The 144,179-nt window shown below is 37.5% G+C and overlaps 5 protein-coding genes across 10 annotated transcripts; 2 read left to right on the top strand and 3 right to left on the bottom strand.

Moving 5' to 3' along the window:
• Nucleotides 1–20,798: 20,798 nt before the first annotated feature.
• LOC127419611 (probable E3 ubiquitin-protein ligase DTX3) lies at nt 20,799–28,237 on the bottom strand. 2 transcript variants are annotated; one of them, XM_051661144.1, is made up of 6 exons: nt 28,104–28,213; nt 27,838–28,037; nt 27,596–27,642; nt 23,928–24,733; nt 23,207–23,424; nt 20,799–22,548 (listed from the first exon to the last, which is right to left on the bottom strand). In XM_051661144.1, the coding sequence occupies exons 2-6, from the start codon at nt 27,924–27,926 to the stop codon at nt 22,473–22,475; spliced, it is 1,236 nt and encodes a 411-aa protein (XP_051517104.1). In that variant the 5' UTR covers nt 27,927–28,037; nt 28,104–28,213; the 3' UTR covers nt 20,799–22,472. The 2 variants fall into 2 exon arrangements, with proteins under 2 accessions (XP_051517104.1, XP_051517103.1); XM_051661143.1 differs by having other exon boundaries at nt 27,838–28,237.
• Nucleotides 28,238–30,625: 2,388 nt separating this feature from the next.
• Nucleotides 30,626–39,387, top strand: LOC127419624 (prostaglandin E synthase 3-like). Its single transcript, XM_051661174.1, has 8 exons — nt 30,626–30,813; nt 34,332–34,445; nt 34,735–34,804; nt 34,909–35,007; nt 37,727–37,816; nt 37,907–37,963; nt 38,156–38,183; nt 38,347–39,387. Coding segments are annotated over exons 1-8 (480 nt in total). The 5' UTR covers nt 30,626–30,811; the 3' UTR covers nt 38,367–39,387.
• A 15,466-nt stretch (nt 39,388–54,853) lies between these two features.
• Nucleotides 54,854–60,680, top strand: LOC127419619 (lens fiber major intrinsic protein-like). The gene is made up of 4 exons (XM_051661162.1): nt 54,854–55,575; nt 56,232–56,396; nt 57,499–57,579; nt 57,691–60,680. Exons 1-4 carry the CDS (start codon nt 55,216–55,218, stop codon nt 57,874–57,876), a joined length of 792 nt encoding a protein of 263 aa, XP_051517122.1. The 5' UTR covers nt 54,854–55,215; the 3' UTR covers nt 57,877–60,680.
• On the bottom strand, nt 59,824–101,590 carry LOC127419602 (signal transducer and activator of transcription 5B-like). Of its 2 annotated transcripts, none has more exons than XM_051661124.1 (18): nt 101,436–101,590; nt 83,279–83,421; nt 80,239–80,383; nt 79,164–79,244; nt 78,297–78,501; nt 76,510–76,601; nt 75,894–76,042; nt 75,122–75,256; nt 74,309–74,485; nt 72,271–72,358; nt 70,310–70,432; nt 69,782–69,874; nt 69,461–69,664; nt 67,923–68,017; nt 67,657–67,790; nt 65,749–65,898; nt 65,452–65,512; nt 59,824–61,921 (listed from the first exon to the last, which is right to left on the bottom strand). In XM_051661124.1, exons 2-18 carry the CDS (start codon nt 83,407–83,409, stop codon nt 61,861–61,863), a joined length of 2,124 nt encoding a protein of 707 aa, XP_051517084.1. In that variant the 5' UTR covers nt 83,410–83,421; nt 101,436–101,590; the 3' UTR covers nt 59,824–61,860. The 2 variants fall into 2 exon arrangements, with proteins under 2 accessions (XP_051517084.1, XP_051517085.1); XM_051661125.1 differs by having other exon boundaries at nt 78,297–78,474.
• Nucleotides 101,591–106,221: 4,631 nt separating this feature from the next.
• LOC127419603 (fidgetin-like protein 2) lies at nt 106,222–127,350 on the bottom strand. 4 transcript variants are annotated; one of them, XM_051661126.1, is made up of 3 exons: nt 127,209–127,350; nt 125,331–125,473; nt 106,222–110,799 (listed from the first exon to the last, which is right to left on the bottom strand). In XM_051661126.1, the coding sequence occupies exons 2-3, from the start codon at nt 125,353–125,355 to the stop codon at nt 108,758–108,760; spliced, it is 2,067 nt and encodes a 688-aa protein (XP_051517086.1). In that variant the 5' UTR covers nt 125,356–125,473; nt 127,209–127,350; the 3' UTR covers nt 106,222–108,757. The 4 variants fall into 4 exon arrangements, with proteins under 4 accessions (XP_051517086.1, XP_051517090.1, XP_051517088.1 ...); XM_051661130.1 differs by lacking the exon at nt 127,209–127,350 and adding an exon at nt 115,954–116,041 and having other exon boundaries at nt 106,222–114,640; nt 125,331–125,463; XM_051661128.1 differs by lacking the exon at nt 127,209–127,350 and adding an exon at nt 115,954–116,041 and having other exon boundaries at nt 125,331–125,463.
• Nucleotides 127,351–144,179: the final 16,829 nt, after the last annotated feature.

The raw sequence follows: 144,179 nt of genomic DNA, 5'->3' as shown, positions 1-144,179 counted from the left end.
GGAGCTCCTAAGTAATTTTTTTTAGTCTGGACTCCTGTCAATTTAATAGCAACTGCTTACAGACTTAAGCAACACTCAAATCAAGCATCACTTGGAAATGAAAGCCCATCCTAAACATAAGCACAAGCGCCAATCTTCACCACAATGGTATCCCCCAAAACTCCAACATAACAGACTGTCTTTTTAAATACCAATTTAACAGAATATTAAAAATTATCAGTGTTTCCTATTTTCACTTTGCTCAAAAATGCTTAAAATAACACTTAATTTCAACCCTTTTTCTTCCTATCCAGACCCATGCAAAGCATGCTGGAAAATGGAAATCCCCTGCCTAGTTTCATCAATGCTACATTACAGTTACACCAAAAAACAAAAACAAAAAAACAACTATTAATTTAGTCCCAACTCAAATGGATTAAGTACACTTCCATTTTACAAATTAAATGGATAGAACGCAATGCAATTAAGTTGTGACAAAATGTTCTGGAATTGTGTTGCTTTAGTTCATTTGAATTATGTAAATTGCACAAGCAGCATGAGTGGGGTCATTGAATGATGACAATTTTTATTTTTGGGTGAATGAAGTAAAACAATTATGAAGCACAAAACAATTCATGAAACAACAAAAATAGTCACTTAATATAAAAAGATCAAACCATTGTTTTGGCCAACTGAAATTGTAGATTGAATAGGTTCTATAAAATTACAACATATAAAATTCAAGTGACTATTTGTCCCAGTTCAAATATGACAACTTGCCCGACCTAAGTCCTAAGTAAGAGAACCTTTTCAACGCGTGAGTTTAACCCTTACGTGAATAAATACCAGTGTGGTTTTATTGTGTATTACTCAAATGTGATATTGGAATTTTAGTTTGAAGAATTGAATTGACCAAAATTATTCAATTTTAGGTGTTTGGAACCAACATACAAAACTTCTGTTAGATAAAACAAGCATTTGTGTAATTGGACTTTTATTTAAAACCTCATAGTTGCTGAGATACTGTATATACAGTATACAAAATAGCAATATGGCATATTTGATCTGGCACTCTATTTGTGAATGTCCATAAATGTGTGGCTGCTCTAGGCAGACTAATGAATCAGAAAGAGCTGCAAGGGTGCTACATGTTAATGTTGCCTGCATTTACCCTAGTAACAAAAATTTGTTAAAAAAAAACAAAAAAAGCAAAAAAAAAAACAGGGCAACAATTACCCTCTGCTATGGCAGAATCACTCTTGTGCATTAGAGGATATGCTTACAAATACTGCCTGTTTATTGTTTTTGTACTAAACCTAAACCTAACAGACCTGCCCACCCCTATTTTTCAAAATCTTTATTCCGTACAGCTGGATGCAAATATCTGAGACTGCTAAGATTTATTTTTTATTTTTTATTTTTCTAATTTACTTCATTTTTCATACAAATTACATTATCAGCATAACAATTTGAGTGAAAAGTTGAATGTAAAAATTGACATGAATTTCAGAATTGCCTAATATTTGGTATGTCCCCCTTTTGCTTTTACGACAGCATGCACTCGAGCTGGCATGGACGCCACAAGTTTATGCAAAACCTGATGAACCATTATTAGAGCAAAGAAATCTGACCTTTTATACTAATGAGTTAACATGAGATAAAAAGCTCCTCATTTTTAAGTTGTCTGCTAAATTACTAAATGTAAATGTAACATAGTCAGTGTCACAAATTTGCTTATTTGATTAGTGACCTATGTGCAACACTTTTCTTTTTATGTCATAATTTTTTGACATTTGTCAAAATGCTAAGACGTTTTGTCTATTGTCTATTTCAACATAGTCTTCAACTTTAGACCCATATATGTTATGGATGCTCCTGTATGGTCTGTTTGTTCATTGTTTTATCCACATTTTACATGAAATATGATTTCACAATTATCGTAAACCACTATTACTATAAATTACTTAAAATTATTTGTAATTTGTAATTACATATAATTATAAAAATTGCAATATTATATTATATCTGATTTCACCATTACCATATATCACCATTAATTGCTCAATAATGTTTGTAGAATGATAAGTAATAAATTTTATAGGCAATTTCGTATTATAACAGCAAATTATCTTTAATCATACTGCAAGCAGCTGACACCCACATGAGCACCCATTCACTTTCTATAGGGCAAATGCAGACATGATCAGTTCTTTAATGTTCCTGAAGCTCTGCCATCAGGCTTGCTCTCTTCCGCTGTTTTGTAACAAAAGCACCAACGTCTTCTATGTGTTTCCTGGACACATCCAAACACATTAAATGGCATGTCCTGACCACAATGCAGTCAAGCAAATCAAGTGCTTCCGTTTTTCCTGCCTGGATGAGTAATCGCAAATTTAGGCATGTTCTTTTCATCTGTGTCTATATATCGGGGTGATTCATATTGCTGCTCATATAAATGTCTAATTAAATATTGGTTCCGTTTATAATATTATCCACATGCCTGCTCTGCATAAACTGAGACAGGATATTTAGCAAAAATAGTCTCCCCACCCCAAAGCACAGCCCCACACAGACATAAAAAGATGGGCACACATTGTGCTTTGCCTCATGCCATCACTAGGCAACAGTGCACACAAAGGCTGTGGCAGTGGCACACGGTCTGATGTGCAGAATGTGATGTTGAAAGCATTGAGTGGGGCAGCTGAAGCAGATAGGAGCTGTAAAGCCATTTATTCAAGCCACAAGTCAAGTTTACTGTCATTGCCATCCTTGCTTTCAAAAATAAGAAAATACAGTCAAGCACTCAAGCGATGTACAAGTAAACCTGCCTGACATCAAACAGGGAGGTAAACTGCAGTGTACCAATGAACATGGCCTGGATGAATTATTCTTGTCTCACCCAGTGCTTACAAACATGTTAAATCCACATGAGCATTGATCACGCATAACATGCCCATGGAAATGTATTTGGAATGTATAATGAAAAGTGTATATCTTAGGTCCTGTAATTGGTCATTATTTATTTTAAATTTTTACTATTTTAATCACATTTTACTACTAGTTCATTTTTATTGTTACAATCGATTTTGGGTGATAACAGACCAAATTTAACTACATTTTTTCTATACATCTTGCCATTGCAGTCTCTAGGCACGATCATGATTTCAAGCTCGAGAGCGCAAGGAAGTGTAATCGAGCTTGAAATCATGATCGCGAAGGAGACTGCAGATGTCACGATGTATAGTGAAAAAGTAGTTATATTTTGGTCTGTTCTCATCCAAAACCGATTGGATCGCTTCAGAAGACATGGATTAAACCAATGGAGTCTTATGGATTACTTTTATGCTCCATTTATGTGCTTTTTGAAGCTTCAAAGTTTTGGTCACCATTCCTTGCATTGCATGGAATTACAGAGCTAAGATATTCTTATAAAAATCATTCACAAGACACATCTGGGATGCCATGAGGGTAAGTAAATGATGAGAGAATTTTCATTTTTGGGTGAACTATTCCTTAAGGAATTCCCCTGTAAGACTGACCCCCAAGATTTTGTCTTGGAGACTAAATCAGATGTTATGTGGCTTCAAAACAGCATAATAATATTTACTATAAAGACTGCCCTTTCATTTTATTTTCATCATGTTGTAACATTGCATTTATGTTCTTTACCAGCTTTATCAGCTCTAGATCCCTAAAGTACCATTAAAAAGTAGAAAGGAGTCCAACTCTCACTGAGCATTACTGTACACACCATGGCAAAGCATTATTTGTGTCAGACCCTCTTCAGCCTGCACCACCACCTTAACCAGCTTGATGGCTTACCCCTCCAGCTCAAAGCACAAAAATAGCTGCACTTATTGCCCGACTGAAGTTAGATCTCAAAGGCTCAGCTCTTCTGTGGATCGAGGAATGGGACTGAGGAGTGAGCTGATGTTAAAACCCAATGACAGGGCCGCGATTAGCAGTCACACTCCCTAGACAAGTACTTGGAGGATGTTTTTTCATGTACTCACAAGAACTATGTGAAGTGAAGCACAAAGTGAGCTTGAAGGGGATTATGTAAGAAACAAACAGGGACTCTATGTTCAGTGCTGCTGACTGGATCCAAAAACAACTCATTTTCTTAGTATTTGGGAGTTGATGGAGCTTTCAGGATGCTTTCATGTTGTTTTTCACTTCACAGGTTTTACAGCCATGCAAACATATCAAATTACCATTGGTGGAAAAATGTTGGTTTGGTTGGTTTAATGTGGTTGGTATTAGACATGGTACAATGGCAATACCAATGTTTTAGGCATATACCATGGTAAACAAATATTTGGATATGTATCATGATAATACCATGGGATTTGCTGCCTGTTGACTGGTTACAAAAGCAACTCATGTTTAAGATGTAGTTTTCACAACTCTGATAGTGTTTACACTCAATATTTGTTCACTTTGTTAGCTGGGTAGTCATGCCAAACTACCATTTGTGGACAAATATCGTCTTGCAAAAAAAGTATAATGTTTTTCTTGGATATGGTACCATGGTAATACCATGTGTTTGGTCATGTGCCATGGTAATACTATGGTTTTTTAACATGTACAATGGTAATAAAATGTTTTTTGATCATGTACCATGGTAATTTTATGGTATTCGTACCAGGTGGCACTTTAATAAATAGCACAGGATATTAATATGTTAACCTTTCAGTACTATGGTATATATCAATGTAACAGTGTAGTTTCCGTGTATATGAAATATTCATTACCTCAACCTGCAGCATGTGTTGTTTTAGACTCTAAATTCTCTATATATTTTAATGAACACTCCATCAGCCTTTGACAATACATTGATATAGACCAAATAACAAAGAGTTGTCTAATTTTGCTCATTTGTTTTTTCCGATAAACAAATATTATACTTGTCTTCATGTATTTTCACACTGTTGTCATGGGAACATGAATGAGTAGACAGGTGTTTCCCCCTTTTCCAATATCTTTATCGAACAAGATACAGAGAGTCACCCAGATTCTGCATCCATGCGCATTTTGAATATTAACATTACATTGCTGTGACAAGTACTTTTCATACATTGAAATGCCACTGACTATCATATCCTCACTTTCACTGATTGCTGTGCCCTGACCTGCAATCAGGACCTAATCACTTTCATTCACTTCAGCTAACCGACAAATTGTATTCTGTCATCCAAAAGCAGTGCTATATATGGTCAACACCTGAAAACACTGTTATGGATAGTATAGATTTAAACATATTAAAGTGTATTTTCTATGTGATGGAACAAATGAGAGAAAATCAGACTCACCTTCCCTGTACCAGCGGCAGCTTCTGTAATATAGAGAACATGTTTTCAGTTCCATCAATAAAGCTCCATGTGCCATCTCTCCTATCTTCTCCATGACTCATTAGGCTAAAGGCCTTGCCAACAGTGGCCCAGTAATTGGAGTCGTAAATAAGGCAGCCTCCAGACGTGTATCACAGACTAAAAATGGATAGAATTCCAACACACTCTCACGGCAAAATCATCAGGATTCATACAACTTTTCTAAATTTGGCTAACTCGTATGATATTGTGCGACTGCATTTGTTTGAATTCCTACAACTTTCACTACAGTCAATGACGTCGCTGGACATTGTTTCCATCTAATATGCGCAGAGGTGGGTAGAGTGGGCCAAAAACGGTACTCAAGTAAAACTACAATTACTTAAAAAAAATGTATTACTCAAGTAGAAGTAAAAGTACTAACATAAATAATTAATTGAGTAAGAGTAATAAAGTATCCGATTAAAAGAGTACTCAAGTAGTGAGTAACTCGTTACTTTCACAAATTCCATAACAGATGTTTACTCCTCTATATTCCATTACATAATACACATTTAACATGTATAACATGTAATAATAATAACAAGAATTATTATTATTATTAATGGAAATTCTGTCATCATTCACCATCATGTTGTTCCAAACCCGTATGACTGTCTTTCTTCCATGCAACACAATAAGGAGATATTAGACAGAATGTTTGCCTGAGACACTATTTAATTTCAAATAATTTTTTTTTTCTCCATATTTTGAAAGTGAATGGTGACTGAGACTGTCAGTCCCTAACATTCTGTGTAACATCTTTTGTGTTCCACAGAATACAAAGCATCACACTGGTTAGGAACAACATGAGGGTAGGGAAATTATAACAGAATATTAAATTATGGCTGAGCTATCACTTTAAAGAGATAGTTTACCAAAAAATGAAAATTCTCTCATCATTTACTCACCCTCATGCCATCCCAGATGTGTATGACTTCCTTTCTTCTGCAGAACACAAATGAAGATTTTTAGAAGAATATTGTAGCTCTGTAGGTCCATACGATGTAGTGAATGGGTGCCAACATTTTTATACTCCAAAAAGCACATAAAGGCAGCATAAAAGTAACCCAAAAGACTCCAGTGGTTAAATCCATATCTTCAGAAGTGATATGATAGGTGTGGGTGAGAAACAGATCAATATTTGTCATTTTTTGATAGACAGCAGGGGGCGATATTCAGAGAAGAATGTGAATCACCAAAAACACAAGAAGAAGAATGTGAAAGGGATCTGTTTCTCTTTTTCTCATCCACACCTATCACATCGCTTCTGAAGATACTGATTTAACCACTGGAGTCTTATGGATTACTTTTATGTGGACTTATGTGATTTTGTTTAGTTTTAAAATGTTGCCACCCATTCACTTGCACAGAGCTGAGAAATTCTTCAAACATTTTTCATTTGAGTTCAGTAGATGATAGAAAGACACACATCTGGGGTGGTATGAGGGTGAGTAAATAATGAGAATTGTAATTTTTGGGTGAACTATCCCTTTAAGGGCTCTTGTCAGATCTGGATGAATTTATCAATAAGAGACGTTTGGAAACATTTCTAGTAATTATTATAGTGAAAACGTGAACATTTCCCACAGGGACATTATATATAATGCTGAAATATAAACCAAAGCAAGATCATGTTTTATTAATAGTCCTGTGTGGATTCTTATTTCAGTGTAATTACAGTTTTCAGTGTTGTAAGTATTTAGATCATTAGTTCTGTACAGCAGTACCACCGCTCTCTAAATGCAGAGTACGCAGCCTAGTGCGTAGGGCACCAACCCCAGTCGTGGAACACTTGCTGTGTCTGAAACTGCCCCCATCCACTATATAGTGCACTATTTTGGGTGTTTGCCATTTTGTAGGAGTGTCTGAATTCTGAGTGAGCCACTCGTTCCTTACTTTTGTTCACTCATTATTACCCACAATGCACTATAATTTCAAGTGTACATTTGATGTACACTCGACAACGGTTAATTGCCTACAATCCACCACGGGGAAGATGTATGAGCTGGGAGTTTACTGCTTCCTTCACTCCTGCAATGTTTTATTTCATGCTGAATGTAGTAAATTACTTTTTGTCAAATCATTACTTGATTAACATAATAACATATAGTAAGGCAAAACATACAGATACATTTTAAAATGTACTCTTTATTTGATAAAATGTGCTTACTCTTTATATTAACACACAGTATATATTAAAAATGACAAACAGAATGAAGATTTATTGTATTAATATATTATTTAGTAAGAATAACAAGTAAGGCCCATGTATTTTAAAAGTTCATATGCGACGTTGTTTCTGCAACAGCCCCAGAGCTCCGTCACTCGGTGTATACGTCAGCATCCGAATTCACTCATTTCGTTCACTTACTGCTGAGATATAGTGCACTAACTGCCATTCACTATATAGGAAATAGTGAATGAGTGAACGATTTCGGACACAGCCAGTCTCTCTTCGCCATATGATCGCCTCGTGCCCGCACATCTCTCGCGCGCCCCGCGCCCCTCGCTGTGCACGCTCAGAAATGCTGTCTGTTCGCTCTCCAGTTGTCAATCACGCGAATGGCAGAGCAAAAGGCATTTATTTACACTTAAATTGGATGTTTACATGTTTACATTTATACAGTTAATCCACCCAAAGTAGCTGCAATAGGTGCCAGTACCATGAGGGCGCAGGGTAAATGCATAAATAATGCTTATGATATGCAGGATGCGGGACAAAGTGTACTGATATATTGCTGCACTGATTTTAAAATGTACACTTAAAAACTGATGTCATAAGAGCCCAGTTACAGAATCACCCTGAAAATGACCATCACATTACACAGAAAAGCCCGCGTTAGGATTAGAGCCAAAACTTACCTCAGCGTGCTGCCTTAAATTGGAGCTGTGATTTTAATCTTGAAATATCAGCTTGTCTTGGTGTCAAATGAAGGCATTGCATGATGAAACTATTCATTTTTCACTGTGCGGAGCAAAGAAAGTGTTTCTTTTTGAAGAGTTTAATACTGCAGCAGTGATTGAGTGACAGTCTGTGACACTTAGCGCATGCAGCTGTATGAACTTCTGCTCTTGTAAAAGTCCCATTCGATAATCTCTCAATAAATTACACATTAATTAAAATTAATCCTAGAAATGTAACAACAGGAATGCCACCCATTGTAAAGAAGTAAAAGTTAAAAAAAACATTAGAAATTTACTTGAGTGAGAGTAAAAAGTACCCACTTTTAAACCTATTCTAAAAGTAAATTTCTTTTCAAAAAGTTACTCAAGTAAATGTAATGGAGTAAATGTAGCGCGTTACTACCCACCTCGGAATATGTGACAATTACTTGCTTCTGTCACACACAACAGCTTCCTGTCATGTTTACACACTCCACTGATTGGTTAAGTTTTGATAAGGGGTTTGGGTAAGGGCATAATATTAATAAGTATGTCCTTAACACCTCGTGCGCGGAACTCGCGCTTACTTCCACATTAGACATCCGGGAATTTGCACGTGATGAAGTCATACGAGCTTATGCGAACAACATCGTGTGAGTCCATACGTAATAGCCAACTCGTAAATTATGTACGACTACTATAGTACCTTGAGAAAGCTATCTGTTAGCATTTCCATTCATCTCAAAAGCAGTTGCTCGACTGGCACAGCACCCTCTGGATGTAAGCAATTTGATATATACCATCTTTGTTCATGGGCACTGCATTTCAGAGGTTTTTTGAGCCAATCACCTGAGCCATATATACCATGTGACTAATGACTCTAGAGGCACAGGAAAATGACTAACCCTATATAGCCCTTTATAGACTGTACTAAGAATCATTCATTATATTTCATTATACTTCACTGTCCCTGTATATTTATATAAGAATGGGTCTTAGAGGTAATTACGGATCACCATTGTACTCCCTTTTGCACACAGTGGAATGATGATCTTAACTCTCACAAGTGGTAGTATAGGCTTTTATTAATAAAGAACAGCTCGAACAGAGCCTTCAATCTCTCGTGTGGAAATTTTGCCAAAACACAGCCTTGCCAAAGTTGCTCTTGTGCCCTAATGTTGAAGTCCGTCTGTAAATCTGTCAGCTGTGTGTGGATAGAATCTTAGGGCCCTCATTGCTAAATCAGGCAGAAAAAAGCTACATTGTAAAACATTTTAGTGTGAGTTAACAGTAAATTCCTGGCTATTCCTGGCATTAATTTCACAGTATATTTTACAGTAGTATTTCTACAAATTATTACAATTAAAAGACAACTGTATACTGTGACTTCACAGTGAACAGCACCAATAAATTAATGTAATGTATCAGTGCTGTGTTGTAGAATCACAAAGATCATCTGTATTTTTTTTTATCTACAGTGTTTGTTAATTGTCACCATCATTGAGTTTTGTATGCTGAGTGTTGATATCTTGTGTGCCTGACTGACAACTCATGATAAAATGTTAATGAGCAATAAAACCAACCATATTACAGCCTAGCTTTACAAACATCCCTTCCTTTAAAATGATACTTTTTCTTTACTTTCAAATGCACCATATGGTGTAGTTTATACATCATTGGGCAATATAAAATCAACTACTATATTGTCTATTTTCTCCTTTCATTACAGTACAATAAATGGTGTTCTTAAACACAATTGCACCAACTGGGAAAATGTTCTTAAAAATCAATAAGAGAAGGTCCCATCCAAAGGGAACACTAAACACCATAATGGTGACTTCAAACGATACACCATTTTCCCATAATGCAGTGCGATATTCAAATTTATTTTGTTTCACAATAATTTGTTGTGTTGTGACAGAAAATGACCTAAACCTAGTAAAATATTGAAAACAGTATTTTATTGTAAGTAATTACTATTAATTGTTGTAAAATGCTGGCAGTTTTTTTTTACAGTGCATACACAGCTCTGAAACAAAAAACAAGACTAATCACACAGACACAAACAGACATGCAGGTGCACTCACTTATATCAGTGGTTTTAAACTGGTGGGTTGCAAGTCTGTTCTATTATAAAAGGGAAAAAAAAACAATTTTAAAGGAATAGTTCACCCAAAAATTATAATGTTCTCATCATTTACTCACCCTTATGTCATCTCAAACTCAAATGACTTTCTTTCTTTTGCGGAACACAACTGAAGATATTTTCATTGATGTATAATTTGTTTATATCCATACAATGCAGGTCAACAGGGTCAACTGAACTTTCAAGCTCCACAAAGCACATAAAGGCAGCATAAAGGTAATCCATATGACTCAAGTGGTTTAGTAGTTGATTTTAATTTAATTTAAAACCTATTTTTAATTATTAAAAAACTATAATGATCAAAAACATAATATATAGCATAATATATTACAAATGAGAAACATAAGCAATTTTTCAGTATCGCATTGCCAAGTTCCAAATTTAATGCATGATTTGCCACTATTATTACATAAAAAAGCAATGTTATCCTCCTGCAACCCCGCGTACACATGCGACTGACTGATCTCAGTTCAGAAGACTCTGGGTTGTCAGTAGAGGGTTAAACTTTCGACATACTGAGTCATGTGACAAAACAACATGGCGCCGATCACAGCGGAGTTTGTCTTTGGGAGAAATGCCAACAAAACTACATCTGGTAAAAAAACAAAGTAAGTTTTTACATTAAAACCTGTTTGAGTCAAAAGATTAGTGTCTGTAGTTTCATCCTTTTGCCATTTTTTAAATTTGAGCAGTTTACTGCGAAACGCCACGCTGCTAAACACAATGTACACTAATGTGTACTTCATCACCTTAGAAATCCAATATTTACTGTGCATTATCACATTGAGAATCAATGGGTTCATCCAAAAGCTGAAAAATTTTGCTTTCATAGGCTGTATACGGAATGAAGATGAAAATAAGGTGCATTCCAAACTTTTCTGAGACCAGTGCAGATAGACAGCACACTGGAGGTTAAGTCATTCACTAAATAGGGAGCAAGGGAGCAAGGGTGCATCTTGTAGCTTTCCTATGCAGCTAAGTGCATTGACCAAAAATTCAGTTGTAGGCTGCAGATGATGTTTGGACCACTCAACATGTTTGGCAAACATGGGACAATAATCAGTACATAGATTCAGAATTTATAATGTATAATTTTATTTTAACATGGTTGCCAGTGATTGGATGATGCTGGTCATTACTTTGAATCAGAATTAATTATGCAAATTTCTGATGTAATGTCTGTAATGCCTCAAAAATATGAATTATCAACACTCCTGAAAACAAAATAAACAATTTGATGAAAAAAAATCTGACTTTCTACAGCTTAGTATTATTTAAAATTTCACAACTTAGTCCCGCTGTCCACATATGTTGCCATCAATGTTTAGGAAAACTATTTGCTCTAGATTTTTTTTTTTTTTTTTTTTTTTTTTGCTTGTTTATTAGGTGCTACTAACTACAAATCAAAAAGGGAAATGGAAAATGCACACAGCAGTCACGCTCAGATCTCAGGAGGTTATACAGATAATACAATTGTGACACCCAAGAAGTAACATCATTTGGACACTTTCAACAGCATGGCGGAAAGACAATCAACATTTTGATGATCAGGTTATCAATTTGTGTGAAGGTTAAACACCTCCTTTCACTGACCACCATGAAACAGAAAAAAATACTTCATTTTTAAGAGTTTCAGATCCTATTGTGTACCCTGTGTGGAAAGTGCTGCCATCACTGCCATCATAAAGTGTAAAAGCAGTAGATGTTGTTACTGCTGATTCTACAGAGAGGTGTTGGAATGAAATAAAGGGAGTGAGAGAGAGATAGATAGAGAGAAAGAGACAGACTGAGAATCAGAGAGAGTGGAGCAGCATGCCAAGGCTGCCAGAGTCCGGATCCTGTCTAATTAAAGAGCACAGTGGGGAGGGGGCAAAAGGTAGCTCTGCTGAGAGCAACATTTCAGTGAAAAGCGCACTAATGTCAACACCAAAATCTCATAAAAGCACAGTGTTGCACAGAACCGTTCCATGGGATGACAGAAGCAGAGAAAAGTTTGGTAGCTGAATGTAGCAATCAGGTTCAGCCATCAGAAGATACTGACATTCTGTGCCAGATTAGTAACATATTGTTGGAAGTTATATTACCTCCAATGCTAACATGTTTGTTTATTGATATCAAACATGTTTTTGGCTTAGATCACCATTTTATTGCTATATTTTTATATACAGACAGAGGTGTGCACAATTCTTTCCCCATATTTGCATTATGGTATTATTTCAATAGTTCCCTTCCCCACTGTTTTCTAATACAGGCAGATGGATAATGACATGAGATTGCCCTGGGAAATAGACATGACAGGCAAAGACTACATCACAGAACACACAGTTCTGCTGCAGAAATCATATGCACTATTTCACACACAATTTCAAAATAATAAATATATAATATTTTCCAAATTAATGTTACATTTCTTTAAGGCAAAGATTAGAATATTAATACCAGAGTGCAATATACATACATTTTATGTTAATATATTATTATTATTGTAACATTTGTCTTGGAAATCAGGCCATGGTGTGTTTGTGCTACAGCATAAATCTAAGAATATCTGGCTAATTGTCATAGTGATTTACTTTGGAGTTTTAGAGACTGGTGACTGGAGACTCTTTATCCATACAAAGAAGCTTCCAAACAATTCTGTTTTGCAAATCCTGATAAATTCTTTTAGAACTGTGAACAAAAAAGAATTGGAGATAGACATGAATATAGAGATAGAAGAGGAGACATAATGGAGAGAGAGAAAAGCAGAGACAAAGAGTGCTCCTGGTATGAGGAACAACAAAAGGAAGGGCTGACTGGGCCAGATGGACCAGGCCGTGGGATGGAAGTGCTGCAGATGTCCAGAGAAGCTTCAGCAGGGCATTTACTGCTCCTGAGCCCACACCAATGCAGAGTCTCATAGTTCAGCCTGCACTCGGGCTTTACACACCTGAGCCAGTTCAACCCATCAGATCTATGTAATGTCATAAATGTGAATGGGTTCTTTCGGTTTCTGTTTTAGTATTACAGCTTATGAACTAAGCCTAGTCAATTAAAGATCCAGAAAAGTATGATGCCATTTTTAATGCCATTCCTGACATTAAATTAAAAGCTAAAATAGTTATGCATTAAAAAGCAAGCAAGATGGAGTTGTAATGCTCCTAGGAATGATCCTGTAGAACTAAATGACTCATCATCCATCCATCTTTGTCACTTTTGGTACTGGAAAATGATAAAGCTTTGCTGAAAAATGCTTAGCATGTCAGACTCACAAGGTAGCAAGCTGAAAAGTCAATAATCTGGCCTCTGGGGACCAGAAAAAGAAATGCACTGCCTTTATTGTTATTATATTATATTACATTATATTATATTAATAAATAAATACCACAAAGACATACACTGCCTTTATTGTTATGTATTTGTTAATTTGAAATGTATTTATAATACAGTATTTGAATAAAAATATTTAATAAAGATTAAATAATTCCTGTTTTTTGAAATAAAAACATCTGTGATTCAAGCTATTTATTAAAGGAATATTCTGGGTTCAATACAAGTTAAGGTCAATTGACAGCATTTGTGGCATAATGTTGATTACCACAAAAAAATAAATAATAATAATAATAATAATATATATATATATATATCTATCTATATATATATATATATATATATATATATATATATATATATATATATATATATATATATATACTTCCTTTTCATTAAAAAAAAGCAAAAATTTGGGTTACAGTGAGGCACTTACAATGAAAGTGAATGGGGCCAATTTTTGGAGGGTTTAAAAGGCAGAAATGTGAAGCTCATAATTTTATAAAAGCACTTACATTCATTCTTCAGTTAAACCTGTGATGTGAAGTTGCTTAAATCATTGTTTTTACAGTCATTTGAGGGTTTTAGGGTTTATGCCGTTACATTGTCTTGACACCGAAGTTGTAAAACTGAATATAACTTTACACAGAAAAGGTTAGTAAAGTGATTTTATCACTTTTAAATCATGTTAACACACATATTGTTTATGTCTTGTGGCTATACTTTTAAAACAGTGAGTATTTTAATGTTTACAGATTGGCCCCATTCACTTCTATTGTAAGTACCTTGCTGTGACCCAGATTTTGCTTTTTAAAGTCTAAATACATTTTTGTGGTAATTAACATTATGCCACAAATGCTGTCGATTTAGCTTAACTTGTATTCCTTTAAGTGTTATGGTGGGACATATAACTAGGATATTCCTGATATAATATATACAATTAATATTTATTAAAATATTGATATCTTATTATATTAGCCTAATTTTTAAGATGTTTCATTACTTAAAACAGGAATAAATATAATATAACCACGCATTGCAGAAACAAAAGAAATATTACATTTGGTGAACCATGTCAAGGTCAAGATATCATTTCCATACTCTTATCTAATACGCAGACACAGCCATCGTGCATCCTTAAGCAGATGGGAATTCCGTGCATTGTTCAAGGCCACTCTGGCATAATCGGAGGAAATGCCTTGAGTTACATTTCAACACAGGTTTTCTCATTTACAGCATAATACTTAATATGTTGCATGCATGCATGTAGCGTGGCAGTGGCTGTGGAAATGGATAACTCTTTGTGGGAATTAATACTGGAAAATTCACAACAACTTCTTAAAGGGGTAATTCACCCATAAATGAAAATTCTGTCATCATGTACTCATCCTTATGTTATTCCTAACGTGTATGACTTTATTCTGTGGAACACAAAACGAGATGTTAGGCAGAATGTCACTGCATACTTTTTTTTTTTTTTTCCACACAATGAAAGTGAATGGTGACTGAGACTAGCTTCCTGCCTAACATTTCCTTTAGTGTTCCATAAAGGAAAGAAAGTCATACGGTTTAGAACAATGATGGGTGACTAAATGAAGATGAATGAATGATGACACATTTTTTGTTTTAGTTTTGTGTGAACTGTCCCTTCTTATAGTTTATTGCTTATGGCTTGGTTAAGCTTTCAATAAATCCTGCTGAAAAGACCATGCATTTCCATGCTGGTTCAGGCTGGTTTATGCTGATTTGGTTCTGAAAATTGGAAACAAGCCTTTGTTTGAAACCTGTCTGGAGTAGCTGGCAACACTTGCCCCACTTATTGGCAGGAAGACAGAATGTTGTTTGTGTCAAATAATGTAATATTTTTAGATGATTTGGGTGCTAAGCCTGATATGAATATTAAGATATTGTAAGAATGACAATAATTGTAGGAATGTGAACAGATGATAACAACATCAATTTAAATGTTCTTCAGAAACGTGCATTTTCATCACTCAATCACGTCGATTTATACTGACGAGTTTATAGAAAGGACACAGAAGCGGTGCAGAAGCGCCCTCTGTTGAACATCTTAGCACAGAGCAACGCCCCAAACTCCTTTGGAGGAACAGTGCAACTCCTGCTCTAGATGACATCGGCATGCCAATCCTCCTGAGAAATATTTGTGTTCAGTTCCATTGTATTGAATTGTGTTTTTAATATTTGTATTATTTTTTATTAAGTTAATATGGGTGACATGTCTAGTTGTCACACCTTTTACTCCAGTGAAAAGCCTTTTTTCATAGGCACATATCTTTATGTTTTGACTACAAAAGACAATGAGTATTTTCACTTGCACAGGAAATATATACAATTCTTTGTCAACACATGTTGACCTTTTGTAACAACAAAACCAATAGTGGGACATGTTGTCAGAATGAAGCTGTCACAATGGGAACCTGCCATTAAACAACCTAAAGGTTTTTCAGCTAAATTTAAACAGTAAAACAATTATGAAAAAAAATAATTTATGAAGCAGCAACAGTATAAAAGGTAACATACAAAATTATCAAGCCATTATCTTGACCAAAATATGTATGATCAACAAATTGTAAAAAATAACAAAAAACTTATAAAACACATGTAACAACCTGCCCTGAATTGAAATTTAACTGGGTTCAACTTTTTGTTAAAATCTGCCTGCATTAAACGGGTGACTCCTGCCTGAATTTCAGCAAAGAATTCAAAAATAAATAAATAAATAAATAGTCTTTTTTAATACGTTTTCAGTTTAAGTGAAAGAAGTAAAAAAAAAAAAAAAAAAAAAAGAAAGAAAGAAAAAAGAACACTTCTAACTCAAAACCTTATAGTTACCATGATATAGTCTCTGAGAATCCTTCCCCGTGACAACAAGCCCTGTTTCCACAGCTGTATTTGTTCTCAAATGTTAAAGTTTACATGAATAATGTTTGCATTAAGGTTTGGTTTATTTAGGTAATGTTACAGGTAGTTCATGAGAAAAAGCATGACATAACAGCTTAAACTCCTGGCCATTCTGAGCAGATTTCATGCCACCATTCAGAGATAAGCAGGCTGCCTTTTCATGTCAGATGGATGAATACAATATCTATCTGACAATCTTTCCAATCGCACAGTTTCAAGATTCAGGAAAAAGCATCCAGGTTTTTTAACCCTTGGATAGTCTTAACGATCAAGTCCCTACTTTGAACCTGCAGGGTCAATTTAACCCTTTTTTACCAAAAAATTCAAAAGCTTGCAATAAAGGCTCTGTTTGCACAATCTCTCTACTTTTGTTCTTAAATCGTTCCTCTAGGTGGCAGCAAACACTAAAAAAATTTTTTTTTTAAATTCTCTATTACATTCTATCACAATATACAGATCTGAAAGGCAGGGGATGCCCCAACACAGCTTTAAAAGTCTTTCCAAAGCTTGCAATAAAGGCTCTGTTTGCTCTATCTCTACTTTTGGTCTTAAATCGTTCCGGGTTCAGCACAAGTTAAGCTAAATCGACGGCATTTGTGGCATAATGTTGATTACCACAAAAATTTGTTTTGACTCGTTCCTCCTTTTCTTTAAAAAAAAGAAGAAGCAAAAATCGAGGTTACAGTGTGGCACGTACAATGGAAGTGAATGTGGCCAATTTTTGGAGGGTTAAAACACAGAAATGTGAAGTTTATAATTTTATAAAAGCACTTGCATTAATTCTTCTGTGAAAACTTGTATTATTCGAGCTGTAAAGTTGTTTAAATTTTAAAGTCATTTTAGGGTTTTAGGACTTTTTGACATTACATCATCATGGTAACATTGTAAAATTGGCTATAACTTTACACAGAAAAGGTTTGTAAGCAATTTATCACACTAAAATCATGTTTAAATGCATATCCTTTATGTCTTGTGCTTATATGTTTGAAAAAGTGAGAATTGTAACATTAAATAATTTCCCCCCATTCAATTCCATTGTAACTGCCTCACTGGATCCTCCATTTTTGCTTTTTTTTTTTTTTTTTTTAAGAAAAGGAGGAACGAGTCTAAATACATTTTTCTGGTAATCAACATTATGCCACAAATGCTGTCGATTGAGCTTAACTTGTATTGAACCCGGAACATTCCTTTAAATCGTTCAACTAGATGGCAACAAACAGTAGAAAAAATTTTTTTTTCTCTTTTCCTTCTATCACAATATACAGATCTGAAAGGCAGGGGATGCCCCAACATAGCTTAAAAAGTCTTTTAATAAAAAAAGATTCAAAAGCTTGTAATAAAGGCTCTGTTTGCGCTATCTCCATACTTTTAATTTTAGATCATTCCACTAGGTGGCAGCAAACACTAGAAAAATTATTTTTTTTATCACGATATAGAGATCTGTAAAGCAGAGGGTGCCCCAACATGTTTTCTGACTCCACCCATAGACATCCAGTCTCTTTTGGCAAGCCCCACCCTTCCCCCATGTTTTGTAGAATATCTCGGCCTCTGAATGGACTACAAACTTGATCTTGTTGTCATTTGAATGCAACCTCAGGTTTGCAATGATGTATAACATTTCATCATCAATAGTCAGGAACATATTCAAACGATGATTTGTTTATGATACTTTTTTGCTGAACTGTATATATTTTTTTCTGGACATTTGAGACATAACAGTCAATAATTTGCCCAGACAAGTTGAGAGACAAGTAAAAATAGACTCATTTTGTAGAAAAAAAAAACTAAAAACTAAGGTAAGAACTGATATAGAGTTTGTGGGTATTTGTGGCTTACAGAAGCAGTGATCGGAGCAGACATGAGACATTTGTGTTTTTTTTTTTATTCACACTTTTCACAATTTCAATTTGAAATTCGTTTGATGATTATTCAAACTAAATAATCCAGTATCTAATAACTTTAATTTGCATTAATTCTACTTTTTTGTGGTGTTTAATTGTTTATTATATCTAATTTTAACATGCCTAACATTTAATAACATATAATGAACACTGAACTTACAGTAAAATAACTTTTGAACAATTGAATATATAAAAAAAGATTGTGTATGCATTTGTGTCTGTTTTCAATGAGTGTTTGTGGGTGTCTGTGTGTGTATTTTTGTGTATGTATGTATGTGTGTGAGTGTGTGTGTGTATGTATGTATGGATGAATGTATGTATGAATGTATGTACTGTATGTGTGAATGTGTGTGTATGGATGGATGAATGTACAGTTGTGGCCAAAAATATTGACACCCTTGGTAAATATGAGCAAAGAAGGCTGTGGGAAAAAAAATCTGCATTGTTTATCCTTTTGATTCACAAAAATCTAACCTTTAATTGGAGTAAAACAATTGAAAGAGGGGAAATATCTTATTATTAAATAAATATTTTTCTCCAAAACACGATGGCCACAGTTATTGGCACCCCTACAAATTCTTATGAGTAAAATATATCTGAAGTATATTCCCATTCATATTTTACATTTTTTAGTGCACCTTGGTGACTAGGAACATGAAATTGTTCAGACATGACTTCCTGTTTCACAGGGGTATAAATATGAGGCAACACAAAGGCCAAATTCCCTTAATAAAGAATATATTTCTGATGTGCGGCAAAAGGTTGTCGAGCTTCACAAAATGGGAAGTGGCTATAAGAAAATACCCAAAGCATTGAAAATGCCCATTTCCACCATCAGGGCAATAATTAACTAGTTCCAATCAACTGGAGAATCGGCCTGGAAAAGGACATGTGTCTATATTGTCTCCACGCACAGTGAGGAGGATGGTTCGAGTGGCCAAAGAATCTCCAAGGATCACAGTTGGAGAATTGCAGGAATTAGTTGAGTCTTGGGGTCAAAAATATCAGACATCACCTACATCACCATAAGTTATTTGGGAGGGTTTCAAGTAAAAAGCCTCTGCTCTCATCCAACAACAAACTCAAGTGTCTTCAGTTTGCCAGACACTACTGGAACTTCATATGCGAAAGGGTTCTATGGTCAGATGAAACAAAAGATCTTTTTGGCAGTAAACACCAAAGATGGGTTTGGCACACACAGAGATTAAGTAGTCCCCAGTGCCCATGGTTAAATGTGGTGCTGGATCTTAAATGTTGTGGGGCTGTTTTTCTGCCAGAGGTCCTGTACATCTTGTTCGAATACATGGCATAACTCTTGTCAAATACCAACAGATAAAAAAATCAAAACCTGGCTACCTCTGCCAGAAAGCTTAAAATGGACCCTGGTTGGAACTTCCAGCAGGACAATGATACAAAACAAACATCAAAATCAACACAAAAATGGTTCACTGACCACAAAATCAAGGTTCTGCCATGGCCATCCCAGTCCCCTGACCTGAACCCATTGAAAATTTGTGAAGTGAACTGAAGAGGAGAGTCCACCAACATGGACCTCTGAATTTGAAGGATCTGAAGAGATTCTGTATGGAGGAATGGTCTCAGATCCCTTGCCAGGTGTTCTCCAACCTCATTAGGCATTATAAGAGATGACTCAGAGCTGTTATCTTGGCAAAGGGAGGTTGCAAAAAGTATTGAATAAAAGGGTGCCAATAATTATGGCCAATGCGTTTTGGAGAAAAATATTTATTTAATAATGAGATATTTCCCCCGTTTCAATTGTTTTTCCTTCAGTTAAACGTTAGATTTTTGTGAATGAAAGATCAAAAGGATAAACAATGCAGATTTGTTTTTCACAGTCTTCTTTGCTCATATTTACCAAGGGTGCCAATAATTTTGGCCACAACTGTATGTATGAATGTGCGTGTACATATGGATGAATGTATGTATATACTGTATGTGAGCTTGTATGTATGTGTGTGATTATGTGTGTAGAGGGGTGTGTATGTGCGTGAAATTATGAGTGTATTTATAATAACATTTTGAACTTTTCTAACATTTTAGAGCTTTCACTCTAACTTATTTTTAAAGCTTCTTTTATAAACACATGAAATAAAAAACACTTTCAAAAAACATTGAAAAGTGCAGATCACCTCTGTGGAGGATGTTAAGAAGTTTCAGGCTGAAAAGTTGAAGTGAAGTTTATGTGTATCAGTTTTAAAATAAAAAAGTAAGCGCAATGGATACCTTAAGGTGACACTCATAAAGTTAAAATAACAGAACACAATGTAACAGAACAGAATCCCTTTATTCAAGTATGAAAATGTAAAGCACATTTTTTAAATTGTAGAATACAATTCAATTATGTAATACAAATCAACATAACTATAAAGGCAAATTATTTACTTTGAACAATCAGTCATCTGAGGAGGTCTGTTTTATAAATCTGATTTTGAAGTGCATAGAATTTTGCATGACAGTAAACTTTAGTCCTACAAATCCTGATTGAATTGGTCCTTCATAACAAAGGGTGGGGGTGAAGGGAATATGGAATGGAAAGAAAACTAAAATCTGATATTCCTTTTTTATTTAATGATACTTTGAAACATATGCAACTGCTAACAACACAAAACCTTAACACAAAGTAAATATAACATTTTGGTTTGTGTTAAACAATTTGAAACCAGGTAATGAGTCTCTCAAGTATGATGCATTTTGCTGAAATACTGCGATAAGATCAATGCTTCAGATCGATTAAAGGAGTTGAACAAATACTAGCGAGTAATGATTAACATTAGTAAATAACAGGCTGCAGCTGTCTGTGACCTTTGGTAGAAGGCACAATAACATTTCAATGAAAATATATTCACATAATTCTGTTTTATGAACAACAACAACCTAGAATACATTAGATATATGCTTTCTTACTGAATTGATCTTCTACTTTAGCAAACTTTGCATTGACAAATCTGCTGATTCTTCAAAATAAATCGAGTGCTAGGCTTGTCTCCAAGCCTGAGGCACAAACACAATGGTTACAGTTATGCTTTGAGCTATAATGCATTTAGTTTGGTTTACGTGGTCTATACGCCCTTTTATTGTGACATCATTTTATATATGTGACAGAAACTTGATCATCACATAAACTCAAATGTGAATAAATAAACATATAAATCAGGAAAAATTCAATCAAACATACACTATATAAGGGGGGGGGGGGGTACTATATTATGCACCTGATCTGATCTTGAAATGAAAGACCACAACATTTCCTAGGGATGAGAGAAAAGGAACAATGCTAGGATACACCTAGGACCTTATTATAATAAAGGCTCAAAATTACCTTTCTAGAGTCTGCACTCTGGAAGATCAAGCAGAATCCACTGTAAATTCTCATAATAAAAAGATTACCTCCATTGAAAAGTGCCTCTAAGTGCTGATTACTAGAAAAAAAGGTTGGATGGGATTGTCCCAGCTGTACCCAATTAGCTGTGCTATGCCATTTGTACCTCATTTGTCCACATCCAGATGCTACCATAATTAAGCATAGTTTGGATAGAAGACACATAGTAAGAAGAGGGAGGCCAGCAGGCTATTGATTGGCTCTTCCCTGAAACAGAGAAGTGGAAGGTTGTACTGCAGATGTGGAAAAGTTTACACCTTCTTGACATTCACATTTTAGCACTCCATTGGGTACCATAAACACAGCTATGTGTCTTATATTGAACAATAAAGTGCACCCCAGTTTGAACAAACACATTGCCTTCACACATGTAAACCAAAGAACAAAGCTAAACATAACTACTGAAATAAACTGTTAAACATCGTGAACGGCATCCTGATCTAACCGATGCTGCAGCAGATGGTTGTGGCTTAAATTGACACAGTGAGATTAAAAGAAGCCTGTGGTCAAGCACACGTTTGCCATCTTTTTGAAACTTCTTAAGTGCAAGGAACACATTTTCAGTCAGCTGTTATTCCTTTCTCTCGCAGTTCCTCCATCACCCGCACGAGGTATGTAGGATCTGGATAACCAAAGCTGAAAAAACAAAATGTATAAACAATACGCAGTAAACATTAATACAACACAGCTGCTGTAACTGCAGCATTGTATTTTTGGGAAGTGCCTATGGACGCCTATGTAACATAAAACATCCTATAAAGTGTCATTGCTTTGTAAATGTGAATACAATCCTGAATAGCACAACAACAAAAAATTTGTCTCATCCCTAGTTTATTTAAAAAAAATAAAATAAAAAAAAAAAAAAAAGAAGAAAAAAAAGAAAAGGTCGCACTTCAAGTAAGGCACTTACAAAGGAAGTGAATGGGGCCAGTCCATAAACTCTAAAATACACAGTGTTTCAAAAGAAAAGCCACAAAATTTAAACATTATACATGTTATCATGAGTTTAGTGTGATAAAAAGGGTTTACCAGCGTCGTGGCAATGAAGTTGAAATATTGGATATAACTTTACACAGGTATAGTAAGTATTAAGCAATTTTATTGCACTAAAATCCTGTTATTTTGAACTCAAACTTTGAGTTCAAAATTAGCATGTTGAATTGGTTATAAAACCAATATAACTGCTCTTGATTGACATTTAATGTCAGAGCCAAAAAGCTAGTTAAAAGAATGCTTGTGGTTTTACCAACCAAAACATCAAAAATAAATGTAGTTTTACTATTAAATTGCATACCATCGTGGTCCGCCCCATATGGAGGTCTTGTGATGGATATCATTCCAGGTAATGACGTTATGCATGCCAGTGGTCATAGACGTGCCTATGGTAAAGATAAGCCGTTGCTCGAAGGCCCGGCGCAGCATGCATAGAACACGGTTTCCCTCAGGGCTGTCTGGCAGGTACGCCACACGGTCTGTGCCAGGGTACCGCACCCCAGGGTTCGGATGTTCTTGCTGAAAGAATTTCAAAACATAATGCTGCACATAATGCTTTTTCTTGACAATGTACAGTAACTTGTGTGATTACAGTTTGATTACAGTTTGATTACATATCTTGATGTCCGTTTCGCATTAATGAGCATTATGAGAGAAGCTGGTTTGCTGTGGCTCACTTGTTCATGTGAGAACTTCCATTGTTCAGTGCTCAAAACAACGCATATGCAAGTCAAAGTGAACAAGCTTCTCTTATAGCTCCCATGAATGTGCGACAGGGCATTTAAAATTTGGGTTATTTCTCACCAAAACCTATAGTATGCCTTCGAAAGACTCGGAAAATGATGCACGAATATGAATGTGATATTCCTTCAAATAAAAATCTCCATTTGTATTCAGCATAAGAAAGAAACTCATATGGGTTTGGAACAACATGAGGATGAGTAAATGATGACATCAATTTTGTTTTTGGGTGGACTATTCTTTAAATTTAATGAAATACACACCGTTGTTGCAGTACTTACCGCTTGAAAACCAGGAGGGAAACTGTAAATAATGCATATACAGCCACATCCTTCATGTCCAGGCAACTCCAGGTCTGGATCTCTTTCAACCATCATGCTCCCGTTGGCCGGCTGGTTACCAATAAGTTGACCATACACAAGTCTGCACACAGGACAGACCTTCTTCACTTGGAAAGCCTGTTCTAAGCAAGTCCGGCAGAATGCATGGCCACATTTGTCCAGAATTGTCTTTTCCACCATCTCCCCCATGCATATGGAGCAAATAGTGCTCTCTTCTTCATTTACCTGTCCCGTGTTTAATTCAGGCCCAGTTCTTGCTGTGGCCTCATGTAGCATGGGTAAAACCACACAGGTCTGCACGTCTGCATTTTTCCTATATTTCTGCTGTTGCCTCTGGGAGCGCCGTGGTTGAGGAGGTGGAGGCAACAAGCTCCCCTCTCCATCAGGCTCCATTGATGTCACACAGGGTAACAGAGACCGTTTCCTCTTAAGAGCTGCCTCCTGTTTGGTCATTTCCTTTCGGGCACAGCGGCATAAGTCTATGAAGGCTTTCTGTGTGACGGGAGACACCGGACCCTCCATCAGCCCAGTTCTGGCTCTGTTGCTGCCCTCCACTGGGGAGAGCCGCACAGCACAGCAGCCACCACGCTCCCCACGTCGGATTATGTCTGCACTTAGTCCCTGCTTGTCCTCAAAGGCAACCAACCAGGGCCGTCCAGCGGCTGCAAGGTAATCCCAGACCGCCTGCGACACCAGCACCTCATCACTGCCCTGCCCCGCTCGCACACTCATCTCATCAAATGAAACTGCGAGGGAAAGAGATCAGTTTGCACATCACTTTGCTCGCATCATTCAAAATGGTGCTAACATGGAGTAATCAGACTCCAGTATCATTAAAGCAAAGTTTGCAATTATAAACTATCTTGCTTCTTTTCCTGTGTTAAATATTTTACATTTAGCATTCTATGCCTTTATAATCTTAAAGGAATTGTCCGGGTTCAATACAAGATTAGATCAATCCACAGCATTTGTGGCATAATGTTGATTACCACAAAAAATTATTTTGACTTGCCCCTCCTTTACTTAAAGAAAAGAAAAAAATCTGGGTTACAGTGAGGCACTTACAATGGAAGTAAATGAGGCGAATCCGTAAACGTTAAAATACTCACTATTTCAAAAGTATAGCCACAAGCCGTAAACAATATGCATGGTAACAGGATTTCAATGTGATAAAATCACTTACTAACCTTTTCTGTGTAAAGTTACACTGCCTGGCCAAAACAAAAGTTGCCATTTGGATTTAAATAAGCAGATATTTAAGAGATTATGATTGGATCATTATTTCAGTGATTAATATGTTTCAGCTGACAACAATTCTTTTAACTCTAATGCAGTGTGTAGCTTCTCATTTCTTAAACAACCATGTCGGAAGGCGTATACCTTGGTCGTGGAAAAGATGTTACTGTGTTTCAGAAGCGGCAAATAATTGTAAATAAAAGCAAAGAAAACAACTAAGGAGATTGCTGAAATCACTGGAATTGGGTTAAGAACAGTCCAATGCATTATTAAAGCCTGGAAGGATAATGGAGAACCGTCAGCTTCACGGAAGAAATGCGGTAGGAAAAAACTTGAATAATTGTGATCGGAGATCACTAAAACGCTTGAAGTCACATCGTAAAAAATCGACAGTAGAACTATGATTAATATTGAAAGTAAGAGAATTTCCACACAGAGAATGTGACGAGAACTTACAGGATTGGGACTAACCGTGTGGCCACAAGAAAGCCGCTTGTTAGTGAGGCTAATCAGAAAAAACGACTTCAGTTTGCTAGGGAGCATAAAGATTGGACTGTGGAACAATGGAAAAAGGTCATGTGGTCTGATGAGTCCAGATTTACCCTATTCCAAAGTGATGGGCGTGTCAGGGTAAGCGCATGAAGCGATGCACCTGTCATGCATAGTGCCCACTGTACAAGCCTCTGGAGGCAGTGTTATGATCTGGGGTTGCTTCTATTGGTCAGGTCTAGGCTCAGCAACTTTATGCAGCAATAAAATGAAGTCAGCTGACTACCTGAATGTACTGAATGACCAGGTTATCCCATCATTATTTCCCCTGATTGCACGGGCATATTCCAGGATGACAACGCCAAGATTCATCCAGTGACAGAGTGGTTCAGGGGGGACGAGGAATAATTTTCACACATAAATTGGCCACCACAGAGTCCTGACCTTAACATCACTGAAAGTCTTTGGGATGTGCTGAGAAGACTTTATGGAGTGGTTCGACATGCCCATCATCAATACAAGATCTCGGCCAAAAATTAATGCAACTCTGGATGGAAATAAATGTTGTGACGTTGCATAAGGTTGTCGAAACAGTGCTATGATGAATGCATGCCGTAATCAAAGCAAAAGGCAGTCCAACTAAATATTAGAGTTTGCGACTTTTTTTTTTGGCCAGGCAGTGTATAAGTAATTTTACAGCTTTGCTGCCATGACGATGTAATGCCATAAAACCCTAAAACAATGATTTAAACAACTTTACAGCTCAAATAATAAACGAGTTTTAACAGAAGAATTAAAGTAAGTGCTTTTATAAAATTATAAGCTTCACATTTCTGCTTTTAAACCCTTCAAAAATTGGCCCCATTCACTTTAATTGTGAGCGCCTAACTTTTTTATCGATTATCAAATAATCAACGTTATGCCACAAATGGTGTTGACTGAGCTTAACTTCTATTGAATCTGGAATATTCCTTTAAGAATGCAAGTATTTGGGTAGTTGACAAAAAACATGGATATAAACTTTATATCTTTATGTACAAGGGAACATGTATATTTTAGATGCTGTGAATGGTCACAGTTTCCTTTACAATTTTCCACCATTTTTAATCAACTTGTGATAAAATAATTTTTAAAACATCTTATATTTATATGTTTCTACATTTAATGTCTCTCGGTTAATGAAGTCATAAACACACATATAATAATAAGCCAATAATTAGAAACATTCTGTTTAAAATGAAAATATGGTGTTTTAGATGAGGTATAGCATGTCACATCGCAGGACACTGCTTGATACATCAGATCAACTACCTGATAACAGTAATGTTGAACTTTACCCTTTCAGCATTTTCTCAGGTTAAATGTTAGCCTGTGCTTGTTATCAGTTCGCCCCATTCCTTGCGAAGAGAAGCATATGATGAGTAATCTGGCTAATGAGTCAATCCTGCATAAATTCACAATACTTCACACCTGACAAGACCGAACATGCTGCAAGATAGCATGCTAATTCTCATTTACATCTCAGTCACATTTCTATCCGCATCCTAAACAAATTCCCTGTGCTTAACCTCTTCTAAAATGTATTATAGTCTGAGATCTAAACACTATAAAATGATATCTCTTTCTATATACCCTCTCCTAATCGAGTTGTGGCTGTGCAGCAGAGAAGTGGAATATTCTAGACCTGAGGTTTCTTATTTGGACAGGCTTTTCTGAGTACTGTCAGCTCGTTCACAGGGATGTGCACGATCGGATCAGCTGCTCTATACTGTAATGTGTTCACTGTATAAACAAAGGATCATTGTAGGTTTCACTACCTGGAGTCCTGGACCTCATGAATGTCACTTGATGCTAGCAATAACATTTCAGAAGAAGAAAATTACCTTTTGATCCCATAAATTCCTTTATTTGCAGTAACGGGCCTATTTCCCTGTTTAAGAAAAATAAATATAGGAGTTAGATCCAGACATTGTTTACTTTGCGCGTATTACAACAACCTCATATAACACACGAAGAAAAGGATGTCAGTAGCTTTAAGCGAAGCACCAACATAAATCAAACAATAATAATAAAAGAAAACACATAGTAATAAAGCCTATTATGTTATTGTAATAAATTGATTCACCTTCTGTGGTGACTTTCCCGGAAGAGATGAATGTAAAGGGAACCGACTGCCTTCTTCCTCTCGATGAAGTCAGCAAACGACCGCTGCATTGAAAACTATGACAGTTCTTGCGAATGTATGCTTGTGATATCCTACTCAAGTTCAGTTGATCGTTTTACAGTTGCCAGCTCAGTCTCTTTGTGATTTTCCAATTCTCCGTCCTTGGCCAAAGAAAGACAACATTAATACAAAGAACATCGTTGACTGTCACGACCGAACTGTTTTACCTTTAGCATCTTCGCGACACAAACACAGCGTCTCTATGTCATGTTTAGTTGTCACATAGTTCCCCTTTCATTAATCAAAGTGTGGAAAACTGGTCTGAATACAAGACAGTATAGACAGGAAGTTCGTCACTCTAGTCTGTTGGAACACCGGATTAGAGATTAATGGATTTGGCCGCGGTGTGGCGCTCTTTTAACCTCACATATTCAATCGTCTTGTCATGACAGACAGAGAGAGAGACAGACAGACAGACAGACAGACAGACAGAGAGAGAGAGAGAGAGAGAGAGAGAGATAGACAGAGAGAGAGAGAGAGAGAGAGAGACAGACAGACAGACAGACAGACAGAGAGAGAGATAGAGAGAGAGAGAGAGACAGACAGACAGACAGACAGACAGAGAGAGAGAGAGAGAGATAGATAGATAGACAGACAGACAGAGAGAGAGAGAGAGAGAGATAGACCGACAGACAGATAGATTGATAGACAGTCAGACAGTCAGACAGAGAGATAGATAGATAGACAGACAGACAGTTAGACAGACAGACAGACAGACAGACAGACAGACAGACAGACAGATAGATAGATAGATAGATAGATGGATAGATAGACAGACAGACAGACAGACAGATAGATAGAGAGAGAGATAGATAGACAGACAGACAGACAGACAGAGAGATAGATAGACAGACAGACCGACAGACAGATAGATAGATTGATAGACAGTCAGACAGACAGACAGAGAGATAGATAGATAGACAGACAGACAGTTAGACAGATAGATAGATAGACAGACAGATAGATAGATAGACAGTTAGACAGATAGATAGACAGACAGATAGATAGATAGACAGACAGACAGTTAGACAGATAGATAGACAGACAGTTAGACAGACAGACAGATAGATAGATAGACAGACAGACAGACAGATAGATAGATAGACAGACAGATAGATTGACAGATAGATAGATGATAGATAGATAGATAAATAGATAGATAGATAGATAGATAGATAGATAAAGGGACAGACAGACAGACAGTTAGACAGACAGATAGATAGATAGACAGACAGACAGGCAGATAGATAGACAGACAGACAGACAGACAGACAAATAGATAGACAGACAGACAGACAGACAAATAGATAGATAGACAGACAGACAGACAAATAGATAGATAGATGGACAGACAGACAGACAGACAGACAGATAGACAGACAGACAGACAAACAGACAGACCAACAGATTGATAGACAGACAGACAGATAGATAGACAGACAGACAGACAGAGAGATAGATAGATAGACAGACAGACAGACAGATAGATAGACAGACAGATAGATTGATTGATAGACAGACAGACAGATAGATAGACGGACAGACAGACAGTTAGACAGACAGATAGATGATAGATAGATAGATAGACAGATAGATAGACAGACAGATAGATAGATTGATAGACAGACAGACAGATAGATAGACGGACAGACAGACAGTTAGACAGACAGATAGATGATAGATAGATAGATAGATAGACAGATAGATAGACAGACAGATAGATAGATTGATAGACAGACAGACAGATAGATAGAGGGACGGACAGGTGGACAGACAGACAGATAGATAAATAGACAGACAGACAGATAGATAGATAGATAGATAGACAGACAGACAGATACTGAAAATATTCATTAAATGTATTTTGTATGCAGTATAAGCTATGCATATTATTTTGTATCTAATTTATTCCCTTTGTAGCCTATATATTGTTTCTATTTTTCTTTTTTTCTATTTCTTATTTTCCATTTACATATTAATCTTTCTAAATTGTTTATTTTAGAAGCTAAAAGTAATTCACAATATTTTGTTTACACATTTTTGTATCTAATTAACTCCTTTGTATCCTGTATTATTTCTATTTTTCTTTTTTCTTCTATTTCTTCTTTTCCTTTCACTTATTTCACACTCAATTTCTTAATTCACCTTATTTATCTTTCTAAAATGTTTATTTTATACAGTATACAGTATATATATATATATTTCCATAATTTCCTTTTCACTTATTTCCCCCTCCATTTCTTTTTTTTTTTTTTTACTTCACCTTATTTATCTTTCAAAATTATTATTGAAGAAGCTAAAAGTAATTCGCAATATGTTATAAATAGTATTCACATATTTTTGTATCTGATTAATTCCTTTGAATCTTATATTACTTCTATTTTATTTGTATATTTCTATAATTTACCTTTCACTTATTCCCCTCCATTTCTTAATTTACTTCACCTTTTTGTTTTTATCTTTCTATGATGTCTGTATGTTTTAGTCAAATAACAAATAAAGCCTTAAGGCTTTGGCAATATTGTAAATGTTAAAAAAATTATGCTAATTTAGCTTTGAGTCTTGACTAGCAAATAAAAGGTCCCGCACTGTACCGTATAGGTTTGCGTTACTATGGAGACGCATTTGCTCAGGACGCGCGCATGTCGCGGAGCGCGCAGCAGAAGTCGCTAGAAACGTTAGGATGATGCGTCACCGCGCGCCAGTTAGTACGCAGACACGCGCGGTCCTTGAGAGGGTTGACTGAGCGGCGCATAAACAGCTATCTTTCTGCATTTGATTTGAATCGACAGCATACATTCAGTGCACTACCCGAAGCGAGACGACTCAAAGGGGAAATAAAATTAAAAGGTGAAAACTGAAAGAAGATCTTGACATGTAAGTTTGAATGCCATTGATAACGGTGCACTAACTTATTAGCTAGTTAGCAAATGTGTATAGCTTCTGTCAGGCAAGCTTTATCAGGACTTACTTATTACATAGACTTAATTAATAATCAGATATGAACATTTTAGAAAATAATGTGCTGTACTGAACAGCATAGAAAACATCCAGTCGTCATCGGCACACATTGTTCCCATAGCAGAGCTTGACTAGCTGGTTAGCAGCAGATATAGACTAGGCCTGTAGTAATTACACTGCTAACAGCTTCAATTCAGTTGACTCATGCAAGACTGTTCTTTATTTAATCATTCGTCTACTTTATTATGTATTGCGTATTGGCGATTCGCACGATTTAGATTTATCCTTATACAAATTGCTGAGCGAGGCTAACAGTGTGTGTTATTGTGTTGAAAGCTAAACATATTTTCTTTCTTGTCCTGGATTTTGGTTAAATTTTGTTGGCTGATGCCTCAGTCATGTCCAGAATTTCAACTGGCTCAGTAGTACTTTCTAGAAAGAGCTAAACGTGTGTTTTGCAACAGTCTGGCATGCTAGTTACTTTGTGTGATCAAATTACTAGGAATACAATGAATGACATAAGTATTTCTTTGACGTTAGCGCGCAATATGAAACATATTAACAGCTGCTGGGATGGATTCAGGACATTTTAATGATACATTTTATTTATTTGTGTGTCATTTATGTCATGTATCTACATGTTTTTTCACAGAGTTCAGCATGTGTTACGGTAGTTGTAGAGGGTGGCTATTGCTAATGTTAGCCTATCCTCAGTGGCGTGGTCTTATTTGGCGGTCATGCACTATTTTATAATACAGTAACAGATTAAATATGTGTTTTAGACATTTTGCGAGCATTCCTTAATTATTAATGTTTAATATAGTGGTAAATTCCAAGACCGATTTAGATCGTGCGCGCGCTATGTGAAGATTATTCTCCCGCTAGATGGTTTTGTGTGTGTGTGTGTTTGTGTAGGGTTGTGCATGAACCTGCCAATCGATACAAACTTTTCCACAGTAATGTCGTTGTGCTCCACCCCCGCGAGGCCCGTCTGCTCACATGTCTTGATTTAGAGCTGGGCTTGAAGTGTGATTTGCAGAATTCGTTCAAGAAAAGTTGGCTTTTAAATTGGCATCAGCAGCCCCATCCCTTCTCATACCATCATTTCGTTTACCATTATTATGTTTTTGTTTTATAAGTACTTTCTATTAGTTCTCCTCCTGTCTCTTCACATTGCAGAGCCTTTTTTCTTAAAGGATTAGTTCTCCCAATAATGAAAATTCAGTCATTGTTTACTTACCCCATTTTTGTTATAACCCCATATGACTTTGTTTTTATTAACACAAAGGGAGAAACTGTGAAAAAATATTGTGCTCAGTGATGTCTTACAATGGCAGTTTATGGTGACCACCTCTTCAAGCTTAAAAAAAAAAAAAACCGCACTGAACTGTTGCTCTCCTGCCCTAGCATGAATGCACACAGGAGATCAATGAGCTGTGAACATTTTAATTAAGTAATACATTAGATTTCGGTTTGCTTCTCACCAAACCTTATCATATGCTTTCATAACAGTCATGAGTCTCATGGAATAATTTAATAATTTAATAGATTCCTGAATTATACTTTTGCTTTTTTTTTTTTTTTTTTTTAAGCTTGAAGAGGCGGTCACCATAAACTGCCATTGTAAAACATCACTGAGCACAATATTTTTTCACAGTTTCTCCCTTTGTGTTAAGAAAAAGAAAGTCATATGGGGTTATAACAATACGGGTGAGTAAACAATGACTGAACTTTCATTTTTGGGTGAACTATCCCTTTACATTTGAATATTTATGTATGATCTCTGCATGTAGTTGTACAATACACACTGTTGTTACAATTATATTTGCCACATTTACTGTATATTACTCTTTTGTAATATAGAGAAGCTCTTAACCCTCCTATTACGTTCAGAATCTGCATACACCTTTTGCATTCACGGGTCAATTTTGACCCGGTGGAATTCAAGCTTATAAATCATTAATAACCTGATGGTTTTCATCTTAACTGTTCATACATGTAAAAAGATTGGTATTTTTAGCATGTTAACTGACAAATATAAAAGTTATTAATTTATATACCTTTTTATATATATATATATATATATATATATATATAATATAATGTAGAAATTCTTTGACATTTTAAAATATATATTAACTACTATTTTATCAACATTTCTGTGAAATTTTATCTAAATATAACATAATATACAATTTATATTAACATCTAAATTGAGAATTACTAGTAATTTGAATAAATTGCCTATTACTCATAACTGCTCAATACAACTTGGCCAAAAGTTATGAAACCAACATATTCTTTTTCAACTAAACTTCTACAAAACAACTTTACAGCTCAAGTATGCAACATTAATACTTTAATATGTTTTTAAGCAAAATTGATTCTATTTACTTGCATGAACTGCCGAATGTTGATGCGTAAAAATGCCGCAAACTGGTAAAATGTGGAAAGTTTCCACTTTCAAGCTCTATTTAGACTAATGTGTGCATGAACTGTTTGCTCTCCCCACACCCCCTTTAGTACCTTTGATTTAGTTTATGCATAAGATGCAAAAAAAAATTTTTTTTAACAATCTCTTAAACAATTGTGTAAAAAAAAAAATCAAAAAAAAAAAGTCTTGACAAAGTCACATAGTTTGGTTCCCATAAAAACTATTTGGTATTTAAAATGATCTACCTCTCCCGGGCCGGACCCAGGGTTTCCCAGCAGATCATTGCCCAGAGCATCACACTCCCTCCACCGGCTTTTCGTCTTCCCACAGTGCATCCTGGTGCCATCACTTCCCCAGATAAATGGCGTACACGTCCGTCCACGTGATGTAAAAGAAAACAGGGCTCATCAGACCAGTCAACCTTCCACTGCTCCAAGGACTAGTTCCGATGCTCGCATGCCCATTGTAGGCACTTTGGACAGTGGACAGAAGTCATCATGGGCACTCTGACCGGTCTGCGGCTATGCAGCCCCATACGCAGCAGGGTACGATGCACTGTGTGTTGCGACACATTCCTCCCGTAACCATCTTTAAAATTTTCTGTGACTTGTGCCCCAGTAGACCTTCTGTCTATTCGGACCAGACGGGAGAGCCTTCGTGCTGATTTGTGGTTTGTCCCTCCTCGGATCACTGTCGGTAGGTACTCACCACTGCTGAGCGGGAGCACCCCACAAGCCTTGCTGTTTCAAAAATGCTCTGACCCAGTCATCTGGCCATAACAATCTGACCCTTGTCAAAGTTATCAGGTCTTTACTCCTGCCCATTTCTCCTGGATTCAACACATTGACTCTGAGAACTGATTGTTCGCTTACCATCTAATCTACACAGACCTTGACATGTAGCCTTGTTAGGAGATGATCAATGTTATTCGCTTCACCTGTGAGTGGTCATAATGTTTTGGTTTATCTGTGTATCAGTTTTGATTTATTTTGTTTTACAGGCAGCCAGCAAGTGCCAAGTGGTATGACAGACGGGATGCCGTCTTCATTGAATTTTGTATAGAAGACAGCAAAGATGTCCAAGTTAAATTCGACAAAACAAAGCTTGATTTCAGGTATATTTCTATTCCAATTGTATAATCTGCAAAATATTTAATTCATTGTCACACTAGCGTTGCACAATAGATTTAAATGAATATTGATATGTTTACTGTATTATTTTCTATAAAATATTACCATTTCAAATTATGTGATTAAACTATTCCTTAATATTTAGTCGTCTTTGTTTAGATCGCATGCAAATGTTAATTGGTTGCCTGCCTCTGTAGTGTTATAACATTCAGTACAGTGCTGTTGTAGTTTATTCTTAATTTGAATATGCTATATTTTGTTGTTTTGTTTTAGCTGTGTTGGTGGAACAGATAACACGAAACACCATAATGAAGTAGAACTTCTTGAGTCCATTGAACCAAATGTAAGTACTTCATGCTAACACCTCATGGTTTATGCTCCGAATTCAGGTTGTAAGTGCTCTGTCTGCATGGCTCAGCAATTTTTTTTTCTTTAATTCTTTTGCAGGGGTCTAAACACAAACGCACAGACAGGTCTGTTTTTTGCTGTCTAAAGAAAGCAGAACCTGGCAAATCTTGGCCAAGGTTAACAAAAGAAAAGGCAAAGGTCAGAGTTTACTTCTTTTTTTTAACCCTTAAATGCATGGGTGTTTTGCCAAATATTAATCAAACAGTATAACAACAAACACAATATACTTACCATACAGACAATAACGGAGCCTGAGTCAGCAGTATAGTCCAGAGTGATGGGATCAGCAGGACTGTGATCCAACAGAATGAGTGCAAGTGAAAAGATAAAATGTCCAAACAAGAGGGAGTCATGAAACAAACTGCTACATCCTGCAGCTCTCATGGTGCCAGATCACGGATAAATGGTGCAATATGCCAAGCGCGAGCACACGGCGATCAACAGCCGGCAGAGAGCTCACGATTGAGTCGAGGCTGCAGGGTCATAGTCCAGCGCACAACAAAGCGTAAAAAGTTGTTTGGATTAAATCCAAGAATGTCCAAAATCAGAATGTGTGTAGTATGAGATGGAGAAAAACAGACTAAAAGTAACAAAACAGAAGATAAACAAACATCTTCGGTGTAAAGCGGCACTGTTTAATAAACAAACTTCTAGGATACAGGACAATGGGTGTCAGTATAGAGTCCAAAACCACAAGTACTACTGGGACCGATGGGATGAGTAAGAGCCAGCTAAAATCTTTCTGAGTACACTGTTAAAATGAGTAAATAATAGAATATAATCTGACATATTTTGATGTTTTATTTTTCATATATCAAAGAGATAATGCAACAAATATAGAACAGGATTCATTTTTTCCACACTGAAATTTCATGAGACACAACTGGCTTTCAAACACATAACATATAATCTACACATACAGTAAGGTACACATTAGCTACACACATTTTTTTTCTCAGGCACTTTTTGAGTCTAAATAGATGCACAACTTAAATAATTTCAGCAGTGCACTCAAATAACAATAGTCATATCATACTGTTCATGTTACACTTGCTATAGTTTACTTCCACATTGGTTTTTCATCAAATAGCAATGTATAATGTAAATCAAGTCAATCATCGGCACATCAGCGCCACCTTGAGTACGAAGTAGCATGTACAATATCTGTGTACACACATATGGAATAATGATAATTTACCATTGTCACACAGAAAATCAACGTGATATAGTAGTCATTTGTAGGAATATAGTACTCATTTGTCTTGTAACAAACAAAGAAATTATATATCTTGTAGTAGTACACTTGTATAGATACACTATATTGCCAAAAGTATTCGCTCATCTGCCTTTAGACGCATATGAACATAAGTGACATCCCATTCTTAATCCATAGTGTTTAATATGACGTCGGCCCACCCTTTGCAGCTATAACAGCTTCAACTATTCTGGGAAGGCTTTCCACAAGGTTTAGGAGTGTTTATGGGAATTTTTGACCATTCTTCCAGAAGCACATTTGTGAGGTCAGACACTGATGTTGGACGAGAAGGCCTGGCTCGCAGTCTTCGCTCTAATTCATCCCAAAGGTGCTCTGTCGGGTTGAGGTCAGGACTCTGCAGGCCAGTCAAGTTCTTCCACACCAAACTCGCTCATCCATGTCTTTATGGACCTTGCTTTGTGCACTGGTGCGCAGTCATGTTGGAACAGGAAGGGGCCATCCCCAAACTGTTCCCACAAAGTTGGGAGCATGGAATTGTCCAAAATCTCTTGGTATGCTGAAGCATTCAGAGTTCCTTTCACTGGAACTAAGGGGCCAAGCCCAGCTCCTGAAAAACAACCCCACACCATAATCCCCCCTCCACCAAACTTCACAGTTGGCACAATGCAGTCAGACAAGTACCGTTCTCCTGGCAACCGCCAAACCCAGACTCGTCCATCAGATTGCCAGATGGAGAAGCGTGATTCGTCACTCTAGAGAATGCGTCTCCACTGCTCTAGAGTCCAGTGGCGGCGTGCTTTACACCACTGCATCCGACGCTTTGCATTGCACTTGGTGATGTATGGCTTGGATGCAGCTGCTCGGCCATGGAAACCCATTCCATGAAGCTCTCTACGCACTGTTCTTGAGCTAATCTGAAGGCCACATGAACTTTGGAGGTCTGTAGCGATTGACTCTGCAGAAAGTTGGCGACCTCTGCGCACTATGCACCTCAGCATCCGCTGACCCGCTCTGTCACTTTACGTGGCCTACCACTTCGTGGCCGAGTTGCTGTCATTCCCAATCGCTTCCACTTTGTTATAATACCACTGACAGTTAACTGTGGAATATTTAGTAGCGAGGAAATTTCACGACTGGACTTGTTGCACAGGTGGCATCCTATCACAGTACCATGCTGGAATTCACTGAGCTCCTGAGAACGGCCCATTCTTTCACAAATGTTTGTAGAAGCAGTCTGCATGCCTAGGTGCTTCATTTTATACACCTGTGGCCATGGAAGTGATTGGAACACCTGAATTCAATTATTTGGATGGGTGAGCGAATACTTTTGGCAATATAGTGTATCATGAAACAATATGATTTATGGAAGTGCAAAAAAGAAAAAAGACACTGTTACATATCTAGGGTCTTTAATGACCCTATACACTGTTGGTAATTATACAGTTATAAAAAATTGTTTTTGTTGTTGTTACACAATTCAAAAGAAAAAGGTTGAGGAATACTAAAGAGGCGTGGGCATAACTCCAAAAAAAAATTGATGAGGTACAGGGGGTGGAATGAGGTATGCATTAAAGGGTTAAACCATTACAATATGAATGTTAAGTAAATGTTATTTTATGCTTCTCATTGTTCTTTGTGCAGCTTAATTGGCTCAGTGTTGACTTTAATAACTGGAAAGACTGGGAAGATGACTCGGATGAAGAACTGTCCAGTTTTGACCGCTTTTCAGAGGTGCCTGTCTAAATATTTCTTTGTGATTTCTTTGAAAAGTTATTTGAAATGTAGAAAAGAAAAATAAGTCTGTGTGTGTGTTTCTTAAAGATGATGAACAACATGGGTGGGGAAGATGAACTTCCAGAAGTGGATGGTGCAGATGATGTAAGAGAAATTTTAAATCCATAATATTGCTGAATTTACTTGATTAAAATGCTAAAATAATGTGATTGTAGATAGAATTTGAAGTAGGTATATTTATGGCAATATATTTGTGTAAATATCTTCAAATGTATGTATTTATGTATATTTATGCAAAACCTTCTGTGGTTCACCTGTTTGTAACTCCAATTTCAGGAAGAGTCTGCGGATAGTGATGATGAAAGTAAGTTTTCTTAAATGGGGTTTTCTGTTCTGTATGCCTTTTATGAGAAAAAAATAATAATTGTAAGAAACACAGTATATGTTAGCTGTTATATCTCCAAATATCATTAGTAGACAACCTTACTGTTTATTGATTTTTAAGTTTGTCATTCAATTTTTTACAGAAATGCCAGACCTTGAGTAGGAAACCACCATGCAGAAGAAAGCAAGGATTTCCACTTAACATTTAAATAAAGAGAGAGACTAGGTTTGCGTTGGTAGCCATTTAAAAAACTGCATAATTTTCGACTGTTTTTCAAGGTATTTCTGCAGAAAGTAATAAGGGGGTGAATTTTTACTGTTGTGTTGATGGCAATCTCAGCCCCTCGACAATGCACTCTTTACTTTTCTGTTCTGCATGGACAATTACAAGCTCTCCATGATGTATTGTGGAAACCATTTATGGTTACTTTACTCAACAATGGCTTTTACAGTCTTGGGCTTTTTCCTCAATGTCAGTGGAGTTATTGCTTCATATAATGTATATATCGTAATTTGTAGTAATGGAAATCAAGGACGTGAATGACATTTTCAACACATTTGGCCTACACCCTTTTCTCTCATTCAAACTGTACATTTTATTTAATTAAATTTTTTTGTTATTTTGTGTTGTGGCTCACATTTCCGTGTGTGTGTGTGTGAGAGAGAGAGAGAGAGAGAGAGAGCGCAAAACAAGCATTGTCTTAAGGCAGATGGTTCTTCATTTAGCTGCAAATGCCATTGGCAAACCCCTGTTTTATGTGTTTTAGCTGTGGTTTTGACCTTCAGATCAGTTTTTGTGTCAATCCAATATGTTCAAAGTTTATATTCATGTCTGTACACGCTGCTTCATGAAAAATTTCAGGTTGGCAGTTAGTATTCTTTGGTTATGTTTTGTTTATATCATACGTAGACGTGTAGCAGACAATTGTACACTGGTTTCTTCCATATATGTAAAAAGAAGTGTTAAAAAAAAAAAAAAGCATATGCCTCGTCGCTGTACAGAACAAAGGGGTAACTTATCAGTAGATGACCAGTTTGTGTTTGCACTTAATATCAATGCAGGTGTGACTAAAAGATGAAAACAATAATGTTGTGACCTGTCATTTCAGGTTTATAAATTTCAGTTTGTTAAACGCAGTGAGGTTTTTGTCTACATATTTCTAATAAACTGTCTCTAAATAATACTTTGCATTTTTGTCCTGTTTATGAACCTTTGTATAGATGATTGTGGTTTTAAGGATAATTAGGGATGCTTAATATATTGCTGACCATATCAGTATCGGGCGATATTAGTGTTTTGGCTGATATTGGAAGCAGTTAAGTCACCTTTTCTATTGTACATTTATATGCACGATCTCACTTAAAGTATGTACAATTGTAGATATGAGCTTTATTGTGAACACTTAAAACAACAGACTAAGCAATATAGATTTATAATATTGGCCATCATAACTTTTTTTTTTCTCCCTGTGTTTTTGCTTCCCTAATTTGGCTGTGGTGGTCTTGGTACATTTTGTTCTTGGTGGTTGAATACAAGTGACTATCACCACCACAAGGTGGAGCAATAGTTCCATCACTGTCTAGATTAATAAGACGTGAAGGAGGGGAATGATTTTGCACTTTATTTTGAGTTTGTGATCATCAGTAATCATTATGTGGTGCCACCTTCTTTAAAGAACTCTGTTTAATGGCAACAAGCTTTTCAGTTGTTTTTCTAAAGACTGACATTTGAGCATGAACATGACCTCGCTTGATAAGAGTGTAAATTCTAAAGTGATTCAAATATACTAATGTGTATTCAAGGTACAATATTATGTATTTCAAGAGCTTAAAAAAAAAAAACAAACGTATCCTTATTGTGGGTTATTGGAAAAACCATTAACAGTCTTTGAAGGTTTTGTAAAAACTTATTTGCATCTGTTTTTCCATACAATGAAACTGAATGGTGACAGAGACTCACATTTTGTGTTATACAGAATGGAAAAAAAGTTATACAGATTTGAAACAACATGAGGGTGAGTAAATGAGTATCAGTATCTGGCTTCAACTGAAAGATTCTTAAAGCTAATCGGGAGTTGCACCAAAATTTTTTTGCTTTCCGCCAAAGAGCTCAAGTTTTAGTCTTATAGCACTACAATTTCTTTAAAAGTTTCCTGTTTTTTTTTTTTTTTTTTTTTTTTCATATTGCATCTTGTAAGCACACCTTTCTTCATGTCATCTTGACATTCTGTGGACAGTTCCTTGGTCAGATTAGATAAGATTACATTCAACTTTATTAGCAGTGTGGAAATAAATGGCAAATGAGGTATAACTGGCAGTGCATAGTGTATCATAGTGCAAAAGACATGGTAGTCCTAAATAGTGTGGTATGTGGATCAGAATAGTAAAATGTGCTAAGCAATACATGATAATTAATTGTATGTGTCCCACTTTACCTGTTGTATCACTTTACCTGTATTCACCCAAATATATATGCATGCAAAATAAAAATAAGCAATATATAAGTATATCTATGTAGCAAATATCTGATCTGCCATTTTAAGTTATGCATAAAGTCAGTGATATTTTTTTGCAATCAAGCAATGCAAATGGATTCTAAATTAAAACAGGAGAACCTTTTTACCGTATTTCATGTGATCAGGGAATTGAATACTGCAACTAGTTTGATTGTAATTATAATAATTTAATTATACTCCTGAAGACATCTAAATATATTAGCCCTTTAACCCACCGGCGGGACGCAGAGAAAAATATAATTATCAAAATATTAATAACTATACAGTCTTGACCAACGCAAAACATGTATCATTTTAAATATAGCCTAGGCATTAAGCATGTAGGCATTATGACCAAGACTGAACAAGTGATTTGAAATTTGCAGACAAATCAGAAGTGTTTCATTTTGATAATTTATTTATAATTTTGCACTATATTATTGTAATTGGTAAAAATATTAAACTGATCAAATAGCTATGTGTCATGTTGTTGAAAAGCTCTCAAAGTGTAGAATACAACCAGCCTAGGCTATTTGTTTTACTCACAGCGAGTAATGATGGCTTTAACATGTTAGGCTACTTGTAAAAACAGGTGTTTTTTATACGCCGCGTTTTCGCATATAACTTCACTTTACAACATTATTTAGAGGCGATTATCTTAAAAACGAGCCCAATCAAATCAACACGAAGCACAATGTGCACACAGCACATAATGTGCTATCTGGTTAAAAACATGTCTGTACATGACATAAACTAAGGGAGAGCGGGCACAAACTAACACTTTTTGGTTTTCTTATGTTTGTGTAAATGTACTTTGGATTCGATGTATTTTTCTTTTTTCACATTAATTTCACATGTGTCTATTACACATATGTGTTGTTGTTTCATGAATACAGCGTATCCTCGCAATCAACCTCGAAAAAAAGAAAGTGAAATGTTACAACGTGCCCCATAGGCGCGGCACGTTGTAATAAGTGAGGGGCACATTGTGACATGACCATATAACAGCTTAAAATCCCCCTCTAACAACTGTACCTGATCTAATTAAAAAGCCTAGAAGATAAACTAAATGTTCATGTCAATAAAAGCCATTTTTTAAATTGTCATATAATATAGCAATGATTTTGACACTTGAAAATAAATACACAACAAAGCCACTGCATTGACCGTAATAATGCAAGGATTGATGACAACACACGCGCGCGCTCAAATTAAGGGGAATTACAGGTGCATCTCAATAAATTAGAATGTCATGGAAAAGTTCATTTATTTCAGTAATTCAACTCAAATTGTGAAACTCGTGTATTAAATAAATTCAATGCACACAGACTGAAGTAGTTTAAGTCTTTGGTTCTTTTAATTGTGGTAATTTTGGCTCACATTTAACAAAAACCCACCAATGCATGCTGCAAACATGACACTTTCAGGAGTGCCAACACAAATATATTGAATCATGACATGCTCACTGACAAGTACACGGAGAACAAATGAATGGCCAGCGTTTGTGATTAATTTAATCGCTGTAGCCATCCGTTTATTTATTAAAGTTGCTTTTCCACACCATTCAAAATAATAGATGGCAGTCATGGAATTAGCCCACAATACAAAAAAAAAAAACAATTTCTGTTCACAAAGATGTTTTAAATTAAAAATAAATACACAATACTAGAAGAAAAGCTTCAGTGTGCTTTTTTGGAACACGAACAGCCCAATTCTATTAAATTACTGTTTAGTTTACTTTTGAAAAAATGCCGGCAAAATTCTCTGTATTATATCAAATAAATTTCCTACCAAATAAATAAAGCATTAAATAAAATAATTAATTAGCCTACCAAATGAAAAAAATATATAATAATAATAATAATTATTATTATTATATATATATATTTTAGACCTACATAACTGCCTTTACTTTACATAAACTTAAATTAGCCGTACCCTGTTCTGTAGCCGAAAAAAGTCGTTTGATTGACATTCTCAGAATGTTCTACACTTTTTCAAGGCTATAAACTATCAGAACTATTTGTCCAATGGTGAGTTCACTTTCAGAAAACAAGCTTTTGAACATTTTAAAACTTTTAAATATTTTAAATCTAACCCTGTTTACCTCAGATCGCATTTGCTGAGCTTCTTCAGAAAATGTAAATTGCATTATGACGCTAAAATAAATTTTAGAAGACAGTCAAGTTCAGTTGGTCGTTAAAAGTTGCTGGACAGTGTCCTAAGTCTGTTTCCTAAGTTTTCCTAAGACTTCAACACAAACATTAAGGGGAAACATAGGGGGAACAGACTTCGACAGCACCATTAAAACATAGGAGGAACAGACTTCGACACTAACCTTAAGGGGAAACAGAGAGGGAACAGACGTCAATACTAACCTTAAGGGGAAACATGGGGGAACAGACTTCGACACTAACCTAAGGGGAAACAAAGGGGGAACAGACTTCGGCACTAACCTTAAGGGCAAACATAGGGGGAACAGAATTCAACACAAACCTTAAGGGGAAACATAGGGGGAACAGACTTCAACACAAACCTTAAGGGCAAACATAGGGGGAACAGACTTCAACACAAACCTTAAAGAGAAACATAGGGGGAACAGACTTCAACACAAACCTTAAGGGGAAACATAGGGGGAACAGACTTCAACACAAACCTTAAAGAGAAACATAGGGGGAACAGACTTCAACACAAACCTTAAGGGCAAACATAGGGGGAACAGACTTCAACACAAACCTTAAGGGGAAGCATAAGGGGAACAGACATCGACACTAGCCTTAAGGGCAAAAATAGGGGGAACAGACTTCAATACTAACCTTAAGTGGAAACATAGGGGGAACAGACTTCAATACTAACCTTAAGGGGAAACGTAGGGGGAACAGAATTCAACACAAACCTTAAGGAGAAACATAGGGGGAAAAGACTTCAACACAAACCTTAAGGGGAAACATAGGGGGAACAGATTTCGACACTAACCTTAAGGGCAAAAGTAGGGGGAACAGACTTCGACACTAACATTAAAGGGAAAAATAGGGGGAACAGACTTCGACAGCACCATTAAACATAGGAGGAACAGACTTCAACACTAACCATAAGGGGAAACATAGGGGGAACAGACTTCGACAGCACCATTAAACATAGGGGGAACAGACTTCAACACAAACCTTAAGGGGAAACATAGGGGGAACAGACTTCGACACTAACCTTAAGGGCAAACATAGGGGGAACAGACTTCAACACAAACCTTAAGGGGAAATATGGGGGAACAGACTTCGACACTAACCTAAGGGGAAACAAAGAGGGAACAGACTTCGACACTAACCTTAAGGGCAAACATAGGGGGAACAGACTTCAATACTAACCTTAAGGGCAAACATAGGGGGAACAGACTTCAACACAAACCTTAAAGAGAAACATAGGGGGAACAGAATTCAACACAAACCTTAAGGGGAAACATAGGGGGAACAGACTTCAACACTAACCTTAAGGGGAAGCATAGTGGGAACAGACTTCAACAAAAACCTTAAGGGGAAACATAGGGGGAACAGACTTCGACACTAACCTTAAGGGGAAACATAGGAGGAACAGACTTTGCCACTAACATTAAGGGGAAACATAGGGGAAACAGACTTCGACAGCACCATTAAACATAGGAGGAACAGACTTCAACACTAACCTAAAGGGGAAACATAGGGGGAACAGACTTCAACACTAACCTAAGGGGAAACATAGGAGGAACAGACTTCAACACTAACCTAAAGGGGAAACATAGGAGGAACAGACTTCAACACTAACCTAAAGGGGAAACATAGGGGGAACAGACTTCAACACTAACCTTAAGGGGAAACATAGAGGGAACAGACTTCGACACTAACATTAAGGGGAAACATAGGGGGAACAGACTTCGACACTAACATTAAACATAGGAGGAACAGACTTCAACACTAACCTTAAAAGGGAAACATAGGGGGAACAGACTTTGACACTAACCTTAAGGGGAAACATAGGGGGAACAGACTTCGACACTAAAATTAAGGGGAAACATAGGGGGAACATACTTCGACACTAACCTTAATGGGAAACATAGTGGGAACAGACTTTGACATTAACCTAAGGGGAAACATAGGGGGAACAGACTTCGAAACTAACCTTAAGGGGAAACATAGGGGGAACAGACTTCGACAGCACCATTAAACATAGGAGGAACAGACTTCAACACTAACCTTAAGGGGAAACATAGGGGGAAAAGACTTTGACACTAACATAAGGCAAAACATAGGGGGAACAGACTTCGACACTAACCTTAAGGGGAAACATAGGGGGAACATACTTCAACACTAATCTTAAGGGGAAACATAGTGGGAAAAGACTTTGACATTAACCTAAGGGGAAACATAGGGGGAACAGACTTCGAAACTAACCTTAAGAGGAAACATAGGGGGAAGAGACTTCGACACTAACATTAAGGGGAAACATAGGGGGAATGGACTTCGACAGCATCATTAAACATAGGAGGAACAGACTTCAACACTAACCTTAAACATAGGGGGAACAGACTTCGACATTAACCTTATTGGGAAACATAGGGGGAACAGACTTTGACACTAACCTTAAGGGGAAACACAGGGGGAACAGACTTCGACACTAACCTAAGGGGAAACATAGGGGGAACAGACTTCAACACTAACCTTAAGGGGAAACATAGGGGGAACATACTTCAACACTAACTTTAAGGGGAAACATAGGGGGAACAGACTTCGACACTAACCTAAGGGGAAACATAGGGGGAACAGACATTAACACTAATCTTAAGGGGAAACATAGGTGTAACAGAGTTCGACACTAACATAAGGCAAAACATGGGGGAAAAGACTTCAATAAAGGGGAAACACAGGGGGAATAGACTTCGACAGAACACCAGCAAAGCTACATTTTGGGTTGCCGAAGCAAATCTAATTATATTCATTTTGCATTCTGCGCTTTGTACATGGTAAATATGCTTCTCATCTGAAATGCGTGAATGAAGACTGGTATAACGTGAGTGTCGCGGGTGATTGGAAAACAGGAGAGAGAGTGAGCGAGTGGGGATTTGAGGAGATAGATGAGATATTCCAAGTGTATTCCAATGGAATAATTCATGGAATATTGCTCATTGTTCAGGTGACAAGATTGCAAATGGCAGTCTGTTGTGTTCTTCACTTTGCGATGGGAGAATAAACAATAAAAGGCAAGAACACACAAGACAGTGCTTTAACAATGAATGACTCTAGCTTAACCTCATCACATAATTAATTACTTACATCGTTGTGTCCAGATAACGAAAATGCATTTGCATTTACACCTTCTTTGAATGTGGTCAGAATACGTTCTTGACCACCTCTGAATGTGGTTTCAGTGATCCAATCACTGTGACTCTTGGGTGCATTTACACCTTTTGTTTAATGTGGTGAAGTTTAAATGGGGCCAATGAGATCTCATTACTCATACCTGCATGCTTTGGAGAGAGAGCATACCTTTAGTCATTGTTGTATTTGTATGTGTAATTAGTTATTATGTACAGTTATTATGTTTTATTTGTTTGGAGAGGCTTTTGGACACTTGGAGAAGTTTTTGGACACTAGGATAAATTATTTTTGTAATGCCATAACTTTTGATTGCTTTGATGTATCAACACAAAATTTTACTCAATTACGATTGACATGATTGGGAACAAAACAAAACACAGTTTTTCTGAGCTACCTTTTTTACACCCTGAGATATATATTGCCAAATCAGCTAAAATAAGAAAAAAGTGATTTTTCAGCAGCTTCTTAGGCTGAGAGTCTCAGAATTTATCATAATCTATATCATTATAAGGTTTCTTTAAAATGATAACAAATGCTTGACCCTCCTTGTTTTATTATTATTATTATTATTATTATTATTATTTAGAAGCCTTTAATTTTGGGTATGCCACTGAAACAGTAAATCTTTAAAAACACCTTCAGAGCTGAAATGGCTGAGTTTGATTTTAACATTACAGATACTTGCTTTTGACTTTGCAACAAAGCAGAAATAATCAATAGTGACAAAAAAGTTTTTGAGTGGACTGGATGTTTACATCAACAGTTGATCTATAAGGCCTGTTATATTTTAGGGGGTAGAGATCCCTGAGCTAGCATTTTGTTTAAGACAGTGGCAGTTTTGGAGGTTGGGCTGTGATGGTTAGCTGATTTGTGTTGGTGTCAGCAGTCTGCACTAGAGGTAATAGAAAAGTCCCCACGCAAGCAGGTTTAAGCTGTCTCTCCTGTGTGACAAAAGGTGGCTTACCGACACAGGAGCAGGCAGTGACGTGGAGTAATCCTGCACACAAAATTGGTTACTCTCAGCTGAGACTTGCAGTGCTACTGCGACTTAACCCAGCTAGAATTGCCTGCTTCCACAGCAAACACATTTGGCCTGATCAGTTCTCTTGCTGAAAATGAAATCTGAGAGAGAGAGAAGGGAAAGACATATGATACCTTCATTCTTTAGTTAATCACCACCTTTAGTGAAGGTGGTGCTGCCTTAAATAATGACCTCCTTGCATTACCTTCAGTATGATGAATGCAAAGATTATGTACTGTGCACAAGGACTTGCAAGCTAAATAGATTATCTTAAATAACTTTTATGGCTGCTATTAAGATAGAAACAGTCTACATATTGTCTGCTTGGTTTTGTTCCTACTCTACACCTGCTAAAAAAAGATCAACTTAGACCAGCATGAATTTCAATGCTGGTCCAGGCTGGTTTGGTGCTGGTCTAGCGGGTGGAACAGTATGGATACAGTGATTACCAGCAAAACTTTGCTGGTCAACCTGCATGGCTTTCCTGATGAAACTGGTTGACTTAATTAAAAGTCTGGTGAGGAAACCAGCACATCCCGGTATCCTAGGTCCAGCATTCAAGAAATATGCAAGTCTCCAGTTATGTTGGGCTTTTTAGCAGGGACATCTTTTTTTTTTATTTTTATTTTTTTTATCTTCTGTCTCATATGATTGGAGAGCATTCCACTGAATACATCTGTAAAAGAAAAGTGAAAGTGACTTCACCATGGTTTATATTTCAGAACAGCTGGCACACTGCTTTTTGCAAAGGGAACATTCATGTTCTGGACTATTTTAACACTTATCATTAGATACACTGCCCAACAGCACAAAAACTAATAAAAAAAGCAAGCAAAACTGTTGTGGCCAACATTTTGTTTCATCCCAAATGAAAATGAAAAAGCACAAGCGAAGCAGTATTCATTCACCAGACTACGGCTCGCTGTGATTGCCCAGAGAAGAGGTTCAATGTTGCCCCCGCCTCACCAACACCTCCTGCTCTACAAACATGGATTTTCCAGAGCTTTATTAAGCCTTAGTCCAGCAGCCCTGCCAGCACACACAATGTAAAACTCTGTCTAATCAGTTCTGCATAGAACAAACTGGCACTGCCCTGACCAGGGCTATTTGCTATGGCAAAGCCCACTGATTACAGGCTGTGGAAAAATCACCCTTTCACATAAGTGAGAGTGTAATTGAGCGCGTTTACATGCACACTTATGCTTAATAAGCTGATAACTTGTGTGGTCATGTCTTAAACAGCGTTCCTTTATCGGGGTAAGGTCATAAATGGTTTAAGCATAAACCGAATACATTGTCAAATTTTTTGAATAAGCTGATTTTTGGTGATTAAATATGATGCCTTGATCCCGCCAATGTAATTCTGACTTTATACTTCACAATTCAGAGTTTTATTTTCCTTAAAGCAGAAGTATTCCATGAATCACAATTCATGTTTTTTCATGCACATCTGTGTATGTTCTTAGTGGATATTGTGATGTTTAGCATATTAAAATTGTAAAAATTGTCAAAAAAAAAAAAAAGTGGCTCCATAGAGCTTATACTTTAGAAACTCACAATGACCGTTTTTTGACAGTGCCTCACTGGGTGGATGGATGATGTGAAGCTATGAAACGATTTTAGTTACGTTGAAATAATTAACAACTTTGAATTGTTATGATAACCAGCAACTGCACAAGTGGAGCCTGAACTAATGTTTACACCAACTAATGGTTTAAAATGGTTGTTGTTCTCTATCTGAAATGCTCCTATTGGTAGTTTCTTATGGAGACAGGAACCAGAAAATAGTGCAGTGACTATTGGAATCATCATGGCGGCCCCCAATGGTTAGTCAGTGAAACTGTGGGTAAAGTCGCAGTCACAAGAAATAATAATTTCCCAATTGCGAGATATAAAATCACAATTGCATGCTATGAAGTGAGTATAGAAATGAGCAATTATGACTTTATATCTCACAATAGTGACTTTATTTCTCACAATTTCTACTTTTTCTTGCAATTGTGTGATATAAACTCGAAACTGCAAAATATTGTCGCAATTGCATAAAATAAAATAGGAATTCATCAGTGTAAAGCTGCTTGCAATTGCGACTTTATATCTCACAATTGCTATGCAATTTTGACTTTATATCTTGCAATTTCGGCTAACTGTTTTAGATAAACTCAAAACTAGGAGAGATGAAGTCGCAATTACATGCTATGAAGTTACAGTTGCGAGAAATAAAGTCACAATGTGAGTGTAAATCTTGTAAGTCGCAACTGATTTTCTTTCTCGCAATTTCAACTTTATATCTCACAATTTCTAATATTTCTCGTAATTCCATAATATAAACTCGAAATTGCGAGATATAAAGTAACAATTGCGACGAACTGCATGCTATAATGTCATAATTGCGAGAAATAAAGTCACAACTGTGAGTAAATACACTCACTGGCTACTTTATTAAGTACACCTGTACATGTACTTATTCATGCAATTATCTAATCAGCCAATTGTGTGGCAGCAGTGTAATGTATAAAATCATGCAGATATGTGTCAGGAGCTGTAGTTAATGTTCAAATCATACATCAAAATGGGGATTTTTTTTTAAATCTCAGACCGTGGCATGACTGTTGGTGCCAGACGGGCTGGTTTTGAGTATTTCTGTAACTGCTGATCTCCTGGGATTTTCATACAAAACAGTCTCTAGAGTGTAAAGGGAATGGCGCGAAAAACAAAAAATATCCAGTGAGTGGCAGTTCTGTGGGCAAAAACAGCTTGTTAATGACTAGAGGTCAGAGGAGAATGGCCAGACTGGTCCAAGCTGACAGGAAGGTGAGAGTAACTCAAATAACCACACGTTACAACAGTTCTATGCAGAAAAGCATTTCTGAACATACAACACATCGAACATTGAGGCGGATGGGCTACAACAGCAGAAGACCTTCCGTGTACCACTACTGTCAGCTTAGAACAGGAAACTGAGGCTGCAGTGGGCTCAGGCTCACCAAATCTGGACAGTAAACGATTGGAAAAACATCGCCTGGTTTTACAAATCTGGATTTCTGCTGAGGTACATAAATGGTAGGCCCACTTCAGCCTCAATTTTCTGTTCTTGGCTGAAATCTTCAGCTGTTGTATCCCATCCGCCTCAAGGTTCGACATGTTGTGCATTCTGAGACGCTATTCTGCTCACTACAATTGTACAGAGGGGTTAACTGAGTTACCGTAGCCTTTCTGTCAGCTTGAACCAGTCTGGCCATTCTCTGTTGACCTCTCTCATCAACAAGTTTTCGTCCACAGAACTGCTGCTCACTGGATGTTTCTTGTTTTTCGCATCATTCTCTATGCGTTCTAGACACTGTTTTACGTGAAAATCCCAGGAGATCAGCAGTTATAGAAATACTCAAACCAGCCATTCTGGCATCAACAATCATGCCATGGTCTAAATCACTGAGATACATTTTTTTCCCCATCCTGAAGGTTGATGTGAACATTAACTAAAGCTCATGACCTATATCCGCATGATTTTATACATTACACTGGTGCCACATGATTGGCTGATTAGATTTACTAATTTATGATTAGACATAAATTAGTAAATGTACAGGTGTAACTAATAAAGTGAGTGTATAAGGTCGCCCTTGCGAGATATAAAGTAGCCCTTGTGAAATATAAAGTCACCCTTTTGAGATATAAAGTCGCCCTTGTGAGATATAAAGCTATTACGAGATGTGAAGTCGTATCTGCAAGATATAAAGTTTCTCTTGCCAGATATAAAGTCACCATTGCAGATATGAAGTTATATTTGCAAGATATAAAGTCACCCTTGCGAGATATAAAAGTCGCCTTGCCAGATATAAAGTCACCATTGTGAGGTATGAAGTTGTATTTGTGAGATATAAAGTCGCCTTGCCAGATATAAAGTCACCATTGTGAGGTATGAAGTTGTATTTGTGAGATATAAAGTCGCCATCGCAAGATATGAAGTGTATTTGCGAGATATAAAATCGCCTCGTGAGATATAACAGTTGCCTTGCCAGATATAAAGTCGCCATTGCGAGATATAAAGTTTTATTTGTGAGATATAAAGTTGCCCTTGCGAGACATAAAGTAGCCTTTGCCAAATATAAACTCGCCATTGTGAGATATGAAGTCGCATTTACGAGATATAAAGTGGCCCTTGCGAGATATAAAGTTGCACTTGCGAGATATAAAGTCAGACTTGTGAGATATAAAGTAACCCTTGAGAGATGTAAAGTCACCCTGGCAAGATATAAAGTCGCAATTGCAAGATATAAAGTTGCACTTGCGAGATATAAAAGTCACCCTTGCAAGATATAAAGTCGCCATTGCAAGATATGAAGTAATATTTGCGAGATATGAAGTCGCACTTGCGAGATATAAAGTCACCCTTGTCAGATATAATGTCTCAATTTCGAGATATGAAGTTGTATTTGTGAGAATTAAAATCTCCCTTGCGAGACATAAAGTTACATTTGTGAGATATATTCACCCTTGCCAGATATAAAGTCGCCATTGCAAGATATGAAGTCGTATTTGCGAGATATAAAGTTGCTCTTGCCAGATATAAAGTCACCATTGTAAGGTATGAAGTCGTATTTGTGAGATATAAAGTCGCCCTTGCCAGATATGAAGTCGTATTTGCGAGATATAAAGTCACTCTTGCGAGATATAAAAGTCGCCTTGCCAGATATAAAGTCGCCATTGCGAGATATGAAGTTTTATTTGTGAGATATAAAGTTGCCCTTGCGAGACATAAAGTAGCCTTTGCCAAATATAAAGTCGCCATTGCGAAATATGAAGTCGCATTTACGAGATATAAAGTGGCCCTTGCGAAATATAAAGTCGCACTTGCGAGATATAAAGTCAGACTTGTGAGAAATAAAGTAACCCTTGAGAGATGTAAAGTCATCCTAGCAAGATATAAAGTCGCACTTGCGAGATATAAAGTCGCACTAGCAAGATATAAAGTCGCACTAGCGAGATATAAAAGTCACTCTTGCCAGATATAAAGTCGCCATTGCAAGATAATGAAGTCATATTTGCGAGATATGAAGTCGCACTTGCGGGATATAAAGTCACCACTGCCCGATATAATGTCTCCATTTCGAGATATGAAGTCGTATTTGCGAGAATTAAAGTCTCACTTGTGAGATATAGTCGCCCTTGCGAGACATAAAGTCAAATTTGCAAGATATTGTCACCCTTGCCAGATATAAAGTCGCCATTGCAAAATATGAAGTCGTATTTGCAAGATAAAAAGTTGCTCTTGCCAGATATAAAGTTGCCATTGTGAGATATGAAGTCGCACTTGCGAGATATAAAGTCACCCTTGCCAGATATAAAGTCGCCATTGCGAGAGATAAAGTCTGACTTGCGAGATATAATTTGCATTTGCGAGTTATAAAGTCAGACTTGCCAGATATGAAGTCACACTTGGGAGATATTAAGTTGTATGAGAGATATGAAGTCAGAATTACCTCTTTTATTTCTTTTATTCCGGCTTCTGTAGTTATCGGCATATTGGTGTGCATGAAAACGCAATGAATTGTTCCAGAGCCATGTGATTTGTATGCAATACTAGACAACTATTGCCTCTAGACAATAAGCAAAGCAGGGCATTTGCCTGATTAGTCCCTTGCTGAAAACAATAATGGTAACACTTTATTTTACCGTGTCCTTGTTACACATATACATGTATTGAATACAGTAATAACACTCAATTATGCGTAATTACAAGCAACTAACCCTAAACCAAACCCTTACCCTAACCCTAAACCTATAGTAAGTAAATGTTGTTCATTAGTAATAATCAGTAATAACTTGTGTAATTACATTGTAACAAGGACACTGTAAAATAAAGTGTAACTGCAATAATTTGCAGAACATGCCCCCAAACAACACAAAAAGTAATAGCCATTAGCAAACTCTGCGATTTTTTTTCTTGCAGTTTAGACTTTATATCTCACTATTTCTAAAATGTCTCGTAATTGCATTATATAAACTCGAAATTGCAACATTTGTGAGATATAGTCACATCTGCATGCTATAATGTCATAATTGCGAGAAATAAAGTTGCAGTTGTGAGTATATATAAAGTCACCCTTGCGAGATATAAATTCGCCGTTGCGAGATATGAAGTTGCACTTGTGTGATATAAAGTTGCCCTTGCGAGATCTATAAGTCACCATTGCCAGATATAAAGTCGATATTGCGAGATATAAAGTCGCCCTTGCGAGATTTAAAGTGGCCCTTGCAAGATATAAAGTCACCCTTGCCAGATATGAAGTCACCATTGCGAGATATGAAGTCGTATTTGTGAGATATAAAGTCACCCTTGCCAGATATAAAGTCGACATCGTGAGATATAAAGTCGCCCTTGAGAGATTTAAAGTCGCCATTGCGAGATATAAAGTCGCCCTTGCAAGATTTAAAGTGTCCCTTGTGAGATATAAAGTCGCACTTGCAAGACAGAAAGTCGCATTTGTAAGATATAAAAGTCGACCTTGCCAGATATAAAGTCGCCATTGCGAGATATGAATTTGCACTTACGAGATATAAAGTCCCACTTGTGAGATATAAAGTTGCCTTTGCGAGATATAAAGTCGCCCTTGTGAAATACAAAGTAGCCCTTGCGAGATATAACGTCACACTTGTGAGATATAAAGTTGCACTTGCGAAATATAAAGTCGCAATAGCGAGATATTTTGTTGTATTTGCGAGAAATAAAGTTGCAGTTTTATGAGAGCTATGAAGTCAGAATTACCTCTTTTATTTCTTTTATTCTGGCTTCTATAGTTATCAGCGTATTGGTGTGCATGAAAACACAACAAATTGTTTCAGAGGCATGCGATTTGTATGCGATACTAGACAAATATTGCCTCTAGACAATAAGCAAGATTAGTCCTTTGCTGAAAACAATAATTTGCAGAACACTCGCCCAGACAACTGAAAAAGCAATAGCTATTAGCAAACTCTGCACTGACTTATTTAAAGTCAAAAAATGAAACCAAACTGCTCAAATTTTCTTAGAAACATTGTTAAAATCATTCTCAACAATATTCACACATCAGTAATGATGATATTTAGGATATTGTCTCTCAAGAACCCACTTTATCTCATATGCTCTTCTGTCATCATCATTTAGAGTTAGTTATGATAAGTTACATCCGTGTGAGGCCCACTTGCTGTGGTATGAGAGTGATTGTTTCTTTGTGTCAGCACTTAATCCACACTGTGAAGGGGACTAGACCCTTTTAGGGGCCCTGGTGTTGTATGTGAGTTCAGCTGGGGCCAGAAAAGAGGCAGTCTCCAAATACTGCTCTGTATCATGGGCTGGGATGGGGGACAGTGGTCCTCATTGGGTTCTCTTCTAAATGTCATAATTTGCTATATCTGACTCTGAGTATAAACTGTAAAAGCATTTATTTTGAATTATTTTCCATGGCAAACATCACTACAAATATTTAGCATTATATGAAGATATGAAAAGGGTTCACAAATTACAGTAAAACTACCATGAATGGTGTTTCTACCTACCTTTACTATTTCACCATCAATCAAACAAACATTTGTGGCTATTAGTTTGGGCTTTAAGGGCAATACCTGACCATGAGCTAAAATCCAGGAAGCACAGGACAGAAAGGGTTAAAAAAATTGTATTTAATTTGTTGTATTGTCTGCAGCCCCCTCCCACATTTCTGCCTGAGGATTAGAGTGTCATCGGGGGTCACAGCCATTATAAATAGCCCTGTGGCCTCTCTCTTCCCCATCAGAGAGGCTGAATGTCTGCAGGACATGCTCATATTTTGTCTACCCATGTCCTTTTATTAAAAATTATCTAGACATTTCACATAGATGCAGAGATCACCTGCCAGTTTCACACGTAAGGTTTTATGACAAAACCACAGGTCAGAAATCAACAGGACAGATGATTTCAATCTTGTGAAGCAGTGTCGGTCGCGCAAACGTATCTGTAGGTTAGGGAGGCATTAACGCTCAGTGTCTGATAGCTTAAAAGCCTTTGTTTTTTGTGTCCATCCACAAAATATCAAAGGGACAGTAGGTTATTATAGACAAATCTCTTTTGGTTACTCTAAATTCATATCCCTCCATTTTTTTTGTGATCGCCTCTAAATTATCGCAGCCATGTGGGAGTTCCGGTCCATGTCTTTTTGGCGGGCTGTGTTTGCTGAGTTCTATGGCACAATGTTCTTTGTATTCTTTGGGCTGGGAGCAGCTCTGCGCTGGACCACCGGACCACACAATGTGCTCCAAGTTGCCTTTTGCTTTGGGCTGGCAGCTGCCACACTCATCCAGTCCATTGGCCACATCAGCGGTGGTCACATCAACCCAGCGGTCACATTTGCCTACCTGATCAGCTCCCAGATGTCCCTTTTTCGTGCTTTCTTCTACATCTGTGCTCAGTGCTTGGGTGCTCTAGCTGGAGCTGCTGTGCTGTATGGGGTCACACCAAACAATATGAGAGGCAATCTGGCCCTGAACACGGTAAGGGCATGTACAGGATGATTTGATGCAGTGAGTTCATTTGTTGAATTGATGGAACCAATAGATTAAGGACACATCAAAGACATTTCCAGAGTATCTCTTAAAGGTTTAGTTCACCCAGAAATGAAAATTCTGTCTTCATTTTCTCACCCTAATTTTCAAAGCCCTTATGACTTTCTGTTTTCCATAGTACACAAGGAGAAATTTTAAAGAAGGTTGACTCTGCTCATTTATTTCCATACAATGAAAGTAAACAGGGACTGAGGCTGTCAGTCCCTAACATTCTGCACAAACTTCTCCTTGTGTGTTACACGGAAGAAAGCGAAACAGGTTTGGAATGATATGATGGTGAGCAAAATTATGGCAGAAGTGTGGTTTGTCATCGGTAGTCAAATGGACACTATTTATTTGTATAACTTTACCTAACCCTGACCCCAAACCTAACCATAACCATCAATTTAAAAACTTGGGAGGCAGAATTGTAATTTCTGACAGAATTATTTAGACTCAATTTCACTGATATGTGTAGTCCTAAAATTTTAATAACAGATATATAAACTCGTAAAAATAGTTAAAAAACATAATAAAAAAACCCATCAACAGTTCAATAACAGTTATAAAAATTCCTAATATCAGTGTTGTATTCCTGATTTCAGCTTCAGCCAGGCATCAGTCTGGGAATGGCCACAACCATAGAGATATTCCTGACTTTGCAACTTGTGATCTGTGTCTTCGCTGTGACGGATGAGAGGCGAAACGGGCGACTGGGCTCTGCTGCCCTGTCCATTGGCTTCTCAGTGCTTGTGGGCCACCTGCTGGGGGTAAGAGACATACAGTGGCCCCTAAAATTATTTGGATATGTAAGCCACACATACTGTAAAAATGTATGAATGTACTGTATTTTAAATTAAAAAAGCACAAGCACACTTTTCACGCAAAGCATTTAAAATAATACAATAGATACAATGTTCAAAATTAAGACAAAAGCATTAGGACACTTACTGATGGTCAAACATTAGTGGAACATGTCCATAGTTAATGTGAACTACACCTGTGGTTACTCTGCTATGACACCTGTGTGAACTTGAGGTGAACTGACTTCATACATCCACTAAAAAGACCTCGGAACCAGTCAGTTACAAGCAGTGTTGGGTGTAATCCAATTACAAAGTAATTAATTACTGTAATCTAATTACTTTTTAGTAAAAAAAAAAAGTGTGTAATGCATTACATTTTAAATTCTTGTAATCAAATTACAGTTACTGAACATTGATTTCATTGTTTTAAGTACATTATAGGGTTATGCTTATTTCTAATATATTATTTTTGTAGGATACATGAATTATGGCCCTGTAATGAGTCATTGTGAAGGAGAAATGTGAGGTGCTGTGTACGACTTATGTGTAACAATGAACAAGGAAGAAATATAGAAATTATTTTTAATTTGTTGAGCAGAAAAGTGTTTTAGAAAGTAACATAAAAGTAAAGTAATTAGTACTGTGATTATTTTTTTTAATGAATTAGTAAAGTAATCTGATTATATTTTAAAATAAATAATTAGTAATTTGTTGTAGATTACTATTTTTAAGTAACTTACCCAACACTGGTTAAAAGTCATAGCAAAAGTGGCTCAGAAAACTGAAGTTAGTTCTAAGAAAAAGTCTAGCATCATTTGTTTGCAGATGCTACTTGGTTTGATATTTGACGCCATGGCGGTTACTGGAGATCTACCTGTTATTGAGATATCTATAGTGCTTGCACTTCTGGATTTAGTAAATTGACCTTTGACATTCTTTAAAGCTGCTTTGAAACAATGTGTATTGTGAAAAGCGCTATAGAATAAAAATTACTTGATTAGTAAATACAGTGTTGCTTAAAATAGATATTTAAAGCATTTTGCATGAATGGTCAAATCCGTTGCAGATGTATTACACTGGAGCTGGAATGAACCCTGCTAGGTCTTTCGCCCCTGCTGTGCTCATTAGGAATTTCATTAACCATTGGGTGAGGCACACTTTTCCATCATTCAACCTTCAGACAAATTACTCTGGTACAGAACATTTAATCTGCTAATTGAATCATAAATTTTACATGTTCTCTCTCAATTTCTGGTAGGTGTACTGGGTGGGCCCTATGATTGGCGGTGCTTTGGGTGCTCTGCTGTATGATTTCTTGCTCTTTCCACGCATGCGTGGTCTATCTGAGCGATTGTCTGTGCTTAAGGGCAATCGGCCCCCCGAGGCTGAAGCCCAGCAGGAGACCAGAGGGGAACCCATTGAGCTCAAAACACAAGCCCTATAAACACTGCCAGGAAACGTTGGATCCCTTACGCAAAACATGCAATCATTTCACACACCTTATCTCAACACATTGTCAACATACCAACTGCATCAGCCTTAGGAGGAAACGCACACATTTCCAAAGGCAATTAAGACACTAGAACCCCTTCCGAAGGACTAAGAATGAGGGTAAGAAGAGGAACTGAGGACTGCACTCTGTACCGGCAGGTGTAGGGAGTGAGCTAGTGCCTGCTGATCAGGTGGCTAACACTGTTTAGGCCAGGGGCTTCTTTGTCATTTCTAGTCTACTATGAGTGAACTACACTAGAAGTGGACTTTTGCATACTTTCCAGTTTCACAGGGTTTAAAAATGATTCATTTTATTTCAGTTTTTTTTTTCGTTTTGATTATTTTCTTTGATATTTCAGCGACATGACACGTGTTTTATATTATTAGCATTTTGCAAGTTTACATTTCATTCTACTTAAAGTCTACTTTACATTACTCAATTGTGTGTGCGTGCGCATGTGCGTGGTGTGTGTGTGTGTGTTTTCCCGACAGTTTCCAGTTTGGCTCTTCCATTTCCACCATCCGCCATGTGACTGTAAAAATGTGATGTTCTGATTTCACAAAATGAAGGATTCATCCCCCCCTTAAACCTTGGTATAGGTTGATGTTGATTAACAGCTAAAATTGACATAAATCCTTTGGGAATTTGGATCCCTATTTGAGTTTGTTTCAAACTGTTGTATCGTTGACCTGTGGCCTAATGGCCCAGGATGTGTTTCTCTAAAAGAAACACAGTGTCACCATCATTCATTTAAAAAATAAAAAAACGAACAAATACACAAAACAAGTCTATTGTTCGACCCTAACTTTTACATTTATCTTTTACTTATTTTCCCCCATTGCCATTTTCAAGTACCTCCAAATATATTAGAGATTACATTATTGTGCGAGGCTGTTTGATTTGTACTGTTTCAGGCATTTTCATTGAATTTAATATTTTTTCTGCCAAATGAATCTGCATGCAAAGATTTTCTGTTTAGATTAGTGGGTTTGGCATTATTTTGTGTGTAAATAGCAAGTTAGGAAAAAGCAATCAGATTTTGTTTAGGACAAGAGAATATTTGTGTAGTTAACTGTGGAACAATGTAAAACCTCACTAATTTGAGAAGAAGTGAATCAGAAAACAACATTATACAGTGGCATTTACCATTTCCTTGTTTCACTGCAGAGGTGAATATTTCTGTTTTTCTTTCATTTTTAGGGCATTTGACTAAAAACGGGGTCAGTGTGAGGGTAAAGCAAAGTCAACTCTTCCTCAGTCTGAGGTTATGGGACTGCTGAGTGACAAAAATGTCTGGATTTCTCTAGCGTGTGTTGTATTGGGTGGTAAATGCACATTGATGTTCTTGTAGCTTTTGGATCTGATAGAATGAAAAGGCAATCCCAGGTGTTCTGTCGCCATTTGCTGCACTCTTTCCAATTATTCACTTGCCTCTTCTGATCCAAGACCTGACTGAAGGGAGGGAAGACGAGATTTGGTTGTAAGATCATCAAACTTCACTGATTCAGTCAGATCCAGTGGCACTGTAAGCATTCTGCTTAACAGCTTGAAGACATTTAATTAAATGGACTTTCTAGAAACGTCATTGTTTACATGAAAATCAGATATAATTTTGTACACAAAGTGTTATATAAAGTGTAAAGGTTTATTTTTAAACTGTTAAAGCTAGCAAAGTAAAAATGATCATTTCAAGTTACTGAATGTTTTGATGGGTGTAAGGGTTTTGGAGTGTGTAATAATTCCGTAGTGCTTGAATCTTACTAACAACTGTTGATTTTTTTTTTTTTTTTTTTGCAATCTCTAAATTATCACTCATACTTGTTTAATGGCCTTTTTACTTATGGAAAATGAGACAGTCATTCTGGTCAAACGAGAATCATGTGATACTCAGGCAAGACATTCTGTGGCATTTTTTTATTTATCAGATGAATATAAAACATGAATCTGAAATATGAACATTTCTTAAAAAAAAACAAAACAGATTCTCATATACTTGCTTTAAATTTTTTGTCACATCGACTTAAAAGGGAAAACCTCACATTTTCAACTTTTACATTTTTCATTACTAAACCTTTATGTGGTTGAGGGACATATTTAGAATCAATGATCAGGCAGGTTCACTGTGAATACATGAAAAATGTGTGTTTTAATATGAATTCGTACACAAAAATTTGTGACATTCCCCTTTAGGAATTTGTTTATCCAAAAGTACATACCCACAATTACTGTTGGCACCTTTGTAAAAACATCCCATTTGATAATGTGGTTTTCAAACCACTGAGTAAATTAAAGATTTATATTTTACAACATATAGAACAGTATTTTTTGGAAGGCAGAATCACAGTTTAAAGGAAACAAAACTATGTATATTACATTTGAATTTTAAGAAAGTTGACAATTTAAAGTATTAAGACAGAAAATATGCTGAGACAGTGTTTTGTCTACACGTATTCATCATTTGGACATACAACCTTAATGTTATTTTGTGCACAAAAAAAACCAAAAACATTTTACACGGTTGTGATAGGTTTCCAAAGAGGCATTTATCAATGTTTGTCATTGTGAAGTAACATTAATGTTAAAATGGAGTAAGAGATCAGTGTGCCACTAAATGAGCAGATGATACATAACAATGTAAAATCCACTAGTGATATGATATAAAATTGACAAATTGTGATTTATCTCATTCGCCAAACCTGACTGTAGCATCATAAGAATACTGAATATTAAATAGCAAATATGTGATCAAAAAACAATACCCAAAATAAAAAATAGCCAAATGAAAAACTGTCAGATGAACAAAGTTTATATGGAGACATGGCCTAAAACATTTTAATATTTATTATTGTATTATGTTGCATTTACTGTATTGCTACTTTTCTGTTTTGTGGTATCTATTTCTCTGCTGCTGTAACGCCTCAATTTCCCTCTGGGGATAAATAAAGTAGTATTGTATCGTATCGTAATACAGCGAATCATGGGAAGTTACTCTTTGCAGTTTTATAAAAACACATCTCTTAAAAAGAACAGGTCTAAAAGGGTGCAGTGATGCCTTTGAGCATATCAGCTCACCTTTGAAATTAATCCAAATAGGAGTGTTTGCTCCCTAGAAAATCAAAAAAGTTTTGTTCAGGACATCATAACTCAAATACTGTTAACCTGCCCTAGTGACACATACTTTCCAGGCATTTGTGATTACAAAATGATTTTTAAAATATTTTTTATACTGTCCTCGCAAAAACAATATCTAACTGATTAAATATTTTAGAGCAGAGCATAATTTAAAATATTTATATTCACTGTAGGAATTCCCAAGACTTTAAGATTTTTTTTAATTTCCATGGCTACCATGGAAACCCTGTTTTCTGCATAAAAACTTCAGGACTTACAAAATGTGATTCCTAAATGTTTTACTCCGCATTAGAAAGAGAGGACAAAATTGTCTGGTAAGTTAAATCTATTTGGTCTCTCTTGATACAATGGAAAATACTACCACGTGATTGGAAAAAAAAAGATTTCCTGTTTCACTTGTCAGTTATAATTTCTGCTGCTGCTTTCAAAACTAGTCATAAGACTGAAACTTTTCTGGAATGACTTTTCAATTTAGATACTACATGCTTATCTGAAAAAACAAACTGCACCTGCATATGGAGGACATTTCATATAATTTCTACAAGTTGATTTAAAAAAACCAAAAAAAACACTGATCCTTTTAACTGCATTACGTTTAGTGTGTTTTGCTGGTGAGACATACACAACCCATGTAATCATTCCCTAGCACACGACACCCTCTGCCCACTGTCTCATTATTTACCAGAGTTTTATGGATATGCCCTTCAACATGTTCAAAACAAGTTTATCTAATGTTTCCCTACAGATACACTTCCTTTGGGAATAAATGGGTCGTATGTCCTTTTGAGATTTTGGTAAAACGTTTTACCAAAAAAATTTCTCCAGTGTCTCCATGTCCATGTCGTCACCTGAGGGATTTGTTGGCCTGTTATAAAGTAAAAAAGACGAGAAACATGTCATATTTCTGGAAAACTGTAGGCACTTTCCATGAATTCGCAGACTGAGATGGTGTGTTTCTGCTTTATTTAGCAGTGTAAATCTAGCAAACTTTTTTAAATTTTCAATTGTTTTATTTAGCGTACATTTATAACATTAAACTTTGTGTTATACTACCCTGGCATTAATAATAATTAATACATTTTACTGCTGCAATGGGGTTCCAAATACAGCTGTATTCTCAGGAGTGCTCTCTATTTTTTACCTCTTGTGGAAGGTAATGGAAATTTAATAGTAGATTTTTAATTTTTTTGTTGGAGTAAATCGTAAAGCAGAAATAATATTTGCTATGATCTCCCGTTGATCCCTATAGAAGTTTACCCTGCAATAGTTTACTTCTGTTTTCCAAACCCGGAAAAGTGAAAAGGGTTCATAGGGGAAAAAAATAGCCTGAATAAAACCTGTATTATTATTTTTATTTTTTAACAAATGATCAGTGAAAAAAGGTGGTTAACCTTCAAAAAAGTATGATAGTCAAAACCAAAAGGTCAACAATAAACAAAAACAATAAATAACATTTGTACAATGGAAAAATTAACCAAGAATGGGTAACATGGTTGCAAATTTAGCCTATATTAAACTCACTCAGTAGGAGTTAGCTAGTCTGGGACCAAATGTTGATTTCTAGTTATTGATAAACATATTTTTCCTAAATGTGAGACACACCGCTAAAAATATTGTTTTTGGTAATTACAATTAGTTATAAATTAAATAAATAAATAAATAAACATCTCATTAATTAAATCATTAAATAATTATTACTTTAACTGAATATCAATTTAATAGATTATTTCAAACGTTTGACACTGTGTTAATAGTAAGTGATGCTTAGTCTTTAGTGATTCTTAAAGGAATATTCTGGGCTCAATGCAAGTTAAGCTCAATCGACAGCATTTGTGGCATAATGCTGATTACCACAACAAATTATTTCAACTCGTCCGTCCTTTTCTTTTAAAAAAAGGAAAAATCACAGTTACAGTGAGGCACTTACAAGGGAAGTGAATGGGGTACATTTTTGGAGGGTTTAAAGGCAGAAATTTAAAACTTATAATTTTATAATTGCACTTACATTAATTCTTCTGTTAACTGCATGAGAGAGTGCAAAGAGCCAGGCTTAGCAACCAGGCAGTTGGCGGTAAACAAAACGCACCATCATCTACTCCTATCCTTGATAGACCATTATTTATAGGGCACTCTGGAAAACATAGGAGGGAATGCGCTCCCAAAGAGACTCAGAGAAGACTTGACCTACCTGATGTGCCTCAGAACAGACAGGTAAGGACCTCAGAAGGCCAAGAACCAAGGGAGGACACACAGCTGCAGATTCTGGCAGCTTTACGTGAATTAGCTGGAAAAGTAAATCAGCTTGATCCTCACAGTGCTATGACTCATGTACAGCAGGCATCAATTCCAGCTACAGTAGGTGATATTTCATCATATCAGAAAGAGAATCATGACTCCGTGGACGCTATTTCTCTTCATGGTAATAATTTGCTGTATGGCAGTGACGTCCAGTCTGAGACTGGAGAGGACCAGGAAGATGAATCTTAGTCTGGCACTTCAGATAATGGTAGTACACATTCTGACATTTTTACCCGAATTCTTAGTGCAGCAAGAATCTTGGGTCTTGAAACTCAGGTAGAAGACACGACAGCTGCACCAACACAAGGTGTGTGTGCAGGTATCTCTCGCACGCAACCAGCTATTTCTATGCCGGTGGCGGAGGATTACTCTCAAATGCTAAGGAAAGCATGGAACAATCCTAAAGCTGCACCCCAATTCAATGCCAGCTGCAGGAGACTAGCTAAGCTACAGTATGCCCCTGAGAACAGTATGGGTGGCATGAATGTGTAATAGCGGCGCTGACCACCTTGGATCCAGATAAAATTACGGACAACCTACAGTGCCCTGGAAGGGAATGCCATAAGGCAGAACACCTGGTGCAGCAAACATACAATGCAGCCACATGTGCAGCCCGGTCTGGCAATGCACTGGCAATAGTTTTAGCCTCTTTGTGGAAAATGGTTAAATCAGAAGACCATGACATCATGGGTCTAATCAAAGCTGTGCTCTTCACTCATTCTCAACTTACCAGAGATATCAGAGCTGCTATGTCCTCAGCGGTTTTGGTCCGCAGGCAGATCTGGTTAGCCCAGACATCTTTGCCTGAGACTATCTGCAAAGAACTGACACTTATGCCAGTGGTGCCAGGGCAGATCTTTCATTCTGATCTCCAGTCTGTACTGGACACAGCTGAACAGGCATGGCGCAGGAAAAAGTCAGTGCAGCGAGCGTTTGGCCACACTAGGCCTGCTAGATATGGCTATAGAGGAGTCCAACCCCCTCAGCCTCCCTGCTTCTCCCGTTCTGAATCATGGGAATATGACAGAAGGCAGGGCATTGTTTTTCATATATCTGACAGCAATCAAAGCATCAGACAGTCGCAACAGTATCCACAAGGTGGTCAGTCCTGAACTTCAGTTAAGGGAGCGCCACCAAAGAAACATACTCCCAGGGGTTCTGGCCCCCGGGAAGGCCCTGCATAGCAGTTTAGGGGAGGTCGCCGATGCCTGGACATCTGGGAAACAAATACTTCAGATCCTTGGGTACTCAAAACCATCAAAAGAGGATACGAGATTCAGTTTCGGTGACGTCCTCCCCCTTTCATTGGTTCCCTTCTCTTCTACGTCTGGTTCAGGGTCACCCATGGCCATTACCAATAAGGGCAGACCTCCTTTCCTAAACAGAGGGTCAGATCTGGCACCCGAATCCAGCCATGCTATAACTTTGGGTTTTGCCTCTCGTCAGTCCCTCACTCAAGTCTTAGATGAGGCAGTTATGAGGACTATAGTTTGTTCCAAGGCATCCTCTACATGGGATTGTTATTCCAGCAAATGGCGAGGTCTCAGGTGGAAGGCAGTGTACGCTGGGGTCTCTCTCTGGCCCAATCCAGTCTTTGTACCAAAAGTGGTTAAACCAGGTACAGTTAATCAGTTGACTGAACTGGAGCCTTTTCAGCCCGACCCACGTTATTTGGGTACAGGACTGGATATTTCCACATTGTGCCCCGTCAGGGCATTACGTGCCTACGTGAAGTGCACTCAGTCTATGTGTTATATCTTTTATTGTTGATGTCCAAGGCTCTGTGTCCAATCAAACTCTATGGCATTTGGCCGCAAATTCATCTGTCACTTGGTAGGAACAGGCCAATAAGGAAAATGCTATCATGGACAGGTTGCATGATATGCCCTTATCTTTGAAAACCCATGTTTCATGTTGGTTGAAGGATATTTATGTTTACTTTTGTATACTAAATAATTTTGGTACTGTTGTTGGGTCACAAATGGATGTCTTGATATAAAATCTGGGTCCTGAAGTAAAACCATTTGAGAACCACTGGTTTATACAATCACTGAAATACATGTGATAAAAATTTACTCCAAAACATTTTTTACTTACGGGTTGACTACTGTTGTTAGTTTAAATGGCAAGTATCCATCAGGATGAGGGGGAGAGGGCACTGTTTCAGGAAAGGAGAGAACAGAGCATGTAAATGGCCACATATATCTTGTTCTGTTTCTCTTATATCTCACACACAATTTTTCATTTATTTTAATGCTCACTGATTTTACTTAGTGTAGTTCTTCTTTTTGTAATTTTAGTAAAACATAATATTTCACTAATTCAAAATGTCACATTGAGAGCTTCAATAAACAAACATTGTCTTTGAGATTTGAGTTATTTCGGTTTACTTGCCTGTAAAGAATTTATTAAATACATCATTCTTTGGTAGGTCTGGATACACATGAGTGATGCAGTTAATATCCCTTATGCGGTCACCGAGGCCAGCTGAGTCCAGATCCTTCTTGGTGAAAGGCTGGATATTCTGGATTTTCCTGCCTCCATCTAAGCAGAGACAGCAATGACACATAGAGCAAAAGTTTTCACTGCAATGCCTCAATTTTCCCCAGGGGATCAATACATTTTAACCTGTCTTATCTTATCTTAAAGAGAATATAAGAGCAGATCTATATACATCTATATATTATATACTATATACAATAAACATATATCAAATACAGAGATCATTATTTTCTTTATTGTCGGTTTGTGTAATGAATGAAACTTTCTTTACTCCAAAAGCTTTACTCCACAGAAATCCACATACATTAAAAATGAACTTAACAGGGGCCTGGATAGCTCAGCGAGTATTGACGCTGACTACCAGCCCTGGAGTCGCGAGTTCTAATCCAGGGTATGCTGAGTGACTCCATCCAGGCCTTCTAAGCAACCATATTGGCCCAGTTGCTAGGGAGGGTAGAGTCACATGGGGTAAACTCCTCGTGGTCACGTTTAGTGGTTCTCGCTCTCAATGGGGCGTGGTAAGTTGTGCGTGGATCGCGGAGAGTTGCATGAGTCTCCACATGCTGGGAGTCTCCGCGGTGTCATGCACAATGAGCCACGTGATAATATGCGCGGATTGACTGTCTCAGAAGTGGAGGCAACTGAGACTTGTCCTCCGCCAGCTGGATTGAGGTGAGTAACCGTGCCTCCACGAGGACCTACACAGTAGTAGGAATTGGGCATTCCAAATTAGGGAGAAAAGGGGATAAAAAATTAAAATAAAAAAATGAACAACATAGTTTGCTCTGTAATGTTTATAGGTGCACTCAGTAATTTAAGTGTATGTTGCACTGGCTAATATGGCAGTTGACTTGGACTTCAACTGACATCTATGCATCATCATGCAAAAGCAGTTGTTTTCGGTTACTGATGCCATTGCAGAATTGCACCACTCGCCATGATTTAATTATTCTGTGAGCGAAAGTGTCTGTTAATAAGGGGTTATCGAGGTGAGTACTAATCATCTGGTCATGTGATATCAACATGGAGGCCCCCATGAGTGTGACCTGCTCCAAGTAAAAAAAAACAGCTTTTATAAGGCTACTGATATCTCATGTGAATGTACATGAAATGAAACTATGGAAGTATATTAATGACAAATGTCTTTGAAAAAAAAAAAAGCATGCTGAATTGCACAAATTGAAAAATAAATGCATTGCATTAACAGTGCTTGCATTTTTGAGGGATGCAATTTTATATAGTTATATAGTTAAGCTGTGAATATTTCAATTGCAAACATTTCGTACAAAATTTCATCATTAAAAATTCAATAATACTTTTTCACCTTCAAAAATTCATTTCCAAAATAAAAAAATAAAAATACTTTATTATTCAACAGGTTAAATTAATTCCATTATATTTCGCTTTACAAATTCGCTGGTTTAAATTCAGTTGGGAATTCAACCTTCCAGCAATGACAGGATGTTCAAGGTTGAATTTCCAACCTAATTTGAACAACTGAAATTTTAGCGGCGAATTTGCAAAGCGAAATATAATGGACCAAATATTACCTGTCAAGTACTAAAGACAAAATAAAAAAAACTGTATATTTTGGAACTGAAATTCGAAAGGTGAATATTTATTATTGATTTGTTAATGATGAAAATGTGTGTGAAATGTTTTTAATTGAAATATTCACAGCTTAAATATACAGCCATATGAAACTGCATTCACAAAATGTGTTTGTACTGTTAATGCAATTCTGTTAGTGCACCTTTAAGTTTACACAATGACAATGTATTAAAAAGCCTTGAGACTTACTATCACTGGGTCCTACGTAGGCAATGGTGATTCCACCAATCTCTGAATCACTAAAGCGCAGAAGAAATGTGCCATTGGGTTTGTTCTGCAGGATGACATGGAGGTGTTGCTTCCCAATAAAGCCAAAGATCAATCTGCAGAGGCAATGTGATTCTCTTATTATCTAATCTCCCACAAATTATTTATTAAGGCTCTGCACAAGACTAAAGTGTTACTTTAAATAAGATAAACATAAATTAAGGGGGAAAAAGTTATAACTACTGTACCCTTCACTCCAATAGTCTTTTAGGCATTTCTTTGTAAGCTCCATCACCCCCTCAAACCACTGCCAGAAGGTGAAGTTTCGACCAGGCAGAACTTCCTGTGTTAGTCACAGAGATAACCTCTCACTCCAATTCACCAATAAACAAACCATACTTTTACAAATGTGAAATGTAGCATTCAAACCTGCTCTGAATGTTTGAAATATTTTTGTATGTTATAATTTTTGACATTTGTATATTAAAAGAATATTACAGCTCAAGGCTCAATCAACAGAATCTGTGGCATGTTGTCATTTACTACAGAAATTAATTTGCACTTGTATCTCAGTATGTAAAAACAAACAAAACAAAAATATGTGTGCAGAAACGCTTTTATTCATGCTAATAAGTGCATAACTGTCAACGCCACAAGTCAAAAATGTTTTCTGTGGTAACTGCCGACAAAAAAGAAGCCAAAGCAGGATCAACCATTGCATGTAACATAGCAAGACACAGACCGCTACAAACACATAGTCATATTACAAACATTAAGTGCATTTACATGCACAATCTTACACTGATTGTTTAATAACCTGACAATGGATTAAGTCATGTAAACACCTTAAGCGGTGTTCTTTTATTGGGTAAAGCTCATAAACTATTTAAGCAAAACCTGATTGGGACACCTAGATTTTTTGCCCATTATGCTGATTTCACTCTCCATATAAAATCTTTACTCGTGTTCTGTCAGCTTATTCTATGTGTTCATGTGTCAGTTTATATTCAAATTTTGAAAAACTGGAGAAAATTTGTTGATTTCTAAATTTCATGTAAACATTATTTAATGTAAAATTATTAGCTTATTTTTTATAGTTATCACAGTTTTGTTGTACATGTAAATACACCAGGGTCAGAAATTAACCAGGGCTCTGGGCAAAAATGCCACCAAAAGTGACAAAAATGTTGCAGATATTTAAAATAGACATTTTGACCATTTGAATTAACTGATTGTATTAATTGTCTTAAAAAACAAACCCTCATAAAGGCAAAAAATGAATAAAATCCAGGAAGCAAATATTGTCCCTTAATAAGAATGTTAATTTCTGACACAGAAACACACTTAATGAAACATTCCAGTGCTGTAATGCAAGATATCAGCACTCTCAGAACGCTGATATTCCAATCAGATTAGAGGACTGGAACTAGCTGTTGTATAACTGTGTGTGTGTATATATATATATATAAACTGTGTTGTAAAACTTTTTTTTTCTCCAATAACTAACATCTTATGAAGTTTTTCGTTCCTTGCCACAGCCGCCTTTTGCTTGCTCACTGAGGGCCTAAAGACAAACAATTTTAAGGCATGATTTTCAATTACGCTTTTCAATGAAACTGCTCAGTGGACATTACAGCATGATTTTCTGTAAAGCTGCTTTGAAACAATGTGCATAGAGAAAAGCATTACAACTGAAAATGACTTGACGACTGTTTTAGCTGGAATATTCCTTTAATGCACAATTTGACTGCTCTGTAACATATGAGTGAAGTCATATGAGTCGCACCTTGTTAAACTGAGCCCAGGACACAGGCATGTTGCTGAAGTCTTCAGAGATGTCTGGTTGATCAAAGATCTTCTGGGCGAGAAAGTGAAGGTTATATCTGTCCAAGCCACGCCGCGTCTGCACCTCAGACATAAACTTACTGCTGAGAGCATCACACATCTGCTTCCAGGGCACTCTCTCCGGAACAACGAATGGTATCCTGTTCTAAGAACAGCAAAGCACAAAGCATGGATTTTCTATTTGTTGACAAGATATCGTAGATGGTTGTTGACAGTAAAAAGAGCTGTTTTGTGTTAGTGTGCTGTCCTGGGTGTCACTTACAGGCTCTGAGAAAGCACAGTCCCATATAACGGTTGCCATGGCATTGATTTCCTGACTACCATGTACAATTACAACCACAGGAAGAGTGATTGTCTGTGAGCAAAATAAGACTTACAGTTACATCACTTACACACACCAACATAAAAAAAACTTCTGTTTATAACAATATATATACAGTATATATATATATATATAGTATCTAAGTTCATAGTTGATTAAAACCAAAACTAAGATCTACTGTGTTAAAGCTGAAATGTGTAATTTCTGTCACTTGTGTCACCACACGGAATTGCTAAAACAGTAATTGTTTTCAAACAGGTTTCCCAAACACTCCCATTAGTCTTCCATTGGTCAATAAACTGATGGCAAGAAATGAGAAAATCAACAACAAATGGCTTAATTATAGATGTCTCTACATATTTTAAGTTGAGACAGGAGAGAACTTTTAAGAAAAAGTAATACATTTTATTTTAAAAAATTACACACCTCAGCTTTAATTAAGAACAGTAAAAGTATAGGGATAATCACCTGAATGCCATAAGGACTCTCACAGCCTGTGATGGTTATTTCTGTGGTGAACAGCAAAGCAAACTTTTCCTCTGTCACTGATTCAGAGCCCTTCCTGTCTGCTCGTTTGATCTTCCTTATGGACTGAAAAGGAGGAAAACATGATTAGAGCAATTGATAAGAGTACAACATTGATACAACTGTACAGCAACTGATAACTTTGCAACAACACACCATTTAACCTAACTTATTACACCTCAACTTTCTGGAACACTTGATACCAATTGGTCAATTGAGGCATTCTGCAGTCAAATAATTGTATTTATTACACGGGTCTCTGGAATGATCGATTCTGATTGGTCAATGGTGCCATCTAGAGACATATCACACCAGTCATCTGGGTAGTCATCTTTCCTACTTCTTGAATCACAGTGCAATCTCTACAAGTAATCTAATAAAATTATTTTAACTCAAATCAATGTTTCATGTCCATTTATTTAATCTGAGTGACTATTTACACTAGATGTAAATAGCACCTGCCACATAGTGCGGCTATTTGCACTCCAATAGTGTGGAGGAAACACAAAAATTGAAGAAAAACTGAACACCTAGTGGTGTGGGGTGTAACAATGGTGTGAATGTGCTTTTCTCGGCGGATGACCCGGGTTCGATTCCGCATTTTGTCCCACTTTTACCCATCTTGTTTCCTGTCTTCACTCTTAATATTTCCTTTAATACTACTTATAATAATAAATAAAAATAAATATAAAGGTTGATTTCCTCACAGTGATTTGGCCACGGTGAAGGTCGGGGAGTTATGAGAAAGGTTTGATCAGGGTAAACTTAACCATGGTTATACTATAGTAATATTGTAGAAACCATGTTTTTTTTGCGAACGCCATAGTTTTAATGCATTTTACCATGGTGTTACTACAGTAATATGGTGTTGATATAGAAACAATGTTTAATTTTGTGGTTACTATGATTTCACTACAATATACTATGACATAGTGATACTATGGTTACTGTGGTAAAACCATGGTTCATTTTTGTAAGGGAAGGTAAGGGTTAAATTTAGAGGTAGGGGTTGGTGTAGGGTGTCTAAATAAACACAATAAATATGCTGCAGTGATGCCCCTATAATGTATGTTAGTATTTAATTAGGGGTGTAAATGGTATCTGCCACTATTTGCACCAGGGAGCAAATAGACTGTAAAACTATTTGCACTTAGTGCAAAGAAGATGCTTTTGGTAGCTATTTACAATTAGTGTAAACAGCATCTATCGATATTTGCACTTAGTGCAAATAGCCTCTGCCTTATTTATTTATTTGGCAAGTATTCTTGTAATAAGCTGGATAATGAGCAATCATTATTTACAAAATAAACCAACTAAACTCAAACGCAAACCGGCGGTGCAAATCAGCGGTTCAGCAATTAATTTCTTCTCATAATTACATAATTTCAATGCAAATCAATATTTTATGTACATTTATTTATTTATTTGGTTAGTAGCCATGTAATAAGCTGGATAATATACAGTCAGCCAGTTGTTATCACAAAGTAAACATTATCCCTTATGACATCTATACTGCATATTTGACCATCCATGGACTACACTGTGCTAGTTTCATGTCTCTTGTGGCACTTAACAGTCACTTCTCACATAATAATATAATTAAACTCAAATCAATATTGCTTTCCCAAGTATTTATTTATTTTATAAGTAACCGTGTAATAAGCAATATAATGTTCTGTCAGTCAATTGTTATCACAAAATAAACCCAAACAGGGTGATCAGGATCCCAATTCCTGACACGAAGCAAAGGGGTTTTGAATCAAACTGGCAGAGTTTATTTTGGACTGTACATTATCCATTACATGACAAAATCAAGATGGAAGTCTGGTCAAAGCGAAAAGCAACACTCTCAAGGAAGTTTGGGACCGGACAGGGTGAATCCAGCCTTTTACAGCGTTACCTACCATGTTTCTAAAGGTTGCACATGTGCTCTTGCTGGAAGTGTTGTGTTCTAAGATTGCTGTGCTGTTGAGAAGTTCTCCTACATTTTCACTAAGTGGCGAAACAGAGACAGAGAGAATGATCATAAAACATTTGCATATTTTATAGGTTTATTTTAAACCTGTCAAGTGATGTATTGCCTTAGTATGGTTAACAACTCAACTGAAACCCTGATTCAGTTTGGTTGTGCCTCCAATTCCTCTTTATGTCTTAGCGTAGCAACAAACACTGTTAAGTGTTTCACTTGTATGGCATGTGCCTTTTATAGGCATATTTCAACATATGGCAAAAGGGCAAAAGAGCAAAAGTGACATTACAAAACAATGACACTGAAGTTGTAGATCAAAGATATTGTTCATATGTAAAATGCTTCAGCATCAGCATTTTTGTTGTCATGTGTTTAGTTCACCTTTCTTTAGTATGTACTGTATATGGTATGTACATGATACGTGCTCATTATTTGTGTAACTTTGTTCCTGAAGGGGCGGACACACTAGGCTTTGAGCACGAAACATTTTTGGCAATGGACCAGTATATGATGTCACGTGGGAGGACTTCTGGTGTAAATAAATAATACATCACAATTAACAAATAATATTATATTAAAAATATTTAAATATATTGTCTACTCACTTTCCTGCAACAATAAAACACACAGCTTTAAAATATGTATTCTTTGTATTGAGTCAAGAGGTCAGCGTATGACATTTCGATCCTCTATTGGTCATGTCCTCTCGTTGTTCTCTCGTTGTTCTTACATTGCGTTTCCAGTCTGCTGCATTCGGATGTGTTTGAATGGGAGTGAATGGAGCGTGAAGTGTAGTGTGACCTTTAAAAAGGTCATGTCATGAGGAATCAAATTTTCCCTTGATATTTTGACATATAAGAGGTCATTCTACAATAAGAACATACTGTAAATTTCAGGACTCAAAACTTAATCCCCAATGCAATAAAAGCATTTATTTAAAAAAACCAAGTTGCAAAAATGCCTTGTTCTCTACTTTCGCAACTTCCCTACGTCATTAGGTGTCCCATTAATTCATGACCGACTCTACAGCAACAATATCAACACCTACTTTGCGTCATCACACCCTTGGCCCTGCCCACTGGTGCTCAGTTCGTAAAAAGAGAGAGAGCAGGACAGACAGGCCTAGTGTGACATTCTCACTATTCCTGGACACCAAAGTGGACCCATCTGGATTATTTGAATTATTTTTGCCATGTATCTCGTGCCACTTTTAAAAGATGTGGTGTCAAGTTACAACTCTGAAAAGGAGACCCCATTCTGTTTCATTGAGCTCTGCAAGTAAAGCCATGAGAAGATAATTTTAGTTCAGCAAGAGCTTTGGTGGATAAGTGCATAATAGGTAAAAGAAAAAAGGAATTAACAATTTTTCATTCAGACAATGAAGCTTATTTTTAAAACCTTTAAGATTTTGTTGTATTGAGACATTATTTCTATAACAATTAAACATATTTTCACTCTCAATTCTCACTATTGTGATGTGAAAAAAAAAATGATATATTACTAAAATTGAAAGTATTTATACATGATAGTAGTATTAATTGTACTCCCTTCACTTTATGCTGATTAAAATAAAATAAAAAACACTGTTTTAAAGTAATCTGTTTACAGTACAGTAAAAATTACAGTAATAAGAATCTAAGGAGAATCAGCATTGAGAACAATTGGAATTACATAAAACGCAAAAGTAAAATGTATGGATGCATTACAGTAATGAGAATTGTGCGGTAGTGAAAATGTGCTTAGTTGTCATGAAAATAACAATAATGCATAAATCTAAAAGGTTTAAAAAATAAGCTTAATTTTTTCAATGCAAAAAAATAAATAATAATAATTCTGTGTGAAATGTGAGCTTGACATGATTTCGTGAGATTCACCAATTTATCTTATGTAATTCCAATTAGAATGCTTAAGTTCTGGTTCTGCGAGGCTATTATGGTACATATATGAGCATTTAAGAATGGCAGCATTCTTACTTAGGTATGACCCCTTGTTGGCCCAAGTTCCTCGCTTGTGCTTCAGTAATAATCTGAGCCTTCAACAAGACAGGTTTTCCTGGAGCCATCTTCTCTCCCAGCAGATAGCGCACAGTGGTGGAGAACTTGGACTGGGTTTTAATCACCTGGGGTGGCTGCTTATCTACCACCAATGAACTGAGATGCCAAGACAAAGAAAGTGGATTATCAAACCATTAAAGACAAGGCACTGCAATTTTAACATGACTGCACAACTGTCTGTTGTGATTCCGTGATGACTAAGAGGTGAGGCAACACACAACGCAACATTCTTAAGAGTTTAGAGATTATTAAATACATGTATAAATAAATGTTTAAACCAGATCCATGTGTGGTTTGAAATCCCATTACAATCAGATTTTTCGAAAAGTGTTTCCAAAAATCTGTCTGAGCGGTTAGGCAGTATGTTAGTCTCAGTCACTATTCACTTTCATTGTATAGAAAAAAGATGCAATGAAAGTGAATGGTGACTGAGGCTAATATTCTGCCTAACATCTCCTTCAGTGTTCCACGGAAGAAAATCATAAAGTTTTAGAACAATATGAGGGTTTGTAAATAATGACAGGATTGTATTTTTTGGGTGAACTATCCCTTGAAGTCATTACTATGGCAACCGATACTGACTACACTGTCTAAACAAATTAATCTGATTTAATCACTTACAGTACAAAATTACAATCAGTGTTGACAGTCAGTCCTAAAGATCGGATTTGATAAACAATTGAGATTTATTTGGAGTGCGAACAAAGCCTAAATGTGATGAGGTCTACATACCTCTGAATGAGAGTCTGGAGAAGACCGTCCAGACTGTCTTGCAGCGTGTGAAACTGTTCAGCACCTCCATGGTCCCTCTTCACCAACATGAGCTCCTGCCTTAGATTACCATTCACCCCGAGCAACTGCTCACACCTACAATCCAACAGAGAGAGGGAAGAAAGAGAATGTTGAAGTGGTACTAAAGCATGTCCTAATCCAATGTTTACACCTTCATCCAGCTGGTTTTTAAAAACAGCATAGATGTATCCCTCGCTTCCTATGATAACCTACAATCCTGTGCATTTGGTTTGGCAGTTGGTGGAAGGAATAAAACTTATGTCTAAGCGAGTGGTTGAAAGAAGTATATTTCTATTTTTTTCACTGTTTTTAACTTATGATTGCATTTCTACCCCAAAATAAGCATTGTAGTCACTAAATAGTCACATATATCTTTATGAGGTTATAATAACTTTATAGTTACTTCTAAAGCTCACTTGAATTTGTTTCAGAGCGTGTTGTGCATCTGTCTGAGCAGTTTGTTGTACGTTTCACTATGTAAATATGCACGAGACAGACATCTTTGAGTTGCGCTACGTCTCGTTTTTTTAACATCTCGCACATAATTGTGTCAAGTGAAAGAACTTAAAACTTTTTAAATGCATCTTGAGACACCTGAATTTTGTTCCATTTGCTGCACTGCAACCGCCATCTTTAAATCATGAACGAGCTTGGTCTGAACGGCCACTTAGAAACAACAGACACAGGCAGAGTTTAAATGGGTTGTCCTCACCATGTCTGCAGAGGGCCAAGGTTTTCATCAAAGTGCAAGCCAATGGTGGCTCGGTGCTGCTCCCACCTCCAGGACTTAATCCTGTGAATCAGACAGGATTGGCACTGCTCCAGAGCACACAAGGCCTCCTGAAGTAACTGTACACGCTTCTGTAAACACGCACAGAAACAAACACACGACAGGATTACAGTTAAACAGCTCCATTACAGGAACATTTCACCCAAAAATGAAAATTCTTATTTACTCACCCTCATGTCGTTCCAAATCTGTATGACTTTCTGTCTTCCATTAATAAACAAAAGGTGATGTCAGGCTTAAGTCTGCACTGTCCATATAAAGAAGGTGAATGGGGACTAGGACTGTCAAGCTCCAAAAAGGACAAAAAGCAACATAAAAGTATCATAAAAGTAGTCCAGATGACTTGTACGCTGCTTTGCATCTCCTTTTGTGTTGCACAGAAGAAAGACAGTCATACAGGTTTGGAACAACATAAACGTGAGTAAATGTTGACAAAATTTTCATTTTGGGGTAAACTACTCTTTAAAAGAGTAGTTGTTCTTCAAGCGGCCTTTCTCAATGTCTTCATTTTCCTGTCATGTGAGGACAAACTGTTTACCTTTGCACAAACTGAATAGTTGTACTCAAGTTGCTGTATACGACTTTTTCTAGTGACTTGATCTGGATGTTGTGGATCCAATTCATTTGGTCCTGTAGGAAGGCAAGAAAAAAAAAAAGATAAATCCATTATTTGATATCCTAATGTGTGTGTAGTTATGTGAAACTCTATTCCTTGAACGTTTAAAGTCCTTTACAGATAACTTGCTGTCGGCTGAAGCCCTGGATATGATAACTCAGTCCAGTGGTTAAGAACAGTTCACTCTTCTTGTGGTTATTCATGATGTATAATACATTTTATGTTCACAAATTTAATGTAAATGAGTAATCTCTGGTTATCACCTACTGTAGAGGACTTATTTATGAAACTTTCACCTAACTGTACAATTTAAAACAAGTGATATTTGCTTACTATAAAGTAATCATAAAATTACCCAAGTTGTCTCTGATTAACAGCATGTATCACTTTATGTCCATTAGTATATGATTTGCTACATAATGTTTTATAAATCTGTTATAGCTGTCCATTGTTTTATGATTGTAAGCATGTCTGTGTACATTGACAAAAACAAAATATAATAGTTTATATACTGTTGATAGTTCTTATATTATTGTCATTGACTGCTGGCATATCACAAACTGTATACAATCACATAAAATCATTGGATAATTATTTTGAAACAATCAATAGACTGAAATTAAAATGCAAATTAAGTTGCAAGTTATATAATGGATTGTAAATATTTGCAAACACTGAAGGCTAACAGTGAGAATATATGTTTGTCACAGATGTCTACATTTAAAGGAATAGTTCTCCCAAAAAAGAAAATAATTTTTTGGAAAATTATTATATATGAAAAAATTATAACTGCTTTTGTGCAAAAACAAAAAACAAAACAAAACTATACTACATTATAAGTGGACCTCAGGGAAGATAATACAATTATTTTTTTTAAAGAGTATGTCATGAGTCCTGTTGTGTTCCATGGAACAAAGAAAGTCATAGTTTGGAGTAACATAAGCGTGAGTGAATGATGATATCATTTTCATTTTGGAGGAACTATCCTTTTAAGATCTGAGATTAAAACAGGTTTTACAGTGTCAACTTAGTTGGCATGATAAAGCATACAAATTAGATATTTTTTATTACTGTTAAAAAAGAAAGCTAATAAAACATATTCTTTTTAAAAACCTTGCTTATCAAGGTTTTCAAAATTTATATTTGAAAGAAATTTAAAGAACTTGTTTAACTCTTAGAAGCCCTTAAGCATTCAAACATTACACGGGGTGTTTAAAATTTCACAATAGTTATAATATATATATATATATATATATATATATATATATATATATATATATATATAAAATATAAATATTTTTTATATACATTTTTTTTTAGGTTACCTGACAAAAATCTTTTTGCTATCTATCTATCTATCTATCTGTCTATCTATCTATCTATCTATCTATCTATCTATCTATCTATCAAGCTGTGATATTATACATCTATCTATATAAAGATATATAGATAACAAAAAGGTTTTTGTCACACACACACACACACACACACACAGACACACACACACACACACACACACACACACACACACACACACACACACATATATATACAATGACTGTAGTATAAGTTATGGCACCTGTTTTAGATCAAAGTGTAATATCACAGCTTGAACAATATATACGTGTATATATATATATATATATATAATATATATATAGATAGATAGATAGAAATAGCTTATTAAATCAACAATCACTAACTCTTACCTGACACAGACTCAGTCTCCTGTTTTTCCCAGTTCAACTCCTCTTGTAGCTGATGAAGAGTTTGACGGCAGTTCTGAATTTCCAAAACTTTGAGCACTAGATTGTCCACATCAGTGTTGCCTTCCTCCCTTGAAGGGTGTGGGGTGCCATTGGCAGCTGGAGGACCTGCAAGCATGGGCTGGTAGGGTGGGAAGTTGGGCATACACTATAGACAAACACATAGATACCAAAAGCAAAGATATTCCAAACATTTACTTTACCAACAAAACTGATTTCAAAAGGTTAGATCAGGTAGAAATAGCTAAAAACATAACAATCGCACATTACCACTTTTTACAGTGATATACATTACTGTGCGAAAGTCTTAGGCAAATAAAATGTCTCACAAAATGTGAGTATGTGTCACTAAGAAATATACATTGTATATGTAAGAACAGGGAACCCTGCAACAGATGTCATGACCCCCACTGAGCCCACTACTGAACATCGAGTCAAACTGGGATTACATGAAGAAACAGAAGCAATTGAGACAGTCTAAACAGATAGAAGAACTGTGGCGAATTCTCCAAGAAGCCTGGAACATCCTATCTGCCAAAAACCAAGGAAAACTGTGTTGGTGGTCACACCAAATATTGATTTACCTTTTTTTTTTTTTTTTTTTTTTATGTTTTCTGGACTTTGTATGGTGTTAATTAATAAATGAAAACTATTTATGGAAAACTATTTATTTTTAAAATAAATTCTCACTATGTATAATTTTTCACAAGTGCCTAAAACTTTTGCACAGTATTCTATAACATATAAAAGCTATGATTTCTGTTCTATTTTCCCAATAAATCACAAATATTGCAGAAAAAGAGTGCTTACTTGTCCTAATAAGTGTCTTTCTTTCCTCAGAATATCTCGTACTGTTCTCACAAGTTGCATGGGTTGTGGCTGAAACACGCTCTGAAAAGCAATTCATGAGGTTCCATAGCAAATAGTCACATGTCATAAATTGACTATTTATGCCATGCTTGTTCACAATGTGAAAAAGTTGTAACTCAGCATGAAACATGTCACATAACAAATGCATGAAGTTATTTGACATTGTTGTTATTATTTTTTGCATTGTTTGCATTGCAGTACAATAACTTTTAATTATCTGTTTATTAATAACTCCTTCTGATGGCACAATTGACACTAAAGTCCTGGAAGTCATAGGGGGGAATTCACTAAAAATGAACTGCGCACACTAATAGCGGCATTAATTTGCATGCGCTGTCTGTGTAATTACACTAAAGAAATTATAAAAATCACACAATGGCAAATATTTTGTGGTGAGTGCAGTTAGAATAGCGTAATTCCCGATTTTGTGGGTCGGTTCTGAGTGCTGTTGGTGGAGGATGCAACAGACTAACGCAATCTTGCACATCTTCCTGCTACTGTACGGCATCAGTCAACCACTGTGAAACAGGCACCTGTATGACTGAATATATAGCCGGTTATCTCTTCTCCATCATTTGATAAATTACTGCTGCCATGATCAACAGAAATGTACACGAACATCTCTTTTTAATTAAAATTCTGTTTACCCCCTGCATTCCGTGGTGGTAATATAGCATTATTAATTACCCCAGACAGACAGCTGAGTTTTCTATAATAAGCATAATTTAGAAAGATATTAAGCATTTGTGCTGAAAAAAACGATGACTTAAATACTCACGTCACACGGCCACAGCAAGATTTCAACACATTTAACGCTTGCATTAGTGAATAAGACGCAAGTTTTAGCGCTGAAATAAGATGCACAAAAGTGCCGCAACTGTTTAGTGAATACGCCCCATAATCTTTGCTAGAGGTACCAAAGTATTTTAACTGATTTTAATTGATACAGTAGCCTTTAGCATGCCACTTAGCCTGCAAAAAAATTAGAAGTGTTAGGAAACATTTTTGTACACACCAAGTTTCTGCTGATGTGCTGAAGTTTGACCTTCTCCACCACATTAGGGTTGTGTGCGGCCAATTCCTGCAGCATGAGCACCATCTTATCCAACAGCCTTCGAGCCTGAGGCTCCTGATCCATGTTGTCTACATCAAAGTTCTCCCTAAATCAAACAAACATCACACAGACATAATAGTCAGTGTTTGGGATTGACAACCGCATTTACAGTACTAACAGGTGTGACTCTCGAATTGTCCTGTTCATACAACATCTCAGAGGAGCAGTATTACGAAGCAGCCATTGTCAAGTCCGTTTTTTATTCACGCAATAGCCATGATTACCACTTGTAACCACAGTGACAGTGATTTAAGTATATATAAAACATGCTGAATTACATAACACTGGAAAGTCTTATAATTGACACTACTTATTTCATAACGAGCCCAATCAAAAGTTTGTCTGCAAAATCTCAATTTACAGTAAGTGGCTGTTTACAGAGTTGGGTCTATAAAAACTCTTGGGAGCTGCTCCAGTGGAAGACAGCCACTGGATATATAAATATTTGAAAGAAACGCAGTTTCTACTCTATCTCCATCTCTGTGAGTTAAAGAGCCCATATTAAGCTCATTTACAGGTTCATAATTTTATTTGGGGGGTCTACTAGAATAGGTTTACATGCTTTAATGTTCAAAAAACACATTATTTTTCTCATACTGTACATTGCTGCAGCACCTCTTTTCACCCTCTGTCTGAAACGCTCTGTTGTATCTCCCGTCTCTTTCAAGCCACCCTTTCCGAAACGCCCAGTCTGCTCTGATTGGTCAGCTGGCCCAGTCTGTTGTGATTGGTCAACCGCTTAGAGCATGTGTCGGAAATGTAACGCCCCTCACCATTGGAGTTTCAGCTTCCAAGGCTTCCTGGGCAGCGCATTCCTAAGCACATTTGCATTATGCAAATGTGTTACATAGTGACGTAGCTACACTATATTGCCAAAAGTATTCGCTCATCTGCCTTTAAACGCATATGAACATAAGTGACATCCCATTCTTAATCCATAGGGTTTAATATGACGTCAGCCCACTCTTTGCAGCTATAACAGCTTCAACTCTTCTGGGAAGGCTTTCCACAAGGTTTAGGAGTGTGTTTATGGGAATTTTTGACCATTCTTCCAGAAGCGCATTTGTAAGGTCAGACACTGATGTTGGACGAGAAGGCCTGGCTCGCAGTCTTCGCTCTAATTCATCCCAAAGGTGCTCTATCGGGTTGAGGTCAGGACACTGTGCAGGCCAGTCAAGTTCTTCCACACCAAACTCGCTCATCCATGTCTTTATGGACCTTGCTTTGTGCACTGGTGCACAGTCATGTTGGAACAGGAAGGGGCCATCCCCAAACTGTTCCCACAAAGTTGGGAGCATGGAATTGTCCAAAATCTCTTGGTATGCTGAAGCATTCAGAGTTCCTTTCACTGGAACTAAGGGGCCAAGCCCAGCTCCTGAAAAACAACCCCACATCATAATCCCCCTCCACCAAACTTCACAGTTGGCACAATGCAGTCAGACAAGTACCGTTCTCCTGGCAACCGCCAAACTCAGACTCGTCCATCAGATTGCCAGATGGAGAAGCGTTATTCGTCACTCCAGAGAACGCGTCTCCACTGCTCTAGAGTCCAGTGGCGGCGTGCTTTACACCACTGCATCCGACGCTTTGCATTGCACTTGGTGATGTATGGCTTGGATCCAGCTGCTCGGCCATGGAAACCCATTCCATGAAGCTCTCTACGCACTGTTCTTGAGCTAATCTGAAGGCCACATGAACTTTGGAGGTCTGTAGCGATTGACTCTGCAGAAAGTTGGTGACCTGTGCGCTCTGTCATTTTACGTGGCCTACCACTTCGTGGCTGAGTTGCTGTCATTTCCAGTCGCTTCCACTTTGTTATAATACCACTGACAGTTGACTGTGGAATATTTAGTAGTGAGGACATTTCACGACTGGACTTGTTGCACAGGTGGCATCCTATCACAGTACCATGCTGGAATTCACTGAGCTCCTGAGAGCGGCCCATTCTTTCACAAATGTTTGTAGAAGCAGTCTGCATGCCTAGGTGCTTCATTTCATACACCTGTGGCCATGGAAGTGATTGGAACACCTGAATTCAATTTATTTGAATGGGTGAGCAAATACTTTTGACAATATAGTGTATGTCACGGAAGTAATGGCTGAACTGCAAACCAGGTGTTTCTGGCAGTTCAGGAGCAGTGTTTTCTGTGGGAGAGAGTAACTCCCTTTGGCGTGGACTTTGTGCTTTGTAACTTTGCAGACCTTTTACATGCACAAACAGCTATATTACACACTAAAGGAAAGGTAAAATCCCAGAAAGCATAATAGGGCCTCTTTAAATAAATCCCAAAAAAGGCAAAACATGAGACAAATGTGTGCACAGTTGCTATCGCAATGTATGACGTGACAGACAACAAGTTTTCCATAATGGTTATGCTCACACAACGCAGATTAACCAAACTTGCTATCAAAATGTACTTTAGACACTTTGGTTTTAGACTGCGATTGTCATTCTCATTCATAACTAAACCGTGTGTGAACAATGCGATTGTGAGTCACTATGAGAGGACATGATTCAGTTTGTGTTAATCTCTTTCACTTGATGGAAATTCCCAAGCAAGAAGACTTTACTAAATAGGTTATGTCATGAAAGCACTGTAATCACTCATACTTTTTCATTTTACTATTTTACTTAAAATAATTTATCCTATTTCATATTAACAAGCAAAGACAACCATAAGTAATTTATAAGCTGATTTTCTGAAAATGTGTAAACACTATCAATACAACCCTACTGACCAAACCAAAACAGCAACGTTGCCTCAACCAATGGCAGACAGACAGAGTGTTCGGGGTATCTGTTTAAAAAATTTTTTGCAATTCCATTTGGTGACATTTGTGGCATAGAAGTTGCGCACTTTAGCTTAAAAACAACATAAAAATAAAACGAACACTCATTTGATGTGTAAAATATTAATTTTTTATGTCAGTGACACCATACCATGCCTGTTCCTCTATCCAGTTGGCCAAGTAGTGCCTGATGTCCAGTGGGAATGTGTCCGGATAGAGTTCATTCAGCGTCTGAGTTGGCAGGTACTGTAACTGGCAGGTAATTTGCTCCCACAGCGCCATAGTGTGCAAGCACTGCAACAGTATAAATTACAACATTTATTAGCACAGCACTGAAAAAATTTCAACTTAAGTTAACTCTCTTCCTTCTGCCCTTAAAGGGATAGTTCACCAAGAAATGAAAATTCTGTATGACTTTCTTCTGTGTAACAAAAATCTTAATGCAGTCTTTTCCATACAATAGTTCAATATTCTATTGAGATCTCTGAAAAGTGCAAATCTAGTATCCAGACTGGGACATCCACAACAAAATAAGGTACTTTAGTTGTTGAAAAAAAATAAAAAAATTATAATAATAATACAGAAAATAAATAATACAAAAAATAAAGTCACATACATGTGATCATAAATTGTTTGATGACAGCTCATTGCCTTGTGGAATGAGGTAAACACTACAGTGACAGTTTGTCATCTCTACAACAATCAAGCAAGTCTTTCAACCCAAAATACTCATCAGCGCTGTTCAGAATATCGCGGCTGTTTGTATTGGTTGAATTGTTCCATAGTGCTTTAAAATAGATTCAAATGTGTTGCATGCACAATGATATCGAGGGAATCACGATTTAGTCCTGTCCTGTCACCAGAGCTCGCAGGCCTGTTGACGCACACACACGGATAGAGCACAGTGCAACTTCAGGCTTCAGTCACTCCGCGCACATCCGTGTGGCCACAAGAGAACCATATTTAGTGCTTATAAAGCAAGATGAATATCTTAAGGTTGCTGCATCGCCTGATGGAAATGTGTATGGACTTTCAAAATAAAGGTGCATCTTAAAAAAAAATACATAGATGTTTACACGTTGAATCGATGAATCATATCATTGGTGTCTTGGTGATTTGATCGATGCATCGATCCAGATCGATGGATCGTTACACCCTAGATAAAAGTAGTCTATATGAATTTGAATCATATATTTTTTTTTTTTTTTGTGAGGAATAGATCCAAGGACGCAGATGAATGCAGCTCTGAATGACAAAGTCACCATTAGCAAGACCTAGCGCATGGATGGATCAGGAGAGAGCGTGTGTTTTGGGGCCACGCTGATTTTTCTGGCTCATGATAATGACTGGCTCATGACAATAAGTTAGGTTACATCTCCTGATGTTTAGCGGTGTTTACATCTTCTAGCGCAGGGGTTCAAAACGGGCGTTCAAAGGATGCCAGGGGGCACTGAGAGCAATTTAGTAAAGAGGGGGGCATTAGGTTACAAATGGGGGGCGTTTATCAGTCATGTTAATCAAATCTATCGTCAAGTTCCTGTTTGCATTAAGATGTTTATCTACACTCCATTATATGGGTTGGTATGCATTTGTCCCGCAGTTCATCAGATTCTGAATTCTAGCGACACATCTGAAGTATCTGGTTTAGCAGCGTCAAATAGACAGGTGAAGTCACAACCTCCTCTAATGCACCTGTATGGCTCTATAGGTGGATACGGCTCAATGAACAGAGCAGCGCGAGCGCAAAGCAGGTGCGTTTTTGCTCACAGACCAGTCTCAAGCTCTTAAACACGCACCTCTGATCACTGTAGCACTGCGAGAACCAGCAAGAAGCACGGTACGAGACACGGAAACCATTTGAATTCGCCACAAATTCACCCTTGAATTTACTATACTAACACTAACTGCACTTTAGGCAGAAATAGATTCATAATACACATTATCATATAATTTATCAGCTCTATTAAATTTGTCATAGGCTACATTAGGGGAGTAAGGGAATATAATACATTTTTGTTACAACATTTAAATGTTTATATTTTGTATTTATTGTTTTTACATGTGTTTAGAGTAGGCCTACTGTTTGTAAATGAAAAAATGGAAAAATAATTGGAAATGAAGAAGGGGGGTGTTCACCAAAAAAAAGGTTGAGAACCACTGTTCTAGCACTTCTTCGTGACAGCAACGGCTAAAATGTGAGTGTTGCCACCTTCTGGACCCATTAATTAGTGCAAATAATTCCAGAGGTGAGGTTAAAAAAAAACGGTCTGCGCGTGCTCATGGCTCAAGCTCTCTGCTGATGACAAGATTTGCGTCACGCGTCCTGTACGCAGATGCTCGGCATTCACATCTGACCAAAGTATTCTTTGGGATTCAGGCATACGCCACATTATAGTGTAAAATCTACGTCTTTATAAATGAGGCCCCTTTTCTTTATGAACAGTTACTGTGTGGAAAATAGCAGTGAAGATTCTTAAAAATTTTCCTTTTATGTTCCTTGGAAAACAGCATACAGGTTTGGAATGACACGAAGGTGAGTAAATAACAAAATAATTTTCTTTTTGGAATGAACTATTGTTTAATTCTCTTTATTCATTTGATCAAATATACACATGATTTAACAATGGTTCTATGCCACTTCTTAAAAGTGTGACATTTTTGACTACTGTTTTTTTCTAGGTTTACGTATTATACAGGCAAGCAACTTACACATTCATGCATTTAGGGCAAAACACAGATACATCTATATATTACAGAAAGATTACTAATTAATGACTTTCTAACTAGCTTTCCATTATTGGAATGGATTAAAGAACTCTCTGAAGTATTAAACTACTCTGAATTCTTATATGCAAAGTTCTTTATTTTTAAGAGCTTATACATAATTCAATCTGACAGCAGGAAAAGGAGACAGGTTTTTTTTATTATTATTATTAACTACATTTTATTTAACTTCTTAAGTCAACAGTCAACCACTGTGTTTAAGGCTTCATAATATTACAGAACAAATTGATTTAGAACAAAGAGCATAAGCATAAGCACTGAGCAGTGTTTGTTATTACTCTGTGTGACATTTGTTTGAGCAAGAAAAAAAGACAGTACAGTATGTCTACCTTATCTTTCACCAACATAAGGGGACAGCTATACACCACAACGTGCTTGAAAAACAACAACCCAACCAACCACTAATAAAAAAACAAGATCGCTTACATAAATAGTCATTTTGTGCACATACTTAAGTGGTGCTACACAAATGCATTGTTCAAAAATCTCAACATATGTTTATTCTGGTGTTTGTACACACAGAGACATCCTGTTTTAATGTGATTAGTCATTTTTGAGGTATTAGCTATACCAGCGATCTTTTTTGTAATGGCTGAACATATTTCTTAGTCCACCACTTTGAAAATGATGCAGCATATGCTAACTCATGCTAACTGAAACTTGAACAGTCTTAATCTAGTAATTATGCATTTTCAGAGCATTTGCAAACAGTCACACATGGTTGGGTAGACTCAAGCACTGAAACTGAACTTCCAGTACCATGTTACATCTCATACTTTGAAAGAGATTTAGCTTTTGACTGGATCGTACTGTAAGAAAACCCTCTACACAAACATGAGAAGGTTTAGCCCACTTTCATATTAACTTTTGTAGAAACCATGAGAAGTTAAATGTTTAACTTGAAACCTTTAAAACATAAAAAATAATAATAATAATAAAAAAATAAAAAAATAAATAAAAATAAAAATTTATGGGGAAAAACACATAAAACTAAGTACATACAGTATTATGAGATTAGAAGTCACCAATGTCTAATATCTATATAAATAAACCTTTTTTTGATCTACGCAAAAATCTAATTAGCTTACCAATAATTTTAAATAGAATCAGTTTAATAAAAATTAAATGTGTAGCCAAAGAAGTACTACATAATAGAATGGCATAAACCCAAAACGTTTCTCAATAGGAACTGCATTTGATCCAGGAAAACGTCATGGTTACTTTCGTAACCTCTGTTCCCTGATGGAGGGAACGAGACGTTGTGTCGATGTAGTGACACTAGGGGTCACTCTTGGGAGAACCAAACACCTCTGCTTTTTTGAAAAAAGGCCAATGAGAATTGGCGAGTGGAATTTGCATGCCACTCCCCCGGACATATGGGTATAAAAGGAGCTGGTATGCAACCACTCATTCAGGTTTTCTCTTCGGAGCCGAGCGGTTGTATTCAGCAACAGGTGCTTGCCCTGGATCAATGGCCGGAACCTCCGCAGGGCAAGCAGTACTGCCAACAACTCTAGGCAGTTGATGTGCCAACGCAGCCGCGGGCCAGTCCAGGAGCCGGCGGCTGTGTGCCCGTTGCATACGGTGCCCCAACCGTCTTGGAGGCGTCTGTTGTAACCACGGCGCACCTGGAGACCTGCTCTAGGGGAACCCCTGCCCGTAGAAATGCAAGGTCGGTCCAAGGGCTGAAGAGGCGTGATGGTCACGTGACAGATCGGCGTGATAGTCACACGATGTGTCCCCCGTCACCATGCCCATCTCGGGACTCGAGTCTGAAGCCAGTGCTGAAGCGGTCTCATATGCATCAACCCACCGCTGAGGATGCCATATGCTCCAGGAGCCTCTGAAAAAGTTTCAGTGGAACCGCTGTCCTCTGTCTGAACGCCTTCAGACAGTTCAGCACTGACTGCGCGCTCTCGATTGTGAGGCGCATTGTCATCGAGACTGAGTCCAACTCCAAACCGAGAAAAGAGATGCTCTGAACCGGGGAGAGCTTGCTTTTTTCCAGTTGACTCGAAGCCCCAGTCGGCTGAGGTGCTGGAGCACGAGGTCCCTGTGTGCGCACAGCAACTCTCGAGAGTGCGTTTTTGCGTCAGCATCTTGGACGGGAGTCTGTACAAAGCCCGATTCAGTACTCACAGGTCCAGGATTGGTCGCAACCCACCACCTTTCTTTGGTACGATGAAGTAAGGGCTGTAGAAACCTTTCTTCATCTCAGCTGGAGGGACAGGCTCTATCGCGCTCTTGCGCAGAAGGGTAGCGATCTCTGCACGCAAGGTAGCAGCGTTCTCGCCCTTCAATGAGGTGAAGCGGACGCTGCTGAACCTGGGTGGGTGCCTGGTGAACTGAATCGCATAGCCGAGTGGACGGTCTGGGTCAGCCATGGCAACGGGTTGGAAAGCGCAAGCCATGCGCCCAAACTCCGGGCGAGGGGGACCAAGGGAATGATCACGTCGGACGTACCGGCGGGTGGGGCCTCGCGGTGGGGCAGAGCTCGAGGTGCCACGTCAAGGGGACTTGAGCCCTGTGGCCGTGCTGAGTCCAGGGACATCGAAGCACTAACCTGGCTCCTGCCGCCCACCAGAAGATTGGCCGAGGAGGAGGGAGGAGGAATCTCGTCCCCGTAGTCCACTGGAACCAATCCCATGTGGGCGTGTTTGTGCCACAGCTGGGCGCACAGGGGCGGGGGGTGCAGAGGGGGAGAAGCCGCTGAAATGCGTCATAAATCCAGCAGTTTTGAGGTGCGTCTTTGGAGGGAATTGAATTCAGTGCACTGAATACAACCGCTCGGCTCCGAAGAGAAAATCTGAATGAGTGGTTGCATACCAGCTCCTTTTATACCCGTATGTCCGGGGGAGTGGCATGCAAAATCCACAGAGGTGTTTGGGGCTCCCAAGAGTGACCCCTAGTGTCACTACATCGACACAATGTCGAGTGAGTGACAGATAGGGAACAGAAGTGCCATCCCAGCCTATTTCTTAAGCATCAGTCAAGACTTTTTATATCCAGCTGCACTCATCAGACTATCTTAGACCTAACAACCTTTCAAATATTTTGCTTAGCCTGTACACTGTACAATAAATAGATGGGTGGAGTTTCAGTATGAAATTCCAACATATTAACCCTGAAATTACTCACTAGTTTCAATCTGCAATGTATCTGCTGTAAAATCTTTGTGGGTAATTTTTGGCATCAAAATAATTTAATAGTAACCAAGATAGCATTTGTGGCATATTGTTGATTACCGCAACAATTTCGACTCATCCTTTGTTTATACTTACAGTACTTACTACAGAAGTGAATGGGGCCAGTCCATAAACATTCAAATACACATTGTTTCAAAACTGCAGCCACAAGAGGTAAACATTAGGGATTTCATTAAATATAGATATATCATTTATTGATCGGCACTTTATTTTATCAATACAGATTGAGACATCGATATATATTAAAATTAGCCAACATTTAAATTAGAACCCTAATTTGCATGCTTTCCAATTCACTTAGTTGGCCTTCTGTTCAACAGTCTGGCGTAATAGCGTTGGGAGACCATAGAGGGTGATATAACATTTACTAAAGCCAGTCATGGGTAGCACAAGACAGGTATTACACACGAACGTGACGAGCAGATGCGGTGCAGCAGATGGCAGTCCAATGTTACAAAAGATTTTTTTGAATTCTTCTAGAATGAAGAAAGTGACATTGATGAGTTTGCAGGTTAGTGCATGAAACTGGTGTAACTGCGCAAACTGAACGATTAGAAATGGTAACGTTTATTATGCAATTACTCTGTATTTAGCCTTGAATAGGTCTTTCATTCAAGCTGTCAAACCACAAATCGACACTTGTAACTGAAAATACATTGTGTAGGCTCTATGAAAGATACATATACAATATATTATCCAGTGATGGCTAAAGTAAATAATCTTTGTCCTTTGATAATGATTTGGGTAGAATTTAATGGAAAAGTATGCGAGTTGAGCTCCGTAGCACTTTGCTGCTGAGCGTTGGCAGTGTGTGCGTACCTTTGTAGAAAATTATTGTAATGTGCCATGCCATCCGCCGGGTGCATTCAGCATGCGACCCACTTTAATTTACCAAAGTTGAGTCGAGAAATATGTTTAAAAAGACAAAGACTATTGTGCAATGAACAGCCCTATTTGTATCTGAAAAAAATCCCAATATACTGTATATCGATAATCATCGGGAAAATCTTCCGATTATCGATGCGTGAAAAGGCACTGATCCCAAGCCTAATAAACATTATATGTGTTAACATGAATTTAGTGTGATAAAATCGCTTACTAACCTTATCTGTGTAAAGTTTATTGTCATGACAAAATAAGGCTGATAAACCCTGGAATCATTTTAAATGCCATAACGTTGGTAAATCCCTGATTTTATCACAATAAAATCATATTAACACGTATATTGGTTACGTCTTGTGGCTATATTTTGATAAAGTGTTTTAAAGTTAACGGACTGGACCAATTTACTTTCATTGCAAGTGCTTTACTGTTAGCACAATTTTTGCTCTTTTAAATAAACATATTCTTTGTGGAACTCAACATTATGCCAGAAATGGTGTTGTTAATGTCATCGTGACAACAGTAGTTTGGGAATTTCTCTGTCGGAGGCAAGGGCTATTCTTATTAACACTTCCTCGGTTTTTCCTTTTTTCCAGGCAACTCTAATCCATACTTCCTAGACTTCCCAGACTTATACTAGTAGGCTATATCTGCAGTACTATTTGTCAAAGGGATTAGTGCAGCACAGGTGAAAAAAGACTATATGTAAACATCACAACTGACAGATGACGATAATTGTTCATGGGAACTGTCACATTAGGACAGGATATAGAGTGCAAGGACCTCTATACATTTCAGGTCATGCTGAATAAACCTTTTCCCCCTTTTATTAGATACACGTAACAACAATGAATTCCATGTAAGCATTCAGTCATTCACTTAGGTGTTAAATTTCAGTTTTGTGGACACTACAAGCACTGCAGGAAAAACAGGTCTGGTAAAAGCCTTGTGCTTATTTATGTAGCGCACCGAATAATCCAATCATTTATTAACACCTTTAGGAGATAGAGAATGGCAAATTCATAGAAGCAATGGATTAATTGAAGGTCATCTTCTCATAAATATCCTTATTCCTAAGTAATAACAGATCACTTTAGATATTCCCAGAAAAAAATATTTACCGGTAATGTCGTTTATATTACCAATGGTACAGCTGATCATGTAAGTATTAACCTGGTCTCATATGTTTCTTACCAAATCCATTAGGAGAAATAAATATAAACACAAAAATAGGGACAATTGTACAGTAAGTGTGTAAAGCAATATAATTAATGTGGAAAGCAAAGCTCATACAGTATATTTTGGTGTAGGAGGAATTTGATGAAAAGTTTATATTATAGGAATATTCCGGATTCAATTCAAGTTAAGCTCAATCGACAGCATTTGTGGCATAATGTTGATTACCACAAATAATTATTTCGGCTTGTCTGTCCTTTTACGTTACAATGAGGCACTTACAATGGAAGTAAATGGGGCCAATTTTTGGAGGGTTTAAAAGACAGAAATGTGAAGCTTATAATATTATAAATGCGCATTTATAATAAATCTATTTTTTGTTCAAACGTATTTATTATTTGAGTTGTACAGTTGTTTGAATCTTCATTTTTAGTCATTTTAGGGTTTGTTGAGATTACATCATTATGTCAAAGACATTGTAAATTTGGCTATAACTTTAGACAGTCTTGTGGCTAAACTTTTGAAACAGTGAGAATTTTGACGTTTACGGATTGGCCCCATTCACTTCCATTGTTAGTGCATCACTGTAACCTAGATTTTTGCTTTTTTTAAAGAAAATGAGGGGCAAGTCTAAATAATTTATTGTGTTACTCAATATTATGCCACAAATGCTGTCAATTGAGCTTGACTTGTATTGAACATGGAATATTCCTTTAATATCTCTGACTTCTGATTGCAGACTTGCAAATTTGAGCACAGGGTGTGACATTGTTGAGATCTCTTCTCAAACTCTTAAGGAGACACATGTAAGATTACTAGGTAATCTCTACCAATAGAAAAATCAGAGAAGCAGCAAAAGTCTCCATTTGCTCTCCTTTCAATCACTTTGGTCAAGGTAAAACAATTATATATTACATTTTAAAGAGATCTCATTTGTGACCATTTTTTTCCTATAGTTTCATTCCATGCACTGGAAAAGAGAAAGCAATCTCATAACCTCACATTTTTTAATATAGTGTGTCACAGCAGGATCACACAGGAAATTGGTGTGTTAGTTCGGATTTTTTTCTCTATCTAAATTTGGATCCTATGTGCTGAATTCGGGACATGTGCCACTATGCGGCAATTGTTCATTCCCCGAAAATTGCCCACCCTGTACCTTTGATTTTACATAGCTTTTGATCTCTGGCTAATGAAATACTACATTTGCACAAAAGTTAGTGAAAAATGCTGTTTCTGTCTCAGTACTCAGTGTTAGGTTTAGGGTTTAGGTTAGGTCTATGTTAAAGGAATTGTTCACCCAAAAATTAAAATTCTCTCATTATTCACTTACCCTGATGCCATCCCAGATGTGTATGACTGTCTTTCTTCAGCAGAACACAATTGAAGATTTTTAAAAGAAGATAGAGCTCTTTCAGGTCCTTATAATTCAAGTACACTGGTGCCAGCACTTTGACTGTCCAAAAGTCATATTTAGGAAGCAAAAGTCATCCACACGACTCAAGTCGATCAATGAATGTCTTCTGAAGCAAATCAATACGTTTGTGTAAAAATTAAATCGATAATTAAAACGTTATTAACTTTAAAAAAGCACTTCCTGCCAGCAGCTAACGCATTATGTAGCTGTTGTGTGATGTAAGCACATCGGTGAGTTCACGTGAGAATTCGGAAACGGTGCTTATTTACAACAGAAGAATGAACGTCATGCGAGAGTTCGGCCATTTCAAACTATATCAGAGCCCTGGATGGAAGCGCAGATTTAAAGTTAAAAACGTTTTAATTATCAACTTGTTTCTTACATAAACCAATTGATTCACTTCAGAAGACATTCACTGATAGACTGGAATCGCATGGATTACATTTATGCTGCCTAAATATGACTTTTGGACTGTCAAAGTGCTGGCACCCATGTACATCCATTATAAGGACCTGACAGAGCTCTATCTTCTTCTAAAAATCTTAATTTGTGTTCTGCTAAGTAAGACAGTCATACACATCTGGGATGGCATCAGGGTAAGTGAATAATGAGATAATTTTCATTTTTGGGTGAGCTATTCCTTTAATGTAATTACAACTCAATATAAACTGAAAGCAATGTGCCTTTCATGTCACATCCATTCAAAGAAGTGAAAGAACGCAGCTTGGGTCTCAGTACTGTTGCGCATGTGCACTGTAGTTCCAGCTACGGCCACTGGGGTTTGAACATTCAGAAAGCATAGACTGATTTCAGCACACAAAACAATCAACCTCCTGTCGCTGATTTTCCATGAGATCAGTCTGCACAGCAAACCAGTCCCATGCTGAAACTTAAAGTGTAGTTGGCATACTTTAGAGAATGAATGACTGCATTCATCTAGGCCAGGGGTGTTCAATTAAAGTTCCAAAAGGTCTGGTCTCGACATTTACTTCCCAAAGGTCTGGACAATGATGACTTATTGCCATACTGACAACTGACAATGTGTAAGAAATGCACATTTTTGGAAAAGTTTTTATAAATTTCCAATTTGGCAGCAATAGTACTTAAAATAAAGAAAAATTTGAATCTACCAAAGACAAACAATGTACATCAAAATAGTGCAGTTTAGCAAAATAGCACTCAACGTTGTGTCGATGTAGTGACACTAGGGGTCGCTCTTGGGAGCCCCAAACACCTCTAATCTTTGAGAAAAGGCCAATGAGAATTGGCGAGTGGAATTTGCATGCCATTCCCCGGACATACGGGTATAAAAGGAGCTGGCTCGCAACCACTCATTCAGATTTTTCTTCGGAGAAGAGCGGTTGTGTGTCAGCGAGCTGAATTCCGCTGCCGGCCCATTCTCCTCAGAAAAAAGCATATGCTGTTGGATATACGGTGCATTCCAGTGGCTTTCTCTCCTTCTGCACACTTAGTGCAGACTACGCCCCTGGGCACTTTGACAGCACTACTAAGAGAGTACAGGTGCATTTCAATAAATTAGAATGTCGTGGAAAAGTTAATTTATTTCAGTAATTCAACTCAAATTGTGAAACTCGTGTATTAAATAAATTCAATGCACACAGACTGAAGTAGTTTAAGTCTTTGGTTCTTTTAATTGTGATGATTTTGGCTCACATTTAACAAAAACCCACCAATTCACTATCTCAAAAAATTAGAATATGGTGACATGCCAATCAGCTAATCAACTCAAAACACCTGCAAAGGTTTCCTGAGCCTTCAAAATGGTCTCTCAGTTTGGTTCACTAGGCTACACAATCATGGGGAAGACTGCTGATCTGACAGTTGTCCAGAAGACAATCATTGACACCCTTCACAAGGAGGGTAAGCCACAAACATTCATTGCCAAAGAAGCTGGCTGTTCACAGAGTGCTATATCCAAGCATGTTAACAGAAAGTTGAGTGGAAGGAAAAAGTGTGGAAGAAAAAGATGCACAACCAACCGAGAGAACCGCAGCCTTATGACTGTCAAGCAAAATCGATTCAAGAATTTGGGTGAACTTCACAAGGAATGGACTGAGGCTGGGGTCAAGGCATCAAGAGCCACCACACACAGATGTGTCAAGGAATTTGGCTACAGTTGTCGTATTCCTCTTGTTAAGCCACTCCTGAACCACAGACAACGTCAGAGGTGTCTTACCTGGGCTAAGGAGAAGAAGAACTGGACTGTTGCCCAGTGGTCCAAAGTCCTCTTTTCAGATGAGAGCAAGTTTTGTATTTCATTTGGAAACAAAGGTCCTAGAGTCTGGAGGAAGGCTGGAGAAGTTCATAGCCCAAGTTGCTTGAAGTCCAGTGTTAAGTTTCCACAGTCTGTGATGATTTGGGGTGCAATGTCATCTGCTGGTGTTGGTCCATTGTGTTTTTTGAAAACCAAAGTCACTGCACCCGTTTACCAAGAAATTTTGGAGCACTTCATGCTTCCTTCTGCTGACCAGCTTTTTAAAGATGCTGATTTTATTTTCCAGCAGGATTTGGTACCTGCCCACACTGCCAAAAGCACCAAAAGTTGGTTAAATGACCATGGTGTTGGTGTGCTTGACTGGCCAGCAAACTCACCAGACCTGAACCCCATAGAGAATCTATGGGGTATTGTCAAGAGGAAAATGAGAAACAAGAGACCAAAAAATGCAGATGAGCTGAAGGCCACTGTCAAAGAAACCTGGGCTTCCATACAACCTCAGCAGTGCCACAAACTGATCACCTCCATGCCACGCCAAATTAAGGCAGTAATTAAAGCAAAAGGAGCCCCTACCAAGTATTGAGTACATATACAGTAAATGAACATACTTTCCAGAAGACCAACAATTCACTAAATGTTTTTTTTTTATTGGTCTTATGATGTATTCTAATTTTTTGAGATAGTGAATTGGTGGGTTTTTGTTAAATGTGAGCCAAAATCATCACAATTAAAAGAACAAAAGACTTAAACTACTTCAGTCTGTGTGCATTGAATTTATTTAATACACGGGTTTCACAATTTGAGTTGAATTACTGAAATAAATGAACTTTTCCACGACATTCTAATTTATTGAGATGCACCTGTATATATTTCTGCAAAGAGTATATTTTCCTCTATCAGAGCAACACATTGACGTGAACGTCTTTTAAAGACGCGTCTTTTTAAAGATGCCTTTCCGTCTTTGTGTGATTCCTGGACGACCCGTGCGCTGCGCCTTCTACCTACGGGTACGAGGCCGGCCCGGCTGGCACTGGAGGCGATTTGGGGATTTCAATGGGCATGGTCTCGCTGGGTAATTCCCCGCGGACCTCCCGTTCTCCAGCACGCTCGTCTGCCCCCGTCAAGTTCCGAGATGAGACCAGCTTGCCTCCGCCCTGCATGCCATGGCCCTCCTGCAAGTACACCAGGCCAAGGCACTGAAAGAGCTGCACGTGGGTAGTCCAGATCCCGATGTGATGCAGGAGCTGTACTCGGCGACCGACCTCGCCCTCCGGGAGACGAAGGTTATGGTGCGAGCACTCGGTCAGGCGATGTCCACCTTGGTGGTCCAGGAGCGCCACCTTTGGCTGAATCTGGTGGAGATGAGGGACGCCAACAAGGTTCGCTTTCTCAATGCTCCCTTCTCCCAGATCGGCCTATTCGGCGACACCGTCGAGGACTTTGCCCAGCAGTTCTCGGAGGCGGACGGAGGCGATTCAGCACATCTTGCCCCGGCGCGGCTCAAGATCCCATACCCTGTCTGCTCACTGAGGGTGTCCCCCTGCAGCGGCGAAAACCCAGGTGGCTCCGCCACAGCCCGAGCCCAGTTCTCAGCCCCAGCGTAGAGCCCCCCACAGGAAGCTGACGCCCCCCACCTCCCGACCTAAGGCTCCTAAGCGCCCCTGAGACAGACGACGGCCTGGTGTATCACTTGCGTATAGTGCCTTTCCCCTCCGTGAGATGAAGACATGCGCTTCTTCTCCCATGCGAGTTCACGAACTGTAAACCCTGGATGTCCTTCCTCCCTAGCCCTGTGACTCACAAATTTGGCGGAGGAATTCGCAGGCAAACCCACTACGGGTACTAATATGCCCTGTACTGGGGTAGGTGTTCCACAGGAGCCGGTTACACCGGTAACACCCTGTGATATATTTTCCACAGTACGGTCACCCTGTCGGCAGACCCGTGTCTCCCTTGGACAAAGCTCTCTCTGCCCCTGGTCGCTGTTTTTGTAGAGCTCCTCCCCTTCGAGGCAGGACCTACCACCACGCCTCTTTTCCCCCTGAAAGAATAGGAAAGGGAAAGAACACCTCCCCGATGCATATAATAGTGTTTTATGGCCCCAGCCGAATCTTATACTCTGTGGAGAGAAACATAGATAGAAAAGGCCGCGGCTGGCGCGGCCTGCTCCCATGCTAGTTACGTCACTTCCCCCCCTCTGGGATGTGGGGAACTACATGACGTCTTGTGGGGTGTTGGGGGAGGTTACGTGCCGACTGATGCCCCTGCTATTACACGCGCAGCAGCTTGTTTGCACCTGCATCGGCAGTTCACGTAACACGGTCCAGTTGTTGTGCCATTTTTCTATAGGGACCCCTAGTGTCACTACATTGACACAACGTTGAGTGAGTGACAGAAGGGGAATGTCTCGGTTACTGTTGTATCCACTGTTCCCTGATGGAGGGAACGAGATGTTGTGTCCCTCTTGCCACAATGCTGTACTATCTGCTGGAATGGCCGGGACCTTGTCTCGGCTCCTCAGCACAAAACCTGAATGAGTGGTTGCGAGCCAGCTCCTTTTATACCCGTATGTCCGAGGGAGTGGCATGCAAATTCTACTCGCCAATTCACCCTGGCCTTTTCTCAAAGATTAGAGGTGTTTGGGGCTCCCAAGAGCGACCCCTAGTGTCACTACATCGACACAACGTCTCGTTCCCTCCATCAGGGAATGGAGGTTACAACAGTAACCGAGACGTTTGCTATAGTTAAGTATAAATGGGCTGACTATAAAATAATGGAAATGTTCTCATTATAAGCAGGAGCACTTACGGTCTACACCGCTCTGTTGTTTTGATGTGCTGCTCACTTAAAGTGCAGAAACTGTGAGATGGGGAGACCATTGTCATGATTTGGTCCGGATGGAACCAATTCGGGGTTCGGACCCTAATTGATGACCGCTGTTCTAGGCAGTTACACTGAGATAAATAAAACTCAGCATGTTTTTTGTCTACACTGCCTTTCCCATTCTCTCTTACACTCTAGATCTTATAACTTTTAAATAAGAATCAGTCATTTTCCCCCCCTCTCAAATTAATGGTACTGTCAAGTTGTGTTCACACATACAGCCCTTTCCAGAAAATTATTTTTAAGTCCTTTTAAGTGTGTACTCTCAATGTTTCTTAGGCCCCATTTACACCTTACAGTAACATGCATTTCATATCCAGATAGTATCTGGATATATTAGTTGGATTGTATTTTCACTAGGGCTGTCACGATTATGAAATATGATGGTTAACTGTCAAACAAATAATTATGATTATGATGATTAATTGTCTGTTATAGGGCTGTGATGATTAATTGTCAGATAAGCTGTCATATTTTTTAAGGTGTGTTTTTTTTCTGCATGTGTGCTTCATACACCTTAATAAGTCATTTTTACATATTTAACTTCAAATATATAAATCAAATAATAAAATTGGGATAAAATATTATTTCCTTTTAAGGCTTTAAAAACTTATGAATGACAAGAAAAATAATGTTTTAAATATCAAAATTGTTCTAAATACTTAAAATATGTCTCTCTTTTAAGTCAACTTTAGTTTTGGTCAATTTTAAATTTGCACTTGTTTTTTGAACTCATATATTTATATATATATATATAATTTTTATATTTATTATATTTATATTGCATTATATTTATATTATGCAATAATAAAATATTATTTCTTTTCTAATTTCTTCACATTCACATGTTATTTTAATGCTCTGATTAAATATTTGTCATGAAGTAAAACCTTTGAGATTTCGTTTCATTATTTTATCACTCAACACAAAAATAGAGTAAGCATGCATCTACATTAACATTTTACATTTATGCATTTGGCAGATGCTTTTATCCAAAGCGACTTACAGTGCACTTATTACAGGGCCAATCCCCCTGGAGTTAAGTGCCTTGCTCAAGGACACAATGGTGATGGCTCTGGGGATTGAACCAGCAACCTTCTGATGACCAGTTATGTGCTTTAGCCCACTACGCATCTCCTCTTCTTTGTCACTGCGTGTCATTAACACAGCATGTATGAACCTGGAACATTTGCCATTACACAATTGTTCAAAGTGAAACCGGAGTGCTTTGCGGTCGCTATAACAGTTTATACTTGTTCATTTATATTTTTGTGGGAGTTTGGTGCGAGCCTCTGCTGACAGCGTGTGCATCAGAGCACTTCATTGGCTCTTCAGAACAGGAGCTGGTTGGCCTCTGTGGTGCGGCTCAGTGACGCTCTGACTCGGGGTTCAACTGAATGACACACAAATGCACCTTTCATGGCATTTATCAAACCGATCTCATGTAAAGTCATACATAAATTACGAGACTATTTCGTATGGTCTAGCACGATGTTGTTCGCATAAACTCATACGACTTCATCACGTGCAAATTCCCGGATGTCTAATGCGGAAGTAAGTGTGAGTTCCGGGCACAAGGTGTTAAGGACATACTTATTAATATTATGCTCTTACCCAAACCCCTTATCTAAGCTTACCCAATCAGTAGAGTGTGTAAACATGACAGGAAGCTGTTGTGTGTGACTGAAGTAAGTAATTGTCTTGTATTAGATGGAAACGATGTCCAGCGATGTCATTGGCTGTAGTGAAAGCTGTAGGAATTCAAACGAGTGCAGTCGCACGATATCATACGAATTAGCCAAATTTAGAAAAGTCGTAGGAATCCTGACGATTTTGCCATGAGAGTGTGTTGGCATTTATACAGTATTTGGGAATTAAAATGTGATTGGAATTTAAAGTGTCCAATAACTGCGGTTGTCTCAAAAACCGCGGTTAGATCAAATAACCGTGATCAGATGGTTATTTAATAATCGCGACAGGCCTAATTTACACCTGTCATTTAATTTGGTCAAGTGCAATCCGATAACTGAAAACGCATGTTAATGCAATGTGTAAATGAGGCCTTAGTTACACTTGACATAAACCTTTATTATTGACTAAATCATTGCATTGAATCATTACACTGTCAGTGTGCACATTCCTGACACAAACTACCCATCAACAAAGGAAACATCATGCTCTCAACCAGTTTGACACAAGCACACCCAATACTGCACTTTCTTTTCTGCTTTCTGTATTTCTCCTTCTCCATCACGTCACAAGTCATGAACACTGAACGCTGTCATTTTTCAGAAAGAAAATAAATCTCATGGAACAGCACAAATAATAATAATAATGATAATAAATAAATCAATAAATAAATACATGACAATTACAGGCAGCACACAAACATATTGATTTGCTTAATCTAAAACGCTTCACAGAAATAAACACCGCTCGCTCTAAGAGTGAGGTTAAGATAGCTTTGTTTTCGATATTCCAAACACACAGACACTGGTTTCGTGTCTCAATGTCCCTCAACAAAGACCAAGCTATTCAACAACAAAACAAAACAAAAAAAAAAAAAAAAAAAAAAAAAAGGCAAACTGCACTTTCTCCACGGTCCCTTACTTACCATTACACTAAGAGGAACTCTTCCTGGGGTTACTTACATTGCGATGGCTTTTGTAGGTCAGTGCTCATAATATCGAGTGAAAATAATGAAAACAAGCTTGTGGAATATTATTAGCTTTCCACGTTTTACAGTAATACTATTTTGAAAAATATTTGCTAAGTCGTTTAGGAGTTATCGCCGTTTATCACTGAATGTTTCTGGAATATCGAAAACAAAATTATCTTAACCTCGCATTCACTAAGCCTTTAAATGCATCTGGAAAGGCAACCGCAAAGCCATCCAGTACTATTCATATAATATTTATGAAACATAACAGCATGGGGGTGTTACATCCGTAAGACTGAAGCTTCCACAAGCAATGTTACAATAACATAGAGGAGGGTTTATAAAGAACAGATCCGTCTCTAGAGCACAAAATAATGCAAAAACACCAACGTCAAATACAGAACAGGCTACGGGGAACAGAAAGTAGGGCGTGAATTCATGTTGTCACTGAATTACCCCCCCCCCCCCCCCCCCCCATTAAACTAAAACACTCAGCTGTGTTCGTACAGTATGTACAAGAACAGCACTAATCACACAATAATATGCCAACCTACAGTTTTCAATGCGTTTAAGCCATACAAGTAGGCCTAAGGCTTCCTCACAACATACAGTATTTCCAATACACCCAAAAGATAGATACAGGAAACTTGCAGATTATGTGAATCAACGTGAGAGAACATAAAATCAATATCCCTTTATATATAATTTGTCGTGGAGTAACCGATTGATATTGTGATGATATTATTTTGGCGTCGTTTGAGAAACATAATTGCACAGAAAAACCACCTTCTTCAAAACTATACCGAGATAATTTTTTTTTGAAGTGACCATTTCAACCATAAGAACACTATGATACGCTCTTTACTCGCGCGTTTCTATTTTATGCTCGTTCGCGAAGTTTTCACGTACAGCGGTCAATGAGTTAGGAAATGGGTTAAGCTATTACTAAACTCGTACTTCTTACTTACAAGGGGATTAAACAATAAACAAATTCACGTCATGACTTAAACTCACGGTCCGTGGTTCTTATCGCAAACAATACAATACTTATAGAACATAACTTACCTGTTTTTGACGCCAGCTCTTTACCACATGAGAAAAAAGTCTTCGTCTTCCGTGTGTGGGTTTTTTTTTTTTTTTTTTTTTTCGATTCTGTCCACCTACTTTCACTTTAAAAAGAGACTAAAGCTGCTGCCTATTGGCTACCCTGACGCGGCTCTTCTCCCAGGTATAAAAGGAGAAGTTGTCACTAGGTTTGATAGCGTTTATGAAATATATATCTAATAAAGGTCTATAACCAGAACATTACAGATGTGAAAAAATTCGGTGAGAGAATGCAAGTCTTAAAACTTTTTAAAACGCCTGAATGCATAATTCAGCTATGCCATTATTTTATATTATAATATTATTTTTTACATATATTATTCTAAATGTGACAGTGACTACTTCATAATACATTCTTAAACACTTAAGAATAAATCAAACACGCTGTTGGTCTATTAAACGTTACAGGGCATCTATAGAGCAAAATGAGCCTATATTTACTGAACATTGCAACTCTGATCACTGTGTTGAAAATCAGTGATCAACCAGAGTGGTAATTCAACTGTGGTAATACCACTTCAAAGTGGGCCACAACGGAGACACATATTTCTACAACTTCTTTTTTGGCTGTGTCTCAAGCCCTGATGAGCCTACCAAGACAGCTTCTTGAGCAGCATATAGGTTGTGCCTGTGATGCCCTACAATGCTGCAAGAACATGAATCTCTCTCTCGAGACAGCCACCGTCACTAGTAGGCGGGGAAACAATGCCATTTCTGATCGCAACGGCTCTGTTTCTAGTAAGGAGTTTCAAAATGTGTTTCCGTTTTCTAAAAGAAGCTCTGTTTCTTTTAACGTTTTAAGGATTTCTTCTAACCTACTTCCTGGAAATACGAGGTAGTGAGAAAGTATTGAACATAAAGGCGATCAGGTTATCTCCAATGAGTCCTTCCAATGTACCAATACATAGACTAAAAACTCAAAGAGAAAATAAGGAGTATAGTCCATTTGAAAAGCATAAAAAAGACCAAACAAGAAATATAACGTTTATGTTTTGAACCGTAGCAAACTGAGCTGTGCATGTTTTCAATAAAATAATGAATTCTGAATAATTAATTAATTGTGGGGTCTCCTGAGGTGAATCATAGTTTAAGGAAGCGTTAGAGTCAGGAAACTACGTCATTACTACGATTATAATCATTTCTAATCTCACACCCACCTAAACTTCTTAAAATGTACTTAAGTTAAACTGTAGCTCGCCGATAGCTGAGAGAAGTATGGGTGTGGGGAATACTAGGATTATTTTTTAGTGGAGGATATAGGATTAATAAAGTCCCTCTCGATATTTTTTTATTTTGAAGAGATACAGATTCCAAACCACCGCCAGAGACAGGCTCGACCGATGTGCAACTGTAAAAAAAAACAAAAAAAAAAACAACAACAACAACAACAACAACAACAAAAAACATGCTTTTATTTAATTCTATTGTATTTTGGGGAGAGTTGTGGAAGATGGAAACGGGTTGGAATACAATTTACAAGAGAAGCATTCTTTTGTACGACCACCAGACGGCAGTCGGTCATTGTGTAAACGTCGAACTAGAATTCGTCGTTTATATGGTTATGCAATAGATATGCAATATAACTAAACGGTCATAATAAATAAATAAATAAATAAAAAAGACAATATCCGTTTAATCTTAATCTACAAAAGTTTCAGACATTGTAGAGAAACTCCAAACTCATCCCATGTGTAGGGTTGGTGGTTCCAAGCTTCAGGCATTCCTCATATCAGAGCCCATTTCCTGGCCGTTCATGATACATTTGCCCTGCATTTGAGGACTGTTGAGAGAGGTCAGCAGAATGCAGTTTGGGCTTCAGGGGTTGTTGTCATGTCTAGCTTTAACTTAAAGTCAGAGCTGACTTGATCAATCTCCCGCTGATCAAGTTTGACAGGTCTAAAATTGAAATCTAAAGTTACAGATGTTATCAATAAAATTCCATAACAGTTATACAAAGTGTTTAATTTCTACCACAACAGACCATTTACAGCTGGTTTAAAAGTAACTGCAACAATAATAAACATATGTTTCAAGTCCTATCTTATAAACAATTTGAGTGAAAAGACCTTTTTTGTCCAAGAAGTTATAACAAGGTTTGTCAAGATCACAGTCAATTTAAATCTAAAATAGCAAGTTTAGCAAAAATTAAAATAGGTTTGTTTTGTATTGTAACATTATGAAGAGCTAAATTAAAAATAGATTCAATGTTTTGTCAAAATTAAAATGATCTTGATCGATAGATAGACAGACAGAGACAGACAGATATATAGATAGACTGATTGATTGATTGATTTGCAAATTATGGTTGATTGACCCTTGTTACTCATCTATTAATTTGTTTATATTGATGCTTGCTCTGCTTACACATTTTTTCCTTCCCTCTTTCACAGCTTGTGAGGTTGTAATTATTTTGGGGTCCTCTTAGGTGAAGACCCAGCACAGAGCAGCACATCTGGAATTAATACAGCTGAACTAAGTAACTGAAGGTGGGGGGGGGGTTAAGGCTAAGGGTTGGGCTAGTTATGGGTTTGGCCCTGGGGGTCCATGTGTCCCTGACTCCTAAATAGACTTGATTGCTACCAGCTGGCAGCCTTAACTCACCCTGTGTCAGGGATCTCCTCTGATGTCAACCTTGTCAGTATCAAGGCTAGACAGGACAAAGGAGTGCAAGAGACAAGCAGTTATGAACCGTGGTGCAGGCAGAAACAGGGTCTGAGCTATGGGAAATCTTATTGCCTGCTGCACTTCACATGAACTCTCTGGTTTCCATTATGATAATATCTACCTTTATGGGACCATATGGAAGACAATTTCCATTTAGAAGTACAACAAAATAGCACAGATCACGAGAACACTGAACCTGGTGTAATGAGCATACTTTTTGTGGGGACCTAAAAACTAAACAATGCTCTTGAAAGGTAAAATTACATTTAAAAAAATGTTATCTATCAATGCAGATACCAATGCACAGACAATTCATCAAAATAACTGAGTGCAGAGGACATTAGAGCCAAAACTCCTCTCCATTTGCATTTGTCATAAAAATCCTATTGTGTATGAACCCAGCCTGATGCAAATATACTTGACCTTTAAGATCAAACCGTGATTTTATATATATATATATATATATATATATATATATATTGGATTATGTGGCATTTCCTATGAATTATTATACAGTAGAATAGTTTTTATAATAAATGTGCACCTTGCTTTGTGTTTTGTCACCAAAACAGCACTACAACATTCTGGAGCACATTGCATGTTTTCCCTTGCTATCTTAACAGTTTTGTTAAATGCTGACTTTAACTATGGTAATTTTTAGCCTTTCCTTAAAATGCTGAATCTGTACACTCGTTTATTTTGTAATTCAGATTCTGCTCCAGCTCTGGAGTCAGAGAGGTCGAGTTCAAGCTGACCAGGTCACATCCCTTAGAGGTAGTTGCTATGGTGAGGGTTATGGTTGAAGAGATATTGGGATTGATGGGGATTTTTTTGCCTACTCAATTAAATTTTCCAATACACTGAACAGGAAACAAAACAGAAACAGATCTTATACAGATAAGTTGTTCCAGTATTTACTCTTTCATGTACTGAGTTTAAATTAAGCAAAGATGTAAAAAGGTACTCTACACTGCTGAATTAATTTATTATTGTGTTATAAGTAACATAGCATGTCTCTCACAACACTAGACAAACAGAGGCAGAAAAACAAACCAATCAGACTTTCACTGGTAAATAAACAATTATGTGGTGCTAATGAACATAGTGTAAACAAATTGGAAATTGTTCCTGCCTCTAACTACCTCAGAATGACTGGCCTGTAATTAGAGCACACAAAACTGATATTGAGCAAACAATCTTCACATGTTTATTTATTGAGTCTTAGCTTTTTCGCCCCACAATTACAGCTGAAATATTTGGCTTGCCAGTTGACACTAGTAAAAACATATACTTACCTATCTCATTTAAAAGCAAAATAAATAAAATGAAATTTGTTTATTAAATATTAAGTTGGCAAAGAATTGTGTCCACAGCTAAGTTCATTGTAGCTACCTACTGAAGATTTTGCTTCATTGCAAAGCTGATTGACCTTCAAAATACCTCTCGTGATCTTAACCTTACGCCTTCCACAAGGTGAGTGTGTTATTACATTCATACATTTAATGTATAAATTAAAGGATATTATTTTATGGGACTGGCAGCTGGAGAACAATGATCCTTAAGCGGACTGGAGGGCAATGAATATGACAGAGCCTTCTTTGTTCATCTTAATCAGAGACTTAATCAACAGCATCCATAGGCACTTCACATTAAATGAGAGATTAATCTTCAGACTTTTAAAATACATTGGACCTAGTAAGGGTTACATAGGGGTCAACAGCTTTTTGATGTATATTCTATAATTTAAAACAACTGCTGCAAACACTTAAAGGCAAGGCATATCATACTGTATCTGTATGCACTATAATTAATGCAGTTGTATGATTGATTAATCATTGTTTGAAATAAAGTGGCATAGTAAGAGACATTCCAATATTTAAATTTTTGATTTGGTTTCTTCATAGAATAGCCACATGGTCCTCAATATCTCACAGTCTTGGTTCTGTTTCAAAATAAATATCAATAACATTACTGATCTTAAGTCTGAGATCTTCAGAGAATGCATGTGGATTGAAGGCAATTCACCTTGACAATCCACTAGCAAGGGAAGTTGAGTCATGGGAGATTTTTTTTACATATTCTCTTTAATATTGTGTAATACTTTTTTCTTAAAATACAACCTTTTCTGAGGTAGACCATTACAGTTCAAGAACATTATCATTTTTAAAACAGACATCAAAAAAGACATGAAATAAATATTTTCATGTACAATATGCTGCAAAAATGAGGTAGAAATGGTTACAGAAAATGTACAAGAACAAGATCCATGAACAAAATTATTGTACTAAGAGATTCAAAGCAGCTAATTAATGGCAATTTTGTTGGACAAACTGTTAAACTACTTAGTTTCTTTGCGTTTGAAAATAGGGAGAATCAGCATTTTCCTTGAAGTTTTAATAAAACCAGTGATATGTCATCTTGTCTCGGTTTGGGTGAGCAGGAATTGCTGCTGCATTTTGATATCTATGCTACATGTTTTTGTGTGGCCTGGATGTCCCTGAGTCTGCTAATTTCTGTAGTTATCTGCCTCTTTCGCAAAGATCAATATGTGCGCCTTGGGTCATTCTGATTGACCTGAGTGGCATGAGTGAAGCCACCAGCTGTACTTGAAGAGCCAAACAGTGCTATAGGGTTACTGGACATCAATCAGAATATGGCTTCTCCACAAGGCTATGGTCAGATAGAGAAGCGGGGGAAGGAAGCTCACCAGATGGCTGTACAGGGCCAGCAACCAAGAGGACAAATCGTTGCGCTGAGAGCAAGGGGTGGGCTGGAGGGAAAGGGATGACCAGGGTTACATCAAAGTATCATCAAAATTAGGGACCAAAATAAGCCAATCTGTAGAAAATAAATTGTATAAACTGTAAACAAATGTCTTAAATGGTGAAGATGTTAAAAATTTTAGTACTGCAAAAGCCTTAAGGCGTTGATCACTCCATAGTGAAATACACTGGTAAAGGTTGCTCCATCTGGATTGTCTCTATATGATGAGTGTCAACAATTTGCACTTGATGGTGTAACACTTCTGGTACAGTTTATGATTAGACATGATTAGCTGCCAATTACATAAAAACATTCTGATTCTCAATCTTTGGGTTATTTATCTTTTGATCTTAGAATACTGTACTTACGTGGGTTATTTTCTAAAGGACATGGTAATATACTTTCATGACGTACAATGCTGCACATGTCCATGTGGTGAATTCCAAAAGCCTGTGCATATCGAAATATGCTTTTTACCTCTAGGTGGGTTTGGACACTATGTTTCTACAAACAGTTTGTCCAACAAAATAAAATGTGGTCTGCCATCTACAATAACACTTCATGAAGACAATCATCACTCCATCAAAATCTACATAAAAAATAAAGGGTAACGATAAGGTAAAATGTTTTCATAGAGAGTTAAAAACATGGATTTATGGCATAAGATATTCTTTGAAAAACCTAAATTACATTCATTGTTTGTCTTTGTAGCATTTTCAAGTTTCACCTACGAGGTAATAGCACAGATGCAGTGTGTATACAGGTCTGTGTCAGGTCTGTTGCTCACCTCCAATACTTACTACTAAGATTACATACATTCTTTATTTATCATTTCTGAGGTAAAGAAATTATTCCTGAGTATTTCAAACAAGACTACATTTACTAAGATAAAATAAAACAGAGTAAAGCAGAAAAGAGAAAACATTTGTGGACCAGTGCTTGTTTTTGTGTTTGAGGGTCCTGAGTAAAGGCGCCAGAAAATCAGAGATTGTGAGGAATGTGAGGGGGTGTTCACATATTGTTGTGTATGTAAAAATATGGTGCAAAATATGTTGCATATTACCTTAGAGAGCTGTTTTATACTATGTTCTGAAAAAAGTGTGCCAACAGTATTAGCCTGTCTCTTTCTCATCTGACTTACTATGGATTTGCATTTTAATACTATTTGAGTAGCACTGCATACTCTTTTGGTAAAATGACTGTGTTTTGACAAAGTGCACAAGATTCGACCGCGGCCTAACAATTAACTTTGTAAAATACTGCTGCTTTCTTTCCTAAGAGTTTGCATAACAGTAGATACCTTTTGGTGAATGCTGTGACTTGGGCAATATAATATTGGTGAGCATTTAGTTTTCTTAAGTTTTGATAAGCCCTTTAACACCAAACAATATTTTAAGTAAATCATTGCAAAAGATACAACACCACTTGAGTGGACTGGCAATAAATAGGATCCTGAGAGTAGCAATTCATGGGGATATTTTAGAGGGAAAAAATCAAGTTATCTATAACCTCCAGGTTTAGTCCAGGATCAAGGCTAATTGTAATTCTAGTGAAATTCCAAAATATAATACAGACCTTTTGTCAGATAAGCCAAGCAACTAATAAATGCCCTTTAAGAAAGGCCTAATATTTAATTTCTTTGGGAAAAAATAAAGTATATAGAAAAACAACACACCATGGCATATTTCATAGATTAAATGCATTCAATCAAAAAGGCCTCCCCACCATAAACTGTAATTTCTCAACAAATCCAACTCTTTTGGCTGCAATAAGTAGTAAAAAAAAATTAAAAAAAATAAAATAAATGAAAACATTAAGCAGTCCCCAACCAGTGGCTGACCAGTTTCTCAGTGGCATTAAACTTTGCTCCACTCCATACAAGTGTCCAGTTCTTTGGGGGTGCTGTGTGGGCATACCTTACAGAAAGCATTTTCAAAGTCTTGGAAGGCAGGGGAAGACAGGGGAGCAGGGAGGCCGTGAAGGGGCACGGGTGCAGAGGCAGAAGCTGATTCCAGGGCCTGCTGGCAGAGCTGCAGCAGCTCCCAGATAGAGAAGCCTTCTGAACGTTGCAGTACAGCTGCAATCTCCCTTTCGCTCAGACTGCAGCCTTGGGGCGCCAGCGCCTGCAGAAGCACCTGTCTGCGTGTGCTCCCATCTGGCAGGCCTACGTGGTAGCGCTTGGAAAAACAGCGCAGAAGGGAATCTTTGATCAAGTCAGGCCGTCTTGTGGTGCATACCACCAGAACCAGGCTGGTCTGACCATGCTGGGTCTTCTCTAACTGGGCCTGCAGTTGCTGTCTAAGCCCCTCCTCCTCAATGGACTCCAACTCGCTCAGCAACACCACTGCAGGCTGTCGGGCCACTGAGAACAGTGTGACCAAGAGTTGCTCTGCCTCTCCCTTCAATTTAGAAGCCAATGTAGCACCACTTAGCCTGTAGAAGGTGGCACACAGTTGAGATGCAATGGACCGCACCAGTGTGGTTTTGCCCCCTCCTTGTGGGCCAAACAACAGGACGGTTCTGGGTGGGCGGATGGCAGGGTTAGGCCGTAAGACAGGCCACAGCAGGTCCTCCTCCAGCGCTGCTTTGATGTGACAATTACCAGCCAGTTCAGTCCAAAGTAGAGCTGGGCTGCAATCCTGCAGCTCCCTGCTTACTAGCTCCAGCATACGGGGCTCCATACTTTTCAGGGAATCTGAGCGCTTCTGAGAACGATGCTGTGAGAAGGCCTGTTCTGCACCTCTGTTCTCCCCAGTCATGGCTGCTGGAGGACTGTAGTCCCCTGCTGCTCCATATGGTGGTGAAACCAAGGGCTTTAGTCCACTGTACTTTACCACTTCATCTCCTTCCAGACTGGACTGAGATGAAGGTTTGCTCGGCTTAAAAGCTTGAGGATCCGTGCTAGCTGTTCCAAAGCTATTTCCATGGCACTCTGCTTTATCAGTGACACCATAAGGAGAATCTCCCTCAGTTTTAATGGGGCCGTAGCTATATTTCCTATAGCGTGAGCTGTCTCCATCTTCCTCCTCCAGGGTCATCTCAAATGCTTTCCTCTTCAGAGAGCCCCCAGGCTCTGAGCCCCCTAGACTGCTGTTATGATAGCCATAGCTGCCTCCAACCACCGTGGGTCTTGAGGGAATTGGAGAGGGGGCGGCTATGCCAGAGGAGATGTAAGGGGCTGGTGGGTGGGAGTAGCTAGGAGCAAGGCTAGTTTGGTGTGGGTAGGTGCTAGGGGGGTAGTTGTACACAGGGGCCGAAGGTGTATAACTGGGGAGAAGTGTGGGGTTAGGCTGAAGGGCATGCAGCGAGGCTGGTGGAAGTGCTGAGCTGGGTTGGGGACAGTACCCTGATGTGATGTAGGTGCCATTGTAACTGGGGGGGTAGTCACTGGAATGGGAGCCACTGCAGGAGCTGCTCCCACTGTAGCCTGAGTCCGAAAGGTTGCTGTTAACTACTGACACACTGCCCGAGCCTGGTGGACCTGCTGATGTGGGTACCACCTTTGGCCCCGTCAGACTATCATGAGAGGAAGGAGGCACCAAGGGGTATGCCCCGTCGGTGCTGTGCGTGAGAGGCCAAGGTTCCAGTTCACTTTTCTGGCTTCCGTTGAGGGCCCCAAAGGCCCCAGGCTCAGGGTACACGCCCACGGCAGGGCGCTCATATGGTGAGTCAAGCATGCCTGAATATTTCTCAGCGTAACGCTTTAGCAGGTTGGAGGCTGTAAGCGCTGAGATGTCATCATTGGCCCATGCATAGCTGTAGGAGCCACGGCTGCGGCTAGGGTAGAGCTCAGACTTATGGGCAGGGGATGAAGTGGTGGAGGACACGTCCAAATGCTGCTCAGGCCACTGGCTCAGGGGCTGGGCATGCTCCGGGTTCCAGTGCATCTTCAACAGGCCTGCCAGATGCAGCAGAACAATTTATCAGATTATGGAAGAACTTTACATACTGTAAAAAAAAAGCATAATTTCAAAATTGATAGATGGATAGATGCAGCGATTGTTTCTCCTTTTTAAATTTGTTTTCTCCCTCATCATAACACTACAATAAAAGCCAAAGTACCATATACTTCCGTGGTTTGTGTGCCACTTAATTTTGCCTTGCGAATAGTCTGCACATACTGTATCCGTGAAGACCAATATTTCTATTTGAAAGCTTCCATATGGGGTTGTGGTTAAAATAATATACTTTGAAAGGCTGAGCGCTCGACTGTGCATGAGAACGAATGGCACACAATATATTCTGCACAAAGTATACCCTAGCCACTAATACCCCACCCACTAAATTTACATAATGCAGTTTATTGAAGGCAGTATTGTATCACAGTATTCTTTATGTACATTAATGTCTTGTTGAATGTTTATTTATATTTTATTTTATATTATATTTTTTATTTGTTATAGCTTTATTAGTTATTTTACAGTATTTAATTTTTATTGTTACTGTTATATTTTATATTTATAATTTTTCTTGTTACTGCCTGTATTGTGTGTACTGATGCTTTGGCAATATTGTACGTAAAACAATCATGCCAATGAAGCACTGTACTTTGAAAATGGAAAAAATTGGCTGTTATAGGCATAAAAGAAGCCCTCAGACATGCAGAAGCCTTGTGTTGCCATCTGTATCTCTCCCAGAGAAGAAACTGTTATCACCCTTCGCATGTTTCCCTCAATACATCCCCTCCCACCACCACAGTCCATCCACAAAGCAATTCTCCTAAGGCTCTCGTGGCAGGGAAGGAGGGAGGCAGAGAGAGAAGAGGGAACAGAGGGGAACAGGGAGGGGACAATGTGGGGGAAAGGGAGGTCAGGATGGGTTTACAGAATAGTTGTATAGTCCTATTCATTGGACCCTTCCCATGAAGTACTGGGAGTGTGGAATGCCCTTTCCTCTCCCCATCTCCAGCCCTGCTTTCCTGTGATTAATTATGCTGGCCTAATGCTGAGGGGATGAAAAAGATCTTAATGCACGCAAGGGAGGGAAAAACAAATCACAGTTAAAATAAAAAACAAAAATCTCCATGTCCCTTCCCGCTTGGAAAAACAAATTTTCTTCTTCTGGTGCATTTTGAGTTTCTAGAAATAAAATAGACTCAAGAGAGCCAATCATCATGTCTTGAATCACAGTTCAAAAGGATTGCATAAGAATGTAAATTCTCAAAAACTTAATCACAATGTATTAAAATAAACCATAAAAGCATCAAAAATGATTTAAAGGGCTAGTTCACCCCAAAAAATTACATTTTTGTCATCATGTTCCAAACCCATATGTCTTTTTTTCATTAACACAAAAGGTGATATAAGGCTGAAATTTTGCCTCAGTCACCATAAACTTTCATTGCATGGAAAAAAGATGCAATCAAAGTGAACAGTGACTGACAAAATGTTTATTTCTTGAGTGAACTATCCCTTAAATTGGGGCATGCAATATTTCTGCCTGTTAATACTACAAAAATCTTTTGGTGAGAAGTGCCTGTTTGAATTTGAGAGTTTCATGGCACAGAGAATGGCTTTAAAACCAGCCATATTATGAGGTTTTTCCAACTGCTCCTTCCAGAAGCATTAGCTTGAAATTCCTCACATAGCTTGGCATTATTGAACTGTCAGGAATCTGCCTGGGGTGAGAGATACAGAGGGAAAATTGGGAGGTAAAGGCAAAAACTTCAAATCTCCAGTATCAACTGCAATCTTGTTAGAAAGTGATGATTCGTTGATCACACTTCTGTCACTATGTGCGAGCTGCTGCTTTATTGCAATTTAAATCAAACCTCGGCCCAGTATGCCATGTTCCTCACTCCACATGTTCCTTTTTTCTCCAAAAAAATGGTCACTCCCCCTTTGTGCACTCTTTCTCCCCCTCCCATTCCAAACCTTCCCATGTGTGTCTTCAGATTTTGTTTGCTATTTATTCCAAAAGATCACACCAACAGACCAGATGGCCATTGGATTCCCACGTCCTTCATATTCAAATCTAGAGTCTCAAGTTCTCCATGTCCAAACCCGGGCCTCTACGAGGACACTCAATCTGATTTCTAATATACTAACAAGAAAAAGCATCAAAATGATTCAGAATGGATTTAGTCAGGGTAGGTGCCATATAGAATTTTTCATGATTGAAATCGAGGCTGTGAAGTCTGTTCAATGGGTTGTACTGTACATTTGTGTCATTCATTTAGCTGAAGAAAACATTAAAAATGTCATGCCAAACATAATCCAGTTGACAAAAAAAAGTGGAAGTTATTGAGAATATAAAGTTATGATTCTGTAGTTAAATATGATCTAGAACACTTATTACAACCTACAAACGGACAGCGCGTCTATCCCTCACAGCCTCATTTTCAGTCGCGAACAACTAATATATGTCATCTACCCTGACGAAGGTCAATAGATAAACAAGATGAACACAGGTAAACTTATGGGCCATTGTCCAGCCAGTAGAAACCGTATACGTTCAGCAGGACATTCCCATCTGCAGGCTGGTTTGTGAAGTGCTTTGTGGAGCTCAATAATAAGGCGAGTGTGTGACATAGATGGATGGCAGTGCAGGGGAGCTCATAAAACCTGCAGCGGGAAGGCAGGGAGGAGGGGGAGTGGACAGAAGGCGCTCTGGCTGTCATGTGTGTGCGTGTGCATGAATGTATGTGAGAGGATGGGGCTCGACAAGAGGGAACTCATTCATGCGGTCAATCTGCTGTCCACTCCATCAATATACATGAGTGTGTGTGTGTGTGTGCAACACATATGGAGAAGCTCCTTCTAACAGGACATGGAAGTGCCATTTCGGTCAGGTTATCCCTGCTTACTTGAAGTCAAGGATGAATGTCTGGAACAGTTGATCTTTCATAGTGTTGCTACTTTGTGTTGTGTTACCAAACTAAAAGTGCTATCCATTAGAGTGAAATCAACTGCAAATTAGTTGGTCTGCAATTAGATCCTTGCCTCAGCAGGGATCTCTTATAATCTAGATGTGATTTAATCTGTTTCTATTTAAATCATGACAGTTCAGCAGAGATTATCTCATTCTGGGCATTTGGGAATAGATAGTCTGATTAGACTGGTAGAAATGGGAATGGCCAATGAATGCTATTTATTTCAGAGAATAAACTAGAGTATTAAGGCGAGGAATTATTTACAAAATCATAAAATAGAGAGGCCGAGATGATCATGTGATTCTGTCAATCTTAGCTTACATTAAACCACACAAATTGCTCTTTGGAATAACATGGATCATCAGCTTCACGCAAACAAAAAAAGTCCATACGATCTTGAGTGCATGCTTTTATTAAAGCAAAAGAGGGACATAATGAATACCAAGAAGTTCTGAAATTTTTCGCTGATAAATAATTGTAATGAACAGAAAGTTGCATTAAATGAGGGAAAAATGCAAAATAGAAACATTTTCACTATTGGTCTCAGAATATTGGACCCCAATGTACCCAAAAATATAGCCACATCCATATGACCAAATCTAATCATGCACCATTAACATGAGTGACTGGTGTAAACACAGATTGCTGTGTGGATTAAGAAAAGAAGGGCCCTTTAAACAAAACTTAATTGTTCACATTCTGGCCATTGCTTTGTGTGAGCCAGGATGAGTAGCTTGCGCTGGTAACTCTGCGATGGTCCGAGGCTGGCAGGGAGACAGATGTTTCTACTGGTCGCCTTACTGTCTGTGTGTCCATTGTTGGGCCGCCCATCCAGCAGACGTCCTACTGGCCTGACAATCCTGTTGGTCTTGAGACAAAAGCTTAGGGATCCTATTGTCAGAGGCCTGCCTAATTATGGAAATCTTATTAATCTATTCAGCAGCAGTGTGCTGACAGCCTTTGTGCTGGCCTGGGATTTATTGAGGGACTTTTGCAGATTGTGTGTGTGTTTGTTTGTGTGCCCCATCTTGATAGTTTGCAAATATATACTAAAGAAACAGCTTTGCCACCAAAGAAAATGCAGACATGTAAGTCTGTGTGGCTTACTAATCAGTGCATTAAGAAACACAATTTGCATTGCCTCACTCTGAGGTAGGGATGGGTCATGATGGTTAACTAGTCATTCAACAAACAACTAGTCGGTTAACAATTAGTTTCAATTTAGCTTAAAGACAGTTTGCACAGTAAATCGCTCTGAAAAGTTGCATTTTTCAATCCATCCCCTTTAAAACACTATTCAGTACAGCTATATACATGCAGATGGACATTTTTGGCCATCGCAATGAGCATCCCACCACGAGTGCAGCATGTCAAGTTTATTACAACTAAAAAACACACCTACTGTCACATCCCTGTATTCTGTTCCATTTTGTTGCACTCAATAGCCATTTAAATGCAAGAACCTGCCTTATGTAACTGCCTCCTAAGAAACACATCCGACTGGGGTCAAGTGAACATGAAACCAGGCTAATTATACAACTTACTGACTAGCTGATTTTGAAAATATTTAGTTTTGCACAACCCTTCTATGAGGAATGCATATCAGCAGATTCACATCAATAAACCAGTAAACCGGTCAGGCTTACAGAAATATTAGTTATAACATGGAAGCGGCTACTATGTTACTACAAGCGGGTTGCCGGAGCAGAAGGTTGTGCAATGTGAGACCAGAGCAGGCCCGGCTGCTGGAGGATGCTCGGCTTTTCACAGCTCCCCAGGGGTCTGTGGGCACTTTCAGGCCGCATCACTTTTGTTTTCCTGGCCTGAGGAACAAAACCTACATGGATGCAACAAGCCTTCTGGGACACGGGGCCATTAAACTAGGCAGACTGAACAGAGGCCAGTTGTAAACAGGAGCAGGCTGAATCAATCCAATCAGGTATTATTGTGGGTACCCACTCCCTAAACACCACACATACAGTAGATTTAAGTAGGTTTATCTAAAGACAACCCGCTCATTGCTAATTCAAATATAAAATCCTACATGCTCTACTTTGCATTTTCAGCTAAACAAAATTCTGACATCTGAAGTGAGTACACTCACAATCAGCTGCCATAACAGTGTTGAAATAAGATACAACTTCAAAGGGATAAATGAAAATTCTGGCATCATTTACTCACCTTCATGTTATTCCAAACCATATGACTTTCTTTCCTCCGTGTAACACAAAGGAGATGTATAGGGACTGGCTGCCTCAGTTACCATTGACTTTCATTGTATGGAGAAGAAAAAAAAAAAAGCAGCATCAACATTTTACAAAATTTCTTTATTTGTATTACACAAAATAAAGAAATGCAGTTTTGGAAGGACATGAGGGTAAGTGAGTAAATGACAACAGAAATTTCATTTTTGGGTTAACTGACACTTCAAAAATAACAACACTACCCACACTAAATTCCTCAGTCTAAAGATTTTGATTAATTACTGCCACTTTCTATCAGTTACATGTCAAAACAACTGAAAAGAAGTTGTATGGATGCATAGTGGGAATTCTGTTTGGAATTTTATACTGAAACTTCAGCCCACAGTTCTGGTATGTGTGGAACTCCCTTTGAAGAACACGGATGTCACAAAAGAAGTCTTCTTTCAAGAGAGCAAAAAGACGCAAAAGGGAGAAAGAGGGGGAAAGATGAGACAGACGGAGAGAAAGGCAAGGTCTGGTTGAAAAGAGTGTGGGCAGGAGGATTGTATTTACATTAATTAATCACATTGGTGCAGATAAGATGGCCTGTGTTCAAGTTATCTGCTGATTTGTATTCCGTTCAAACATCACTGAATCAATGCTTTAGGAGGAAAGACTGCAAAGTCTATGCAAGGTGTTAGCCTGCATTTGTAACCTTGTGTGACATGCGTTGAATTTTGGCTTCAGTATATGCAAAGCATAATTTACATTTAAACCAACTGATCTCAGTTCAGGAGACTCTGTGCTGTCAGTAAAGAGTTAAACCAGGGGTTGGCAACCCTTTTTGACATGGGGTGCCATTTTTTATTTTCCTGGTCAATGGCTGTGCTGACATCCATTACAAATTATATTATCAGCATAACAGTTTGAGTGAAATTTTCTGGCAAAACCCTATGACTATGATACAATCATGATCCTGCATGTGAATTTTCACAGAGCATCTTGTGAAAGTGCTTTAATGAAAGAAAACCTGTCCTTTTGTACAAAATGAGTAAACACAGTTTATGTCACAAATTTGCTTATTTGATTACTGATCACAAAATTGTGTGGAATCTTAAATATTTCTTATGTCATACATTTTTAAAAAATCACGTAGAGGGGTAATCACTAGCACACAAGCAACAGCGAGAGAGGAGCAGGCTATTTTATTTATATTAAGTTTTTCGCACCTGCATTCCGATCTACATCTTGATGTAAAACTTCCTCATGATCACGTTGTTTTCATCAGCTGAATGGGAGGCTAAACACTATTAAAGTGTGATGAGACTCACGCTGCACATGCAAGCCATTTGCACATCACAAGCCAATCAACTATTTAGCCCTTTTTCGTGAATCGCACATGCAAAATCCTAAAACTTTATTTCCAGGGTTAATTTATATTTTGAATAGACTCAGATTTTTTAACCCCACAATGTGGGTTTATGTTTTCTCATTTAATCGTTTAATGTAACATTGAGTGTGACCGTCACCATGGTTTAAGGACAGTGTACCTGTATGCTGGGTTGGAAATCTCAAGGATTAATAGTGGTGTTTTCTTTATTACATGACGTGTTGTTCTGAAAGCAAAAAGAAACAAACGAAACATGGAATGTAGGCTGTTATCCATGCAGCCTGACCGAAGCAAAGCGAGCACGTTTACTCGTGCAATTTACCGAAAGTCAAGCGGTGTTGGCTCGTGATGCATGAATGGCTTGCACGCGCTGCACGAGTCAGTTGGGTACTGCAGTCTCGTCACATTTTTACTTTTTGTTTAGCCTCCCATTCAGCTCATGAAAACACGCTGAATGATCATGAGGAAGGATTACATCAAAATGTAGATTGGTGCAGAATTTCATATAAATAAAATAGTCTACTCCTCTCTCGCCGTTGCTGGCATGCCAGTGATTACCCCTGAGTTAACTATCGAGTCATGTGACAAAACAACATGGCGCCAACCACAGTGGAGATTGTCTTTGGGAGAAACCCCAACAAAACTACATCTGGTAAGAAACCTAATTACATTTTTACATTGAAACCTGTTTAAGTCAAAACATTAGAGTCTCTTTTTTCATCCAATATGCCATTTTTAAAATTTGAGCAATTGATCGCGAAACGCCACGCTGCTAAACACAATGTACACTAGTGTGTACTTTAGCACATCTTTTCCTGAGAAATCCTGTATTTACCATGCATTATCACATTAGGAATCAATGGATTCATCCAAAAGTTAAAAATGTTTTGCTTTCAGAGGCTTTGTATGGAGTTAGGATGGAAATAAGGTGCATTTCGAACTGTTCTGAGACCAGTGCAGACAGACAGCATACTAGAGGTTAAGTAATTCACTAAATAGTGAATAATGTATAATTTTATTTTAACATGGTTGGCAGTGATTGGATGATGCTGGTCATTACTTTGAAACAGAATTAATTATGCTAATTTCTAATGTATTGTCTGTAATGTCTCAAAAACATGAATAACCAACACTCCTGGAAACATAATAAAAAATTTGATTAAAAAAAATCAGACTTTCTATAGCTTGGATATTATTTAAAAGTTCACAACTTAGTCCTGCTGTCCACATATGTTGACATACATTTTTAGGAACACTATTTGCTCTTTTTTGCATGTTTATTAGGTGCTAATAGTTACAAATCAAAAAGCGAAAGGGAAAATGCACACAGCAGTCACACTCTGGTCTCAGGAGGTTAAAGTCATGTAAAGCCTTTCTGATAGTTATCCAAAATCAATTTTTACATGTAGTTCCAAACCCGTATGACCTTTTTTTTTTATGTTTGGACACAGTGACCATTCATTTTCATTGCATATTTTTTTGCCATTGAATGACAGTGAATGGTAACTGTGGCTAATGTTTTGCCACAGAAGAAGGAATACAGGTTTAGAATAACATGAGGGTGAGTAAATGATGGCAAAACATTTCGGTTAACTATCCCTTTAAATCTCAGAATGCTAGAAGTGGAGTATCTGTGTTAACACACTAAGTGAAGGAAGCAGTTACAGTCAAAAGAACACTGAACAATCTTGCAGAAAGGGACACCAAACCATTTTCAATTATTTATGGCACAGGCACAGCTAATAGTACAACTAATATGCTAAATGAGTAGAAATGCTATAAATGTCCCAGGCCATTCATTTTAATTACATATTATTAAATATGTTTTTCAATTAAATAATTTTCCTAAAAAGAGCTCAAGAGCCAAAAAAAGAAAAGAAGAAGACACCAGCGAGGATGTACATTCCTCTAAAAATCTACTTTGAGTGCTGCGGTCCCTGATGAAGGCTTTGAAAGAGAATAAAGATACACGCAGACAAGTGTGAGGTTTTCCCTTACACAACCATTAAATAATCCTGTATTAAACAATAGCTATTCATTTATTGGCCATGCATAACAGGGCATTACTAAGACTATTTTCATAAGTCTATATGCATTAGTTGCAGTAGTGCAGTTAACTTGATCGCTCTCTCTCTCTCTCTTTCTGCTCATCTGCTCTTCCTTTCATGGGCGTAAAACAATGTAATAGCAGAAGAGGCTGTGGGCTCATGAGTTTTCACACCTGCTCCTCAGTGCACTGCCAGACGTTGTGGCTCTTTTCAGGCGGGTCCCATGGGGTCCCTAGAGGAAGGAGCCTATCTGCTAGAGTGGCAGTGAAGGATCTGATTTCCCCCCCCCTCTCTATCTCTGAATAGTCTTCTATGTTAGCTGTCCGCAATCTCTTAGCTTTGAAGGCACTTTTGCTTCACCTTATAAGAAGCTGTAAGCGTCGCCAGCTACAGATTTATGTTGACAATTCCTGGTCCTGTTTTTACACTACTGTAATAATTGTGCATCTCACTGCAAGAAAGGGAATAAACATTTGTGCCAAATGCATTACATAATGTATTACTCAAATTCAAAATCATCCCTTATTTGCATTTTTTTAAAATGTTAAAACATTTGTACATTTTTCAATACTCCAAATATTTGTTTTTCTTTTGATAGCAATATAAGCAACATATTACCTTTAAAACACTTACAAAATGTGTCAATGTGTCAACAGCCAAAATAAGAAAAATATGAAAGTGCAATGTTTTCAGAAGTGACACCCATATAATCTAAATTTGTCATATTTGGATGATGACTCATATGCATGGTGCATAGCTGGTCAATTTAGCTTGTACAATACGCTTGTGGGTTACCACTGGAGCTCTCTGGGTTTGAATGAATGATTAGATGTGTGTCTAGATGCTCATCATTTTAGAAACAGCTTCCCCATCCCCCTGGTCAACTAATTCTTGTCCACAAATGGCCAAATGCCTGGCACCCCCTCCCTCTTTAAGAAAAACAGGGTCCCTATTTTCTGTGGCTGCAGGCCAGGTTTAGGTCATTGTGTCCACTAATATATCAAAGAACAGCTGTGCTAAGGTTCTGTGATGACCAATGACCAATCACCCCCTTCCATCTGTCTCTCTTAACCAATCTCTCCTCTATCTCCCCCTTTTCTCCTCCATCCCTTCTTCCAATCTCTCTCTTACACCGCCCCCCCCCCCCCCCCCCCCCAGCTCCCTCACGGAGTTCCCTGACTGCGTAGCAGTGTCCTCTCTCAAATTCCATGGCCGCTTTATTTAATGACCCTACCACAGTGTTGGGATTTTCTGTTTGCACACTTACAAACAGGACTTTGCATTGGCTCATCATAGCTCATTTTCAACCTAGTTTTTATAGAATCGTGTTACTCTACCTACATCGGCAGATTATCAGTTCATAAAAACGTACTTTTTGCACTGTTTCTCACACAATGCTATCCTATGACATATAAAGATATTTACATACTTGTTCGAAAATTGTACGGTAGCTCAAGTTATAGAGTGCTGCACTTGCGATTTAAAGGACCTGGGTTCAGAGTCTTGAAGAGCTCGCGGGTCCACATGTAAGCCAAAAGTGCTTCAGAAATTGTGTTTTTCATGTCATATTTGCTTTTATGACATTATCGGTTAGGTTTATATTTAAGGTTTAGGGTAGGGAGGACGGTTTTGTCGATTTAAAACTTGATAGAGCATTAACCTTAAAAACCTCTGTTTGTGCTCAAATTTAACTCGTTTTTAGCGCCACTCAGTGGACATTTGACCTCGGAACTGTCACAATACCTGTAAGGGACCAAGTAATATCATTTTGCAAAGATGTTGCAACAGTCACATAATTTTCATTAGATCAGGCTGCTCATTTCCAACCTATCACAGAATGTGTTCTTGTTCATGCAGATTGGACAGTACTGTGCTGATTCCAAAACTCCCTGAAGCAAGGGTCTTAATTAGAATTTAGGCAGACCCAATGACAAGCCCTTGGAGGGATACCTTGGGATAGCTTGGCTCCCTTGGCCAGTCAACCACCAACAAAGCAGAGAACAGAGGCCAAGCTTGATGGCAAAATAAGCCTCAGAAGACCTGGTCTTAATTGGAAGCTTAATTGTGGCAGCAATGGGCCTAATGAGCTATCTTTAATGATGCTGAGATGATGAGCAGGGGCAGGGGGTACCAGGCAGAATGAGTATTTCTAACCCTCTTTTCCTCTGGGTGCCGTTTCTCTTCCATCTCGCTGACTGCACTGTGGGCTAATTAAAGCCCATTCACACCCGCCACTAATGATCCCCGTGCTCATTCACACAGACACTTCAGCACCTTGCCTGTTTACTCAAGGGCCCCTCCAGAACTGCATTCAGCCTGATGCTCTCATTAGAATAGATGTGTTGGATGCTCGTTGTTACATCACTCCTTTAGAGGCATCCAGTGCGCCCCTTGCCACAGAGTGGACTCAAAGCCTTAATGACTTCACAGATGCAATAAGATTGCTTCTTCAGTCTGGGCCTTTAGTGTGGAAAAGGGAAGAAATGAGGTCATGGTAAAAGAGAGAGACTGGGCTGGAATTGGGGCTGGATATTCTTGTTTCTCTTTAAACAAGGAATATGTTGGACAGCAGGGCCCCCGAGCAACAAGAGTTAGAGCACTCATGGGCTGCTAGCCTGGGACTGATTTAAGGGTGTGTTTGAAGTGCAGATTACAGATTCTTTGCACCAAATCCCTCCAGGAGTATCCATGGCCCCAGGAATCTCTCTCAGATTTCCTTCAGGTCTGGCTCTGACTGTTCCTCCTCAGCTTGTGGCCCCTATGTGCTCATCAGAGTTACGGAAGAGGCAGCACATTTAATTGTATGTGGATGCAATGTGAGTGCATGTAACCACATGTGACAAACATCACTAAAAAACTAAATACTGAAATGCACATATGAGTGAAATGCAAAGACATGCTTGTTCTCTTAAGTCAAACAAGAGCATTGATGTCAGAAATACCCAGCCATTACACAAAGAGAATTCCAGCATGGATGTGACACTATTCACATATACTGTATACCATATGAACTGCCCTGCATTCACCTGAGTCTGAACAGAGGGCTTGAACATATTAAGAATGGCTGAAGAGAGCAAAAAGAATTTGAGTCTGTTTAAAAACTTTAAGGGCAAACAAGAGGGACATATAACACCTCTGTGTGCTGTCCTAATATCACACTACACACTCAGGAAAATATTCACTCTCACTCTCTCTCTCTCCCTCTCTCTCTCTCTCTCACACACACACACACACACAAGCACACGCACACGCACACACACACACACACACACACACACACAGAGAGAGAGAGAGAGAGAGATAGAGAGAGAGAGAGAGAGAGAGACATATGCACACATTATGTAATTGTCAAACTTTAGGCAGCAACAACAACAAAAAAGACTGCATGCTGCAACTGACTGCATGCTGCAACACTGAAAAATCTGGATTGGTCACACCAGTCACCTTAAACCAGTGGCACAAAAAAAAAAAAAAAAAAAGACACAAAATTGCACACAAAAACTGTCCAGATCCTGAAAGGGGTTTGTGACATTGTTTTAAATAAGTTGTGTACAGAAATACTAGACAGCAAAACACTACAAATCTTTTTTTTTTTTTTACATTTTTGGTAACACGTTACAATAAGGTTGTAGGGTTTGTTAACATTAGTTAATGCATTAGGTATCATGAAGTAACAATGAACTATGTTTGTTTTTTATAGCATTTATTAACCTTAAAATACTTTTGATCATTGTTTGTTCATGTTAGTTCATATTGCATTAACTAAAGTTAACATATACAATTGTAAAAAATTTTAGTCACTAGAAAAAAAAGAAAAACAATTCCTTGTTGCACTTTAATCTGTTTTGAATACTATTCTGATGTTAGTGAAACTTTGTAATATGGCACTTTTCGTACCACTGTCTCCTTAAGATGATTCGCTTATGTGTTCCTCTTTTGTAAGTCGCTTTGGATAAAAGCGTCTGTCAAATGAATAAATGTAAATGTAAATAATGGAAAACATGTATTACTATATGTAGTGATTAACATTATCCAAGATTAATAAATGCTGTTAAAATATCATTCATTGTAAGTGCATGTTAACTATTGTGTTAACTAATGTTAACAAATACAACTTTATTATAAAAGGTTACATTATTGTATATACATATATTGTATATTGAATATATATATATACAATTTCTAAACTATTATTGACTTATAAAGGGAATGGTAAAAGTTTAATTTTAAATAAAAAATGTAAATAATTAATTCACTAAAATAAGTCCATTACAGTTAGATGCATCTAAAGGAAAGCAAAAGTAGATTTTCATCTTCCATTTTGGTCATAACAAAAATGTGGCTTGTCAACTGCTGCTCTTCAAAAATTTGCTAAGAAATTAAATTGGCTGGTCTAGACAAAAAATTTCATTTGAGTTCCACCACAAAATGCTTCTTTGTACTCCACTTCTGAGGAACGTCTGACTCAGCTTCTCAGGAACATCTAACTAACTTATGAGGATATGTTGAAATATAATCAGTATTGATTATAAAAGATGACCATCTCTCCAAAGAAGTTTTTTGCCATTTTGATGTGACCTCTAAAATTATAGCTACACCTAGAGGGAGAGCTTTGGAATTTTGGAACTATTTGCACAACACAAAAAGTAATTATATTGGCTCACATAACAAAGGTCTTCCTAAATGGAATTATAACACCATATTACACATCAATGGTAATCGCTTGAAGCAGCAACCTAGGAAGTACGCTGAAAGGTATTCAAACTCATTAATACATGATTACATCTCAAATTGAGGTCTTGGTCCTTTAGTTTGATTTCCATTTCTCTTTTCATGTAACTGTCATGCCTATAAAGCACAGAGAAGAAGAGCTAAAGACTGGAGAAAAAAGCATCTCTTCAGGCAGAACTGGGGGAAGAAACCCCATGCTGGCCTACAAACAATGCTGTTTTGGAGAGGGCCAGAGCGGAACTCGAATGAAGCCTGGAAGGGGGGTTAGGAATAGGGGCTAAAACTGGACACGTCAGTTATTAGGTCAGTTGAGAGGAGTTGGGAGGAGAGCCGGAGAAAGGGAGACAGAACAGAAGAAAAAGAAAGAGATAGAGAGAGAAAAAGACAGAGAGAGAGAGAGAGGAAGTAGCTGTGCTAGTAAGCTGAACACTGGTGAGCTGACACTGTCAGGACCATAGGGTTTCTGCTGGTAGAGCCATCAACATACCTTCCCATCCCTTCTTCCCCCAGTCCTACACAAAAATGAAAATTCAGTCATTATCTACTCACCATTATGTTGTTCCAAACCCACATGACTTTCTTCTTACATAAAATCCAAAAGGAGATGTTAGGCACTACATTAGCATATTTTTTCCAATGAAAGTGAATGATGACTAAGGCTAACATTCTGCCTAACATGACATTTTGCATTCCACAGGAGAAAGAAAGTCATATGGGTTTAGAAAAAAATGAGGGTGAGTTAATGACATGATGAGCGAACTATCTCTTTAACCCTTATATTCTATTGAGATTGACTTTATAGGATTTATTTTATGGGATTGGGATTTATGTTTGGGGTCCCAATGACCCCAAAAATGTAAGTGTAAAAATAATAAAATGATTGGCCTCTTAGTTTACCTTGTATTGTGTTCCTCTGACTTAATTAAAACTCAGTAGGGAGATACTGTTGAAGCTTTATCCATCTGTTTTACCACAAAGTGTGCATGCACTTTTCATAAATGTGTCTATTATCCATTCTATTAATGTTGCATCTGTTTGGAGTCAATTTGTTTGAAAGACACATGTGTTATTGCTCAAACAAACCACATACCTAATTAATTGTAGCCATAGGGGAAATTTTTTATTAGTCCAGAGCTGACAGTTAGTGCATTCATTAAAGTTGCTGCACAGTCATTTGATATAAAACAAGAATGTGGATAAACTTACTATAGGGGACAATGGGACTCAGCATTCTGTGGACCTGGTCTCGATTATGGTAACAGTTCTGCAGGGAAACCCAGGTTAGTGTCTGTAGGGCTGTAGTCCATCGCTGGCCTGTACTCGCATTGGGACTCTAAAAAAATCTATTCCTGTAAGAAAATAGAGGAGGGGCAGTGAAGAGCAGTGAACACTCATTGCATAATCCATGTGATAATTTTAAAATGTAAACAAACAAGTTTATGATGCATGAATTCATGCCTGCAAGCATGCACCCACAATCAAGACCTTCAAAGCTGTCCTCTAAATTTTAGACAAGAAACAGTCATGCACACAAGCACTCTCACTGTGGGCTGAACACACACAGGGGTATTCATCAAGAGCCTGCACACCGGCATTAAGCTGATTGTATGGCTGTGTCCAGCTTCTAAAGGGACCTTTTAAATCTCCCTGACAAAAAGCACCACACATACCATAGCCATTCTCCTCACCTCATAACAGCAGCAGATAGCATGCTTTCACAAAATTAAGCTCATTTCATCCCTAGCCACACACTCTCCAGGCTCAATTATCCCTCTTTTTTCAAAGACTGATGCAAACTATTGTCAATTAAAGTAGGATATATTAAAACACACACACACACACATATATATATATATATATATATATATATATATATATATATATATATATATATATATATATATATATATACATTAAAGTCAATATACTAAAGAAAGAATGAAAAACACAAATGCAAACATAAACAGAATTTTTGATCCATCGTTTTGAAAATAAAAAAAAAAAAATATATACTTTTCAGATGTGGTAAATACTTTTTTTTTAAATGTATTAAACCAAAGTACACAAGTAGTGAAAAGTCTGTTTCTGAAAATGCAAAAGCTCACAACTAATTAACTGATAAAACAAAATCCAAATTAAGTGAATATATCTCTAAATAAATAGAGAGTATCAACAATTATTTTAGTGCCACTGGAAGGACAGCGTCATTCCTTCTCAAGTGAGAATCTAGGAAAGCTCACACATGAATGAAAAATATTACATAATAACGTTAGTCAAACAGAGTGCCGTACAGCCATGCTGTTAGGAAATGAAATGGCAACTTTATTATGACACACTATTTATAATACAATTAGATTTGCTGCATGGTATCATAAACTGTTGTAATGTACAGAATTAAATATTCATGAATGTGTAAATATTATTTGATATATCACATTTATACAGATTTAACGTCAGTTTATTACTGAACCCAAACTTTTCAAGTTAAACATATGCTAGTAAATGAGCAATAACTTACCACATTTCACTAAACAAACCATAGTAAATGTAATGTGCTTTTCTGTAGATGATCTATACAGTTCATGTAGGTTTTTTGGAGAAATTTAGAAATTGCACGATATAAATAATGTCAGAACTGGAACATAGATTAGTCAAAAGACAGACAAAAAATCCATAACTTAATTCCAAGAATAAGAGTTTTGAACATTTTTAACATAACATGTGAGATTTTACATTTGCTCACTGGCCGAAAGACTATCCTAAACCAACAACTTCTCAACTTGCTCAGAATGAAAGCTGACACATTGTATATACCCAACTCTGTACACACACATACACATGCAAACATCAAGAGAATTCTCTTAACTGAGCAATACGCTTTAAAACAGACACCTGCTTTAAATGGAATGCAGCAGAGCATTAAAGGAGAGAGATTGCAATGAAACAGAGCGCAGAAGAGAGTCCAAGCTATCAGGAGTGTAGAGGACAGTGCAATTCAGGGTTAAAACTTTCAATCATTTACAGCTTCAGACAAGAGCAGTATCAAACTGCAAATCTACCAGTTTAGTATCAAGATAGACATACCATTTCATGCCTGCATTTCCTCATCAGATTCAAAACCAGTTAGATAATCCCCGGAGCAGACAGGCTCATGTGCACGGTCCTATTCTTTTTTCCACATATGGGACACGACTCAACTCTGTCTCTCTCTGTCCGCCTCTCTCTCTTTCCCTCCCAACCAGTGACAACAGAGCACCCACCCACACACACAAATACCCTCCCCCACCTTTCCCATCCCCCTCTCCCTCTTTCTTTCTATCTTTCTTTCTTTCTCTCTCTCTCTCTCTCTCTCTCTCTCTCTCTCTCTTTCTTTTTTGTTAAAACTATTTAGGCAGAGAGAATGAGAGGTGGACTGTGGGTGGGGGCAGCTAAAAAATCATGCTTGTATTCTTTTTAGAGATAGAAATGGAGAGGGAGAAAGAAGGCTAGTTTTTGGTGGAAGGAAAGGCTGAGAGACTGAGCTAGTTCATGAGTGTTTAAAATGGTTGAAATACATTTTAGAATTAAACTGGGTGGTAAACATTATAAAATCAAACTGGAACTGAAACTTCAATTGGAACTCGCCAGCGTCAAAAGAAGATTCCAATAGCGTGTCCAAAAAACATTTCCATTAGAAACAGCACAGGTTATCTTTGTGGCTGTTAAATTGACTTGCATCAGCAAAGGTCATGTCAGCTATATGGACACTTTATTGACACCAAAGTCCAGTCTGACATGCTTCAACGTGTCAAAGCTGTGCTTTTGGACATAAACATATCAACATTCAGAAAAAGAACAAAACAACTGAGATATACTCCTTTAGACCTTTATACCTTACTTTAGACACTAGAAAGTGTTTCAGTTTGGTGATTTAAGATCACAGCTTCAGCTCCACTGTTTATATGTGAACACATGATATGACTACAGCTGCCATACTGACCAGTTAGCATGTTAGAATGGGAGGGGCCTAAAGTAATGGAACCTACAATCTACAGACTCCCAAATTTTCACAGGTGGACTGGAGTCCTGTGCATTTTATTTTTGGAGGTCATCAGCAATTTGTGAGGAGTGTTTGAAGCTGTGTGTGTGTCTGTGTATAGAGCATTTTGGCACAGCTGAAGATCTGTTTTTAGTGCGTGGTGCTATGTGCATTCAAGTCCTGCTCTTGTTACACAGGCTCCTAAACACGTCACATGGTACTGGTGGCATAAATCTCCATCATATTGCCGTATCTCCTCAGAACAAACAAACATGCAGCAGATGAAGTTTTCCTTGTTTAAAGGGATAGTTCTTCCAAATGAAGAGTCTGTCATTATTTACTCATCCTCATGTCTTTCCAAACCCATATGACTTTCTTTATATAGTGGAAGACAAATAGAAGATGGTTAGCAGAATGTCCGAACTGCTCTCTTCAATACAATGAAAGTGGATGGTGACCAGATGCTGTTAACCTCCATAAACCATCATAGAAGCATTATAAAGTTGTCAATATAACGTATGCATTATTTTCCAAGTCTTTTGAAGCCATATGATAGCTTTGTGTGAGGAACAGACTGAATTTAAATAGTTATTCACTGAAAATCTTAAGAATCTTGCTTGACAGCCGCTGTCACCATTCACTTAGCTTGGACATTCTGCAAAAAATTACTCTTTTTATGTTCCAAGGAAGAAAAAAGTCAAATGGGTTTCTTGAAAGATATGAGGGTGAGTAAATGATGGCAGAATTGTCATTTTTTGGGAGAACCTATTCATTCAAAACAGTGGGAAATTAATCAGCATAGATGTTTTGAGTGCAAACCTCTCTAGTGTGACTCATTTTGTTTGGTGCTCGGTAAAGGGTTCGACACCCCCTAAGGAAAAGAGCCAACCCCGCGGCCAGTAACCACATCAACTCTATGTAGCAACTTGCTCCATCAGCATCTATAAAACTATCCTTTGTCCAACAAAGGTCTTTTTATCCCAAAGCTACCATTCAGCACCACCCCCGTTGAAAAGAAACTTCCTCACAAAAAGCCTTAACCGGTACTATTCTTAGTGGTGCTCTAGTGGAAATCACTATAGCTCAGCACAAAGGTTGGGGTGAAATGGTAGCCAGCCATTTTCATCCTTTTATTTACTCTTTGTAGCCTAAAAGCGTGGAAACAACCATTTAAAAAGTGGGAATGCTAAATACTTAAATCTGAACACTTTCACAATGCCACGTGTGCTGCATCAACACAGGTCTTCTGCATCAGCGTTTAATTGTAGATCGGTCTCCATTAATGGTGTAGTATCTCTTCCTAGCCTGACTGTAATTGGGAGATGATAGTGACTGTATGGGAGTAGATTGACAGGGCCTTGTTTGGATGCTGCAGGCCCATCACTCTATCTCCTACTAGAAAAGGAAAAAAAATCAACCATTAATGCTGAGGCAAGCAGTCTGACAACAGCAAGCCTGCTGAGTGCAGCACTAATGACCATAAAGCAGCCTTATTTCAGAGGAAACAGAGAGAGAGACAGAAAAAGAAAGAGAGGGGGGGGGGGGGGGATAGTGAGTTTGACAGCTGTCATTCATAAATCAACCATAAAATCAACCTTGATACCTTGCTGCCCAAGTTAGTCAATGACTTCACAGGCAGTGTTTTGTGTATGACGGTACCTCCTACGGTAAGTAATGATAGATCGATGTATCATCTGTTTTAACAGATTTAACAGCGTAAAACATTAGTGTCAGTTCCAAAATATACCAACAGCCCTGTCAATGGAAAATACACAATCTGATTTCAGATATTCTAGTGAATTTTGAGTAAATATTGCATAACAATGTTTAATTTTTTGGATATATGTATATATCTTAATTGCTAAAATAAAATTGAATCAGCCTATAACACATATGTGTGTTTCTTCAACTTCAGGCACTTTTATGTCACAGGGGTTGATTTTCATATATATAAAAAAAAATACATATATATTTTTGTTATATGAAGGTCACATTAAAACTGACCTCATCATTTATTTTTCGTACTTTTCAAATGCTTCTTATGTTTAGATTTTGTAGTTTAAGACTAGTTTCAGAGCAAGACTTTCAATATTAAACTATTAAAAATCTATTATAAAAGTACAAATGATTACATGATTAAAATGGCAATAATCTAAACAAAGAGTGAAATAAACATAAATTATTTCAGTTTTTATAATGTGAAAATTATTTCTATCAATTTTTCAAAAATTGCGACTGCCCCACAGAAGTTTTTTATTTTTATTTTATTTTTTTAGTTTACTTGTTAACCAAGTCAGCAAAAGTGTCATTGAAGAGCTTGCTTGAGCTGAACTGTAAGACAAGTGATGTTGGAAGATAACAATGGAAATATAACTTTTCAACAAAATATTTTTATTTGCCGTCAATTCCAATCAAGCTTTAATTTTGCTGATTATGCAAAAAGTGAACAAAATTTAGGATACATAAAATGAAAGCTATGAAATTAGAAGACAAAGGAGTAGTCAATTTTATTTCAAAAATGTTAAAAAATATAATTTTATAAATATAAATATAATTAAAGTATTCTATTAAACACAATACAGAACTTAAGATGTGGTGGAAATGACTGTGGTGGGAATTTTCATTTCTTTTGCACACAGGATTGTTGTATATCACAGGTAGTGAAGGATACATCTATGCTGCCTTCAAAACAAAACAAAACAAAAATCTGATGAATAAGGTATCTTAGACCTTCTTGCCTTCCTACCTTCATATACTGCCTAAGAAGGCAGCATATGTCAGCATTTGGACATGGCCCACATGTCCACCGAGCTGGTGACATTTTAAGCATATTAGATTATAAACACTAAAGAATAGAGCGCAGCTGAGCTTACTTAATGCAGTACTCCAAAACACAAACATAGTCTGACACTCTGCTAATGACCTAAAATGCTGAAAATCACAATCTGACCTCATTGTTAAAGATCATGCAAGCCTTTTCTGCTTTATGCATCGTGTGCCTGTACAGTGCAGGGGGTTCAGGTGCACAGATGTCGACCGAGTGATGAATCAGGGCAATAAGTAATTTGGTTGAATGTGAAGCTGCAAGCCTTACACTCGTCCCCCACTGGTTCTCATTAAGTGAGCAAAAGAGCAGGATTACTCGAGCACACCCTTTAATGGTGAGGACAGGAGGTGATTTTCATTTCACAATTGAAGCTAAAACTCAAATAGGCTGCAGTCAGTGTTATTTTAAAGGCATAGTTTACCCAAATATGAAAGTTATGTCCTAATTTACTCACCCTCATGCTGTTTCAAAACCTTACATAAATAAATGACAGAATTTTTATTTTGGGGGGAACTATCCCTTTAAGTTAGCTGTTTGGCCCTTCTATTAGTGTGCTACTCCACAAGAGAACCTGTTTTATGGGCTACTTTTTCAGTTGCCAGTTTAGATGACAGCTGTAGATTGCTGAGTGGTACACATGGTTGGCAGAGGAAATATTGTCATGCTTTTTTTAGCAACCACCTAAAATAAAATGAGCCTATAATTAGGCAGCACCATTCAAGAGCAGAAGAGAATTGCAGTCCTAAAGACATGTGTTCATTCTCTGCTGGTGCTGAATAAAAATGAATTATGTCAATCATAAAAAAAAGAAAAAAAAAGAAAGAAAAAAGCCCATCTGCTTCAAGGTTCAATGTGTAGTTCATTCTGAGATACTATTCTGCTCACTACAATTGTACAAAGTGGTTACTGAGTTACCGTAGCCTTTCTGTCAGCTCAAACCATTGTGCATTAAAATCCCAGGAGATAGCAGTTTCAGAAATACTCAAATCAGCCCGTCTGGCACCACCAATCATGCCACGGTCCAAATCACTGATATCAAATTTTTTTCCCATTCTGATGGTTGATGTGAACATTAACTGAAGCTCCTGACCCGTATCTACATGATTTTATGCATTGCACTGCTGCCACACAATTGGCTGACAATGTAATCGCATGAATAAGTAGGTGTACAGATCCTATTAAAGTGTTCAGTGATTGTATATACTGTTTAGTATACTGTATATATATATATATATATATATATATATATATATATATATATATATATATATATAACATTACATTAATAACATTATATATATAAAAACATTACATGCATTATGAATAATTTAATAATAATTATTCTTATAACAATAATTATATTATTGTTCATATAAAATAACCATATACACTGTAAACATTTTTTTTTAAATTAAAAGTTTGTGCTGCCTTAAAATTTTAAGTTGTGTCATCTTAAGAGGGAAAGTTGTTTAACAGAACATAAAGTTAAATGAGCGTTTTATGTAAATTTGATCTTATTTCAATCAGTTTCTTTCTAATTCATTTAAAATTGAATATAGAAGTTCAAATACTTATATTATCATTTAATATCACTGATGATAACCATAGAAGAGCCCATTTTCAGAGGTAAAATAAACTGATATTTGATGGTAAATGGCCAGTTGATGTTCAGAGACTAACAAAAACCAACAGCATAAATAAGCCACAGTAAAAAAAAAAAAAAAAAAAAGTTAGACAGTAACACTGCGATATGCATACTTTATTCATGTTGCAGTGCATGCTGCTAATCCGAATGCATGAGCGGGATGTGTGTAGTTCTCTTGACTTAAATTTTTTATTTCAGATGAATAGTTTTTCTAAGTTCAATAACTAAGTTCAGCCAACATAAAATAAAAATTGAGTTATATCAACAATATCAATCTAAGACAGTTAATCTAACTTTACATTTGAAGTTATGATAACTAAAAGGTGAAATAATTGTTATATTTGATATTAAGGAACCAATAATTGTTTATGTAGAAATGTGTGAATATCTATAAAAAATATTGGTCCGACTGATTAACAGTTATCTCTAATCTCACGTTTGTGACAGATTTCACAACATGAGATTAGAGATTGTATCATTTTTTTTAAAGAACATATTAATTGCATACACGCTATGACACTCTACATACACAATTGTCATTGAGTTCAAAATGTGTGTGTGTGTGTGTGGTTGGGGGTGCACAAAAATGTGGTGATAATCAGTCCCAGGCTGCTCAAGTTTGGTGATATGGTTTCATTAGCTGGCCTGTCGAGTGCAGAGTCTTTGGCAGAGATTAGGATGGACTGAAACTCAAGCTGGGCCTCAGTGTCCATACTGAGGTAGGGGAGAGGGGTCATATGGATTATTGCTGGCTGCTTCAGATGTTTATTATTCCTTTTCTAACTCTAACAGCTGAAAATTGGCAAATTAAGCAGCACACTGGAGCAGCCTGGGGGATCAGTGCGGAGGGGTTAAATCCAGCACTGTGGCTCCTCAGAAAAGAGGTTTCTCAGTTATTTATGCTCAATGCTTCTACACAGTTGAGTCAATGGAGAAAAAGAGAGAATGGGAATTTTTGTTTACACTTTGCTTTCTCTGCTGCTCTTACATCAATACACAAAATGCAAAAATTAGATCTCATTAATGTGTCAATTTCTCCTCCGCATAGACAGCAATCATATTGAATGGAGAAAAATTCTCAGATTATTCTCTAGACAAAAGACTCTAGAAATCTAAATTGTGTCTGCTCTAGAGTTTCAGAAGATTCCTCAACATTGTCACAAACTATGCTCAGATTTCCCAAGATACCAAAATCTGCCATCAAAAGTCAAAAGATTTCATATGAACTCAATACATTATCATCAAATTCTTCCAAGAACAAATTATCTGAGTTATGCTATCCACATTCATTTTATGGCTCTATACCCTTACTAAAATGATTTCTTTTATATTTTTCTTAAGAACAGAGTTGATAACTGACTAAAACATAACTGAGAACTCCATTAAGTCTCCTGAGCTATGAAAAAGCAACATCTGAAGAACAATATCATCAACAGTACAATCTCAATAAGTTCCACAGCACTGAATTAAAGTTAGGGTAAAATGTATTTTAGACTACAACAGCAAAAGCAACTGGGCCCCATTTTTACACCTGCCTTTCCCAAAGACGCAGGTCACATCCATGCAAGGCTGCTAATCTTGCTGACTGAAGACATGTGACATGACCCATGGAGAAACATGAACTTTCTGTGTTGCACAGGCATGGTGTTTAGGGCAGCCCAAACAGGCCGTTGTGCACACAAAAGGTCACCGATGGCGAATTTAGATTTTAATGCAATTCCAAATACAATATATACAGTACATGCCTCTGTCTGATTTAGACTTTTGTGGCCTAGGAGGCAGTAAAAGGTGGACAAAGCACTAACAAGTGGGAGAACTATTCCTTGTGAGCTACAGCAAAAAACATCAAAAAATAAAAAAAGCACTCTTTGAGATAACACTCACATATGGTTATATTGTGTTTTCTTAAGAGATATGGAAAAAACATAACATCAGGTATGTGGTTTTAAATGTTCTTTGATTAGAGTGGCAATGCTCTTCTAAAGCTGAAAGAGGAGTCAGATGAGAGTGCTTTAGAACTCTAATTAAAGACAGAGATGGGCTAATCCACAAGCTGCAGGGGGGAACTCTGGTTACTGTGGCTAACCACTTGCATTGTTGCCATTCATGTGTGGCTAAACTAGAATGCTAGAGTGTGAAGTGTGCAATTTTTCCTATATTAAAAAAAATTATTCAGATCCCAACTTAATTTGAAGAGTCCACTCTAAGTAAGACATTTGCAGGTTGATTTTCCCCCAAAAGATAAACATTGTGACTCTATGGCACAATCAAAATAATGCATTGTTTGTTTGAGCATCCCGACTAGTATGACACAGAAACATTGGCTCAACCAATGGCGTGAGTTTGGGGTGGGACTATTTGTTTGTTTGACCAATGTCAGATAAGGGGAGTGCTCAGCAACCCATGAACCAAATCAACAGTTCTGAGGTGAATCACAACAAACTTACAAAACTTTGATTTGCAGCTAAAAATTATTTGAAAATCAGACAAAAACACAAAGGTACAAGACTGTGTGTTTAAAGGGATAGTTCAACCAAAAATGAAACTTTGTCATCATTTACTCAACCTCATACCATACCAGATGTGCTTGACTTTCTTTCTTCTGCTGAACACAAACGAAGATTTTTAGAAGAATATCTCAGCTCTGTAGGTCCTCACAATGCAAGTGAATGGTGACCAGACTTCTGAAGCTCCAAAAATCACTTTAATGCCTCATAAAAGTAATCCATAAAACTCCAGTGGTTAAATACATGTTTTCAGAAGTTATATGATAGGTATGGGTGAAAAACAGATAAATATTTCTGTCCCTTTATAACATAATTCTCCAATTTCACATTCTTTCACATTTTGAAAATGAAAGTTAAAGTGGAGATTTATAGTATAAAAAAGGACTTTAATATTGATTTGTCTCACCCAAACTTATCATATTGCTTCTGAAGACATGGATTTAACCACTGGAGTTTTATGGATTACTTTTATGCTGCCTTAAAGTGATTTTTGGACCTTCAAAAGTTTGGTCACCATTCACTTGCATTGTAAACCTACAGAGCTGAAATATTTATGGGATGGCATGAGGGTGAGAAAATGATCAGAGAATTTTCCTTTTTGGGTGAACTATTCCTTTAACATCTTTCATGAGGGAATGAACTACAATCCCATGAGGCATTCAAAGAGACATAATCAAATTAGAAACAATGTAAATATACAAAACTATTGATTTTAAATTGTTGATTGTAAGTATAGAGACAACTTTTATTGCAAAATATTCCAATATATATAAATATATAAGTACTTTGAAGGTGAAGGGTGGCCAACTCTGAATTGTGTTATTCAATGCGCATCCAGGGGAGTGGGCTCTGTTGGCCATGGTGCTCTTATAGGTTTATCTTTCTCTACTGGATATTGGGTAGTGTAGTTGTTCACCAGGAATGCAGCTATTTAACACGATTTTGAAACAATGAAGTTGAAATAACGTGGACTGAGGGCTTCAACAGAGGCACATAACGTCGATTCACAACCTCAGAGTTCACTGTAGATCTGTATTTAAACGTTTACATGTTCTTGTTAAAAATAAATTTGTATATGAAAAAAAATTATGGGATTTTTACTTCCAGAACCAGACTGTTGTGCTCTATTAAGAATTAACTTTCTTATTAACTAATAATAAGAATTAACTTTCTTTGTACAAACTTGGATTAGGGTTGGATTTTCATGTTTTGGTTTAACTATACTTTTAATCTCTAGCCAATAATTGTTGACATACAAAAATAAGCCATTCAAAATCATTATATAAGAAAATCATTATATATTTCAGAATAGCCTAGATTCTTTGATAAACATTCCAGGTTTATTTTATTGTATTGTTCACAGGCAAAATGTGAACAATAACTTTTGGACCGCAGCTCACTGTGTGTCACATGAGCTCCTCTGTCTATTCCAAACTCAATTAGCCCATTGTGTCGGGATAACGTTTCCACCAGGTCTTCTCACATCGCGCCTGATGTCAGGAACTCTAAATATAGCTGCAGCTCTGAGTTGGCATGGATGAGTCACGAACAGAGAAGATGGATACATTCCAGCATGCATACACATACACACTGCATGATTCATGAAGTCCACAGTTGCTAATCATCTGATCAATGTCACTGCACTTGGCAAATCACAAAACATCTTTGTTTAACATTCAAGGTGCTTAAATTGTTTACATTGACTTTAAAGGCATAAACACGGCGTTATCTAGCATTGTTGATTTCCTTTCTGTTTCTCGCTGATTGATAGTTTCAGAGCAGGGAGTTAGCCAACATATTGATCAGATTCAGTTGGCAAAAAACCCAAATTCATCTCTCAGAGGTTTATCTGACACACAGCGTTAAGCAGCAATGATCAATGACTGCAGCACATGGCGACTGACTCTAACATTCTTCTAACATCTCCTTTTGTGTTGCATGGAATAATGAAAGTCATATGGATTTGAAACTATATGAGAGTGAGTAAATTATAGTTTTTTTGTTGCACTTTCCTTTTAAGTTTCCAAATAAGTTTTGGGGCTACTGTATTTGCATATATAATATTCCACTACTCTGGCTTGGCACCAAGACAATATATAAAAATTTTGATTGACATCAGCACAATATTTCTAGCTGGGTGAGGTTTGGTGCTCAAGCTGAGAGCCTGAATGGTGTCTGCAGAGAGAGAGAGAGAGAGAGAGAGAGAGAGAGAGAGAGAGAGAGAGAGAGAGAGAGAGAGAGAGAGAGAGAGAGAGAGAGACTGTGATCCAACCCACCCACACTGCATGGAAAACTGTGGTGGTGAGCCAGAATGCTCGAGCCTGTAAGCCTAAGGCTGTCAATAAAGCTGACATCAGCGTCAGGGGTTAAATTGGCATATCGGAGGTGGGGAACCCTAAAATCGGGTGATGTTGATAGATATACACTTTGTATATCCCCTGTACATTCATATACATTTTAGCCTAAAATCTTAATATTAATCTTCATATTATGTGTCAACTACCCAAATACAAATGGATTTCGGTGAACAGAATCTGACCCTGGGTGTAGGGAAAGGGATACAAAGCTCCCTCTGTGCCTTAGTAAAAACTGTCTGATGACTGAAGCTAATTGATCTGTTTAATATAGGTGTTCCTCCGTCTCAGCAACCTTTTTTCTTTTACTTTCAATTGCTGACCAACAGAAAAAGATAAATGCTTCCAATTCAGCATTTAACTCTCTATTCTGAGATTGTATTAACTTTGCAATAGCTTCTTTCCTTGGGAGGCAAGACTCCAGTTCAGAGCATCATGTTATATGAGCGAGATTCCTATAAATGCCAATATTTATGCACATATATTTGCAGCTCATGTCTGTCTCATTGCTGCGCCTATTGAAACTCAGATGAGGGCAGCTGCAACAGACACATTCAACAGATGTGCTATGGTCTGTGCAAATACATGCATGTTAACATATCCATACACATATGCATGCATGTATGTAGCTCCACATTAACATTTTAAACATTGATGCTTTTTCAGTTTGAATACTGGCTCCTCTGGTTATAAGGTGCCTTGAACTACTATATACTTGCATTAACAAATTAAGCATTTGATACAATATAATTCTTGTGTACGGACATGTTGTTCTGTGAAACTACCGTGAGATTTGCATTTGCCACTAGGGTTAGGGGTAGGCTCTCTTGGGCAATCCAAATACACAATATATAAATATCATATGTAAATCCCATGAGATTTTTTTGCATAATAAGGGTTACCATCTAGCCACCCACTCTAAACGTAAGTACAGAGTAACAACAAGTTCTGTCTGTGCCAATAAGTATATTGTATCAAATGCTTAAAGGGATAGTTCACCCAAAAATTACAATTGTACCACTACTGATTCTCCCACATGTTGTTCCAAACTCGTATAACTCTCTTTCCTTCCATAGAACACAAAAGGAATGGTTTACCATTCACTTTCATTGCATCTTTTTTCCATACAGTGAAAGTGAATAGTGACTGAGGCTGTCATTCTGTCATCTCGTTTTATGCTCTATGGAAAAAAGAAAACCATACAGGTTTAGAACAAAATGAAAGTGAGTAAACTGTGATTTTTAAGTGAACTATCCCTTTAATCTAAGTACATGGAAATTAAAGACACCTAATATAAATGACTAATAATATAAATGTGTAAATATAAATATTTACACAATATAATGTGTGTAAATATTCTTTTACACATTTCCAGTTGATCAACTCAACTATGTGGATATGCAAACACAAGACAACAAAAGTGAAATACTGTATATCAAAGGCACAAAATAAGACTTGGGCCATTTCTCCTAAAGGAAATGATAATTTGTTTAACAAATTTCCTTATATACACACGGCATCTTGGACCTGCATATATAAAGCAGAAAGGAACACGAGAAGTCGACAGAAATGGCTTGAGGCGTTTGGGATCCCCAGGTGGTCATGGAAGGAGGGCTGACTCTGAAGGACACTTTCTCTCTGTGCGCGGGTGCTAATTCAATCAGGCCGCCGGCCTCCTAGTGTCCGCCTTCCCCAGTAATCTTCCTATAATTGAGTTCCCGATCAGCTATCCATCAATAATTTATTTGATCCACAAATACAGTGACAACACAGCAGCCTGGGAGGAGATGGGATCCATTTTGGCACTGCATGGAATCTATTAGTGCTCCCAGCACTGTATATCAGCTCCCTTAAGTGTCATCACTGGGTTAGAGTCCAGTTCTTCAAAGCTGCTGTCCTAACTCAGATGGCCTCAAAAAGATCTTAGTCATTATCTGCACCAATCTCCATTTAGAAAATGTCCAGTGATGGTCCAAAACCTTTACTGATTGTCTGGAAGAACTAAGATATTCAGTGATGTTACTGAGTGCTTTTACATGCATACCAATACACTGATAACTACCAAAGATCAGCTTTAAAAAAAAAAAAAAAAAGACAATGCCATAAAACTGCATTTACACAAGTCTTGAAATAATCTGATTATTCTCTGCTTTGATGTCAAAATGTAAACAAGCATGCACACAAAACTCTTTGTAAAAAAAAAAAAAAAGTTCAGATTTCCTTGTTTCCATTGAAGCACACAAGATGCTCTTTGGAACATTCTCAGATCATGCTGGGATAATATGGATCATCAGGTTTTGCTTGTGGGGTCCATGCCAGCTTGAGTGCATGCTGTTATTAAAGCATACCAAGACATACCAAATATGACGAATTCTGAAATTCATATACATTTTTAATCAAATTTTGACTCAAATTGTTATTCTGGTAATATAATTGTATAGAAAGAAAGTGTATTAGAATTAGAAAAATGCAAAATGGAAGCATTTTCGGTAGTGGTCTCAAGAATTTTTTCTATTTGTATAGATTCAATACATTCAATCTACAAGGCCTAATTTACAAGGTTTTCTTTATACTTTATGTATGACATAAATACAAAGCTTTGGTTAGCACACATGAATTCTATTGGGAGGTCTTGTTATTTCAGTATTATGATAGAGGCTGCTTATATTGTCAAATTATGTACAGTCATCAATACTGTGATCGATCAAGCAAAGGCATTAAAACTCACAATGGCACATTAACTCATATCCAAAGACTACAAAGTGCACATACCCACCTCCATAATTCTTCCACACTTACTCTTTTTTTTATTACTATTGCAAGGAAACGACATTAATTAGTGCCTATGATGGTGGCGTTTCAAGGTTAAACTGTACAACGGTCTAAATGATTTTCAGTTATGCATAGCAGATCCTCCTCCCACATTTACATGCACACATCCTACTCTTTTCTCTGCTTATAAGCGTGTTCATACACAGGCATATATTGACTCACAGGTTTAATAGCCTATGCATTAACAATACAGTTGCTTGAAGAACATGATTACATTTTCAAGCAATACACATACAATATGTCAAATTCAATTTTCTTAATGATCATCCACAGCAAAGTGACATTAACTGTGTCCTACGTTCCTTTCTCCTTCAGCCAAATGAAATAATAGTTCATTTTGTCTTCCATTACATGACCAATTCAAAGGCTCATGTGCTTTACACTGGAAACATTAAAAGAGCCATTAAAGGGGCATTAATTAATCTGTGAAAGTAGCTTTATGTAAGGTACAGGGTGTGAAATGAGGTAAAGGAGAGAAGGGGAAGGGGAAGGGAGGAGGTTCTTACGGTAAGCATATACTTTCAGCTATATAGAATATGACAGTAAAGAGAAAATGTCCATTGATTTCTGTGTCAGCGGTGAGGTGCAAATTCATTAACCCTGGATTCGGTTCTACAGTGTTGTTCCTGGCATGTGCCCAGTTTAAAAAAATACAAACAGTATTGCTTTTTAAAGAACATGCAGAGAGATACTGAGAGATATATGCTATGTTTAAATTACAGTGATTACATCTGTTCAAACCGTGGCCACGTGTTTTTCTCACACAACAAATTGAGCTGTTGTGCTGGCAATCCATAATTGAGTTCAGCTCACACCATTTCCCAATCCCACTGACCCCTCCTCTCTCCATAATTTTCTGTTCTTTTTCTTTCTGTCAATGCAAAGTTGCAAAAGGGTACAGAGTGATCTTACAGTAAAATCAGAAACAGTTGGTTGACTTTTCTTTAGGTAAAATCGGTGTGAGCTTACCAAAATTCGAAACACTGTCCCTGGTGGCCAAAGTGGTAAATGTTGTTAGGCGCATGGCCACGTGTGAGCTCCATTTTCCGGATTAAATGTCCACTGAGGGGCACCAAAAGCGAGGTGTGAAGCGAGGTGTGAAGCGAGTTGTTTTCAGCCGTACAGGATGTAACCAGTGTTGGGTAAGCTACTCAAAAAAGTAAGTAATTACTAACTACTAATTACATATTCTACAGTGTAATAAGGTTACTGTACTAATTACTCTGTCTGAAAAGTAATTGCATTACTTATTACTAATTACTTTCTAAAACCCTTATCAACCTCGACCAGATGAAAAATACAAGGATAGACATGAAACTGTTCTTTTAATTCTTTCAAATAAATCATATAAAATCAAATAAATTATTAATGAACTGGCCAAAGAATTTAAGGGGGCAGCATTAAATTAGAAAACATGTATTTTAACAATAGACGTTAAATTTCAATTTCAAATTCACTATTGTTTTATATAGAATTGCTCTATAGTCTATACAGTATTTACACAATTACATCAGAAGTAACTGTAATTACTGAAGAATTAAGAGTAATCCCTTTATTTTTTTAGTGAAAAAGTAATTTAATTACAGTAATTAATTACTTAGTAATGCATTACACTCAACAATGAATGTAATGCAGTGAAGAGGAATGCATCTTTTATAAACTGAACCCCCCAAACCTAAACCTGAACCTAAAAAAAATGCAACATCTGAATTGCGCTCGTTACTGATTATGCGAACAGCTTTTTAATGCAGGTTTCGAACCAGTCACATCACAAGGGAGGGTAAGCACGCTGGAGCCGATGAAAACATATTTGATGGGAGATGGTGCTTATCAGTGACTAGGCTACTGGAACTCCCGGAAACAACATGCCGACTTCCTGCATGATCATGTTCAAGGTACATGCTGAGACAGCTTTTTGGAATTTGTCATGCAGAAAAAAACATGTTTGCTCTTGGAATTAATTTACCTTAAAGATGATGCAGAGATTTCAACACACAGATAGAGTAGGGTTCAAAAGTCTTGAGTATGCTTCTATTTCTATTCTATTTTTTCTATTACAAATGGTATTATCAGCAAACCAATTCGAGTGAAAATTTCAATTGAAAAATTACTATGGACTTTTTTAGCATTGTTCCATTTTTGCTTTGGTAATGGCATGCACTTAAGCTGGCATGGACCCCATGATGATCCATTTGTGCAAAATCTGATGATCCATGTTATCCAGCATGATTTGAGACTGTTCCAAAGTGCATCATGTTTGTATCAATGTAAGCAAGGAAATCTGACCTTTTGTACAAAGAAGTTCAAATGATCAATGTCACAAATTTGCTTACATATGATTAGTGACCTAGAAGTGCAGAAACTTATATCTCTTAATTATCTTAAAAATTACTTTAAAATGTTTAAATCTCAGATTTTTTATAATATGAACTATTTGTATACCCCAATGTATACAAAGAAAGAGCAAGAGAAAGAGAGGACAGAATTAGTTGTGTTTGAGCTCTAGACAGCTCTATATTATGTCTCACACCCCAGACGGAGGGAGCGGTGATGCAGCAGGATAATTAAATCTCTAAACTGCTCATTCTTTAGCTGCTGTCAGGGTCGTGTCTGTTGTGACATTGTAAGGCTGCCGTAATTGCATTTGCGCTGGAACCCAGAGTTGCAGCATCTATAAGCTCTATATCAGTCAGAGGAATGTGCCTCTCTCCGGTCAGACTGGTCCAGTTGAACCAGAAATGACACGATCAGACAAATTGAATGCCACCCCCACAGCACAAAGAGCTTAAATGTATAGTTCACCCAAAAATTACAATTATGTCTCATTTCCTCACTCTCATGTTGTTCCAAAGTTTTGTGACTTTCTTTTCTGTCTTCATAATCTTTTAGCAAAATGTATTAACTTTTCCTCCTAATGGCCACTTTTCAAAATCTAATCAATTGCTCATGGACAAAAGCGAGTCCCGCCCTACTTTTTTTCTAATTGAATAACCTGTTTTACTCCAAAAATACATCACATTAAGGAAGTAAAATGTTTTGCAAAACTACAATTCACACTGACTTAAAAAATAAATAAAAATAAAATATGAGCATCTTTTCTTTATAGCCTAATATTTATAATTAAGGTGTCAACATTTCTGTATTATTATGTCATATGCTAATAATAACTTTTTTGTCAGCCTGAGTTTTACATAATGTCTAGAGAGGCACAAGTTGCATGCCATTAGGCTCACAATGTACTAAAGCTATTGTGCCTGACCTATAATTTGAAGCGCCATGAGGCTCTATTTTTGGATCTGGCATTACAGGTTCTGACAAGCTTTGGGCTTGCACTGAGAAGTGTTTGCAATTCATACTGTCACAAATTGTGTAATAGATCCATCTTCTTCAACACAGTGACGTCTGTGGGAGATTATTGGCATGCAAGCCAGGTTTACTTTTGGACTGAAGGGCTCAGAAGCTGGTCCGTGGCGCCCATGTCAAGCAAAAGTCCATTCTGTTGTATCTTGCTTGTAGGGCTTATGAAAGCATGCATGCACTCAGCACATGACACTGGGTTACGAAATGTATCTACTCAGACTGATGACATCTTAGCTATTCTTTTAGCATGTTGTTGTATGTACATACAGACATGCAAATAATTTTACTCCAATTTAAGGCTGCACAGTTAATAGAAAAAATTACAGTTTCCACAATTAACTAATGGAATTCTTTGTAGGTCTACTACCATTGTGTCACAATTTTCTATTTACAATGAATGACTGAGCATTGTATCTAATCACAGATTTTGTTTTTAAATAGTTTATTCAGAATTTGAAGAACAGTTTTGTTTTTCATGCTGCTGAAATGAGAGATTTAAAGTTGACCGTTTA

Source organism: Myxocyprinus asiaticus, chromosome 29 (genome assembly GCF_019703515.2).
Source record: "Myxocyprinus asiaticus isolate MX2 ecotype Aquarium Trade chromosome 29, UBuf_Myxa_2, whole genome shotgun sequence".
Lineage (NCBI taxonomy): Eukaryota > Metazoa > Chordata > Actinopteri > Cypriniformes > Catostomidae > Myxocyprinus > Myxocyprinus asiaticus.
Note: the sequence above shows the minus strand (reverse complement) of the source record. Positions and strands in the feature narration are given on the sequence as shown.

Excerpts from the sequence above, each read along its gene's own strand:
- LOC127419611 (XM_051661143.1), bottom strand. The coding sequence starts at position 27,926 with ATGCAGCGGTCGTTTGCTGACTTCATCGAGAGGAAGAAGGCAGTCGGT. Across the intron at positions 27,643-27,837 it reads CGGGAAAGTCACCACAGAAG|GGAAATAGGCCCGTTACTGC; the intron begins GTGAATCAATTT and ends TTTCTTAAACAG. Across the intron at positions 24,734-27,595 it reads GGAATTTATGGGATCAAAAG|TTTCATTTGATGAGATGAGT; the intron begins GTAATTTTCTTC and ends TTTCCCTCGCAG.
- LOC127419624 (XM_051661174.1), top strand. Across the intron at positions 34,446-34,734 it reads AAAACAAAGCTTGATTTCAG|CTGTGTTGGTGGAACAGATA; the intron begins GTATATTTCTAT and ends GTTTTGTTTTAG. Across the intron at positions 37,817-37,906 it reads GTTTTGACCGCTTTTCAGAG|ATGATGAACAACATGGGTGG; the intron begins GTGCCTGTCTAA and ends TGTTTCTTAAAG.
- LOC127419619 (XM_051661162.1), top strand. The coding sequence starts at position 55,216 with ATGTGGGAGTTCCGGTCCATGTCTTTTTGGCGGGCTGTGTTTGCTGAG. Across the intron at positions 55,576-56,231 it reads GCAATCTGGCCCTGAACACG|CTTCAGCCAGGCATCAGTCT; the intron begins GTAAGGGCATGT and ends TCCTGATTTCAG. Across the intron at positions 56,397-57,498 it reads TTGTGGGCCACCTGCTGGGG|ATGTATTACACTGGAGCTGG; the intron begins GTAAGAGACATA and ends AATCCGTTGCAG.
- LOC127419602 (XM_051661124.1), bottom strand. The coding sequence starts at position 83,409 with ATGGCGCTGTGGGAGCAAATTACCTGCCAGTTACAGTACCTGCCAACT. Across the intron at positions 76,043-76,509 it reads ACTATTCAGTTTGTGCAAAG|AAGCGTGTACAGTTACTTCA; the intron begins GTAAACAGTTTG and ends GCGTGTTTACAG. Across the intron at positions 70,433-72,270 it reads GTGCAACCTTTAGAAACATG|TCCATAAGGAAGATCAAACG; the intron begins GTAGGTAACGCT and ends CCTCCTTTTCAG.
- LOC127419603 (XM_051661126.1), bottom strand. The coding sequence starts at position 125,355 with ATGCTGAGTCCCATTGTCCCCTATA. Across the intron at positions 110,800-125,330 it reads GAGTCCCATTGTCCCCTATA|GCCTGTTGAAGATGCACTGG; the intron begins GTAAGTTTATCC and ends TGCATCTGGCAG.